This window comes from Ruditapes philippinarum, unplaced genomic scaffold (assembly GCF_026571515.1).
Source record: "Ruditapes philippinarum isolate M1 unplaced genomic scaffold, ASM2657151v2 ctg13_1_1_1_1, whole genome shotgun sequence".
NCBI lineage: Eukaryota > Metazoa > Mollusca > Bivalvia > Venerida > Veneridae > Ruditapes > Ruditapes philippinarum.
The window spans coordinates 206,153-350,331 of NW_026856696.1; the positions used below are offsets into that span (position 1 = coordinate 206,153).

The 144,179-nt window shown below is 33.9% G+C and overlaps 3 protein-coding genes and 2 pseudogenes across 3 annotated transcripts; 1 reads left to right on the forward strand and 4 right to left on the reverse strand.

The window, feature by feature from the left end:
• Positions 1-32,377: 32,377 nt before the first annotated feature.
• On the reverse strand, positions 32,378-33,400 carry LOC132747398 (integrase/recombinase xerD homolog). The gene has a single exon (XM_060736769.1). The coding sequence runs from the start codon at positions 33,398-33,400 to the stop codon at positions 32,378-32,380; it is 1,023 nt and encodes a 340-aa protein (XP_060592752.1).
• A 30,836-nt stretch (positions 33,401-64,236) lies between these two features.
• LOC132747413 (uncharacterized) lies at positions 64,237-65,148 on the forward strand. Its single transcript, XM_060736786.1, has 2 exons — positions 64,237-64,600; positions 65,020-65,148. The coding sequence occupies exons 1-2, from the start codon at positions 64,237-64,239 to the stop codon at positions 65,118-65,120; spliced, it is 465 nt and encodes a 154-aa protein (XP_060592769.1). The 3' UTR covers positions 65,121-65,148.
• Positions 64,594-66,820, reverse strand: LOC132747412 (uncharacterized; annotated as a pseudogene).
• Positions 66,821-96,253: 29,433 nt separating this feature from the next.
• Positions 96,254-97,552, reverse strand: LOC132747399 (uncharacterized; annotated as a pseudogene).
• A 4,436-nt stretch (positions 97,553-101,988) lies between these two features.
• LOC132747400 (uncharacterized protein K02A2.6-like) lies at positions 101,989-104,475 on the reverse strand. The gene is made up of 2 exons (XM_060736771.1): positions 104,240-104,475; positions 101,989-104,135 (listed from the first exon to the last, which is right to left on the reverse strand). The coding sequence occupies exons 1-2, from the start codon at positions 104,473-104,475 to the stop codon at positions 102,383-102,385; spliced, it is 1,989 nt and encodes a 662-aa protein (XP_060592754.1). The 3' UTR covers positions 101,989-102,382.
• Between the last annotated feature and the right edge of the window lie 39,704 nt (positions 104,476-144,179).

A 144,179-nucleotide genomic window follows, 5' to 3' on the forward strand; every position in this document is an offset into this window, starting at 1 on the left:
CGACGTCTCAATATAAGTACAAAAAGTAATATTTCTGCCCAAAAGTTTTAATTTTTTTCTATCGGTTAAAAAGATACAGAGCGGACTCAAACTTTTAATATTGAAACAAAATAACTAAGTATGACCTTAACCTCAGAAAGGTCAGACCTGCGCTCTGCGCATGGTCTCATAATAGTTGAAAGTTTCAATTTCCTTCCACCGGTTCAAAAAAATACAGACCGGACAAGAAAATATGCTAACAGACGGACGGGCAGAAAACCAGCTGCATAACAATATACGCCTAAATTCTTTGGATCATTCAAACATTTTTTTGCGCAATCCTTAAATCAAATTGCGTCATATTTCATAAATGGAATAAAATTAGAAACAGGTGAAACTCACATGACCGGTGACGGTAATCGTGGTAAATCCCCCCAAAAAATGTGTCATGATATTTTCTAAAAACCAGCTTATCTGTATGTCATAAATAACTGACCTGTTTAGTTAACATTATTATAGAATGATTATGTCCGCTATTAGCTCACCTAAGTACTATGGTTTCCTTTGTTCTTACTAACCCATTATACTCAGTACACTTCAATGAACATTTGAAAACTGTATTGATATATATGATAGTACAGTTTTTTTATTGAACCTTGTATATATCAATGTAGTTTTTTTCACAGAGGCTCCAATGGGGCAATGGTAACGACCAGTCACAGTAGCAAAAAATATAAAAAAAAAATGAATCAATAAAATAAAATAAATATATAAATTCAATGAAAAAAATAAACAAATGTAATTAATGAAATGAAATTTACTCTCGCTGATTGAATTATTTCCACTGAAAAAAGCCCTTTAATCTTGAATCAATATTGGTAACAGTTTAAAATCCGCCACTAACATAAGATGTCTTTTGTATGTCTTTTTTTGCGGCAGCGAAAACAACTGCTTTTTCATAAATAACTGTAATGTAGCTAACGATTTATTTATTTATTTCTATTACAAAAAAACATTATTTCATTGCGATAAAACTGTTATAGTATATGAACTCGTTAGTTACGGGGGTATAACACTGGCTGGAGCAACATCTCGGGATGTTTAAGCAAAAAAAAAAAAAATTGTCTCGGCCTAACGGCCTCGACATTTTTTAGCAGAAACACCCCTTGATGTCGCCTCAGCCAGTGTTATATCCTCGTTTCATGTACTATAACTATTACAAAAAGCTGCTTAAATACTTAAATGTCTTCATGGTCGTCGTGAGGACGCTTGAGTAATAACTTGTGTTGACCCAGGAATACTTGTATAGGGAAATGTACTCAAATAAGCTTGTGTTCATGGCCTAGTTAGCAACATAGCATAAATGTTTTTGCGCAATCCATGAACCAAATTTTCATATTTCCTAAATGGAATAAAATTAGAAACAGGTGAGACTCACATGACGGGTGACGATAATCGTGGTAAACCAAAAATAAATGTGTCATGCGTTTTCTAAAAATCAGCTGATCTGTATGACATAAACACATGTAAATAACCTGTTTTAGTTAACCACGGTAGGGAATCACGTGACTTTTACGGTTACGCGTACAGACAATATGGCGGCCTAAAAACCTCGCTTCACATGTGTTTTTCAGGTAATTCTTTATTAAATCCCTTTTACTTACATACGAGACCTGTTGCAGCCTACGCGAAATAAAGAATTGTTGCCGCCTATACCTTATTTTCCACCCCTGTGCTCATAGCTTTTACAAACACTCGAAAATTCAACAGAAATTTTCAATGTTGACAATTATTTTTCGGGTAACATTCACGCAAAATTTGTATTTTATATGAATTTGATTAAACAACGTCGTGTTAGCAAAGAGAAAATGTTCATAGAATTTCTTTATTTGAAAATGTAAATATTAGGCATGTTAAATGTTGACATGTCATTTTCTATTCCATTACACGAGAGAAAAATGATTTGGGTAACTCCCACGCGTACTTTTATTGTTGATAACTCCCACGCAATATTTTATGTACAAGCAATATCTATGCAGGTAATAGCCTAGATATTGATTGAAAAAAATCATGATTGATGCATTTAGCCTTAAACGTTCATAAATTTTTGAATAATATTAAAAATACCGCCAATAGGTCCTTGATAGAATGAACCCAGCAGGCACATCAACGTTGTACAACGTTGAATTATGGTCAGATTTCAACGTTGAAATAACGTTGGATTTATGTTCGAATTTGAAAGTTTACAAAACGTTGAAATTCAACGTTGGCACAACGTTGAAGTTTCAATGTCATTTCAACATACTTTATTTCTAATATAAAGCAAAGTACTGTAACAGAGTTTAACAAAAGTTACTAGTTAAAACTGACATGGTCAATTTCAAATAATATATATAATTAATCAACTTAGTGATTTGTTTTATCTTAAATGTATTGTATGCAACATCTTGTAAACAACAAATATGTAAATTTTGTATTAATAACGTTACAAAAGTATTCTGAAAAATGATATATTATTAAGACAAGATAAATATCCAGTAGATGAAATATTTATACTTTGTAAAGAAATATAAAAAATATATATATATATATATATATATATATATATATTATAATATATATATAATATATATATATATATATATATATATATATATATATATTATATATATATCTATATTATATCAATTATAAGAATTTTCAATTTAACAAAACCTGACAGTCCTTTTCATGTTGAATTTATGGTATACAAGCTACAGCCTCAATATTCTTAAATTTCAGCCAGGACCAGGATCTAGAATATCAAAATAGATTTATTATTTCCTATAAATTTACGGCAATTAAACATAAAAATTTAACACTCACTTTTGTTATTTAACCTCAAACAGTTTAATCAATATTTGTTTTGATAATGCAATGGAATATAATGTATTTTCAAACTAATTCACACTTAATTTTACTATCACTAAGATGTAAATACAGCTAGATTGACGAATCGTCTTTGGGCGTAAATTATATAGGCCGAACAACACTTGTTACACTTATATGATAAATAGATTTCAAAAAGGCATGACGTGTAAAATCATAAATTGCCAAGGACATCAATTCTTCGCGTAAGGCCTACCAAACCAAAATCATTCAATTGGGTCGCGTTTTGATACAAAAGTCTAAAATATTAGATATTGTTTTGTATTTCTGTTTTTATTAGTATAATTACAGTTGTCATTTTCTATATTTTGCAGATATGGAAGGATCCATCTCGGATATTGTTTGTGATAAATGTGGGAAACATTTCATTCACGGATAGGTCTCAATTATTGACCACATAAACAGTCTACACGGCACAGGACTTTATAAATGTTGTAGTAAAACATTTTATAGTCCAGCAAATCGGAAACGTTACGGGTTTTACTGTCAATATTAAGATGACATTCAATTATAAGTCCTCTAGATTTTATTATCTAGTTTGTAAAATAAAAGACCCATTCTAATATTCTTTAGGTTGTTTTCTTTTTTGCTTTAGATTGAAAAAACACAACAAATTAATGTTTAACACAGACACTAATTTGAAAAATAGTTGGTTACATAAAAGACTAAGTGATAAAATGATTTGAATGTCTTTAAAATCTTTATATTACGAATAACAGTAAAATGCCATACCTGCGACGTTTCAATTTGCCACAACATTTACAAGGTCCTGTGCCGAGTAGCCAGTTTATGTGGTCATTAAGACAAATGTTTTCCAACATTATCCACAAACAATATCCGAGCTGGAAACGTCCATATCTGCAAACTATGAAAAATGACAACTATAATTGTGCTTAAGGTATTAGGACCCTAATGGGCACTATCAGGAACTAAAAAAATGACATCATAGGTCAGATGTATACCTTAAAGTACATCTGTATGCAAAATTTAAACAAAGTTTACCGTACGGAAATCAAGTAATAGCCATTTTTTTGAACTCAAGCTAGGATGTTATGAGGGCCCTTTTTTAGAAATGAGGAACCTTTAAATAATCTGCAATAACATTCTAATGAAAAATGTTTTCCCATTAATTTTTGGTAAGAAACAAATAGTACCATTCAGCTAAAAATCCACATAAGCAAAATTATGGTTTCTACTTAAAATTTATGAAATCTGTATAAAAATGTTACCCTACCCCAACCATTTTTACCACGTGTCTGACCATTTTTCTACTTATAGGGAGCCTAATTTAAAAAATTCTTAAAATTTACCCAAATGAGTTTTCAAAGTTTCCTTAAATTTTTAAAAAAAGTATATTGGTTGATCTTGTAAAATATGAAATACTTTTTACCGTCTAGTTTTGATTATATTACACTTTGAAAATATCAGGTACCATATTTATTACTAGATTTAGCATAATTTAGCCAATAAATACCTATAAAAATTAAAACATCAAAATTAAACACTTTTTTCTTTCCAAATGGGACATGAGAGATACATAAATATTATGTTAAAAGAAAAAAAAGAAAGAACAAAAAGTTGACCCTTCTGGGGATTAAACCCATGGCCCTCATTTTCAATGTAGTTAACAGTAGTTCTAGCCTATTTGAATACTCTTCAAAGCGGAGGTAATGCAGTAGGATGCTAATACCTTAAACTGAAATCGACCTTCTTCTTATATTTGAGACTTTTATTTTAATTTCTGCGATTAATTCATCTGTATCGAAACTTCATTTAATATATTCACGTGAGTATGTATTCTGCTATCCATAGGGGCTTAATTCTATCCAGAACCTTTTGGCGGTATTTTAAATATTATTCAAAATTCTATGAACGTTTAAGGTTAAATGCATCAATCATGAATTTTCAAATTCGAACATAAATCCAACGTTATTTTAACGTTGAAATCTGACCATAATTCAACGTTGTTCAACGTTGATGTGCCTGCTGGGTTCTTTCTATCAAGGACCTATTGGCGGTTTTTTTAATATTATTCAAAAATTTATGAACGTTTAAGTCTATATGCATCAATTATGATTTTTTTTTCAATCAATATCTAGGCTATTACCTGCATAGATATTGATTGTACATGAAATATTGCGTGGGAGTTACCAACAATAAAAGAACGCGTGGGAGTTACCCAAATTATTTTTCTCTCGTGTAATGGAATAGAAAATGACCAGTCAACATTTAACATGCCTAATATTTACATTTTCAAATAAAGAAATTCTATGAATATGTTCTTTTTGCTTACACGACGTTGTTTAATCAAATTCATATAAAATACAAATTTTGCGTGAATGTTACCCGAAAAATAATTGTCAACATTGAAAATTTCTGTTGATTTTTTGAGTGTTTGTAAAAGCTATGAGCAAAGGGGTGGAAAATAAGGTATAGGCGGCAACAATTCTTTATTCCGCGTAGGCTGCAACAGGTCTCGTACGTAAGTAAAAGGGATATAATAAAGAATTACCTGAAAAACACATGTGAAGCGAGGTTTTTAGGCCGCCATATTGTCTGTACGCGTAACCGTAAAAGTCACGTGATTCCCTACCCTGTATAGGCGTCTTGAGGGAGCTTGATTGACCCTGAAAATACTTGTATAAGAAAAACGTTCATAATGTACCCATGGCCTATTTCAGAAGTTACATTAACAGTAGGATAAAGTTATAAAATATTCCTGTAAACTTTAATGGATCAAAAAAGGCATTCGGCTATTGTTTTTTTCGAAACCCCCAAACCTTATAGTGTCTAAATGTTGTTATGGCCTATTTTTAATTAGAACGAAATAACCTTTATTTATATTCGGTCTTTAGCTTTGTTTAATGACGCGACACTAATTTTACATGGAACAATGACAATGTGGCCATACCACGTGACTTTTCGGGTACGGAACACGCCGATTTTTCACCCGATTCAGGTATGTTTTTTATTCATAACTTATTTATTACTCAACCGATTTTGATCAGATAAGGCGCAGAGTACCCGTAATTATATCAGCTTTCCACGGTATATCAACATTCTGAAAACCCCTGAATGGTTTTTGAGAACATTCGAGTACAGTTTTCTTCTCATAGCCGGGGCCGATGGGGAACGGTACACACTCATTTGTCATAACAAGCGATTTCTTGCAAGTCATATGTTTTTGTGTCACTATTTTATAGAAAAATACATGTTAAATCGGATATATTTACTATGTCCAATGTATCGAGTGAATGCAGTGATGTTTTAGCATATTTTCATAAAGTTACGTTGAAATGGTACGGAACACACTGTTATTTAAAAAGATACGGTACACACACAATTTCTGTCTTTGAAATAATTCTAAAGTAAATTATATGAAAATTTAATTTGCATTATAATGTGAGTGATTTGTTTTCATAGTTATACATTTTATTAATTTAAACGAGAACCCTGGGGTCTGTTTTGCAATGTATCATTATGCTTACAGTTTGATGTAAACAGGATTACTAAAAAAATAAAAGAACATTTTGAGAGTACGTAGCGCAAAATTCGATTTTAAATGTTAAAAAATTAATATTTGGCTATAAAATGTTAATATTTTAGGGAGGGATACGGAATACATTCAAAATTGTGTTTGTTTTGTTTTTTATTTGAAATAATTATGTTTTTTTTTTCGGATTATAAAACAAATTATTAAATTCATGGACATATGTTATGTGCGATTATTCTTCCATTTAATTTTTTGTTCGAATATATAAATGACTGTCTAAACCGAGTATGAATATAAAAAAACAAACAAGCAGTTAAATGTTGATCGGATCTGGAGAATTTGGAGAAAAAACGCTGGTTTTGATGAAAGTGGATTTTTTAAATCACGGAAAGTTTAAAGTATTTTTCTGCAACATGATATTTGGTATGATTCATCTGCCAGGGTCCCAAACTAACTGCATGTATTTAATTATCAAATTATCCACATATGGACAAAGATATTCCGCGGTTTTACGTGCAATCAAAATAAAAAGCCGGATAATTTGAAGAACCCATATGGGAACATGGTATGTTATATAACGTAACGTAGTTTACACAAGGTAACCTTGTTACATATGCATGTAAGACATTTTGGTGAAATTATGCCTATCTTGGACTTTCATTTAAAGATGCTTTAAAACATGATTTCATGGATATGTGTGCTTGCGTGTTTGTGTTAAAAATAAAATGATTAAACAATGTCTTACGAGGATAGTGCTCTCCAAGTACACTTTTGATATTTTTAATAATACCCATTTTGTAAATTAAATGCTATGGAGGCTGCGTTCTGTTTTATATACTACATGAAGTAGGTACGAGACCACCTATGACTTTGATGTTTCGATTTTTTATGTTAGAAAGTTTTCTAACTACCGTAAAGAACGTCGGTCGTTCTACTCAGGTACCCGTTCGTACCTTTATGTATACTTAAAGGGGCACTTGTAAAACTGGAAAGTTGCCACATGATCATGTCAGTTTTGGTGAGCCGTGAAACCAAACCAAAAATGACCTATATTACCTGAATTAAAAGTTATTCTTAAAGCTTTCTGCCTTTAAACATAAAAAATTTAAGCCATGGCAACTACATTTTTATTTGTTTGGGTCGTCAGACCAAACAAATAATTGTAGCGAAATTTCAGACTCTGATATGCTTATTTGCAACATCAGCAAGTAGTCCGAACTCCTGGAAGCGGTTACTTACCTTTATAAGTACTCTAACGCCGAAAAAATAAGGGGAGATCACTGCGTAAAGATAGTCAAATGCCTGGCGCATTAATGTTCAAGCCTTCTCAGGGGAAGAAAAGTACTTCCCGGTTGGTAAAAGGTTTCAAATATTGTGTCATTCTTTACAGATATACATGCAATATTAAGCTCCATGATTATTTAATCAGTGTTAAACGAAATAAATAAGGGGTTACAAACCCTAATTTAGAATGATATAGTTTCTTCAGGCTGTTATCGTGTAACTTCCCCGTGGTCGAGGGGATAATTACACGCTCGTTTAGAAAGAGAGAGAGAGAGAGAGATGTCCTGAGCTCAAACCCCATTTAAGACAACTCATGTTTTTATTTATTTTTGTTTTTTGTTGTTTTGTTTTCAAGCCAAATAAACATTGAATTGAATATCAGTGTTGCAATAAGCCTTATAGCCAATTTACTACAGTTATAACACTGGGAACAGCATTGGTGGCACTATACAAAAACAAATTGGTTTGTAATCTCATAACCTTCACCTTTCTGACATTCTGAGACCCAAACAAATTCAGCGCCTTCTGTGTTTTGATTTAATTAAACATGACCATGATACTGCAAAACTGTACCTAGTGACTTACTTATTATAAACAAAATATAAATATATATAATGTTATCAAGTAATGATATTTTTCAGCGATTTAGGTCATGACATTGTTTTTTTTTTTCAGGAGGAAGCAAAAAGACATATCTTACACTTCACTAAAACTAAAAGAAATAAAAAAAACAACAACAATAAACACAGCATTATAACAACATTTCTTTCTATAGAACAATCATTTGAAACGCAACTACATGATTCTTTGAAGATCGAAGTGTTTAACATACCCTTGGTGATTTTAAATACTAGTAGGACAATTACTCCTGAAATACAATGCTCAAATACATATTAACATTTGAAGTAAGCATAATGATACATTGCAAAACAGGTCCCAGGGTTCTTGTTTAAAAATATAAAAATAAAATGTATAACTGTGAAAAAAAATCAGTCATATATTAATTTAAATTAAAGTTTCATATGTTTTATTTTAAAATTATTTCAAAGACAGAAATTGTGTGTGTACCGTATCTTTTTAAATAACAGTGTGTTCCGTACCATTTCAACATAACTTTATGAAAATATGCTAAAACATCACTGCATTCACTCGATACATTGGACATAGTAAATATATCAGATTTGACATGTATTTTTCTATGAAATAGTGACAAAAAACATATGACTTGCAAGAAATCGCTTGTTATGACAAATGAGTGTGTACCGTTCCCCATCGGCCCGGCTATGAGAAGAAAACTGTACTCGAATGTTCTCAAAAATCATTTAGGGGTTTTCAGAATTTTTGATATACCGTGGAAAGCTGATAAAATTACGGGTACTCTGCGCCTTATCTGATCAAAATCGGTTGAGTAATAAATAAGTTATGAATAAAAAACATACCTGAATCGGGTGAAAAATCGGCGTGTTCCGTACCCGAAAAGTCACGTGGTATGGCCACATTGAATAACATTGTATATGACGAAACCCACGTAAACAATCTTGATTAAATAAGCGGGCCCGGTACAAAATTGATAAAGGAATTCAATATGCAATCCAAACCTATTTTATTATTTGTAAAGTTATGTTTGTTAAATTTTAACAGTTAATTTAAGCAATGAACATAAACCGATTGTTTTGCCACATGTATAGATAAGATATTACATGCCTCTATAGATCGATCTGTAAATTCTTTTGAATAACACCTAGCTTCATTCAAATATAGCAAAATAGCTAAAATAATGTTTGACATTATTGAAATAAATGAAATGATTTTCTACCGCAAACAATTCATTGTTGGTGACTAAAAGCAAAAAGGTCACATAATGTTTATTTACAACCATGCAGAAAGTAAATCTGACCCTTTTTTGGCAAAAAAGAAGCGACTCTTTTTCCACTGTGTTAGTTGCATATGAATACTTATTTAGCTTCATTGAGACATAATCTGAAACAATCAAACCGGTTTATTATTATTTATTATTGTTTATTATTAGATTATGTCTGATAATTCTCAGAAATATATTTACTTTACGCTTGGGTATTTTAATAAACATAATTTCATACTTCTAAAGAATTCACAACGGATGTATGGAATATTTTTCTACATGATTGTGTCATAGCAATCTGTGAAAATATAACAGTTGATGTTTATGATTCCATTTGATCTTACACGCTAAACAAACAAATTTTCTATTAATATTAGTTGTTAAATATAAAGTATATTGGCTGGTATCAATCGCATTAATTCATGACGTTATCAAATCATTAAGTAACAATATTCATGTTGAAAAAAAAATCTTTAAAATTTATCTATGGAATTTTATTTCGTATAGAAATTTAAAAAAATGAAATAAAAAATATGTGCGCAGAAAAAAATCTATTTACTTTTAATCAGAGGGTACGATGGCATAAAGGGGCCATCAGAAATTATTTATCTACAACGTGCGCACGCGATAGCTACTACGTGCGCAGGCGATAGATACCACGTGCGTACGCGATAGCTATTACGTGCACACGCAATAGCTACCACGTGCCTATGCGATTGCTACTACGTGCGCACGTACAAGTTATAACATGCGCACGTAATTATTGACCAACGTAGGGGTATGCGTATATTAACGGATTATTGTCGGGTGATATCAAACGCTTTAATTTATGACGTCATCAAATCATTACGTAACAATATTCATGTTGAAAGAAAAATCCATATTTCGTTAAAAAATAAAAAAAATGTGCGCCGAAAAAAATCTATTTACTTTTACTAAGAAGGGTACAATGACATAAAGGGGCCATCAGAAATAATTCATCTACCAAGTGCGCAGACGATAGCTACTACGTGCGTACGCGATAGCTACAACGTGTGCACATAACAGTGATAGATAAAATATTTCTAATGTCTCCTCTATGCCACCGTAATAGGGTGTGTATTTCTTTAGAAATTTACATTCATTCTTGATAAATTATTTTCATTCAAAACTTCTTGTATTTTAAAACAAACAAAAATTATATGCCCATAATGTACTGCAAATATAATGGAAAAAATACAAAACATTTCTCTGTTGAACCGGAGATCTTTATACTTAAAAAGTAGACTTGATACACTTACCCGGTAGAGGCGGCACAAGCTATTCATTGTCCATGCGTAACAATTTATGCAAGAATATCGGCAAGAACTATTGCAAATATGCATGTATGTACCATCTGAACAAAAAAGTATTTGCCAGGAACAAGGAGTATGTATTTTATTCAAATTACGTGCTGACCCATTATATTCGTAAACAAATAACACGTGGCACATTATTTTTAGTGATTGACCACACTAATGTGTTTGACATGAATGGACTGGAAATACTTTTACGACATATGTTGCAAAAAAAACAATTTTCAATTTGATTCCGAGTAAATCTCTTTGCTTAAACTTTTAAGAGTTTTCGACGTTCAGAGATTTCCATGATATTTAGTGGCGATTCTTTAATACTCATATCCCTTCGACAACCATAGCGTTATAAAATGTAATCGCGACAGTGGAACCTTTAGCATTCCATAGATTCCAAATCTAAGATTGGCGAACAAATTGATTTAAGATTGAAAAACTTCAACAATATCGAAGCCAACGAAAGAACTTCACATATATTCCAGCATGTTTTTATTAAGTGAATAAACCCATATGCCAAACATTGTCGAAAGCTTTATCATTGTCAAAGACAATAACTCTACCCCGTTAAGAAGGGCTTTGTTACATGTATACCATATGAAATCAAATTTTCAATAAAATTTGTCCCTTGATTAATCAAACCAAACTAAAACTTAATTGTTGTGAAAGCGCAGAAATCTTTCTATATGATTCATTGTCTCATATGTTACAAATACTTTGGAAGTTTGAAAAAAATCGGGAACGAAAGGTGATGTTGAATATTATTGTAATCGAACAGGACCAAGTTTTTTATTATCCCCGGCTACTAATATAAGTAAGTATAGCCACATACAGAGGGCATGAATAATCAATGATTGTACCAACTTGTATATAAATCCCGGGTTAAATTCAAGTTTGTCAAATATGGATTAAAACTCTTAAAAGGAAATTTTATTAGACTGTGTTTTGTTTGCAGTACTGTAACGACAGCGTTGATAATAGACAGAAAAATCTTCATAAACATAGCTAGAAATGGGCGAATAAAACAAACCGTTATACTTGTTCTGCCAGTACACAGTAAGAAATGGTAAGATGATATGTTGAAGATCTTGATACTATGATTAGAAATGCTTGGCGTTCTTGTGTACATCAATATATATATTTCGAACTGATAAATGGTGTGGTCTAAAAGATGTAAAGGTAAACTAAGAGGAAAAAGTGATTAATTCCTATGTACCCCCACTCCCACTATGTATCGTTGGTTTATAAAAACAAATATATAATACGAAAACTGTTCTGCTTGTTGAGTTTTTATTCTTACACTTCACAAGTTTACAAGTTTATTTAATGAATAACATGACATTATTAGTTACAACATATTTTCAAAATAAACTACAGAGGTAAAGATTAATACGCATAGATATATCTTTTTATTCATACGATTTTGTATTCAATATGCAATGATATGTTGCCAATACATGCTTTGTTCTAGAGATCAGACATGAAATCAGATACCATTGTCTAAAAATCATCGTTGTAAAACGTTTAAAATTGGAATAGAACTGTATAATACGCAAGGGACACGTTGTGGTATTATTCATAAGTAGTACATCAAATTACAAATAAATATATAAAAAGAGGCGTGTGGCTTTAATCCAAGTAAACAATTTTGAAACAATTTTCGAAAAAATCCAGATTATGTGTATTCTATAAATAACATTGACATTTTAACACGGAACAAAAAAATAGTTAACATTCGCAAATAATACCTGCAGAAGTTTTAAAATACAATTTAATTTAATACGTTCTAAATGAATACAAAAGGGTCATGATGACCCTTATATTGGGCACCTGATTAAAAATGCTCTTAAAGACAATGATTAAGTAATATTCTAAGTTATAAATGAAAAACAGATATACAAATCTAAATCTAAATCTGATTTCACAAGGTTAATATTTATATCTGAAATAGTGCAAGTAAAGATATTACTAGTTGTTATTGCTAAGGGAAAACAACAAAAACTAAACAAGTCACTGGTTGCTATACAAAATCAATGGTTTCCTTAGAAGTAAGTGTTAGCTATGAAATTCAATGGTTGCTATATAAAAAGTCAATGCTTGCTATTGAAGTCAGGTCATTGGCGGTATTAAAATTCCCCTTACACTATTAAAGTCAATGGCTTCTATGAACAGTCACTGGTTGCAATAAGATAAATGGTTGTTATATAAGGCAAACGGTTGCTATGGGATTCACCGGTTGCTTCGGAAAGTCAATGATTGCTATGGAAGACTATGGTTGCTATGGAATCAATGGTTGCTAGTGGAGTCACTTATTGCTTTGGGAAGCAACTGTTTCTTGTGGAATTTAATGTATGCAGTAGAAAGTCACTGGTAGCTGAAGAAGTCAATGGTTACTATTGAAATTCAATGATTGTGATAAAGTTCACTGGTTGCTAATTTAAGTCAACAGTTGAAATGGAGGTCACTGGTTGCTATAGAAAGTCGCTGATAGATATGGAAAGTCACTGGTTGCTGTTTAAAGTCACTGGTTACTATGCGAGTGAATTGTTGTTGTAGGAAGTTACTGGTTGTTATGAAGAAGATGGCTACTATGGAATATTTCTGGTTGCTATTGATGTCAATTGTTGCCTGGGATGGCTTAAAATGTCCACTATCAAAAGTTTCATCAAATCTGATCAAGTGGTTTCTCAGGAGAAGTCGTTTAAAAAGGTTCAACGCATGAACGCCTGGCAAATTGTAAACACAAAAGCTCACCTTAAGCACTTTGTACTCAGGTAAGCTAAAGAAACAAATGGCAAAAATGTTTTCTATGGATCTAGATTAATATGTGTATTTGAAAATATTGTTAAAATTCATTAAACTTGAAAATGTAACAATTACCCCATGAAAATATAAAACTATCCCAAAGTAAAATTTACAAAGTATTCTGCTTATGCCGAAATAACTCAGCTTATATATTTTAAATGCTTATATGAACCAACGTTTTATGGAGAGACGAACAATGATTTTTTTAAGCAAAACTTCGAGGAGTACTAACAAAGAAATATATTTTGAAATAAAATAAGAATTCATCTTTACATTTAAAAGTTCTAGGAAAATGTGAATTTTGAATCAAAAGATATACCATTGAGTCATAATTAAATATTATACACAAATGATAATTGGAAACTGCAACACTGTGGTTACGCCTTGCCCTGTTGTGTGTGTAGTGTTGTTGGGTTGTGTGAGTGATGTGCTCATTGAATGCCGACCTTCCTTGTTGATATTGGTCAACAAATTTTAACATTCAATTACTGGCTTTGCTGATTTTCTGAGATTTCTAGTAAAATATTCTTCCTTTACATCTTGTGTTTCGAAAATACTTGGCGATCCATAGTGCACACTCCAAAGTCAACATTTTACTTAAGAATCATTATCCTCATGAACCTCGGTTACAATCACTGCGTATTCAATCTGGTTATGACAACATCCATTTACGTGTAAATCGTAACACAAGCGAAATAATGGTTTCTCCAACAATGCCAATGCCAAAAAAGGGAATTGCAATCTCAAAAATCAATTGATATATGGCGTAAAACACCTCGGGTCTTTTCCACAAATCCTTTAACTTTCCTATCAAGCATGTCTTACAAAGACCCTCTTTTCGAAATTCATTCAAATGACGGACTGTCATTATGATACAATATATCAAATATATCATATTTTTATATTCTTCTAGAATTTTTTCATCACTTATCGTTCCAACAACATCAAATGCTTTTAGAACGATGTTAACAATTTTCTTGTGCCATGTTTCAAATTGTAAACATTCCTTTTCTCCGACAACACACCAAGTAGCAAAATGTTCACAATTGTTTGTAAATGGAAAGTAAGTCCCGAATTTATTTTGTCCAGCATTGTTAGTCGGTAGCATCGACTCTGCTCTTCGCACAATCTCATCAGCATCATATCGTGGTCGGAGGTATTCTGTTATGTATAATTCATCATGTTCCGGATCAAACGGAATGTCTGACTGGTATATTTTGATTTTTTTTATGCCTTCTTTATAAAAATGTATTACTTCCATTGTAATACTAGTTTCCGATGTATGTCTTATTTTCTTTATAATTGCATGATGTTGATATATACGCAGCTTTGTGGCGTACTGTCCGGGCATTGATATGTGTTGACCTTTCCTTAAACTGGAAACATTTTCTACACGCACTTTTTTCGAACAACTAGCACAGCTTCTCTTATTGTCAGCATTAGCATCATTTTTTTCAGCCTGTTCAAAGGCAATATTCGCATCTTTTCCTGTGAAATACTCTTCTAACAGACGTCGAAATTCATGAAGTAACAGATGAATATCTCCAGAAGCTACATTATAATCAGAAACAACTATATCATTATTGTTTTGATCATCACATTCTTCCAAATATCTAAATGCCATTTTTACCAATGCAACTCAACTAAACATTGCGCTTTGCACGTATTATATATACTAGTAAGATATTTATTTATTACGCAGATAAAAAAAACCCCAACAAAATGGTATTTCCATAGACACTAAAAATAAAACATCTATTACTGTTTAGATATCATTCGGACCAAAAAACACGCGTACAATGCAAGACGCCTAAATATAACAGTTATAACAAGAATAGAGCAACGCTTTATACGACCGTTTTTAGAAGGTATTTATAAGTACATGCTACCATATGCAATATTATTATTATTATTAAATTACATATTGGAGGCCAAGTTAATGACTAAGAATGATTCATTTATTCTAAAAACCCGGTAGACTGAAGAGTTTTAATATTCATATTATGTATTTTTACTTAAAGTCATTGTCAGAGATTTTCTTGTTGCTTTGCCCTTTTCTTAGGCATCGGCGATTGAATATCTTTGCTATAGTTAGCCGGTTATTATTTTCTATGTGATTATACGCGCATCTCAATCAAACAATTTCGCACTTTTAGAAACGGTTACTGCAATTCTTGTTGCAAATATTGAGATAATCTTTTTGTGTGACTTGTAAAGTTGTTGAATTGTGCATTCAATTTATTGTAGCCAATATAAACTTTCTTTTATGTACGTATTTATGCCACTTGCCTTATTTCAATAAATACTAAAGTGTTAGCCTTTAAATCGAGCTATTCGCGGGTCATCGAATATGTTTATTTACATGACACTACAACCAGTCAGTCGAATAGTAAATTTGAAAATGTTCGTAACAACCATAGTCAAATTAATATCTTTAGTACATGTATTTTGTGTATTTTATCATATAAAGACAAAGAAATGGGAGAAGTACCTTTAAACAATTAAACGGTAAAAACGCGTCGTCAGTCATAATATAGACTAATAACAAATTGGTTTTGAAATAAGGTATGTGTATCTAAAAATAATATTGACCTCAAATTAAGACACGATTTTGTTGCTCTTCAATTAAAATAGTATGGTCCTCTTTATTTAACTAAATTTTAAATATTTCAAAATTTGGAAACTACAGGAATTCAGATGATGAAACATAAGTTCAATGATAAAAATAAATTAGTTTTCTGAAACAGACAACATTTTCTACACGTAATTGTTTCGAGAAACTAGCGCAACATTTTTTATTATTACCCCTTACTTTTTTCGTAATGCTAATTTCCCATACGCCTCTGGGAGTTATTTTTACTGTTAATGCAAGTGTAGCACGTGACTAAGAATTTTGTACTGTTACATAGGTATTTAGTTAAACATTAGTATTTTAACAGTATAAAATCTGGTCACGTGGTCTATATTCTAAATAAAATGAAATAAAATGGCCGCCATTTTTTTCTCGATTCATTCTTATTTTCAACGTTAAACCCCGATAGGACATCAATTTCTTCTCTGGAGTAACTATGACACTCATAAAATTTAGTTGTTTGCACCCTGGTGTGCTTTTCGCGTATAAAATATTTTTTTGTTGAATAGTCAAAAAGTTAACTTTCCGTTTTCAACGTAAGTAATTGCAATGTAAATAATTATGTGTCCAACTGGAACATGCAGACGATTTAAGCATGCAACAAAGGATTATTAAACGTTAAACGTTACAGATATGGTGAACAGACATAGGATATCGTCGTTATTTTGTCAAAAACCATGCTAAGAATATTCTGGAAACAGAACGATCAGATTTCATAGATCATAACCGTGTAAATGGGTTAGTGTTTTGTTTTTTAAATAAAACCTAGCTTATTGTATGTTTATGATTTGTAGATATCATCGTTTGCTTAAAGAATAAAAGAAAAAGAAAACTTCTCAAGTAGGCCTAAAGTACACTTAAAACTTTTAAGGTAAGGACAGTTTTGTTACTTTTGGTTTATTTTTGTTACAGTTAGATCTAGTTGACAATTTCAGATCATCACAGTTTTTTTGTTCGGGGTAATAAAATAAATAACACGTGGGTTTGTGAGTAACAGTAAAAATATCATCCCTCGTAAAAATACTGTTACCTTCGGCTACGCCTCGGGTTAAAGTATTTTCCTCGGGATGATATTTTTTCTGTTACCCACAAACCCATGTGAAGAATATTCTGGATGCAGAAGGATCAGATTTCACAGATCATAACCTTATAAAGGGGTTAGTGTTTTGTTTTCTAAATAAAACACAGCTTATTTTATGTTTATGACTGGTAGATATCATCACTTGCCTAAAGAATAAAAGAAAAACAGCTGCTCAAGTAGGCCTACCGTACACTTAAAACTTGCAAAGTAAAGACATTTTAGTTATTGCTTCTCTTGTTTTATTTTCGTTACAGTTAGATTTAGTTGACAAATTCAGATCATCACTGTTATTGTTCGGGGTAATAAAATAAATAACACATGAGTTTGTGGGTAACAGTAAAAATATTATCCCTCGTATAAATACTGTTACCCTCGGCTACGCCTCGGATGATATTTTTATTGATACCCACAAACCCATGTGTTATTTATATATTGTCAACATTAGCCTCACTAGCAAGTTTCTTCACTTCCTTTAAAAGTGTACAAGTTTATGTTAAGTTGAGAATTTTGCTTAAGCCGGTTCAAGAGGGTGTTGATGGTAGCTTGCAATTACCACTACCGGTAAATTCCTATATAACGAAACAGTGTAAATAAAATAAATTCCCGCCAAGCAAAATTCTAACAATTGTCATACTAACATTAGACAAAACAATTAAAACACAGTAGTTATCATGTAAATATGTACAAAAGGTACAACCTTATGACCATAACCAAATTACTCGATGCCTTAAAGGAAGGCAAACAATCACCTACAAGGGCTGAAGAAGCAAGACAGAAGACAAAAATTAAACCAATTAAGTTCGAAATACTTTTAGAACTGTCCATTATAGTCCTCCACTTCGTCCATCAGTACAATCAAAAGATGAAAGCGTAGTGCCCAGCTGTAAAAGGGTTTAGCACCAAGCTTGCGGTACGCCTTAAAATAACCCGTCATAGCATCTTTAAAAAATTCTTATAACAATTACAATGACCCATGATCATAGCAAGTTCATGAAATAGACAGAAACAAAGAATCCCTAAAGAACGCACAAAACGTCAAAATTGAAAATGTTGCAGGTTTGGATTGATTGAGTCTGATCAAGGACGGTACTGTCAAGTGAAAACTACCGTCCACGCCCCATAGCACCGGCTTGTTTGTTTTCTTTGAGTTCCTTGTCAGTTACAATTATTTATCATTTAAGTTTTTAGCCTGTCCGTGCTCTGTCGTGGGGCTTGTCCTGTTTTTGTTTGGTCCGCATGGGCTCCATGCCACTGGTTCTTGTTGCAGGGTCATGTGGAGGTTGCGTTCATTGAGCGCCGCCTTTCCTTGTTGATCTTGTTTATCATTTTTAAGCAGAATGCAACATTTAATCATGGTTATGGTGAAATTTTTAAATTGATGGATCCTTCAATGTGACACGTTAGTTTCATTCCATGAAAAGCGGCGTAAGGTCCCCAAGTAAAAGAATGCGTGTGCCCTAAACGAGAAAACAATGGGCGAAACTAAATAAAATGAAATTTTGAAAGGAGATCAGAGGTTATGAAGCATGCATATCACAGATAAGCTGTCATCTCCACAGAAATCAGGCTCGTAAAAGAGTTTTTAAAGTACCATTAAATTTTAAAATATATCTGAATTACGATGATAGAATTTAGTAACATATATTTACGTAACTTATAAAAGCGATAGCCTTCTTGAAGAAGTTTGCCAGTAACAAATAAATTGCGTTCATTAAAGTCGTACACACGACATCAGGCCCTGTCAAATCTAATTTACTTAGAAATATATACCCCATATATGATGTTGCATGAAGTACATGTGAACAGTTAACGATATTTGAAACCTTTTATTATAGATTATAAGTACTATGTTATTGTTTATGATAGAAATGTTTAAATGTAAAAAAAAGATGAAGAGTTTGTTTTATTCATTTTAAATTCACTTGAATATGCATGTATTTAAGATTTCTTTTTATCTATTTTGATTAAAATAAGGATTATTCATGTTAAGCATATCATTAGGTAGCGGGAAGTTTTTAATGCAATGTATAACTCCCGGTTGTGAGTTAAGGGAGGAACTGAACATAAAATCTCTCCAGTAACAATATAAAAAGTAACTCAGCTATCAGGTGCCACTTACATGTCATTGGCATAATGATTGTAAATTTCAGGAAAAGAGAAGATCCTTTGAGAGCAATAAAACAAGGCAAAATCGATAATTAAGACTCTGTTTGATTAGGTCTGTTCATTTATTTTGTAATATCTCTCACGCCTCTTAGTACCGGCTATATAGTGGTCAATCCTCAACTTCAAACGTTCTGCAATCAAAGATGCTGAAGGACCAAGCCGTCCGGTTAGCCCAATAGAAAAAGGGTTGGCATGTGAATCGGGCGAGTTCAATTCCCTGGCGGTGCAAAACACTTTCGTTGTGATTGATCATGAAATCGTTTCTACGGTCATTCACACTGTACCTCTGCTCTGGAATGTACAGAAGTTTCTGTTCCTTGCGTAAGTGCAGGCAAAAAGTACTGGTAAACTGCTTAACAGCCTGCCCAGGAACAATGCGGTGGTTGAAATGTGCTCTAGTAAATTCAATTTGGCTTTCTGTCGTAATCCGGAGTGAAAACTACCAACACCACCACCACTACCCGAAGGACCTATTAATATAACACTGAAATTAGGTTAAGTGCAACCACATAACGGTTTGATTGAGCCTGTACTGCAAGGTACCGTCTACGACCCCTTCAGCACCTACTATTACTGTCAAGTATCCGTCAGGAAAATGTTTAGCTATTGTGTCATCCTATTGAAAGCTATTCTGAATTTCTCCCATGAATTTACAGTTCTACTCTAGTAATCAGGTTGCGGGCATGATGATAGACAACTGTGCAAGTTTCAAAACCATATGTCAATTAAATTTGAAAATACTTGAGGTGATACGCAATCTTTAACGTAAGTGGGTACGCCGAAGCTAGGGACTAGGATAGTTCTCCTTAATCGTCGAACAGTCTAGCTAAAATGAAAATGCCCTCATACGTGTAATATATATTTTCAATTCACTCACTATAATTATAATATACTATTTGAATACATATAATTCAGATCTAGTCTAGCAGGCAAGTCTCTAACTGTAAAATGAATTACATACCAATTTCAAATGTTCTAGAAAATTACATTTTACATTTAAATGTATATATTATATCCGTTATCAATAATTACAAAACTCCAAATGTGGTTCAATTGTAAATTATAATATGTTAAGGCAATGCCTTAAACAAGAGCTGAATGTCGGACAGCACGCTCGAATAAAGGAATTCTCTTATTTATAAAGTAATATAATTCTTTGAAAAAAAACCCAACAAAACAAAGAAACAAACATGTAAGGGGAAGATACCTACAACATTGATCTAAAATGACGTGTTTAGTGCACTACCTCAATGGTTGTGGAGATAAATGTTGTCCCAAGAAATTCTTTAAGTTAATAAAGGGATATAATTATTTCCAAATCAATGATTAGGTTGTGGGTCTTGAATATTGAGTCAGAAATCATATTTGAAGTCTAACAATGACTATCTATGGCTTAGGAGAAACAAACTTGCAAACAAATCCTTAACAAAGGGCTAGCACAATGTAAACGCGATTACCAAATTACAGGTCAGTAAATTAGTGCATAAAAAAATTAAAAGAGATATTTCATCATTTAGACACAGGGCATTATATTTGAAAAGCAAGCTGTCTCATCTCTAACCAATCAATTTTTTTTCATATCACTTTCCATTATAATATAAAACAAAGAAGTATTAAATACCAGTTGACCTCCGTTCGTAATACCCCACCCACTTTGTATATAGGTTCAGATCAATAAAATACATTTATGACAGAGTTCACTTATTCTAAAGATATGTACATACATTTTTGAAGCTGTATTAAATGAAATTTTGAATGCTATTCGATTTAAACAAAAATGAACTAATAAGTTACATGCATTAAGAAAAAGTCACCCAGATTGCAATATATTTTTCTCTTCTTTCGTTAAAATTAAGCGATGAAAACTAGAAAAAAAAATGCAATAAAACCAGAATTTATTACATTAGTAAGTTAAAAAAAAATAATTTCATGTTAAGTTTCAATTGATTTACAAAACTGAGAAAATAAATTAGCCATCGTAAATATACTAGAATATTTAGGGATTTGGCGACCATCTTCGACGCCATCTTGGATATCTAAGCTTCGCATTGGGGTTGGGTGACAGAAACTAAATAAACAGACGAACATTTTGCAGTTGGCTGACATAGACCACATACCCCGCTAAATAGGCTAGTTTGAAGCACTATAAACTGGCCATTTAATTACATTGCAAGGTCTAAATCATGCGTAATTGCAATAATTAGACATTAAACTGGCTTTTCAAACAAAGTATATTGACAGAAAAGCTTCATATTTTGTACCTCGATGAGTTCTAACAGTCATACTCAGTTAAGGTTCAAAAACCTGAATACAAGGTCAAAATATGTTAACATTTTTGGTTAGTTATGTGTTAATGGTCAATAATTTGTTACTTGATAATGGATGCATCTCGATAGATTCTGCCTGCACCGCTCATTTTATTGATTGAACGGTCGGGGTCTACGTGACCTTTACTTCAATTACAGAATTTTACCAAATGTGCAGTTAAATATCTAGCACTGAAAGAAGTGGACTGTAACTCCTCAGACAAATTTTGCTTTTAAAAAACGGAAAATTGTGAAGCTGCAAGTGATTTTACCTGCACTTTTTACCGGATTTAAACCAAAATACCGTGTTTTCTGCTGCCTATTTCTGTATGTCTTTTTGATGTTGTCTTATTTTTCATTTATTTAGCCAATATCAACTGCATTTTATGAACGTTTTTTATGCCACTTGCTTTATTTCAACCAATACTATTTGGGTGTCAGCCATTAAGGAAAATATGACCGAGCTCTTCTCGGGTCATCGAACATATTTATTTTCATAGGGACACTACAACCAGTCATTCCAAGAAGCATATTCGAAAACTTTCGTTACAACCATACTTAAATCAATATCTTAGATTATACTATGTGTTTTTGAATAAATATGCAAATAAATCGGAGAAGTACCTTTAAACAATTTTGTAAAAACATGTAATCAACCTAAAAATAGATCTATAACCAAAGTGGATCGAAACCAACGTATGTGTATCTTAAAATAGTATTGACTTCAAGTTTAAAATAACATGGCATTCTATTTGTAGATAAATTTTAGATATTTCAAAATTGCCCCCAGAATAACGGCAGATGCAATAATACAGATGATGAAACACAAGTTTAAAGATTAAAACAACTCTTTTTTTCGAAATCAGTTTTCTTGCACGTAGGGTTTTACATATAAATTATCATTAAATATTAAGTCCGGTTCAAACATAGAGGCATTCGAGGATAAACGAACCATTCTTTCTTTAGTTGGCCATGGTGTGTGCAGGAATGTCAGGGTAATGTCCAACTCGAAGTGCGTAATATGTAACATGAACTTGGTGGGGCTAAGAGTGAGGTTAGGTGCACCATTAACCGGTTTAAATTCCCCAGCAGTACTTGTAATGCTGACCGTTCCAAGCCGGCGCCCCACTGTGTTCCTCAGATGTATGTCTTTGTTCTTTCATACTGTGTTGGTGACACTTTTGCTTGTGTCCCTGGTTGTTATCTCGTCTACGGGAAGTATTTTCCCCTTTACCCCTAGTTTTATTTCTTTAATTTACCCCCCCTCCCCGGGCCTCATGTCCCCGTTCCCCTTTGCCCTTTGGGTTTGTGGGCCTATTGTGCAATCATTTATTTGGAGTTCCTTGTCAGTTACAAATTATTTCCTATAATTTTATCAATTGTTTGCTTTCTTTAGGTTCCTTGTCAGTTACAAATTATTTATCATTTAAGTGATTAGCCTGTCCGTGCTCTGCTTTGTGCCCTGTCCGGTTTTTGTTTGGGGTCCGCCTGGGCTTCTTGCCACTGGTTCTTGTTGGGGTTGCGTTCATTGAACGCCGCCTTTCCTTGTTGATCTTGTTTATCATATTTTACCACCTGACTGTCCTGGCAAGGCGGCAAAGCCGTTATCGGGAGTTTTATAATCCAAATATCAAATTCAAGCACTGTTTTTACAGGACGGAGCCGGGTAAAAATTGGTTGGTTCATAAAGAAATATTGGCTTATGTAGTCGACGGTTTTAAAGTCACTTTGTTTCCAGATTTTTAAAGTATATATATTTATTGTTTCCGTAATATGCGAAATTGATTAAACATGGTTTTTGAATAAGAGTAAAGAATTTTGTTTTGAACAATAATTTGTTATTAATCACGTTTTAATACTTTTGTATTAAACACGTTTTAAAACTTTTGTATTAAACACGTTTAATTAATTTTGTATTGAACAAGGGTTCAATAATATAAGAACATGTCCGTTTATATCCGATACGGAAAATAAATTTGTAAACACATTTTCAAATACAATTTTATTGTACATGTAAATAGGTCAATGTACTAGAAGTCCCTTCGTTCCATCTGTAATACTTTCTGGTTAAACACGTATCAATCGCCGATTTCAATTAAGTGTACAAATTATATGATTAAGCTTTCCAACTATGAACAGAAATAGAACAAAAACTTTATTTCAGACCTGTGCAAAGTACACCAAAGAAAATATATATATAATCATTTAAATATTTCAAATATAATTCACATTTACATAATTTCATACTCAAATGTTAACAAAGAAAAAGATATTTTATATTCTATGGTTTAATTGTAACTGTGCAAACACAAACTGTATTGTAATGATAACAAATCAAGATGTTTTCGTGATTTATTCACAAATTATATAAACATAATATTTATTTACGTTATATTACATATATGAATATCCATGAATTCAACGATGTGTAACAAATCCTTATAGTCAGTGATTCCGGACAAACTAGGTTACGTAATTAAACTTATCTGGTCCTTCGGGATCATTGATGCCAGCACTATTTTGTGTTGAGAATTGAGTACCGCTCAAGCCGGTGCTAGGGGGCGTGAGGGATGTTGCACTTATTCATTATCCCTCATGTACAGACTCAATCAAACCGAGTCTGCAATTCTTATGTAATTTTGTTGTGATTAATGCTTTCGAGGGATCACTTTGTTTCCAGATTTTTAATACTTCACAACAGCAGGTGTCAAGTGCTGCGTGGCAGCTGTAAAAAGTTGCCCCGTACTTCACTTCAGTGTTATTATATTTTTCTGGTTCTTCGGGATCATTGATGCATGCACTATTAAGTGTTGAGAATTGAGTACCGCTCAAGCTGGTGCTAGGGGGCGTGAGGGATGTTACACTTATTCATTATCCCTCATGTACAGACTCAATCAAACCGAGTCTACAATTCTTATTAATTTTGTTTCCAGATTTTTATTGTTAATAATTAAATGATTCTAAACGTTTGGACATACTTGGTCTAAGTAAGTAAAACCTCTTTTATTTCTTAGATCATTGTAGCAAGTGCATACATAAAACCAAGCAATGATCAAAGTATTGCAAGCAATACAAAAGTCCCCCAATTGTTTGAACCTCCCAAAAGTATGTTAGAACTATTATGTGGGTCATACACATTCAAGTATGCCATTGTGGAAGACACAAATGATTTTTTGAGTTTGTCTGTATGTTAATAATGTGTTAAGTTTTCCTGTCTAATAAGGTAAACATGCTTATTCAACAGATAATCAAATGATCAAATTTTCTGAGGATGAATATTTATAACTAGTATTTCAACTTTTCTTTCGTTTAAGTTAATTTGTTGTAAAAGTTCCAAGCTCTTTAAAAGTGATCTCAGGAAACAGTTTTCAGGGACCGACAGACACACGGGCTGACAGACAGAGGGCAAATCTTTTAATTTCCCTGGTTGAAACCAGAATATAACATGTCTAAAAGCAAAATTCCTAAACTAAAGAGGAGATAACTAGCTTACGGAACGTCGGTGGTTATACTCAGATGCCCGTTCGTGCCTGACATTATGCATGCAAAGCACCTGAGGTCCCTCTTCCAGTAAAATTGGCGGTCGCCATGTGTCCTAATCTGTGTGCGACGTTTAAACCGAACCAAAAATCATATTATTTATAATATAATTACAAAATATTAACCACTGAAAATTAAATTATATTGTAAACAAGTTACATTGACCTTGCTTCCAGATATATAAATAGCAATCCCAAGCCGCATCTTAATATAAGCTTCCCACACAGCAAGTCTGGTGTCAATAGGTCTATACAAAATCAAGCTATTACGCACATACTGAATTTCTTTTCTTAAGCAAGAGTGACATTGACCTTGATCACAGACACCTGGGTAGCAATCGCAAGTTGCGTCCAACATACTAAATTAAGTGCCAATAGGTTTAAGCAAACTCATGTTATTATGCGGAGACTAAATTTCTTTTTAGCATCAGTGACATTGACCTTGATCACAAACATCTGAATAGCAATCCCAAGCTTCCTTTTGATATAAGCTACCAACACACCAAGTCTGGTGTCAATTGGCAAAAAACAAACTCATGTTATTGAGGGGAAACTGATAATTGACGCCCGCCTGCCGACTTCGTCATTACAATAACCCAGTTTTCGTTGAAAACATGGTTAACAACACAAAAACTTGACTCTTAGGGTAAAGGTAACTATACGGTAAAGGTCATTCCTGAATTGTTCCACATGATATAGTTCAGGCGACTTCAGCAGTTCCGGTGACTCTAACAAAACTCAACGGCTAAGGTTTTGAATCTCATAATTTGATGTTTTAGCAGAGATCCTGGTGTGAAAAAGAGGACAATTTCCTTTTGAACAAACTACATGTAAATAAAAACAATTTTAATGCTATTTATATACCATACACATACGTTGGGTTTTCGAAAATATATGACAAATTTGGTTTACCACTATTATACTGTCATTCGCCAAGCGGACTTTACCTAGTATGGCTTTATGACAAATTTTGGAAAACTAATTGTATCTGAAAGTACTTCTCTAATAACATCTAAATTGTACAAGGAAGTAAAAGAAGTATGCGTCAGAAAATGTGTATATAGTAGTTAGTGCACTGATGAATTGAAAGGTACTTGTACAAGCCTAATTTATTCGAATGTTTAGAGCCTCATTCCTGGACTCGCAGGTTATGATGTCATTAGAGTAAAACATGGTTCATACGAGACGGGCTCAGTCCCATGTAACTTAGATGTATTCAAAGTTATCAAGGCTCACTATAAATGTGTCTACTTTCCGTCATAGGGTCTGCTTAAAACGTGACATTTGATAACTTCCTTGCATGAGCATCTATCCTTTTTGTGTCGCCTGCTACTATGGAATCCTTTCTCAGTTTGTTTGTCCGTCTGACTGTCACAAATTTGTCCAGACCTACTCCTCAGAAACAACTGGTGCAATTTCATGCAAACTTTACACCAAGTTTATCCCGTTTCAATGATTTTTGTTAGAGTTATGGCCCTTTAATGATTTTTAATTGTACGGTTTGTTTGGCCTACTCCTCTTATAGCTCAAGTCCTTGTGCATATTACACGGGTTTACGCATGTACGATTTTTGGCTGAGTTATGACCCTTAAATAAAAATGGTGTTCTTTGTCCGGCATGCCCGGACTACTCCTCAGAAACTATTGGTTCAATTTCATTCACACTTTACAGGAATGATCAGTGCCAATTCTAGTTGTGCATTTCGTCGGCATTTTCCAATTCAATGTTAAATTGTCAGAGTTATAGCGCTTAATTGATTTTCATTTTTTAAAGTTTTGTCCAGACTACTTCTTGTATAGTTAATAATGCAAATTAAATGAATCTTTATAGGATTGATCGGTACCTTAAGTACTTGCGCATATTAAACGGGTTTTCCAGTTAAAGATTTTAGCTGAGTAATGGCCCTTGAATAAAAAACGCGTTTTTTGCTCACAGTAGCCGCAACATGCATTTGGCTATCATCAGACGACACAAGTGATCACTGATCGCTTTTGCATGATACTAGGTTGAGGCTGACCGTCCGTCTGGTAGTCTTAAGACACATATTTCTGTTCTCTTCTCCAATACTGCTACACCAACTTAGATAAAACTTTACAGGAGTAATGTACTAGTGGTTTTCTTGTCCATATTGTTAGGAATTTGGCTTAGAATTTATAATTGGTTGTGAGTTTTACACAACCCTGAACGCCTTTGGACTTCGATATGTAATTATCAATTTTTTCTTAAATGCCATTTAATTTAAGGAAGAGTCACCACACTGGCCATAGCTTTCGCAGAAGCGGTGGGTCTATCGCAGCGGCGGTGGAGTATTCGTCGCAGAAGCGGTGGATAAAATATGGCCGTTTGCTGTTGTCGGTAAGTATATGACTGAATTTTGTTTTATGTTTTAACGTTTTACTGGAAACACTCAGTGAGACTGGAGCCCACATATGTACTCTTTCAATCTATTACACGCACACGGTGCAATTCATTGCCGTTTATGCAAACACTTCTGTACAGTTTGATGAGGGGACGCCACTTTTACCTAATTTTGGTTAAAACACATACAAATGTGTGCAAAACGACCCAATAATACAACGGTGTCACATCGAATGAATGATACTTTCACAAATTAACCATAATTTGGAAAATTGGGAAATTATTATTGCCTGTTTGTAAAATAAATGACAAAAAATGTTTTCGTCGCAGACGGCGGTGGATTCGATTGCAACGCAGTGCGGTGGGCCCGATACCATTTTTGTATATTTTAAGAGTTTAACTTGACGTTAAGCACTTTTCAATTAAGTACAGCCCTTTTCTTACTTTAACATCTGAGAAACGTGTTTATTTGATGTTTAAAGCGATATTAATTATTATATATACGCTCGTACAAATATATGTCCAAGGTCCGCTTTCATTTTCCTTCGATTGAAAATTACTTCAGCCATAATTACCATAGAATAATCCACTTTTACCAATTTATTGCGGGTTATTTCTAAGTTTCAAGTATTTTTGAGTGTGAATGCACAATTCCAGATGAAAAGCGCAGGAAAGTAAGAACATATATAGTGACTGCCCTTTATCATATTTGTATTTCCAAGTTCATATTAGGTATCATGCATTTGACAACCCGGACCGTAGAGGAAACGGTGGAAACTAAGAGTCATAATATTTGACCTTGATGCACAACCAAAAGGAAATTTAGCAATGTGCAGGGAATTCCACAAGTGATGAATCCAGCCAAAATATCACATGTGTCAGACATATACATGTTACACGTGATCACGTGTTATACCTTATTTCTGACTTATTAAAAGCGGCATGGCAGGGATATATATATGCATATATTTTTGCATTACGGCATATGAGTTATTAAAACATAAAGTTAACACATATTTATGGCATTTTCAAGAGTATCATATAAGTTATAAAGATTTTGAATGGCTATACAATATGGCCATATAAACGGTTGTTTGAAAATATAATACATAAACATACAGTCAATTTCTTATTAAATAAACAGCAGTCGTGTATATAAATATATAAACTTTATAACACTGCATGTTTGTAACGTAATTTTTCATTGGAAAATCGAGACGTTTATTTAATTATAGAGATTTTTGGTTTATTTGTAACTTTATTTTCTGATTTATACACACATGCACAAGCATTATAAAGAATTCCAATAGCTATTAATGTTGCGAACAACCGTTTATATACGACCATATAATATGTTGGATTTATTTATAACGCACTCATAATACATCAAGCATTTTTGTTAGAAAAAAAAATGAGATAATTTCATACATCGACGGCAGCCATATATATAAAAAAGTACATTGTATATAAACGTCACGATTATCCAATGAAAAGTGACGTAACAAATGTGCAGTATTATAAACACGCGAAACTAAGGAGGTTCAATATAATTATATTCTTTAAATTAAACATGATGCTTGAATATGATAACATAAACATTAAGAGCGAAAAAAAAACTAAGGGGTCACTGATCTCATTTCCTGTACGTGAATTTGATTTTTTCCTTAATTGTGGTTATTTCAAGGTCATATAACTTAAATGTAAGTCTGAAAAATCTTTGTTTCCCCGCTTGTTATGTTCTTCACTATATTTGTGTACATTTTCAAAGAAAGACTGAATTCCATAAAATATTTCTATTACTTTTTTTTATTTCATTTCATATTAAACATATACCATATTTGAAACCATTTTTTTTCCGATAAATGTCACAATTTAAGTAAAAGGAAGAAAAACTAAAGCTACTAAACGCGTAGGTCTTTACAAAAAAAGTAATAGAGAAAACTTTTCCTGAAATAACTCTTACGCTGTAAACATAAAATGTATTTAAATTGGTGTTCTCAGTATATGGTAATATAACACAGTGACATTAAAAACTGAGGTTTTTCGTATTCAAGAAGCATGTTCTGTTTATCTGTACGAGTATCTCTTATATGTCTGTATGACAAAAAAATGTTGAACCTGGAACTTACGGTCTTTTTAAGTCTAAGGTTGAACGTGGATTATTCTATGATAATGATGGCTGAAGTAATTTTCAATGGAAGGAAAATGAAAGCGGACCTTGGACATATATTTGTACGAGCGTATATATAACAATAAATATCGTTTTAAACATCAAATAAGCACGTTTCTCAGATGTCAAAGTTAGAAAAGGGCTGTACTAAACTGAAAAGTGCCTTACGTCAAGTAAAAATTCTTAAAATATACAAAAATGGTATCGGGCCCACCGCACTGCGTTGCAATCGAATCCACCGCCGTCTGCGACGAAAACATTTTTGTCATTTATTTTATAAATATGAAATAATAATTTCCCAATTTTCCAAATTATGGTTAATTTGTGAAAGTATCATTCATTCGATGTGACACCGTTGTATTATTGGGTCGTTTTGCACACATTTGTATGTGTTTTAACCAAAATTAGGCAAAAGTGGCGTCCCCTCATCAAACTGTACAGAAGTGTTTGCATAAACGGCAATGAATTGCACCGTGTGCGTTTAATAGGTTGAAAGAGTACATATATGGGCTCCAGTCTCACTGAGTGTTTCCAGTAAAACATTAAAACATAAAACAAAATTCAGTCATATACTTACCGACAACAGCAAACGGCCATATTTTATCCACCGCTTCTGCGACGAATACTCCACCGCCGCTGCGATAGACCCACCGCTTCTGCGAAAGCTATGGCCAGTGTGGTCACACCCCTTTCAGGTTGTTTCGTACACGTTTGGGGCATTTAAACTGTAAATAAGAATGGTTCCACACAAGTATTCGTTAATGCACATCGTATGCTGATAGATTGACAACATGTACAACATTTTAACTTATATCGATATTTTGACACTATATGATAGTTCGAAATAGTATATTTACAAATACACCTCGTTTAATGAAAGATTGACATCGTATAAGGACACATTTACATCTCATACATTGTTAAATTGACTCTATGTAAGGATCATTCTGCATAATACACTGGTATTTTGACTCTATATTAGCACGGGGCAGGAACTGTTACACGAGTAATAAAGTTCTTATGAAGTAGTTCGAGTAAAATAGATATTACAGAATCCCTAAAGAAATTTCCAAATTAATTGCCAATTCATAAGTATAGACCTGCTTGTTTTTGGTCTTCATTCTTGCCATACATAACTACCTAATTATAATGCAAAATTGCAAACATAAAGCCCCTGCTAACAAATTTTACCTTTTGTGATAACTCTGAAGATGTCCTAGAGTTCTTATGATAACTTTAATTATTGTTTTTTTATTATTCAATAAGGTTGTAAATCTTTATGAAATGTAGTACGTTCATCATTTGCACAAACATGTGAATAAATGTTGGTAGGATATCATGTACAGTAAAAATAGAATCAGCGGTCGCCGATATTTAGCAGCATCATGGCGTAAACCGCAAAACAAAAATGTCTAAAAACTTACACGTTGTTCTCTGTTACACATATTTTAAGCTTAAGCAGACACTTTATAATTTTAACTTTACCGCGTTACGTAGTACAGTGGTAAAGTTATGTCTGCACGTTACGATTGAATAAGTCACATGAGTTAAAGAGATTGACCAATGTTTGATTGTTTTGTTACAAACTGACCAATCGAAATGAATGGTATGATAACATTGAGATAGGTAGAAGTCTTAACCTTATTTAGCACAAAACACAAACACAGTTTTGCAATGGGCAAGGCTTACGATAGTTTATTATTTGAGCAGTGTGTACAAGTACATGTTATTGTAAAACTTCGTTTTCATACATACAAATATACATTATGATATGACAAACCGTATACATATAAAAAGATAAACAATTTCACTTGTATATTATCATTTTGTGAATATCCTTACAAACTATATGAACCAAGATATGATAAGTCAGGTTAAAAACCAGAGATTAAACAATCAGCCCATTATAAGGAATGTTAAAAGACTCTGGAAAACTGTTCCTATCATACCAGGGTTAGTTACAGTATACCTATATAGCTTGTTACAAATATTTTATCAACATAAATGATTGTATGACTGTTACATATATTTTTATATAAAATCTGTTTAATGTCTTATGTTTCCGATTTATCACAAATATTTACTACAAAGCCATATGCAACAACTGGCTGAAATACAATATTCGAATTTGAATAAAATTGTCCTTCACAATCGAAACCGAGCGTAGAACTGATTTCCACGAGCATTTTACCGCCTAAAACCACATGACCAATCACTGATCACGTGATATACGCATCAGTGATCCGCGCACTAGTTTATGTGCGACATAACGTTGAGACATACGTTCTGCGGCTATACTACGTAACGCGCAGAACTTAAAAGTCTTAACCTTATTTAGCACAAAACACAAACACAGTTTTGCAATGGGCAAGGCTTACGATAGAACCTATACAAATGTTAGAGGAGGATATTCAAATTCGAATTATTCTCAACAATACAGCATACAATTACAATTTTAACTGTTTAGTAACAAAAAGTTTTTTCTCTAAAGAATCATCTATATAACCGTCTTTGGCCAAATCAGATTTCCAACGACCATGTCGCTTTAAACACCTATCTGAAATACCTTCTGCATTAGCAGCGGTGGTAGCACCGCTTGCTCTCAGTGAATGCGTTCCTAAATGCAAATCGGGTGCAACAAGCTTTAACTTAGAAACAATACACTCTTTTGCACGAGTGTAGCTCAACTTTTTATTTTTATGAATCAAAAAACATTTTTGACGTGACCTACAGGCAGGCCTAAAAATGTAAGAATCAGAATTAAACTTCTCATTGATGCAGTCTAAATACCTTTGTAACATAGTTACCGGACAGGCTGAAGTTTGACCTCTAGAAATAAGAACTTCTTTGCCACCCCTGTATATATCAGTTTTACTTTTCTTAATTGACAAAGACAAATATTCACTCTTAATACTTATATCATTACGGCGTAAATTGCTGACCTCATCAAAACGCAAAAAACCTGCATAACTTAACAAAATCATAGTTAAATCCCGGAGCACAATAACATCTGATGAATCTGAAAACATGTTACACAGTTCCTTTAAGTGATCAGAACTTATAATGTCCTTCTTTGTCCTGGGTCTAGAGTTGGTACGCTTTGCACACTCTAACATAGATTTTACTATAACGTTCTCTGTCGGATCTGCGAAGTCATTTATATTATGATACCATTTAATGCCGTAAAATGCTGCTGTAATTACACTGTCTGATTTACCAATATCGATTAAATTGGATAGATACATGGCTACGTGAATGGAATGTGCGGGATTGCACAAAAATCCCTTCTGTGTACAGAAATCTCTAAACGCTTTTACTTGATATGTATATTTGTCCACTGTGCTATCCGCCCTAGAATCTAATATATGTACAGCCATTCTGTCTATAACACGTTTTTCGTCGTTTATATTTACACCGGCATCATGAAACTTCCTTTTGAGTGTTTGTCTCAAGCCAGAACCTGAAAGCATAATTCTGAATTAATAATTCTTAAAAACTAAGAACATATTAACAAACTAAACTGTCGCTTATGACGAGTCACATCTCAATGCCATCATCCTGAAACTGAAAGGTTCCTTATTAAAAACTCCGTTGTTTCCTTTTCCCTTCGTTACCGCACCTATCACCGGTAAAACATAATAATCTTTCACAAACGTTTTAAAACTACCATTATCGTCTTTTAATAATGGCCAAAATGCTGAAGATTTCCACTCAGGAATTACTAAAGTACCTTTACATTTTTCCTTTTCTAACTTATCTATACACTGGATAACCATACTAGGCGGTGGAACTAACCAATTGTTGTCGTTAGACCAATTTTGTGTTAAACAATTAACTGCTTCCGTACCTGGTACCCACCATCTAGAATTAAACCTTTTACAATTGTTATTGTAATGTGTAGAAAACCTATCAATAGTAAATGGACCCCATTTTACATTTAAATATCTAAATACATCTTTATTTACAGACCAGTCATCACTATCAAAACATCTGCTAAGATAGTCAGCTTCTGCATTGCCACTTCTTGGTATCCATACAACTGTAAAAAATATGCCATTCGAATCGCAAACATTGTGTATTTTTAAACAAATTTCATGTAAATCATCAATGAAGCTGCCCTTATTCAAAATAAATTTGACATTCATATTGTCTGTGTAAAATACTACATTATTTTTGTGCAAAATTTGTAAATTGCTTCTCAACACTCTATGAATAGCCTCAAGTTCACGCCAAGTTGAACTTTTTTGCTTTTCAATTTCGGTCCAAGAACCGTGTACATTCGAACCATTCAATCTACAATAACCACCCGTATAGAATACGGTGCTCGCTTCCGGGAGCAACAGTGCACTAGACTCACTTCCGGGAGTACTTTTCTGTAAACAACCCTGATAATCTTGCTCACATCCGGGAGCTACCATTTCAACCACATCCACATCCGGTGGGAACCTTAAAATGCGTTCAAAACTATAGCCTGGATTTTCTTCCAGATATCTATTACAAAAAGGTGCGACACGTTCATGATTAGTAAGAATATATGAACCCTTTGCATTCTCATTTTCAAGAACTGACCGATTTTCTTTTGATATATAACCTCCGTATCCGACGGAGCTTGCATCGGTTGTCATACTCAAACTAGATGTAAAACATTTCTTTATGTGCTTACCCTTTGTATTCAAAATACGTGCATTATCTAGCCAAAAATGCAGCTCATTTAAAGCTTTCTCGCTTACCTTAACAGAAGCATTCCAACTTGCACGTGCTATAATACACTTGTATAGATACCTGGTTCTCCGACAGACTATCTTTCCTACAACGCTTTGAAGAGAAATTATTTGCCCTACAACGGCAGCTAAACACTTAACGTGTAACAAATCTAAATTATCTCTTGATAATTGAAAAATGACTGATTTTAATGACGATTCTAAACGAGCAATTCTTTCTTCTGCAATAAACATACAATTTGTGTTATAATCAATTGTATGACCCAACCAAGACACTAATCTTGATGGAGACCAACAACACTTGTTATCAGCAAGCAAAAACCCGAATTCGAGCAAAGAACTTCGCACAAAATTACTAGATATTTTTGCCTTTTCGTATTCAGTGTGACCACCTACTCCATCATCTAAAAACATGATAACTTTATGACCCAAAGATCTCCAATATTTAATGATAACCCGAAGTGTTTTTGTAAATATATGCCCAGCGGTGGATATTCCGAATGGCAATGAGTTATATACATAATATTTTTCAATCCCATTTTCAATATAACAAAAACCTAAATATTTAGTATGTTCCGGAAAAATATCTATGTGATGGTAAGCACTCTTTAAATCGAAAGAGTAAACAAATGTATTGAGGTCAAACATATTTTCTGCAGTGTTTATATCCTCAAATTTTATCTTAAATTTATGTAAGCAAGGATTAATATGCCTGCAATCTAACACTAACCTAGGTTTACCCACTTTATTGTAAGCTACTGTTAATGGGTTTATAACATAGGGCCTCTCTGTTACCTCAGAGATCACACTTTTTTCTAAAAGAGACTTTATCTCAGATTTAACGAAACATTCGTTTTCCCTTGCCGATTTGTTGTTTTTCAGATACACTTTTTGCGGCATATAACTAAACGGTAATTTGTAGCCATTTTTAACAACGTCTAAAATAAATACATTTTTAGACACATTTTCCCACTTACCAAAATTCTGCTTTAACCTGCCAACTGGGGAAATAGGATTATCTTTACCTTTTGACCCCGATACGTTTTCTACATTATTTACTTGAGCACCCGTACATGATTCATTTTTACTTACTTCTATCCTTCCCAAACATGCCATATCTACATGCTCATCTGTGCCTAAGACTAACTGTGAAGTCTCTAAAATATCAAAATTACAAGTACTTAACTTATTGTTCTGATAAGAACTGTTCTGCACACATTCGTTTTTCCAGTGACCGGCTTTGCCACACAAGAAACACAATCCTGGCCTTTGTCTTGTGCCCTGTTGAGTCTGTGATGACGATCCTGGAGTCTCCGGACGTCTATACGGCCAGCTGCTTTTTCTCGCCTTTTTTGTTTTGTCTGCCTTAGCCTTCCTGCTAGCACGTGCCTCAGCCTTGAAAATCCGCCTCTCATCATCGCTGTCACTAGCGATAGGGTTGGTTTCGTATTCGTTCACCATTTTCCAGCCCAAATCTGAAGTGTCAGCAAGCAACACCAGTTTTTGCCGCCTTTTCAATAACTCCCATGCTTGAATAATAGAATCTTTAGCAGACGATAAATCCTGTGTTTCTACGGCTGCTTGAGCGACTGCTAATTTGTCAATAACCTTTGCATTAAGTTTAAATTGTTCTTTATTACTTTTACGTTTAAATTTTGGCACGTTCAAAATTGAAATAGCAGAAGAAGGTTTGTCACTTATCTTCGAAAGCATGTTACTTATGCTTCCCAGAAGCTCCTCGTTGTTTGCTTTTACAACCTCTTTAACTTTCTCCTCAATAAACCCCGATATCTCCGCTCTATTCATGGCTGCTCAAAATTGTCCTTCACAATCGAAACCGAGCGTAGAACTGATTTCCACGAGCATTTTACCGCCTAAAACCACATGACCAATCACTGATCACGTGATATACGCATCAGTGATCCGCGCACTAGTTTATGTGCGACATAACGTTGAGACATACGTTCTGCGGCTATACTACGTAACGCGCAGAACTTAAAATTACAGGTATCAGTTTCTAGCGTCACGGTGTCAAGGGTATACTCATCATTTTTTCTAGAAAATCTTGTCCGGCCTTCACAGGTCAAACTACTGGTGGGATTTCAATGAAAGTGACCATACACAGTTTTTGGAGACATATGTTTTTGTGACAAAAACCCTTTTAGTTTTTATTGTTTTTGTCCTATGTTCCAAATTTTATCGTGCAGAATTTGAAGATTTTGAGTCACAAGAGCATGACACATCTTTAAGTTCCATATAAGTAATCGTACTAATACTGCATATAAATGGAGCTTCGTCATGCTTTTCAGTCTATGGAAATACCAGCATGAAGTGGCTGGTTATACGAATCAGAAAGAAAATTATTTCTTTAGGAATTAACAAATCTCATCTTCATTTACCATTCATTTTTCTTTGGAAAGATATAAAGCTAAGCTATTACATAAATACTATAAACGTTTTTACTATCTAGTTCTAAGGCATTATTGTTAGTTTTGAGTCACCGTTATATAAGAAAGATCATCACAGGATTTTTTGCAGATAACTTATCTCAAAAGGTTTACCTACGCTTTTTAAAACACGGTTTTATATTCTCAGAAAATGCCTTGACTTTCTATTTCTGACATGCACGACTAGGATCACTCTAAATAAATAATTTTAAGGAGTTTCCCGCATATTGTTTATTATATTAAATTTCTAAAAGGTAGTTTTCACTCTTACACGTTTAAAAAATTAATTACAGAATCTTCTAATCGGACATCTCCCTTACTTCCTGACCTTGAGTTTTCAAGTCTGACATAAATCTTAGGAAATTCCTTTAAATAATTTAAATCCGATCCGCCAAAATGTCTTCACTTCTTCTGAATATTTCATTTTAGTGTACTGTCCAGCGAAAACCATTCTACAGCAAATAATAAAAAGGCAATATTTGATAAAGGAATCTACCTATGGGCGAGTAATGTAGTACATTTTATGTACATTTTCATTTGATTTTCTTACTTCAAGTAGTTTAAAACATTTGGAAAATGCTGATTGTTTTCTATTAAATCTAAATCATTTTCTTCAAATGAGACTGCATATACATAACATGGATCTGTTTGGGTTGAAGATGTTTTTTTTCCATCAAACCATCAAAGACATACTTGCAAATGCATCGTTAATAAGTTCTTCGTCATCTGAACCAAAAAATGTGTCTTCTGTCGATGTGTGAACATGTTTAACAGGCATTTTGCGTAAACTCACAAATTGGGTTCACAAGCACCATCAAGTAACGTTTAGTTTACGGAAATGACAGCCTTTGTAAAACTATTTATTACAGTAATATGTTATGCAGATGACTAAATCATCGTTTGTCATTTATCACTTTAGTAGTTCGATATCACAATTCAATGTTTAACTTAAATCAACTTTGATATAAGACGGATTTTTGTTCGAGTCCTAAAAGCAGTTCGTGAGTTTCGATTATTTTATAGCCTTCATGCTAACGTTAATATTTTGCATAACTAAGACGTTTTATAAAGTTTCTCTCTTACAATATAAATATAGATTTACTAACCATCAGTATCAATATAAATACTTATATAGTAAACAAGTGAAGCGGCAGAAAATGACATCTTCTCACAAGATTGGGGTTCAAATCGTTTATGTACTGTGAGAAACAATTTTAGCAATATTAGGGGTCATCTACTACATATGACTAATCAATATGTGAAATATGAAGGCTTTGTGATAGGTTGTCAATATAAATGAGCAGACATTCAGGACATTTGAGTACCCTGTGACCTTGACCTTTGACGTAGTGACCAAAACAACAATAAAGTCATCTACTAGTTATGACCAATCAGTATAAGAAATTTGAAACCATTCTGACAGTAAAGGCCTCTGTGATCTTGAACTAGTGACCACAAAATCAATAGGGGTCATCTACTTCTTATGACTAATCAGTATGTGAAATATAAAGACAATGTGATATATATTTTAAGATAATGAGCGGTAATTATTCTGATAATAAAAGCCCGTGACTTTGACCTTTGAACTAGTGACCACAAAATCAATAGGGGTCATCCACTACTTATGACTAATCAATATGGGAAAAGTAAAGACTATGTGATATATAGTTTTCAAGATAATGAGTGGTAATTATTCTGACATTTAAGACCCCTGTATCCTTGACCTTAGTGGCCCAAAAATCAATAGGGGTCATCTACTTGTTGTGACCAATCAGTATGTGAAATATGAAGACATTGTGATAAATAGTTTTAAAGATAATAGGCTGGAAGCATTCTGACAATTAAGACCCAAGTGACCTTGATCTTTGAACTAGTGATCCCAAATTAAATAGGAGTCATTTACTAATTATGACTAATCATTGTGAAATATAAGAATTTGTAATAAATAGCTTTCAAAATGATGAACGAACACCATACTTACATTCAATGCCCCTGTGACCTTGAAGTTTGACCTAGTGACCCCATAAGCAATAGGGGTCATCTACTAGTTATGACCAATTAGTATTTGAAATATGAAAACTTTGTGACAGTTCCCAAGATAGTAAGCAGTAACCATTTAAGGACATTTGGGCACCCTGTGACCTTGACCTAGCGCCCCAAAATAAATATGGGTCATCTACTAGTTATGACCAATTACTATTTTCGAGATAATCAGTGGAAACCATTCTGATATGTATGGCCCCTGTGACCTGGACCTAGTGACCCCAAAATCAATAGGGATCATTTACTAATTATGACAAATAATTATGTGTAATATGAAGACTTTGTGATGAATAGTTTTCAGGATAATCAGTGGAAACCATTCTGACATTTAAGGACCCCAAAATCTTGACCTTTGACCCCCAAAATATATATGGGTTATCTACTAGTTATGACCAATCAGTATGTGAAATATGAACTTTGTGATAAATAGTTTTTAAGATAATCAGCGGAAAGCATGGATAGACTGACGACATTAGCTAAACAATATACCCCCTCTTCTCTGAAAGGGGGAACAAGAATCAGTGAAAATTCAATAATCTGACGCCTTCAAGGTCACGGTTATACATATATCAAGGTCAATTTGAGTCTGATATACATGAAGGACCTGACCTATCAGATCTGTGCATTCATAACAAAATTATGACAACTTGACCAAAATTCAACAATTTGACCTCAACGGTCAATGTCATTTAAATCTCAATGTCATATCTTAATTATTCAACATGTCTGTTTAGTCACAATTGTTGTTTTGTCCATGTATAAATCAAATCCGTACATAAAAAATTATGACAACCAAAATTCAATTATTTGACTTTGCTGGTCAAGGTCATTTAAAGCTCAAAGTAAAGGCAGTTCTATCTTTCAGAAGATCTTATCCAAAAGGTTGTTTTGTCCAAGTACGAAGATAATCCACTGATTGTCGAAATACAAAGATAATCATACAACTGGTGAAATGAAGACCAGGCAAAATATTCTTTGACTCTTAGAGGTGAATATGAAATCAAATCTACTGGTGATAAAAGTTTTGTCTATGTTTGGTAAAATCAACTCGGATTTTATTCTGATTAGTGGGCTAAAAAAAAAGAATAGCCAAAATAATTGTTTCAAAAATTTATTATATCAAACATACATTTAATGAACATAAAACATATACATACAGACCATTTCTAAAATACATTCAGAAATGAACACAAAGCAAGAAAAGTAGCAAAACAATTTGATCATAATATCAGGTCTAGGAATTATACTCTTCACTTATAAAAAGCTCTCATCATGAAAGGTAAAAGTATTGAAGTAATAAAATTGTTCTTAGGAGTGTGTTCATATTTCTTATTTTCAGTTATTTTCAATAGAAAAAAAATTGACAAGCTTTAAGTGATTTCTAAGACTGGTGGCTTTATATAATGTTTAAAAAATTAAGGATATGGCACAGTTCTGATTCCCAAACCTGAATAATATACAAGTTAAATAAACAAAGTTACACACAGTTTCACACACATATATAACAAAACACAGTTTTTCTTTAGTTTAACAATATTCAATGTATTCAAATAACAAGAAAATTGTACCGAGCTAAAGATATGGTAAAATAAAATGCATGCCAGCAGATCAACATAAAATTAAAGTCAAACAAATAGTAAAACAAGAGGGCCATGGTGGCCCTGAATCGCTCACCTGAGATACATTGCTAGAAAAGGTCACAATTTCAGTAATGAGGTCATATTGAGTTTGTCATTTCTACCCAAGCATCATAATCTTTAAAATATTTCTAGATGTCGGCTACAAAATGTTTCATGACAAATATCTCAGCTTAGGCTTGGCATTGTAATTTTACACAAGAAAACTCAATTTAATAAATGTGTTTTACTTTGTCAGACTATATAAACTAAGTGACCCTCAGGGCTTTTATTATGTTAAACAAGCTTTATGATGTTAGCATTATTTTTACACATCCGTTTAGATGCAACAGCCTGAGAATTGTGCATCCAAGAAGACTTTTAAGGGGTATTTGATGCAGGATGGCGTTCATCAACCACACCCTGGTGATAAAGCTTTTCGGCAGAAAAAAGCTATGCATGCTGATATAATGACAACCTTTGGTTGCTTACAATGACTGGTGCTTCACATGTGAGGCAGCTTCAAAATCAGTTATATAAACATAATTTTTTATTTATTCTTTAATAACAGAGACTTTTGAACAAAGTCTGGGTGCCCTTACCAGAATCTTTGCCAAAATTGATGAGGTCCCCAGTCAGCTATTTCATGTGGGATTCGAACCTCAGCTTCTTTGCTAAATTGGTTTAATAATTTCAGGCCTAGAGTCGTTAAACCACAATGCCCAAGATTAAGTGCTCCTCAAGCAGTTGTTGGAGTTAGGAACATCACCAATTGACATTAAACATTTGAAGCTATGGTTCAAAGGCTATGAGGTTGAACAAAACTATCTTTTGAATGGCTTTAAAAAAGGATTTTGACTCAAGTACTCTGGCCCACAGATTTGTTATGAAGAAGTTGAACTTGGTCGAATTTTAGGAAAACCATTTTCCAATTTAAGAGTCAATCCTCTGGGACAAGTCCTAAAAAATCAGGAGGTTTGAGATTGATAATTCACCTGTCTCATCCTACAGCAAATAAAGTTAATGATTTTATTGATTCTAAGTACTGTTCAGTTCATTACTCCAAGTTTGACAATGTTATTGCAAAAACTCAATTATTGCGTAAAGGGACTGAACAAGATATTTCTTCTGCCTTTAATGTGTTCAATAAGGCAAAAGGATTTCCAACTGTTGGGGATCTTATATAAAAACAAAAAAATGCTGCCTCAAGGTGCATAAATTATTTGCACAATATTTGAAAGTCTTCTTCTTTTATCCAGTGGGCAGTATCAAATTATGCAAAATCTTCTAACATTGATCACTATCTAGATGTTTTTATTTTTTGGGGTAAATCTGGGACTTAAGACTGTACTAAGTTGATGTCTTATTTTAAGCATATATGTGATGACATGAATATTCCATTAAATCCAGATAAGTCTGACAATTTGGAAGTCCGTATTCCGCCAGAAAAAATAGAGAAGGCAAAAGATTTTATTAACAAAATTATTGATAAGAAAAGGCTAAACAAATTCCAGTCTGTTGTTGGTCTTTTAAATTTCTATACAAGAGTTTCAGGTCGAACATTAAATAGTGGCTTATACAAAGCAATGTCCCAGACTAAACGCCTAAATCATTTCATTCGAATTTCTTCCTCAAACAAAGAGGATTTAATGATGTGGCTTAATATTTTAAATCATTATAATGGTATATCTGTTTTCAGCATTGGGTGTCAGATAATAAGCTTCATTTATATACTGACTCTGCTGGAAATAGAAATTTGTCCTGTGGAGCATTTTAAGATAGAGAATGGTCAGTTTTTTATGGCCAGTGCTGGAGTGATGAAGTTTTCAAAGACATAACCTTTTTAGAATTAATCCCAATTGTTTTTTCATTCTATTTGTGGGATTCCAAATTAAAAGGGAAAAATCATTATTCATACAGATAATCAAAATCAAAGTCTTGTCAAAATTCTTAACAATAAATTTTCACGCAACCATCGTGTTAGATATTAATGAGACAGTTGGTTCTTAAATTGTTGCTGCAAAACATTCAGATTAAAGCAGATCATATCGAGTCAAAACGAAATGGTATTTGTGATGGCATCAAACGTCTGCAATATTTATGATTACTATCCTTATTGCCACATAATGCTTGTAAAGTTCCACTTTCAATTCCACAGGACTTCCAGCATTTTTGTGCTGCAAAAGTGACCGTCTTGTAGATCAGTCTTTGTCTGCCAATATGCATAGAACTTACTGTTCTGCACTTCAAACATTTGACAATTTCAGATGTTTACAGTTTAATAATAAAAGTTGGCCCCTCAATTATTTCAATTACTCATTATATAGCTTATATGTCATTAAGCGGTTATGCATACAAAACTGTTAATTGTCATATAGCTTCCATCACTTTCGTTAACAAATTCTATAATTTGACAGATAACATTCATAGTTTTTTATTCCGCAAACTACTTGGTGGTATGAATGGATTTAAAATATGTAGGGACAATAGACAGCCAGTTACCACTAATTTGCTACATCTTCTGGTTCACAACCTCAAATTTGTCTGATAATCTTAGTATGAATCCATATTTTTTGCTGTGGCATTTATGGTGGCATTTTATGCTCTCTTGAGAGCGAGTGAAATTAACATAATTAGTAAAGAGGATGTATATTTATCTGATTCGCACTTGTGTCTTATCATCAGACATTCAAAAACTGATCAATTACATAGAGGTTCCATAGTGAAAATTCCATTAGATAATAATATGTCTGGCCATCTCAAGGAAATAAGCCTTGATTCTATGGCAGTGCGTTCTACCAATTTCTCTGCCATTTAGATGGTTCACTACTCACGCCTTATCAATTAAGATCTGTTTTAACAAAAACCTTAAAATATTCATGTATAGACAGTTCTAGGCTCAAAAATCATTTCTTCCAAATTGGTGGTGCTACTTACTGGATTATGCAAGGCTTTTCAGAAGATGAAATAAAAAATGGGCAGATGGAGCTCAATCTCGTTTAAGCTCTATGTGAGGCCATATTATAGTTCGTCCATGTTATTATTCCTATGCATTTTTTCCATATTAGGTGAACAGTCCAGCCATTCAGTTTGGTTGGTTGGTTCATTAATTTTACGAGATGCTCATCAGTATGCAAAGTGTAACAGTACATTTGGCGAACATTTACAATTTGATACAATTGGTGCAAACGTTGTTGGCGCTATAGACCAAGCGTAAAAATTCAGCACCTCTGTAACGATATTCAATTATTACCTACTGAGTATAATTCTGTGCCAGATATTTTGTTAATTCATTGTGGGGGAAATGATTTGGGTCAAATCTGTCTTTCCTACATTAATTATTCTTTAGATTTATATTATATTATTTATTTTTGTGCAGATTATAAGACTTGTTACCAGGTACGAGAATCATTTGGTCTACTATTCTTCCTAGGCCTCATTATGGAAATGAAGAAAATCAAATAAAATCAAATAAAAAAAGTTAATGTATCAATAGTACCATGGCAAAAGCAAAATTTTGCATATCAAATGGTGCTGGATACATACATTACCAAAGAATTGTTGAAAATCATTTATTTTTCAAAGATTTAGTCCATCTATCTTCCTTTGGTTACTCTATATTTGTGGACAATATAATGAATTGACTGTGTCTATTTTCAATTGTGAATTAATTTCTTATCCATATAAACATCATCATATTTCTAATTATGAGTTGGCAGTTATTATAAGGGCCATGTCTGCCATTTTTCTGCACAGTTTTTCTTCATCCAATGTATTCTATGGCAGAGGCTTGCATGCAAATCACCAGGCTGGTGCGTATCCTAGCTGTTTGGCAGGCACTTGCGGAGAGTTTTAATGCATTTACAATGTACAAGGGTGTTTAGCAAACAAAATTGTTTTCTATAATTTTAAACATCATGGGATGTAGCATTCAACAAGATGTATTTTCCGAATGTTCGAAGTGAAATATAAATTTCCGATTGTCCGGAATGACACATAAATTTCTGATTGTCCGGCATGATGCATAAATTTCAGTTTGTCCGGAATGATATATAAACATTCGACTGTCCGGAACATGAAATATAAATTTCCGATTGTCCGGAATTCTTTCTAACAATGTAACGCTCTCCAGGCTGAACAAAATAACTTCTGATTTCCAGAGATTGTACATTCAATTATATATATATTCTTTATATGTAAATTTCCGAACATCCAGAATTATGGCGGTCTGTCATATTGCCCCTTGGGATCAGCGCAGCACCAAAAATTATCTTGTGAATTGCAAATGTATTATACAGCCATGGCCAGAATTCATTTCACATGCATTGATTGTCATTCATTAAGGATATAATACTGTTAAAATTGTTTTTTTGCATTAATGTTATAGTCCTGTAGAGATTATTGTTGGACATTGATATTAATAATCACTTATTGTTATTTTATAAAAGAAAACAAGAGCAGGTTGAACCGAGTGATGCTACCCCGAATAGGTTTTGGACACAGGAAGGTATAAATGTTGTAGTGTCAGAGTTATGTCACAGACAAAGTTCAAAGTGTAAAAACAACCCAAATGTTGGGCACGACACATTGTCTCAATATGGTGATCATTTCTGTGAAATAGTAGTTATATCAGACTTCAAATAAAGAAGTTATTGTGCTGCAAGGTCATGCTGTGACCTTGACCTTCAATGTAGCACGCCAAATGTTGCAAGTGACAAGGCGATCAAACATGGTGATCATCTTTGTGAAATAGTTGTAATACCGACTTCAAGTATGAAAGTTATGGGCCGGACACGATTTTGCTGCAAGGTCATGCTGTGATCTTGACCTTCAAGGTTTTGTTTGTTTTGGGTTTTACGTCACATCGACACAGTATAGGTCATATCGCGACGTTCCAGCTTTCCTGGTGGAGGAAGACCTCAGGTGCCCTTCCGTGCATTATTTCAGACACGAACGGGTACCTGAGTAGAACCACCGACGTTCCGTAAGCTAGCTGGATAGCTTCCTCACATGAAAGAATCCAAAGTCCCTGTCGGGATTCGAACCCACAGAGGTGAGGGGCAAGTGGTTTGAAGTCAACGACCTTCAAGGTAGTGACCCAAATGTTGCGCGTGACACATTCTCTCAATATGGTGATCATTTCTTTAAATAGTTTTAAAATCAGACTTCAAACAACGAAGCTAAGGGCAGGACATGATTTAGCTGCAAGGTCATGCTGTGACCTTGACCTTCAAGGTAGCGATCCAAATGTTGCGCGCGACACGTCGTCTCAATATAGTGATCATTGTTGTGAAATAGTTTTAAAATCCGACTTCAAATAATAAAGTTATGGACCGGACATGAATTCGGGATGTACGTACGTACGGACTGATGGACGTACTTACAAAATGGTACTTATGTGACTTTTCCTTTGATCTTTTTGGCCATTTTTTAGTCTCACAAAGCTTAAAAAAGACACACAAGTAAAAACGGAATGAATAGGTAGAATCAAAGAAAGTTTACTGTTACCCATTGTTCACTAAGTCACACAAGAAATCTAGGTTCGTACAGACTGACTGACGGACGGAGAACTCAACGACTATATGCTTCCCCGAAATTTTTCGGGGAGCATAATAATAATTCAAATAGATTATAAAACAGTAAGCTTTACTCTGTTTTTATTAAATTGTGTTCTTAACTGAAACCCTTTCCCTGATAACAAACCATTCAAAGTAAATATGCGTAATAAATGGAACTCATGGATGATGAAAGGTGACAAGCAATTGACAAGAGCAGGAAATTTTAAAATACCGGACTTGTAATATTGCCAATAAATGATATTATTTAAGTCTCCAGTTTACTTTGTTCATTTGTACAATATTTGTAACGCCTGTGCATTTAAACTGATTTGTTTAGAAATATCATATTCATAAAGTAATTGTGACTAACTCTGGAGTTAAATATCATTGATTTCACTGTTTGTTTCACTTAATAAATGAAACTGAAGTGTTTATATTTATGTATTTTTGTTTGTGTTTATGTTTTTGAACCTGTCATATATGAGGGTCTTCATAAAAATCACCAAAGCAAAAGGTGCGTCTTATATGCCTGAGGTGACTGTAAGTATGTCATTGTCAGTGAAGGAACCTTTAAAGGGCTTTGAAAGATTAAAAAAAGATGGAATGAGCGCTACCATAAAAAAACCCAAATATATGGCTGAGAGATAATGTGGCGGAGAAAAATGTCTTGTCCGGTGTAAGGGAATTTATAAGAGAAATTTGTTTTATAGACATAAGAAAATATGCACACAGGACGATGTCATTGTTCAGCGAAGGTTAGGAATTAGTTCTACAGAAATAGTTGCTTAAAACAAAGACTTTAACATAGAAATTCAAAGAACGACATTGGCAATCTGTGCCGCATTATCAATGCCTTGTATGTTTTAGGAAGAAGACTTTTCAAGTTCAACAAATTTAAGAAAGTCGACACAGAATTGAGAAACCGAAGTCTTTTTTATGCCCGACACGCATTTTCTTTCAAGACTGTACATAGCATTTAATGGACATCAACCAGATTTCAGAACTATTGATAAAATGTTCAGACATGATAGATTTTCCTCTTTCGAAAGAGCTGTTGATTATTTAACTATGATACCAGACAGTTAACTCAGACATTGAGTAAAACACTCTGTATATTTTACTAAGAACATTGTTAAAGTATCTTGTTGGATATTTCACAACAAAAACGAACAAGGAAAAGGTCAGAGATTTGGAGGCATTCTTGAAGATCTTAGAATAACACAAAGAATCCGTTTTTGACAACGTTAAACACACTTTAGAACTAGGTCGACTTGAACGACCATGTGTGCCCGAAAATAGACTGCTTAAAGACGACGTAGAAATATTACGATCATACACTTTAAATACTTTTCAACCATTCAGAAGCTAACCTGTGCTGATACGTTTATTTGAGTAAATGAATATATGGTACTGTGGGATTCACTCTGTAGCCAGACTAAGAGGTTTTAAGACGACAAATTTCACAGATGCCAAAAACATCCAGATATTAAGAAAGGCCATTAAAACTAGAACTGTGTCCAAAGGCGTGTGCCCCCACTGACAACATATATATGGTATCTAGAGAAAAAATCAACAAAGGCCCATAATTCTATTAAAATTCCTTCCTTAAATTCCATCTCTACACATAAAGGTTGTTCATCCCTGGACAAGTGCAACGATATATGCTCCCCACTTTGTGGGGACATAAAAAGTCAATTTGAATGAACATTGAATAATTCAAACAATGATAGCCCAGAAAATTTATGCATGTATCTTTTTGTAGAAACAACAGAGTTGTCAGAGAATCATATCAGCAGTAAAAATTCTTTACCACCTACTACTAGAAGGATGAGAACTCCATCACCTTCATTAAGGCTATCATCAACCTCAACTCCTGTTAGAACCCTCACTCAATCACTATCACCCTCTCACAATGGAGCACCTGTCGGATCAGAGACTCCTGTATTAAACCGCACGAGGAAAAGACTAGTGAGCCTCAACGGACAGGCAAACAAGGATGGAAGCTCTAGAGGAAAGCAATAGGCAAATGGTTACAATTGCACAAGAGCGTAACAATATCTTAAAAACCCTTGCTGAGGCTTTAGCTAAACAGTAGACTTAAATTGTAGTGATCAGATGAAGAGTAATTGATGTACAAATTGAACTGTAAAGATAGTGCTTAGGTTCCAGATATGTTTTAATGACCTCAGACTTAAAGTAATTTTACTTTCTTGTTTGTTTAAGGTTGAAAAAGAGCAGCAATGGTAAATAGTAAACTCTGCCTTACTCCAGGAAAGGGACGTCGTATAGCCTCGACCCTTTGAAAGCAGGAGCATAATTCATCGAAATCTTTATGAACAAGATATGTTTGTAAAACATGTATGCCCCCTATCAGCAGCCAATTATTCATGTGATAAGGTAATTATGCATGACTTCTGACCCAGTGATCAAACAATTAATAAGGGTTATCAAGTATCTACTGGTCATGACCTTGACCTTTGACCCCTTGACCCAAAACTCAATAGGGGTCATCTGCTGGTCAAGACCAATCATCATACAAAGTTTGAAGTTCCTAGGCCTAAGCGTTTTTAGTTAATTGATCAGAAACCGTTTTTACTTACAAGGTCAATGTGACCTTGACCTTTGACCCCTTGACCCCAAAATCAATAGGGTTCATTTGCTGGTCATGACTAATCACCATGCCAGGTTTTAAGTTCCTAGGCCTAAGGGTTCTTTTATTATTGATCCGAAACCGTTTTAACATACAAGGTCAATGTGACCTTGACCTTTGACCCCAAAATCAATAGGGGTCATCTGCTGATCATGACCAATGACTATGCCAAGTTTAAAGTTCCTAGGCCGAAGCGTTCTTTAGTTATTGATCAGAAACCGTTTTTACTTACAAGGTCAATGTGACCTTGACCTTTGACCCCTTGATCCCAAAATCGAAACAGGTAATCTGCTGGTCATGAAAAATCACCATACCAAGTTTGAAGTTCCTAGGCCTAAGCGTTCTTAAGTTATTGATCAGAAACCGTTTTTACTTACAAGGTCGATGTGACCTTGACCTTTGACCCCTTGACCCAAAACTCAAAAGGGGTCATCTGCTGGTCAACATCAATCATCATACAAAGTTTGAAGTTCCTAAGCCTAAGCGTTTTTAGTTAATTGATCGGAAACCATTTTTACCTACAAGGTCAATGTTATATGACCTTTGACCCCTTGACCCTAAAAACAATAGGTCATCTGCTGGTCATGACCAATCACCATACCAAGTTTGAAGTTCCTAGGCCTAAAGGTTCGTAAGTTATTGATCGGAAAGCATTTTTACCTACAAGGTCAATGTGACCTTGCCCTTTGACCCCTTAACCCCAAAATCAGTAGGGGTCATCTGCTGGTCATGACCAATCACCATACCAAGTTTGAAGTTCCTAGGCCTAAGGGTTCTTTAGTTATTGATCGGAAACTGCTTTTACCTAAGAGGTCAATGTGACCTTGACCTTTGACCCCTTGACCCCAAAATCAATAGGGGTCATCTACTGATCATAACCAATCACCATACCAAGTTTGAAGTTCCTAGGCCTAAGGGTTCTTTTGTTATTGTTCGGAAACCGTTTTTACCCAAGAGGTCAATGTGACCTTGACCCCTTGACCCCAAAATCAATATGGGTCATATACTGATCATGACCAATCACCATACCAAGTTTGAAGTTCCTAGGCCTTAAGGTTCTTTACTTATTGATCGGAAACCGTTTTTGCTTACAAGGTCAATGTGACCTTGACCTTTGACCCCTTGACCCCAAAATCAATAGGGGTCATCTACTGATCATGACCAATCACCATACCAAGTTTGAAGTTCCTAGGCCTTAAGGTTCTTTAGTTATTGATCGGAAACCGTTTTTGCTTACAAGGTCAATGTGACCTTGACCTTTGACCCCTTGACCCCAAAATCAATAGGGGTCATCTACTTGTCATGACCAATCACCATACCAAGTTTTAAGTTCCTAGGCCTAAGGGTTCTTTAGTTATCACTCGGAAACCATTTGGTCTACGGACCGACGGACCGACAGACCGACGGACCGACAAGTGCAAAGCAATATACCCCCTTTTCTTCGAAATGGGGGCATAATAATGGACAAGAAGTAAACAACAGATTTTGTAAAATGTTTCCATAGAGATTATTTGTATCGACACTCCTGGAGTTTAGATATAAAATGTGAATAGAAAAATTTAAACTGAAGTTACAAGTTGAGTGTTGGCGCAACAAGCATTTTTTATGTCTTCACTGATTTTCAAACCAGGAAGTGTTCAGGAAAAAACTTTAACCAATGTCAATTTTCAATTAGAAAGAAAGATATATGAAACATTGCATTAAGAAACTGTATAAAGTGTTAGTTTATAACTTCTATAAGAATAAATGTACTAACTTTAAAATCAATTATGTAAACAGTACATAAAGTAAAAAGATCATAAAGGGCAGTGCCATTTTTATATGTTATTTGTGAATACACAAACTTCATAAAAAATCAAGTTGAAAAACTGTTTATAATATGGACCACTAGATACACTTGACCACGGGTACGATTTAAATACTGATAGCACATATAGATATAGCAGAAATGGACCAAACATCCAAAATTGAGCTCATCAAAAAGGGAGGAATTAAGGAGGTCAGTAGTACAAGTGAACTGAACTAATACTGCACCTAACAAGAAAAAGAAAAAAACATCAGGAGGGCCATGATGGCCCTGAAATCGCTCACCTGTATAAATGACCCCGGGGCGGGGCCTATTTTAACCCAGGGGCTTTAATTTGAACAAACTTGGTAGACACCCAATTGAAAATGTTTCATGATTAATATCTAAGCTCTAGCTGTAAGTTGTTACGACACACATATAGAGAAAGGGAAAAACAATGACACCCACTGGGCGGGGCCAATTTGACCCCAGGGCTTTTATTGGAACAAACTTGGTAGACACCCACTAGAAGATGTTTCATGCTTTATATCTAAGCTCTAGCTATTTGGGCTTTTAAAAGAAGATTTTAAAGTTTTTACTAGATACATATAAGGAAAATCAATGATCCCTGGGGTAGGGCCAATTTTATCCCCATGGCCCTTATTTGAACAAAAATGGTAGACACCGATTAGAAGATGTTTCATGCTAAACAAAAAGAAGATATTTTATAGTTTTTACGATATACATAAGGGGGAAAACAATGAACCCCTCGACCGGGGCCAATTTTAACCCCAGGGCTTTTATTTGAACAACCTTTGTAGACACCCACTAGAAGATGTTCATGCTTAATATCTTAGCTCTAGCTATTTGGGTTTTTTAAAAGAAGATTTTTGATCTGTTTTGACTGTATACAAACAAGGAAAATCAATGACCATCCGGGACGGGGACAATTTTGACCCCAGGACATTTATTTGTTCAAACCTGTCAGAAACTGACTAGATGATGATTTTAAATATATAAGCTCTAGCTCTTTCGTCTTTTTTAAAGAAGATTTTTAAGTTGTTTTCTTTCGGTTGCCATGGCAATTGAATTAAATTCTAAGAACAATTTTTTAAAGTTGACTACCAAAGGAACATTCCTGTGAAGTTTGGATGAAATTGGCTTAGCGGTTTATGAGGAGATGTCATTTAAAGTAAAAGTTTACGGACAGACGCCGGCGGACAAACGCCGGATGAAAAGCGATCACAAAAGCTCACCATGTCACTTTGTGACAGATAAGTTAATAAAATGGGCAGAATGTGCTCCATTGCTATGTATTCTGTAACAAAACAGTTGTGGCTTTGATGTATACAGAGGAATATTTTTGCCACAGCTTTTCATTTACCAGGTTCTCATAATGTGCAAGCTGACTTAGCATCACGACATTTTTCTGACACAACAGAATGGATACTGAAAAGAGATATATTTTATAGACTAGTTCATGCAACCAAAAATTCACAACATAGGACACGTGGATTACAACTATTTTAAGGTTTGTGGCCATCTATTTTGCTTACTATCCCAACGAAAACACCCCAACTGATGAAGAATTGGGAAATAGTTAGGGACCTTAATCGTTGTCAAGACATGGGCTGGCCATTCCATGACAGCCAATTGAGACTGTCCAGAAAGCATGCCATCACCCCCTGTGATAGGTTACACACTTAATTCTGAGTGATGGCAACAACTCAACCATCTGTATCAAGCAACTACCCTAATGGGCAAGCTCAATGTCCCTTTCGGTTTGGGTCAAGCAAATTTCCCCGCAAAACCCACTACAATTTAAGTCAAATACAGTTAAAGTTCCTGGACAATACCTGCTGGACATTCAATAAAAGAGGTCTGTGTCAGGAACCAAAATTTTCACATGCCTGCATATTCTGAAGGAGATGATGATCCAACCATTTCAGGCAATGCTTGTTCACTAGTTAAGAGCATGTCTCAATTTCATCATTATCATTATGTTTTCTATTTGTATAAATTGCATCAAATCCGAGAGGGGTCTTCTATCACAGACAATCGCTGAGAAATATCAGGGTCTCAACCACTAATGGACTAGAGAGACAGCATTATGAATTAAAACAAAATTATTTGAAGAAGTATACATGATCAAAACAATCACTAAGTTAACAATTTATTACCAGACAGCTACAAAAAGGTAATGTCAGGTTATATTACATTTTTTATGCCCCCTGGCATTTAGTAATTGAACCATTTGGAGTAACCAGTGTCAGTGAGTGTAAGAGACATCTAAAGCACCACATTAACAGTGTATGCTAGTGACATTCCAGATAAGACAAATTTTGGCCTCTGTTTTTAGAATTCTAAAAGAAGAATTCAAATAAGATTTTATAGTCTTGTCTACAGATATCATTTCTTGAGATATTGACTCTTAAACTTATATCAAAGAAAATTAAACTCATTCAAAAGTATATTACTGATTGATTCATTAATTTCATAGCTATTTACTTTCAGACCCCCCTTGTTTAATATGCTTGCTCAAAATATTCATTGAAGACTATCCATCATTATCATCAGAGTTTGCAAGATATATTTTAAGCTGAAATGCATATTTATCTTTAATGTTTATATGAAAACAAGTGTCTGAAGATTTTTATGAATACACAGATGAATAATATTGTATTGCAGCATCTTAGCATGACTAATTATTGTGAAAAAGGAAGGAAAGGACCTGGTAGGATAATGTTAGTACATCTAGAAAGTCCAATCTTTTTATTGATGGAGAGTTGATTTTTACCATTTTTGTTTGCTATTAGTAACTGTTGGTGTTTCTGTAAAATGTACTAATTTCATTTTATCATTTTATAAAAGTTAGAGGAGAGAAAAAAAGTGTACAAAAGTGTACAAAACTGAGAGGGTGTTATTGAATTTAAGTACTATCAAAACTGTTTAGCTAAATTTTAGTAGCTTGCTATTAATAACGTAAAACAATATGATCAGTAATATAAATGATTTGTTTTAATAGATTTGTTAACTTTCTTTCTTAAAGTCACATTCATAAATGCATATTAACTTTTATGACATTTGGTCAGAATATTTGTCTTCTCTGCGTGTGTTATAACTGTGGGGGGGGGGGGGGGGACACATTATATGTAACTTCTAAGTGATATGCAGAGTCAGTTTATTTTTACATTTCCTAGACAGGTGAATGCATTAATTTTATAAACTTAAGTTGCAAAATGCTGAGAATTGGATGGAAACGTGTATTATTATGATGTCCAGTATGTAACTTATACAAGTCTTAATACTTAAAATATATATTGTTCCATGGACTACTTGGACAGATAAATTGTATGTATCCCTACAAAAATGCATAAATCATTTGACCCAAAGACAACTACCTCAAGTGAAGCACTCAATGTCAGAAAACCCAAGAAAAATGAATATTGCCTTGCTAGATGTATAATTACAAGGAAACAGCTGGCACCATCTGGTGCAAAAGGCTCATACATCTCTACAGACATTCCAATTGCCTGATGTTACTGTTCTAGGTATCACGCAGTTTATTTTTGAATAGTTTTAAGAGACACTAGGGGAACCATGTCCGTCAGATCCAGCTTTTAATGACATAATTGAGACAGGACAGATCACATATCATGCAGGGATAAGTTTGGATGAAATAGCCATTCATGGGACGAAGGTAATTTCTGTATACATGTACATGCACTTTTCCTGCATGCTAAAAATATTTTTTTATTTATAAATTACATATTTAAGACTCTTTAAGTCATCAAATAAATAAAAAAAATCAAATTATTATGGATTTTCAACAAAAGTTTTTACATATATTAATATAAACCTTACATTTATCTTTTTTCTTGCAGAAATTGACGAAGACAATGTTTCTGACTGTGAGATTGACCAAGAGGATGGTCAAGGTAATTAAAATGTTTGTTTTTATTTTGTCAAATAATTTAAAGATCGACTTTATAAACAGTTTAGTTATTGCATTTAACTGAATTTATATTCCCCCGCCGAGTACTGGTTATTACTAACACAACAACTGAAGACATAAGGCTTTATTTATATATTTATCATGGCATAAACAGTAATATTCTTTGAACTTGAAAATAATCAGGGCAATAACAGAGCCATAACTCTGTGTTAAATAGTAATATCTGTAAATTCCAATGAGATGTATGCAAACTGCATAACTAATCAAGGGCCATAACTCTGAGTTAAAGTGTCTGACCGAAACAAGGCGGCGATATGCGCATCTCCTCTTAGTATTGAAAGTTCCCATAAAGTTTCGTTAAATTCCAGCAAGTAGTTGCAGAGGAGTAGCGCGGAAACGATTCTTACTCTATATGCATACTGCATAACTAATCAAGGGCCATAACTCTTAGTTAAAGTGTAGGACCAGAACAAACCGACGATATGCGCACCCCCTCTTGATATTGAAGGTTCCCATAAAGTTTCGTTGAATTCCAGCCAGTAGTTGCAGAGACGTAACGCGGAAACGATTTATACTCTATACGCATACTGCATAACTTATCAAAGGCCATAACTATTAGTTAAAGTGTCGGACCGGAACAAGCCGATGATATGCGCATTTCCTATTGATATTGATGATTCCCACGAATTTTCGTTGAATTCCAGCCAGTAGTTGCTGAGAACTAGTCCGGAAACAAAATTCGGAACGACGGGTGGACGGACGGACCGAAGGACAACGCGAAAACTATATCCCCCTCCCGGTTCCATTGGCGGAGGATAACAATGCCGTATGGCTAACCAATACAGTGTAAATAGGCTAGCCTGCACCTACCAGTATCATCCATGGGCAGACTCAAAAACTCTGTCAAAAATGCCACTGGGTAGCCTACATTGTGTGACTCTTATATGGTTATAACTATTGACTAGCAGTACAGGCCCATATAGCTAGCCACCTTCTAAAGAAAAACAGAATCCCTAAAAATTGCAAAATTGTAAATGTTGCAGGCAAATGTAGTCACTATATCCAGTAATCTTTCGAAAAGGGACTAACAAGTTTCTCATTCATCACATGGCATTGTAGCGTAGGCACTGCGGATTTACGCAAGTTAATTGGACCAACAAGCAGAACATGCATGGTTGTTAATCGTTCGGTTCATAATCAACTATTAATGACACAGAAATCATTCTCTGATGACCAGCTTTAAATATTCTCAAAATTATTGTTAAAAAAAGTATATCTATATACTATTACAACCCTCTATATACGGAGCATCAGTATTTGTAAAAAGTATAGTTGTATATTGAATTAGACAATTATGCAATTCTTACATAATCCTACCTTAAAAATATTTTCCATAGAAAAGAGAATGCTTGATTTAGTTTCATTGCCTAGTAGACATGATGAAGATATATGCAATGAAGAACAGAAATCGCTGTCCATCATTACCCTATAGTTATGTTAAATAGTACAATATGAACGAATGTGTGTTCTTTTTATTTACAGCATCCCTTCTGAGTGAAAATGTCTTAAGTTAAGACAATGTCTTAAGTTAAGTAAAGACCTAAATGGAAAAGGGAAAAGTGGACGCAAAAATGGTAACAAAACGCTCATCGACCGTTAAAGACGCATTGATAGGGGATGGATGCACTTTAATAGTTTGCAGAACTGTTTCAGCCAAAATAGGTTCAAAAATGGTGGAGGGACAAGGGGCCTTAGTTTGGACAGGCATATGACAGTCAATGATTTAAAAGTTTTTCCCAAATTCTGTTTTCCAAATTTGGTGCCTTACAAGATCTAATGCAGAAATCCGTGACTTTTAAGGTGAAAAACGTATCTTCAGACACCACAACTGAAGATTTGTATCAAACGAGTAAGTAAAAACATTGAAAGCCTACTTGTACTCGTATAAAAAAAGAAGGCACTCCCAAAACTACATCCATTCAAAACTAAGAAACTTCACAAACAGACAGAGAAAGTGATGCCGATAAAACTACTGTACCAATAGAAGATGCAGATGACTGGTCCAGTTCTGGTACTCCAGAGGTTATTATTTCGGTTGCATTTTAGCTTAAAAGTTATGAACTAGCGCCTAAATAAAAAGTCATTTTCAATAGACAGATAGATGCATTTAAACACAGACTATTTTCAGTAATATTACTCATGTACTCATTTGCTTTAGTAAATACATGTATCAAGTGTCAGTGAGTTGACCAAAAGGTATAAATATTTGCTAAAATTTGACTCAATGCAACTTTATTGTTTGTAAAATTACAATAGACATTGTGATAATGTGAATAACATTTACCCACAAAATTTTTCCTCTGAAGCCTATTTTGTTTAAAGTATGTGTGTTACATTTAAGATCACACTTTGTGACAATCTAGCGGGTGGACATTAACAATTTCTTTTATGCGCAAGTCATACAATTCTGAACAGTTTTCACCCAAACTGTTGCACTGTTATATTTCACCCATACATTTTATGATCATTATGTATACATTACTTATATCAGAGACATAGAAAAATATTTACAGTCCAATTTATAATAAATGATACACCAATAATTTTTTGAAGAGAGATACTTAAACTTTTTTTATTAACTGGCTCAGTGGGTATGATCTGCTATGTTTATTTAAGTGAACGTCATAGAAAGTTACCAATATTTTAATTGCAGCAATATATTAGATTTTACTTCTCTTTTCTGCATTTTCTTTTTAACGATTTGTTTAAACTGTTTACTTGTTTGCTTTTAAATAAGTAACTAGAAATGTGTCCATAGGACACGGGTGCCCCCACCGCGCCACTGTTCTGTCAATCTTTTTACTAACTCAAGGGAAATAACTCTACAAATACTGGATAAATCCACAAGCGAAACCCCAGGTGAAAATCTAAATATGCTGAGCAACCTGCCCATAAGGTTTAATGACTATGTCAAATCCTTTTTCAGTAACTTGAGACACAAGTTGAAAATTGCAAAAATTTTCTAAGTGAAGGGCAATAACTCTAAAAATACTAAATAAATCCAGACGAAAATACCTGGTGCACAACTGCACATGCTGATCAAGATTCCTGTAAAGTTACATGACTCTAGTCAAATACTTTTTGAGTTACGTGCGACACATGTTGAAAATTGCAAAATTTTACTAAGTCAAGGGAAATAACTCTGAAAATACTAAAAATATCCAGACTAAAATACCCAGCTGCACAACTACACATGCTGATCAACATTCCTGTAAAGTTTCATGACTCTAGGTCAAATACTTTTTGAGTTACGTGCGACACAAGTTGAAAATTGCAAAATTTTACTAAGTCAAGGGCAATAACTCTGAAAATACTATAAATATCCAGACGAAAATACCCAGGTGCACAACAACACATGCTGATCAACATTCCTGTAAAGTTTCATGACTCTAGGTCAAATACTTTTTGAGTTACATGCGACACAAGTTGAAAATTGCAAAATTTTACTAAGTCAAGGGCAATAACTCTGAAAATACTAAAAATATCCAGACGAAAATACCCAGGTGCACAACTACACATGCTGATCAACATTCCTGTAAAGTTTCATGACTCTAGGTCAAATACTTTTTGAGTTACGTGCGACACAAGTTGAAAATTGCAAAATTTTACTAAGTCAAGGGCAATTACTCTGAAAATACTAAAAATATCCAGACGAAAATACCAAGGTGCACAACTACACATGCTGATCAACATTCCTGTAAATTTTCATGACTTTAGGTCAAATACTTTTTGAGTTACATGCGACACAAGATGAAAATTGCAAAATTTTACTAAGTCAAGGGCAATAACTCTGAAAATACTAAAAATATCTCCAGACGAAAATACCCAGGTGCACAACTGCACATGCTGATCAACATTCCTGTAAAGTTTCATGACTCTAGGTCAAATACTTTTTGAGTTACATGCGACACAAGATGATAATTGCAAAATTTTACTAAGTCAAGGGCAATAACTCTGAAAATACTAAAAATATCCAGACGAAAATACCCAGGTGCACAACTACACATGCTGATAAACATTCCTGTAAAGTTTCATGACTCTAGGTCAAATACTTTTTGAGTTACATGCGACACAAGTTGAAAATTGCAAAATTTTACTAAGTCAAGGGCAATAACTCTGAAAATACTATAAATATCCATACGAAAATACCCAGGTGCACAACTACACATGCTGATCAACATTCCTGTAAAGTTTCATGACTCTAGGTCAAATACTTTTTGAGTTGCATGCGACACAAGATGAAAATTGCAAAATTTTACTAAGTCAAGGGCAATAACTCTGAAAATACTAAAATTATCCAGACGAGAATACCCAGGTGCACAACTACACATGCTGATCAACATTCCTGTAAAGTTTCATGACTCTAGGTCAAATACTTTTTGAGTTACATGCGACACAAGATGATAATTGCAAAATTTTACTAAGTCAAGGGCAATAACTCTGAAAATACTAAAAATATCCAGACGAAAATACCCAGGTGCACAACTACACATGCTGATAAACATTCCTGTAAAGTTTCATGACTCTAGGTCAAATACTTTTTGAGTTACGTGCGACACAAAAGTGAACGGACGGACGGAAGGACGGACGGACAGACGGACGGACGGACAAGGGTAAATCTAAATGCCCGCCACTAATGTGGGGGCACAAAAAGGTTCATCATTGCCCCACATTTAGGAATGTGGCGCACAACATCCGGAATTATTGTATTCTACAAAGCTTAGGTTTCAGAAAGCAACACTTTCTCAAACCCTTAACCTAAATGATCATGAACTGGCACTCCTTGCAGAGTTTCGTGGACATGAAATAAGTGTACATCGTCATGATTTTTATCATCTCCCTAAGCACATGACATAAGTGTACATCGTGATTTTTATCATCTCCCTAAGCACATGACTTTAGTGTACATCGTGATAAATATCATCTCCCTAAGCATACACTAAAAGTGGCCAAGGTATCAAAGATTTTAATGGCACTTGAGACAGGACAGATCACAAATTATGCTGGGAAAAGTTTGGATGAAATAGCCATTCATGGTGACGAAGGCAATATCAGTGTACATGCACTTTTTCTGCATGCTAAAAAGTTAATTAATTTCATTCTTATTGAATCATTCCGCATTAAATGCATATTATATTAAACCCTTTTGAAGCTAAGATATTGTTTACAATTCTATATAAATTGTGCATTGATTTTTTTTTCATATCAAATGATATATTTAAGACTTTTGAAGTCATCAAATAAATAAACAAGAACGTGTTTGTTAAACACAAATACCCCCGGCTCAGATTCTTGTCAGTAATAATATCCAAAATAAAGACTGTATGGGCAAAAGTGTAAACAATTTATTTTTAGCACTGGTGACATTGACCCAACTGATCCCTAACTCCATCCAAAGGAGGATTACCATGTAAGTTATCTTCCTACCAATTATAATACAAATCTGTCAATAAATAAAGGCTGTATAAGCAAGTGTAAAAATCTATTTTTAGCACTGGTGACCTTGACCAAACAGACCCCTACCTCCATCCAAATGAGAATACCTCACAAAATATACAAGACATCTGTTGATAGAATAAGGTTAATACACCTGTAAAAATGTAAAAAATCTATTTTTGACATTGGTGACCTTGACCCAAATGACCCCTTACTAAAGGAAAAGGAAGTGGACCTCCCTTTGTATGACTATTATATACATGAAAGACATTAACTTAAAAATAAGGACTGTATGAGCAAAAATGTTTAGATTTATTTTTTTACACAAGTGACCTTCACCTAGAGACGCCTAACGCCACAAAAAATTAGAGGACCGTTAAAGGTATCCACCTACCAAATATAAGATATCATTAAATAAATTAAGTAATTAGGTGAAGTTTTTTATAAATCCAACTTGGCGGAATAGGTTTACAAGGCCCTATTTTCAAAGAGATAAAAAGGGAAGTAACTGAGAAAATGGATGGCACATTTATATAACTTGGCAATATCATGTACATTGTATTGGTTAGTAAGTGTGAAAATTATTAAGCCATTAGTTCAGATAGAACATAAGATATTTCCAACTTGCCGGTTAAGGTTAACCATTATTCATTTTCCAAGTGCTGAAAAGGGCCACAGCTTTATGCAAATGGAAGCCATAGATATGTAACTTGCCCAGATCATATACTTTGTATGGATTAGTAAGTATGTAAATTATGAAGCCATTGGTACAGGTAGAACTTAAGAAAAATCCAACTAGCCGTTCTAGGTTAACCTCGTAGGGACAGACGGACGGATCAATTACTATATGCCCGGGGGCATAAAAAATTCAAATTATTATGAATATGCAACATTTGATCAACGTCGTCAAAGGACGACAGCCACAGCTTTTCCCCCTTTTTCTGGGCCTTACAGGCAGTCCACTGTTCCTGCTCCACAATTTACAACATCTGACCCTGCTCCTTGCCATTTGTATGTACCTAGTACAATTTCACAGGATTGCACATTAGCAAGTAGTGGAAATAAGAATTTCCTTCAGTATTTGAATCAGTTCAATGCACATCCTCCTCCGTGATTGACATCACAAGGCTGTATAGCACCAAATTTTCTTGTTTTTTTCGTCTGCTCATGACGTACCTATTACAATTTCACAGGACTGCATATTAGCAAATAGTGGAAATCAGAATTTCTCTGGTACTTTGGACAAGTTCATAAGTTTTTACACATATTAATATTTACCTCAGATTTATCTTTTTCTTGCAGAAATTGACGTACACAATGCTGACCCTGAAAGGTGTTTCCCTATGGTAAGAAAAATCCAAACGGATCACAGAGACAATCTCTCCGATAAAACATTAAACTCGCAGTTGTGTATGAAATTAAATTGTGATTCGGAGTGCTACAACACGGAGACATCAGCAAAGAAATGACAAGTGCAGTGAAAAAAGCATGTTTGTCATATAAAGAAAGTTCTAATGGTGGAAAGTGTGTTGAGTAAATAACATTGACATCAAAGGACAAGTGCAGTGGGAAAAAACATGTATGTTTTATAAAGAAAGTTTTAATGATAAAAAGTGGGTTGTAAATAAAAAACAATGCAAAATAAAATGTTTTTAACGAACTTGTAGTTAATGCTTTTAAATATTGTGTGTTAAGACCTTCCCTGTTTCTGAAAATCCCCCCCCCCCAAACAGACTCAATGTACCTACTTTTAGGGTCAAATCTCCCTACTTGTCACCTGAGAAAGTTCACATGTATGTCACAAGGTATCTGACTGTCAGATGAACGAAGGTAATTAAAATGTTTGTTTCATCAAATAGTTTAAAGATGAACTATTATAAAGAGTACAATAGGGCATGGAAAAAGTGGTGTCATCTAAGAGGTTCTTATTCACTTTGTGCCTCTGAAGTGGTAGTACTATTTTTTATATTACCTTTACAGATCTGGTAAGTTGTATTCTACTATAAACATTTATAAGACCATGTTACTTCAAATTTTAATGCTTTTTGGAAACAAATGGTGTAAGAAGTTTTCTGTGATTCAAAGATTTATGAAAAGTATGTTTATTTAAAAGCCAGCTAAACCTGTATATTTCTAACACAGGATGTCTCTGTAGTTCTGAGATACTTATCGAATTGATATATTTATTCTGTTGTATTCATTTTGTCTATTAGCTACTACCGGTATTTATATTATTTTTATGTCTAAAAAAGGAATTGGCGCAGAATGTTGATGAAGACAATGCTGCAGCCATATTAGAGAATTTGTTTGTTTGGGTTTTACGTCACATCGACACAGTATATGTCATATCATGACGTTCCAGGGTCGGACTTGAATTACTACTCCGTATCTTCGGAAGATCTCATTTTCCAATCAAGCGGACAGAACAGTATCCGGAAGACTCTCCAAATTGTGCCTATCAAACAGGTGGTGCGATTGGAGTAAACCACGTGACATATGCAATCCAAAATGGCCGAACGTCCTACATTGTTCCAATGCGAAGTGCTTTAAATGTTTTTTTTTCTATGAACGTGTTCGGCAAGCACCCTTGTTGCCAACCAAATGCAAGTAAGTAGAATAATAACGGTATACGAAACATACAAACCCCTTTAACATATCTTATGTTGTGTAACTGTATCTGGACGGTTCACTTCGCCTCCTGGACGTTTCGACCCAGGTCGTTTCACTTCCTACACGTTTCGGCCCAGTCCTTTTCGGCTACTATTTACCATCAACAATAATTATTCTTAGTTTCTATTTATCAATATCAGAATATTTCAGGTTGAATTTATCATATTAATTATTGTTGTAATATAATTTATATCATTCAAGTGTAAGGTGTTACATTCATTTACTGCACAAATACGTTTGCATTCCTATGTGCACCAAGGCTATATATGTAACAATTCTAAGACATACATCGGCAATTTATTGGCAAAATATTTATCCGATACACGAAGTTGTACATGTACAGTATTATATTCTTTGAAACACTGATAAATTATCAAATATAGGTCTTTGAACTTTTAAAGTTTATTTTTAAAACAGGAGTCTGGCAAATGGTGTGGATTATTTTAATATTATCCTTAAGCACAGTCAGATGGGTATTGGCTGTACAGTTGAACAAATGAACGACTGTATTATTGAAACAGCTGAGTCTGCCCGATGTTATTTATTCATGTTTAAATAAGATCCATCACATTACAGATTAACACAGTGATATGCCTAAAGGACTAGTGAACATGCCTACAGAACCAGTGAACACGCCTACAGAACCAGTGAATACGCCTACAGGACAAGTGAACATGCCTACAGGACCAATGCTAAGGGCGCGTTTGTTGACAACAAACTGAGTTCGGTTTTGAAACCGGGTTTTCAAACCTTCCATTTGTTTCGTAAAACTGGTTTTGAACTAGAAAAGGTTTGAACCATTTGTTTTCCAAAATCGCTAACTGGTTTGCAAAACCGACCAAACTGCCCCCTAAGGCGGTTTGTACGGTTTGATGTATCCGATATTACGTGCACTTGTGGAAAAAAATGGCGGACCTCGTAGATGAAAATGGAAACAGGTAAAGAAACATAAGAATTTGCCAATTATGGCGAAAGGCCAATGTTATTTAAATGGTATGTTTGTGTATGTGGGCTCAGTTGTACAAAATAACATTTTGTAAAGGCACTCTGCGATCGGCAAAGAACATTTGTACCTATTCTATGTTGAAATTCGTTCAAGATAATTCGTACCCGGTTGCAAGTCAAAATGTCAAAATGTCCCATTTTGGCACCCACAAAAAGTGAGAATGTCCAAATTTGCGACCCAAATCGCTCCCATTCCAATCAAAACAATAACTTCCATCCGTTTTAAATCATTAATTTTAAAAATTTGACTATAAAGAGGTATTTAAACATGATTTCATTTTCCAAAATGGGGGCGTTTTGACTGTAAACCTTCGTACCCCAGACAGTCGTGTACTCATCAGCGCTCATGTAGGCTACAAATGTATGTAATACAGGGCAGATCCTTTTTTAAATGTTTCAGGGTTATGGCTATTGGGCCTCTACACAGTGTCATCCCGGAACGTTTCCATCAACACCTCTCAAGAAAAACTCTGAAGAGTTATTTGGCATGTGATGAAAAGTATAGAGAACAGCTGGAAAGCAGCATGTACCCAGCAGACATTCCAGTCATTGTCCGGCAATATACAAACGCAGTGTTCCAGAGAGTGCTGAACAACCTTAATGGTCTTGGTAAGGATGCAGTCGAGGAGATACATCCTTGGGTGCTGTGCACCTTGATTGATTGGGACGAGTTTGACAAAGTCATATGCACTACAACAAATCATACTACAACAAATCATACAGGTATCTAACTTCTTGGAGTTTAACATTGACCTTCCAAACATTGATCGAATGACCATTAAAGTTTGTATTGAACATTGAAACGATCTAGCAGTACAGAAGTGTCTTAATAAGTTGATATTTTCAATAAATAAATTTTGGCATGAAAGACATGGAAATGGGTGTCATATTTAAGAAAAGGTTGTAGCTAACAGCGGTACTGTTTTTTCTATGTAGAATGTATGACATACCCTGCAATCTTGTATAATTAAGTTTCATAAATTTACGTGGAAATCTTCCATGTGTTGAGTATTTTCATTTCTTAACGGTCCTTACAGAAATGTGTCCCACTACCAGCTCTATATGCATGTATATTACATTTTGTACCATGTAATACAATGACTGAAAGTGACATAAACAAATCTTTCCATAATCCATTACAGATGACAGAGATACAGAGTCGGGAACAGGCACACCATGCGAAATGCCAGAGATTAGATCAACTGGGTTAACATCTTCCTCTTCAGATGGTGTAGGTAAGTAACATCTCCAGCCATATTTTTTATTAGCACTGCTGGTCACATACTAGTAAAGCTTAGGAGAGCTTATGTCATGGTCTGATATACATCATCGGTTTAATTGTCGTCATCATAAACATTTGCTACAAACGACATCTCTTCAGACAGTTAATGGAGAAGTGGCCATTCGTCTAAGCACATTAGCTTTTTTGCATTATTACTGTCTTGATATATCTGTGTAGATTATCGGAGCTTTTTTGCATCATACTATCAACTATCAAATTCAACTATCAGCTTCAGCTTGTCTGTATTTGTGTCTGCAGCTGTATTGCCAGCAAACAGCATAATCATTCTCAGTCAAAAATGACTTGCTAACCAATAGCAAGGAGTTTCTTCAAGGAGTTATATAGTTTATTTAAAAAAGTAGATGGATATAATATCCAGTATACCACGTTGCATTCTGGATTTAATTGACTATTTTCAGTAACCAAAACACAACCATACCATCAAGATCAGATGGTAAAAGCTGTACTACTGTGCGGCATAAGCATCCATTCCTTCATTTGACTGCTTTGAAGTTATTGTGGTTGTCATAGTGACAAAATATTGCAAGTGTTAATCGCATATTATTGTGGTCTGACCGAAAATGTTAAACAACTTGACTTCAAATGTATTCAGTCACACATAAATGCTCACATTATTATTTCATGGTGAAGGACTGATTTTATTTATAGCACCAACAAGCCAGAATGGCCATGATGGGACTACAGTTTTTTGTTCTTGATACAGGACTCTTTCAACAATCAATTTCTTTCTTTTAATTCCATCTTCTGTCATCTTTTTTTTCCCCATGGTGGCCAGTATTGTGATAATTCTTTTTCTAGCATTCTCACTGACATTTCTTCTCTTAAAGATTTCTTCTATAACAGGTTTATATTCTTCATTGTCTTTCACAAAGGCATAATAAAACATAACATAAGCATCCCACATCTGAAGAGTTGAAAGTGATAAATCATAACATGACAGCCATCTCATGGCTTATGAACTTCTCAGGCACAGAGAAACGCATTCCCAGCAACTGACATATCTCTTCAAGGTATTGACGTAAGTCAACCGACCATTTGTGGTCTGTATGTATTTGTCCAAATAAACCTTCAACCCAGTACATGAAAGGTGAACAAAATTTTTTTGTTGCATTGTGTAGATGGTGACAGACATCACCGTCGATGTCCAACATGTGAGGAGCCTTTTCTTCTCGTATCCTTTTTTCCAGACCATTTTTGGAACCTTTCATGACTGCACAAGAATCCATCAATATGGAAACAAGATTTTTCCAGGGTATATCATTTTCTTCAAAAATATGTTCTAATGCTAGATAAATTGAGTTTGTGTCAACTTTTACAACCTCAACTGCTGCTAAATGTTCACAAACAACTTTCTGCTTAGACGGGGAGAAATAATTGACCAACACTGCCAAAATATGTTTGTTGTTGTTGCTGGTTGATTCATCTATATTGAGAGAGAATGGTGAATGTCTTATTTCATTTATCGTTGTCTCATGAATTGTTTTCTTTAAGCCATATGTTAACTTGTAAGAGGCAGAAGTACGATCCATAGACAATCCATCTACAGCTTTTTTGTCTTTAGAAAGTTCCTTGGTGAGTTTAATTATCTCTGGAACCATTGTCAATGATAATGAATGCTCTGCAACAAATCCCAATACCATGGCCTGAAAAAAACATTTTTTCAGCTAGAAATTCATTACATATATGTCTTGACCTTTTCGAATACCTAGCTAAACACCGTTTTTCCAGTACATTACAGATTTAGCTCTGGGGAATCATTTTAACATTTCAGGTGAAAATAATTAATGTGTTTGAAAATCATCAAAATTCCTTTAATATCTATTGACAATATGGGCCAGCCAAATACACAAACATCCTTACACAGTGGCCATGAATCTAGAAATCAAATATCGTTCCAGACAATGGTACAGCAAGAAATGCCTTATAGGTTAACTCAAAGTGGCCAGGAGTCCTCAGAGAATGAAATGCTGGTCTCATTCCATACAATTGTACAGCAAGACTTGTTTCACAATGCCCATGAATCATCTAACATAAATCAAGTAGGCAATAACATTTCTGAACAGGTTCAACCAGGCCAGAACTTGAGAGATATTGTAGAAAATTGCATAAAGTATTGCAAAACAAATGATATCAGCAATCCCGTTGAAATACTTAGAAAAATTCAAGAACAGATAGTAACTGGGAGGCCTTTAGAACTAGAAGATGCCAACTCATCAATTGAAGGGGAAACTAATTCCATTTACATAGACAGGGATAGAGTTATGGAAACAGGTATGGAGGAAATCAGTAGCATTCCACATTCAATGTGTTAAATTGTTAAAAAAATCTAAATCAATCTTACTTAAACTGTTCAGCTTTTTCTGTCATATCAAAAATACAAGGGCAGGCTAAAATGTGTACGAATGTACAACTGATATCAATTTAAAATCCTGTTTTCATTCACAAAACATGAATATATTCCATAAGGCTATTTCGCGAAACCAAAATTGAAAATGCGGTACTTTTTCTTTCTCATTGCCAACTTCTAGATTGTGAATATTTTTGGGGGACAAAAACCATAGTTTGGTTGGGGAATGGGGCCAATATTTCGACCCGTGGGATTGGGGAAAAAAGGCCTGAATTTGGTCATATTCAACTCAAATTTGACATATGGATATGTCAAAGGAATGTGCAAGTCGAGCTAGAATTTGGTCATGGTTCGATTATTTTTGGCAGAGTAACGTCCCTTTCACTTTGAAAATAATATGAAATTATCAGTTTCCGCTCATTCCTGTTGCTGTTTGCCAAAAACACTTTACATTTGACACTAACCTTTAAATGACACTAAAGAATTTTATAAACCTGTTGCTTTTTTTTAAAAGAAAAATACTTTTAAGACCTATTCCTTAAGGTGAGCGATTTTGGGCCATCATGGCCCTTTTGTTTTACATGATTTTGACAAAACTTTGTTACTATGTTGTCTTGATTAAATCTTTTAGGATTTATACCAGGGGTCAAAAACTATGTCATGAGGTCAATAAGATAGCACGCAGGTCTCATAATGAGCGATATAGTGGCCGTGGCCTCTTGTTCTTCATTCAGAAACATGTTTCTTTGATTTGAGATGCACATGTATTGGGTAGTTCTTATTTATTAATTTATAACAGTTTCAAGTGGGGTAAATTGACATGATCATACTTATCATGTTTTACAAGTACTTTGCATGGTTGCAATTAGATCTTTGTATTGTTTCAGTCGAGGAAAGGGAAGGACCCGAGTCGTGATATGAATATCCAAGTGGGATGGCAGAATTTTTCGTACCGAGAAAAGCGCTACAAACTGGTTAAAGGAACAAGAGAATGGCCAGATTCTGGCCCAACACAACTGAAACTTAAAATCAATGCCACATTCGAGCAGATCGAAAGCACCCTCAAGAACCATTTCTTCCATGGCCAAAGAAGCCCGATTGGGCATGAAAAAAAGTTTTATTTCTCTGTTGGCACATTTAAAGGAGAAGAAATAAATAAATCGCTAACTCTGGGAGAGTTTATTAATTCAAAAGAAACAAAGACAAGGATATACCTTCTGTCAAAACCGGTACGCTTTACTTTTCTTTTCTTGTTATTAGCTCACTTGTTCTTAAAATGGGTCATGTCCACAAAGGTCAAGGTCACAGTGACTTGAAATGAGCCCTAGTTTTCGTCGCATTGCGGTGCATCTTGTTTGTTAAGTTGAAACAATAATTTTCACAAATGCATCAGTATGTTAAATCCAAACTATATTATCTTTACAGGTTTTGTCCAATACACAAACAGTTGCATATTCAGGTGTACACACTATGGTAATTACAATGCTTTGTCAAACTTTAATTGTTGAACAGACTAAAGGTGAACAGTATACATGTAGTTGATTGTTAAGGAAGGATTTTTGACTGTGACTAAATTCAACAGAATTATGACCATTTGTTAATTTTTTTCCCTATATACCATGTAGAAAAATAACTTGTTAGAGCATCTTCTCTTAAATAAGTTCACAAAGTTTGGTCAAACTCTAGGGATGAAAAGTTGAAAAGTGTGAAAGAAATGTTGCTGCAAACAATTCAACCAGAATTATGACCCTATACATATATTTATCATACGCCTGGTTAGCTCAATAGGTAGAGCGCTGGATTTTCAATCCGAAGGTTGCTGGTTCGATCCCCGGTCTGGGTTCTACTTTCTCTCTAGATGATGTCTGAAGGCAATTCATCTGTCACTAGAGCAGATAATGTGGGAAAGTTGTCAGTCACTTGCAGAGAAATTGCTAATTGCTGGTTACATATCCAGGAAAGCCGGTTAGGTGGACTGGCCGCCAAGATATGACCGAAAAAGATGTTAACTCAGAGTAAACACCCATACAAACATATAACTACACACTATAAAGGGAAAGGATTTGTGAAAGTAACCTTACTACACTGATTGATCCTTTACAACTGTCCACTTAACTTTCAACCCTCCATTAGACAAACATTGTGATAACGTAAGCCCTTCATAGAAATACATATGCTTGAGTTCATGGGCACATCTGCAATATTGGGTTATTTGTTCCACATCTTGTAGGTATCAACAACAAGCTGTATATCACAGACTGGAGCAGTGAATACTGTCAGTGGTGCAAGCCCACTAAGTCATCTAAACGATTCAGGAACACCAACAGTAAGAACTCTCTTATTTCATATTGTGCAAGACTGTGTTACAGCTTTAAAGTCTTTACTACGTTTTTATGTTAAATTGTAGAAAACACCATACCATACCATAAACCCCTTACTGTAGGGTTACGCATTGGTTGTTTTGTGTTATCATATTCTGATACCCGAGTGTTTATTTCAATAGATGGAAATCACATCCTCAGTGTGATGTCACATTAGGTTATTTAGTAAAAAAATTACTTGACTTATAATAAGTATACGGCTTGTTGAACTTTGTTTTGGCGCATGATGTCATTATTTTGGGATTCAAACTTTTTTGGCAGAATTATGGCCCTTTGTTTAATAGATAGTAAAAAAACTCTTCTGTGAGCAACTCCTCCTATATTTCTCAAGGGATCTTGACAAAACAAAAATTTCACAGAAGGATCATCAAGTGCTCTGATGTATATTGTCAGTGTTTTTGAAAATTTGAACATTTTTGTCTTTTGTTTGTTTGTTTCATTTTACGCCTTTTTCCAACAGTATTTCAGTCATATAGGCGGGTAGATTCCTAACCATCGTTCCTGGAGAGTTACACCAGTACTAGACTACCTTCCTCCGCGCTAAACTACCAAAGCATCTCCCGGGGATCGAACCCACGCCAGAGAGGTAACTGGATTAGAAGTCAACGACTTAAACCCTTCGACCACGGAGGCGGCTAAAAAACATTTTTGTCAATTACCTCCCTTTTTTACCTATATCATATACAAAGAAATACTCTTTTGTAGTGTATGCAACTCTTCTTCGATTTTACAACCTGCTCAAGTTATAACATTATATTCTATAACCTGGTTTTCACTGCATTGTGGTATTTCATGTTAATTTCAGATATCATTTAACCTTGATAGTACACAAGGAAATTCTATGCTTTGTACAGTTGTTACATTGAGATGAAGAACACTGTGCTCATACCTTGAGGCCATGACTGTGCTTTGCAACTCCTTCGCAGGCAGATTTGTAGGAGGAGGAAACAACTGCCCTATGTGTAGGAAACCTATCTATTGAAAAGTTCCAGAATATGTTTTTATAAGGTGGATATAATATAAGGTGCCAGATAGTAGACTGTGTGGTCCGATATCAACACAAAAGGTGCAATATTTCCTGATCATGTTGAAGTGCAATTATACTACAAGCTTTATTTTTGGAGTTCTGCTCCTTTTTATGCCACCGCAGCATCTACACTTAACAAAAGTTCTAAACGATCACCCTGAGATTTCGCTTATATATGAAAAGAATAATACCAATAGATCCGACTTTTATTTTATTTCGAAAAGAATTAACACATTGAGAATCATAAAATTATAATTTTTTTCTATTTGAATAATACTTTATCGACATTCAAAAAAAATATTTTTATGAACAATCACTCACCTGTCTGATAGAGGCTCCAGCATTCAACATTCCAACTGCTACGGCACGATCCTAAATCAACATTCGTGCCATGTTTTATGTTTTTTCACTTATAAAGTTAACAAGGATTTATGCAATGTAAAATTTAATACTCACCACGCTCTGCACGAACATTTCGTGCCCAAATGTGTAAACCGCCCCCTGCCACCAGCGTGAGTGCATTGAACCGTATTAAATTATTTTTCATTCCATAAATCGGTTGAAAATGACACAAAAATCACATGTGCAAAATTTTATAAGGATTTATTGACCCGTTATGAAATAATCAAAATTTAAAAAGTGATCGGTTAGAACTTTTGTTAAGTGTATAATGCGGTGGCATATAGCTATTCACCTGTGTTTTTGTGTATATATGTATGTATGTATGTATGTGGGTTGTCCCAATTTTCTGTGACAGGATTGTTTAAAAGCTGAATAAAATAGGTACAAATTTGAAATTAAATATGTTATAAACCATGTAAACCCATATAATTGAAACATTTAAACAAATTTAAGTAGAAAATATCAACAAACAACAAAAATATGCAATAAATACCATGTATTTGCTCATCTAATTGTTCGTAAAGTTTTACCTCTAAATTTTTGTGTAGTACGGAGTAACTTGGGTCAAGGTCATTGTTTAAAAAAATAAATTTAAACCATTTTTGCTTATACGGCCTTTATTTTTGTACTGATGTCTTTTGTGTTATATATGGATGCCGATGAAGTCCACTTAGGTCATTTAGGTCAATGGCACCATGTAAAAAAATGTTTGCACTTTTGCAGGTATAACCTTATACTATTGACGGAGTCTTTTTATATTTGGTACAAAGATAAAATTGAGGAATCTTCTTCCTTTGGATGGAGTTAGGGGTCAGTAGGCGCAAGGTCACCTATGTTAAAAATATATTTCTTATACATTTGCTTATACAGTCTTTATTTATTGACAGATATCCTGCATGATCTTCCATAGAATTGAGTTAAGGTCAATATCAGGGGTGCCAAAAATAGATTACTACACTTTTGTTTATACAGACACATACCTTCGATGTTCCAGTACTAAGAGTCACAAGGGCAATGTCACTTAGTGCTAACCGTATGTTATTCAAACACTTTTTTAACTGCCTATGTAATATTTGTCAAGCCTGCTTGCGGTGAGGTTGACTTTATTGTCCCTTTTGACGTATAGTTGTATCTAAGGCCTATATAAGCCTGTCCGAATTTGTCTGGTCTGTATCTTTCTTATTCTGTGAAGGATAACAAAGTTATTTGGTACAAATTAATGTTCACCATGGTGGTAAGAAACACAAAACCCAGGTCCACCTCAAAAAAGGTCACACTTTGGGTCAGAGCAAATCCCGTGTCCAGAGCATAACTTCTACATGCATGAAGGGAATCTTGAATATAACTCGGGACAAATGTTCTTCATAGTTGGGCAAAGTGTGGCGCGAACAATTCAGGTGTCTGTGGCAAAGGTCAAATCTTACTTCAGGGTCCAAGGTCAAATAAAAATTAAAGCATTCATTTGTAAGAATAACTTTTATATACATGAATGGCTTTTAATGTAACTTGGAACAAAATTAATGTCCTGCAAGGTGAGTTGAGTTGTCTTATGCAAAATGAAAGTCAAGTTCACAAGAGGACAAAAGTCAAATAAAGATACAAAATTTGTTTGGGCTGTGTCTTGCTTATGCTTTGAAGTATTATGCTTAGTGGTTAGAGGATTTTTGTCAACTTGCAGGTGTTGAACTTGACATTGACTTAAAAATTGCTATTCGTTGTTTGTGTGCATCACAACTTGTCCATGCCATAATTAACTTCTTTGTGCATGGAAGGAACTTTAGAATAACATGAATTGAGTTTTCTTTTTCATAAATGCTCATCATGAGTCTTTGTGTCACCCTCTTGAACCAGGTCGTTGGGTCAAGTTCACCTAAGATGATGCATTGTCAAGATTTTTCCTTGGGTATTGTCAAGAAAATCTTTCAATTTTTATTGTTAACTAAAGCTCTAATAATACAAGCCAGAACATCAAGTTTCATCAATAAGTTACCAGACAAATTTTAAGGAAATTTACGGTGAACTAGCGGTTAACTTTCTATGATCAGATCAAATCAAAGGAATCATAACGGATCTCGTTATCACACGTCTAGCCTAATGATCTGCTATTTTAAACAAAGTGGGAATCATGTTTATTTTATGTTTATTTTAGTGAGAGAGAAATATTATGTATGCAAGATAAAAGGGTGCATTTGCCAGAAAGCGGTAAGACTGAGAGCTGGAATCGATAATGTGTGTATAAAAGAAAAGTGGTCAAATATTTGACATAATTAAAAAGTCACATCCTTGACAATTAAGCTGTAGCAAGTTTAAAGTCACATCGTTGACATTATTATATAAATTAAGTGGTCACATTGATGACAAATAAGTTAAAAAGGAAGTGAAGGAATAAGTTAACTTGACGGCTTCCAGACGGTTGAGTTCAGGTTGAGGTTCAGGTTTAGATGCAGATTCGTGTTCACGTTAATATTTGAGAAGATTTATTGAACGAAATATTTTATTTTATAAGAAGATTCCTTTAGAAAGTTGATAGTTTACATAAGAAGATTTTCTTTGACGGAGTTGTCATTTTAGTTTATAAATTGGAACATAGTTCATATTTTAAAGAGATAAATTTATAAAGTTGGAAAGCGTATACAATTCAAAAACTGGATAAAAGGAACAGTGACGACGAAGACTAACATTAACAAGAAAACATGAACAATAGCCTCATATTGTTTAATTAACGGATTACATAAACATTGCTTTTTTTATATAATTGTCATTATTATTACTGTTAAATATACTTCAACAATTATTCTATTCATGTTTTTCATATAATCTTGCAGTATTTAGTATTATTTAGTTTCCTGTAAATAAAATCTTGTAAACCAAACAACAGTATCAGTGATTTTACACGACCCCAAAACAAGTCTAATTTGCTCATCAAGTGAACATCGTGACAGGTAAAAAGAGGATGTGTTGTGCATGATTCTCATCTACGTAAACATTTTCATCTTGATCTGAAACTTATAGGTTCAGATTTGAATAAAGACAACTTGCTGAGGCACGACACTGTGCCTGTGGACATGTTTTGTTTTACCAAGGTCTCTCACTTACAAGGAACATACCTAAGGTGGTCCTTTAAGTTTGGATAGAGTTTGGGTCACTGGGTTCAAGGTCTTGCATTAATTGTATATTTAGCAAGTCAAATATGTTTCAACTTCATCACAAGTCAAAGCAATGACTTAATTGCCAACTTATATTGTTGAGAATTACAAAAAAACCTTGATTTACAATTGTTTAAAAAATTTCTGTCTCTGAGTGAATGGGTAAACTTTTATTGAAAAACTGTTACTGAAAAGAATCTGAAGTGGGGGCATTTAACCAACACTTTCTTGTTTTTTTCATCAAATAATGTAATGCATTGTTATCACATTATTATCAATGTCATACTGCAAGTTTGTCAAAATCTTCATTTTTATTGTGAATATGTGAATATTGTCAGGTCTATTTTATAGGAATCAGGAAAACGCAAGACAGCCTTACTTTCTATACAAGCTGGTTGGCAGAACTTCTCTTTTAAAGATGGGAGATATAAAATTATAAAATCCACAAGGGACCATCCAAATTCTAGTCCCAGGTCAATGAAGGTTCTAGCCTCAAGGACTATATGGCTAAAATTGAGTCAACTCTAAGAAATGAATTCTTTCCAGAGGGACATAGTCCCACTGGAAGTCAGAAAAGGTTCAATTTTAGTGTTCGAAATTACTTAAGGGAAGTCTTAGAATCAAGTACAACAATAAAAGATTACGTTGAGTTTACGTTGATTACGTGAGTGGCAAGCCGAGGCTATACCTGTTGTCAAAGAGGAAACCGGTAAATATTTTTTAAACACGTCTAAGCTCTTTACTGATGGTCATCATAAGTTTTTGTCATTGTTGTTAGTCATGTATCAACTACAATCAAATCTCATAAGACCGGACATGGCCAGAACCTGACTAACTTTCAGGAATAGCAATGACTATGGTTTACTTAGGCCTAGTTTTAAATATCAAGTCATGCTTACTTGTACATTTTGTATTTCAATTGAAATCAATGTTTTATTCATGGCTGGAGTAAAAGAGTAAAAAACAAACATAACCTCCTATTAGATTTTAAACATCTTGAATTATTAGATTTAAATTTCAAACATCTTGAATTAGAAAATTGTTAAAATCAAAATTTTATTGCTTATCAGTGCATAATATTCTGCAACAAGAAAAAAAGAGAACAAGGAGCCTTTATACTTTGTTACTGTGGTGAGCTGATATCAGAGGAAGGAGCCCAGCAAACATACCTATATCGGGCCGATATCGGCTATATGATGGAATATCTGTGTCGACTACCATATATCGGACCGATGTCTATCCGATATTGACATATTTCACTGATATAGGTCCGACATCGGTCCGATTTATATTCGTTTGACATGATTTAAGTTTATCATGGTAACGTTTTTTTAGCATACAGGACCATGAAACCGGGAAAAATTTCCGAATTTTACAATGTTTTAACGCGTTTAACCATTGAACGGATATTTATCGTAATTTGCACAATGGTAAATAGTTACCTGCGCACCGTACATCCGGGCACGCTTACATTTGGCGCAAAACTCAACAAGGGACAGAAGTTCGAATATTTACAATCGCTGGGTAATTTAGCATTTTTAATACCTTTTTGATAAAATATCATAAACATAATTGATATACTGGTTGAGTGCTATTGAAATTTTGAAAAATAAATAAAAAATATATGGACAAGATGGCTTTGATTGTATAGTCATCAGTTTCGCGATCACGTTAAATTGGGTTGGTAATAATTTCTTTTAAACCTATAGGACCTTAGCAACTTGTTGACATAAATAAGAAATAATTTGTTCTTAAGTTTAAGCAAGACTTTGCCATTAAATTTTGTTGAAACAAAATAATTAAAAGTTACATTTTGACAGAGAAAATTCAAGTTCGAAAAGATTTGCGTTGCAAGGTCTCCATTATCCATACTAAAACAGCATCAGTGTTTTGGGTTTTTTTAAACTTTTTTTGCAACAACCCATTACCCAGAAATTGTGAAATTTTAGCATGATAATCTGTCAAATTGTGAAAAAATAAACCAGCATAAATCATCCACTGTAGTCACTTTATTCCTACATTTTAATAATTATATTCATAGTTTCAGCTTTATTCTTTTTAATCCCACAAATATATCAATCAAAATCTCAAGGTTGTCAATTGTCAGCTTATTATTTTCTTTGGTACTGTAAAGCAATCCTGCCAATTGTGATTTTTTATACATTTTTGTGAATTTTTTTATGTGTTTTTTGGCATTGTGAAGAGTCCTTATTTCGGGGTCAAAATCAACCCAAAAAAATCACTGCAGCATATTATTTCTTCTTAGTAAGTAATTGACCAGAAAATACATATTAAGTTTAGATTTTGAAGTTTTAAATAATAGGCAATAAATCATTTTTCACTTGTTTATTTACTCAAATCAGATTTTGATCGGACAATATTTTTTTTGCTGATTGCATTAAGAAATAATGTCAATGCGTAAGTCAAAGGCAAAAGATAGGCAGTACTACAAGAATTATAGATATGTACGATCAAAAGTGGCTGGTTGTTTCAATGGCTTGGTAAATTTATTTTCATTAGTTAGAAAGATGTTAATTTTATCTTTGCACGAAATGAATTTATTATTGTTTTTGAAAACAAAAGTGTTTTTGCTAAACTTTTTTTATGTCACTAAAATTTTGCACACTAGTTTCCTGTCCGTCATACTGTTCTTAAAAGTTTTTGGCCTGTCATTAGTGTGCTTTTGTTTGTAACACAAAAGACATTATATTATTACTCTAGTGTAATATGTAGACATTATATTATACTTAGTGTAATATAGTATTTCTTAAATAGAGAATATCTGTTTGTTTTGCATGTGAGATTGAAAAATATTTCACTGAGCGAACACCAGATGCAATATTAATTTCATGACTTGCTTTGCAGCGAATGAAAATAAAATACCTGGTGTTCACGAATGAAATATATTTCAATCTTATATGTAAAACAAATAAATTTTCTTTTTATTTCATGCTTTTTTCGTAATTTTAAATATTTTTTTACTGATTTGCTGTCTGACGTCGCGCATTCTCCTGTCACATCATCAATTTTGAAATATAATCCTGTTAAATCCTCCAATTTTGTTACACTTTTAACATGATAAATGATGACATCGACTTTCTTTTCTTAAAGAAAGAACATTTATGTATGACGGCATTTTTTTGGGCCTGTTATTCCATTTAGTTATATTCTTTTCATCTGCATTCAGATATAGTCCGGCTACAGTGAAAATGATATATTATAAATTTCAGTACTTAGTGGTTTATCAAAATATTATCTATTACAGTGAAACACTGGAAAAGCATGAAATAAATGGCCTTATTACACTCCTGTGAATTATGTGTCAAATGCTTTTTGAAACGTTAGAAATGTGTATAGAACAAAAATCATATATTTCAGGTCACATACCTGACACTGCAAGGAGGTATCACAAGTAGCGATATGTCAAAAAGAGTCATGAAACACTGCATGTCAAATCAGTTGGCACTTCAGTTCAACTGATTTGGCAAGAAAGGGAAGAGAGCGTTTGGGAAACTGAAGCTGGCCAAGGCAGTGCAAAGTAATTATTTTATTTTCATTTAAAATTTTATGGATAACCAAACACGTAATTGTTACAGACAGTAAGAAACCTGCATATTTGACTTACATATTTGATTAAAAAGAAGAAAAATATATCACTATGTTCTCACCTCTGCATAGAAAAGGATATTTCATAAAAAATAATATATCCCAAACTGTGATTTTATTGCTTAATTAAATGTTTGGAGTTCAAATGCGAGGAATTATATCAGGAGGGAGAAGCCTGATTGATATAATGATTGTATTCGAATATCATAGTGATTTTATAATGCAGTGAAATCACTTTTTTGGATATATTATTTCGATTCTAACAACAACAGATAAATACTGACGTACCTAGTATTAAGGTACACTGCGTCTGATTTGTTTCCATACACATTTTCAGCGCCTCACATTTTTAAATGCTAATGTCAAATATCTGCGGTTTCGTCACATGTTTACATACTGTGATTTTATTGCATAATAACACACTTCAGGTCCTTCTGTGTTTAATAGAGGAAAATGCGGGTTGTGTTAGAATATTATATAAATTTTGGATAAAGTTAATATTTTTTATGATGTATACCTTTACTTGATGCGTTAATTGATAAAAGCATAATATTCAGTTTAGAACACTTGAATGTATGGAGAAGTTAATATTTTAATTAAGTATATCACAAAAATTTAAGGAGTATATATAGTCTACCACTACATGTGTCTATAAAGTTCTGCCAGAACAAATAAGTAGGTAGATCTTATTTTCTTTTTTAATTATACTTACAGAAGCAGTCATGAAATGTAAAAAATGTACAGCAGCTGAAGTCGAATTAGATTGTAGAGAATGGTTTCGAAGTGCATGTGACAGAGACGGGGGCCGTAAAAGAAGACAAAAAAACAATGAAAGTGTCCAAGAAACACCCACTGAATAGAACTTTTAAATATATTTATAGCGATATTGAAAGAAAAAAGATGGCTCTTTTAATTTGGAAGTAATGTAAAGGACTTGTATCATTCTAGCCTAATAGTTCAAGAACATATAGCCTAAGAAGAATAAATCATACATAAATAGTGATATAGTTAAACTAAACATTATTGAGATATATTTAAGAAACAATATCAGTTTCTGTGTTGTTCATCGGCTATTTAAAATCAGTTTAAGCTTGTGTGTCAGGCAGGATTATATATTGTGTTTACATCGTTGCTGGATTAATCTTTGGATTAATCCAATCTTTGTTAAATTCTCTTTTGACTGTGATGTTAACTGCTGTACACAATTAACATACATTTGTTAAAAAAAAATTGATTCAATGATATACATGTATATTTGCCAAATGAAAATAAAAAGCTTATATTTAAGCTCAATTGTGTTTTTTTGTTAATTTGAATGAAAAAATCAAAGTAAAATGTTTTAATAGAAGAAAAATTCAAGGTTAATTTATGTCGGTATGACACCAGCTTCAAATCGATCTAACGATATACAGCCGATATCGGCCCAACTTGTAGCCGGGTTGCACATCCGACATCTGTCCGATATAAGAAATCGATATTGGGCCGGCATAACAACTGATATCGGGCTGATATTGGACCGATATAAAATGTTTGCTGGGAGAAAGAAGAGAAGATCTAACTAGCTCTGCATTTAGATACTTTTTTAACTATAAACAGAAAGGATTTGGTATGTTTATACAAAGGCCTAGTATTCAGTCTTATTTGTTTTTACCTCGACCATACAAAGAATATGGAGAGCTGTATTACTCGACCCGGTGGGCAGCCGCGTCCAGATTTCAGATTAAAGTTTTGGTGCAGTAAAATATTTTTCACTATTACTTTTTCATTTCTTAAGGTATCAACTCCAAACTTCAAATATATGTTCCTTGCTACTTTCCTTTTTAGCACACGTCATTGTTGACAACTGTAACAGATTGTAATTGAAGTATATTGTATGTTTATGAAATCAAAACATCACTTTTTAAGTATCAAACATTTACACTAATTTTTATTTTTTCTGAAATAGGGGGAAAACACATGATTTTAAAAGGGAAATAAAATGGCCAAACAAGTGCCCTGATCAATAGGGACGGTAAACCTGTCTATCTCGATAATGGCCAGGATAGCTCAGCAGTTGCTACCCGACCCAGAGGTCCCAGGTTCAATCCCGCCCTTGGCGAGGTTCCCTGAAAATAAACTTTTGTGAGAATGAGAAAGGTATGTGGCAACACTAAAAATACCACAGCACAAGTCATTAGCAGTATCAGAACTGGCTGGGACATCTGGGGTGACCAGATCATTATTTCTAGTGTTTAAATGTGGTATACTTAATGCACACTGATTGCAGAATTAAATGAATGAAATTAAATATACTCAACCATTCACTATTTTAGTTGTTGTCTAGATATATATTGATTTTATCAGATTAATTATTTTATGAGTATTTTTAGACTGTTATTCAGATGCTAAGATGCTATTTTAACAGGCATTGTGAAACAAAATTTCCAAATTTGTAATTTACGACAAAATTTACCGATGCTGTTTATGAACTGCTGTTTATTTGAATATTTGACTTGTCAAACATAGGTCTTTTGTGGTTCAAACTTCAATGTAGTTAAAGTTCTTTAACCATTTCATTTTAACTATCAAAACAGGTTATTTTTAGCTCTTAGAAATTTTATTTGGACCGTTAAGAAATTTTATCTCGGCCCGCATGATCCGATCTTTATTCAGCCAGGACCGAGACTGACGCACTTTCGGCCACAGAGATGATGATACACTTATATACTTTAAGTACTCGGCATCGGTACACAGAAATCAAGCTAAAAACTGAATTCTTTTTCTTTCTTTACTTTTTTTTTTAAAAATAAAAATCGTTCAGGCGGAGCAATTTTTGCCGGGGAGCGGGGATGAGAATCTGGGAATTTATTTTCTATAGCAATATTTTGTTTCCATCAATCAGGCTGTAGAATGATCTATGGTTATTTTTAAAATAATATTTTGAGGGATGTTGATGTCAAAATTATTTGATAATTTTTTATATTACTTTTACTGGAAAGATTATACATGATTTGACCAGGGTCTATTTGGAAGACCCTGATTTGACTGAAGACACATTCTAGAAATGAATTTTTACAACAACATTTTTCTTTAGGTAATCCTTCACCCTCATCAATTTAAAAGAAATGCAGAGTAAAAGAAAGAATGGGTCTAGAAGTATGAGAAGAAATGACGTAAACTGGAAAAGCAAACCCATAGAGTATATATTGGCTGGAAACAGCAGGACAAAAAGGGAGCGTTCAAAATCATCCCCATCAACAAGGGTGGCGGAACCCAGATTCTAGATGTTCCAAAAAAGTACATACAGAGAGATGACAAATACAATATGCAACTGCTACTTCCCTGGTGGTTTAAGTCGGTGGCAGGGACTCATCTTGTAAGATCTTAACTTTTATATTGGCACATATACAGGTGAGCCAATACTCAACGAAGACACATTCACCTGGAATGTTTATGGCCAATCAAACAACCAATCAAGTCAGATTATACCTGCACACCAAAACTGCCAATATGACGGTAAATTGTATATATTGTATTTTTAAATGATTGTTATTTATCCTCATTGATGGTTGTCTAACTGTGTGCTATTTATGCTAAATACACCTATCAAAGAAGCATTGAAAAACAAGTTCATATAGAGATTTTCATTATCATTAAATATTTGACATTGAATGCGCAAATTTTGCAATAATTATGCATTTGATTGAGACAAATTGTCCATTTTAAATCAAAGGGACTGCATTTGTGTGACACTGGCAGTAAAAAGGTGTTTTCAAAAGATGTTGTTCATTTAGGAATGATATAAATCTGTTTTTAAAAACACTAAAAGGGAATTTTCTAATTTTTTTTATTAGAAAGAAAACTTTTCTTGTTTGTTCATTGTCAGAGGGTGTTTTTGGTATAGCAATGTATGGAATGATATTGAGGTAAAAATTACACAATGCCTGCTTGCACTTTCATTACGCTTGTTGACAATTACACACTGCCTGCATGCTTACTGTTACAATTTACTCATTGACACTGCTATTGTGCTTATTGGTACAGTCGTTATGCATGGTTGCACTTTCATCACGCTTGTTGACAATGATACCATGCTTGCTGGAAGTTACAACTTGTTTGGTGTTCAGTCCCTGATTTCTATATGGCTGAATGACAGTGCAATGTAGCGTAATGAAACATTTTAACATGCTGGGACTGTATATAAACTTTGATATTTCAACATTGCACAGTTATAATGCTCCTAGAACAAAACACACGATGCGACCACACAAAATGAAAGATGCAATCAGCCACTAAGCAAGTTGAAAGTAAGCATAATGTGAATTGCAAATTTGCACATCACATTTTGATACCAGGGGGCGCACGTTCGTAGTTTTCGCGAAATATGCCGGACTTTAATTAGCTGCAATCGCAACTACTCGGCCCTTTCCGTCAGTCATAGATTATAGCCGAGGCAGTTCCGAATAGTTGCCTAAACCGTTTCCCATCAGTTGTGTCCCTTTGTTCCAATTACGCCATTTATTAGCACATCGCCGCTGCAAATTGGACTGGTGAGTTTTATGTAGCTTTCAAGTTTTACTTACAGACAATATTTTTATTATTGGAAGAAATACATCCCCTTCAAAAACTTTCTCGATGTCTCTTCTCTATAGATCTACTGACAAAATTTAATCGGCATCGTTAGTATAAGTGGAATAAAAAATTGACGTAGAAGACAAGGGCTAGAAAATCAAATTGACAAAGGGTTGAATTTGGTTGCTTCAATTTTTTTTTTGTAAGATTGATACATAATAATATTTCTTTCAAAAGGAACGTAGTAGTTGATTACAGGTTCCTGTTTCAAATTAGTAACGATTCCTCCCACTCACTATTCGCCCTATAACGAATGGAAAAGAGTCAACTCGGCCCTATACCAACTCGGCACGGGTCAACCCGGCACGGGTCAACTCGGCCCACTTTACAAAAATATAAATAACGTATTAACTTTGCTTTGCATGTTGTTAAGGTAAATTAATAATGAGAAATATCTTATTGTTATATAATTATACTTCTGCCGAAATAAGTACATTTAGATATTTTTAATTTATTTGTTTGCAGATAAAATTAATTTAGATCGATCTAATAAGATTATGTGTTTCCTTAGAGGCATTTTGTTTGTTAAGTAATATTCAAAAAAATATTAAACAAAAACGTGTTTACTTCATATCATAAGCTTCTAATTAATTGCAGGTGGTCACTATTCAAATGAATGAATGAGTCAATCATAATTATCACCTAATTAATCAGTATCCTTAACATACTCACTGATTGATAATAATAGCCCATAACAATATATATTTCAAAACATTGTTTGACACTAAAGGTATTAAAGTCAGAAATACAGTGAGATATACGCAATCAGTTATCTTTACTCGCAATTTTACTGATAAGAAAAGCCTGTCTGCTGCTAATTCGTAAACTATCAATAGGTGTATTACAAATAATTACAATAAATAATGATAACACAAACCTAAATATTAACTAGAACTATCACTAAATGTGATTAATACCCCCACAAGACTGCTTCGGAAATGAGGATGTTACTAGTAACAGAATATCTTGTAAAAGAATTGAAATATAGAGTTATGGTTGTGGGCAATTAAAGATAGTTGTGGTTCTTGTATATTGCATTTCCTTTCAATGTGGTTGGCCATTGATGAAATTTTATTGAATTACTCTGTAATAAGTCCATAAAGACAAAGAAAAGGAACAAAGGGCAATAACTCTATAAATACTGAATATGGAGTTATAGTTCTTGTGCACTGCACTTCCTCTTTTTGTGCTTGACCATTGTATGAAGTTGTTTTGAATTTCACCCAGTACGTTTTAAGTTATGCTCCAGACAAGGAAAAGTATCAAAGGGCAGTAACTCTGTATTTTTGTCAAAAATGGAGTTATGGCTCTTATGCACTGCACTTCCTTTTTAATGTCCTTGACAACTGTATGAAGTTGTACTGAATTCCAAACAGTAGTTTTTCAAGTTATGCTCTGGACAAGGAAAAGTAACAAAGGGCAATAACTCTGTTATTTGTCAAGATGGAGTTATGGTTCTTGTGCACTGCACTTTCTCTCAATGTGCTTGACCATTGTATGAAGTTATATTGAATTCCAACCATTAGTCTTCAAGTTTTATGCTCCTGACAAAAAAAAAGCAATGGAAAAGTAACAAAGGGCAGTAACTCTGTAATTGTCAAGATGGAGTTATGGTTCTTGTGCACTGCACTTCCTGTCAATGTGCTTGACCATTGTATGAAGTTATAATGAATTCCAACAATTAGTCTTCAAGTTATGGTCCGGACAAAAAGAAAGCAATGGAAAAGTAACAAAGGGCAATAACTCTGTAATTACTTTAGATAGAGTTATGGTTCTTATGCACTGCACTTCCCCTTACTGTGTTTGACAATTGTATGAAGTTGTTTTGAATCCAAAACCAGATAATTTTTCAAGTTATGCCCCGGACAAGGAAAAGTAACAAAGGGCAATAACTCTGTAATTAGTCAAGATAGAGTTATGGTTCTTGTGCACTGCACTTCCTCTCATTGTGCTTGACCATTGTATTGTAGTTATATGAATTCCAACCATTAGTCTTCAAGTTATGGTCCGGACCAAAAGAAAGCAATGGAAAAGTAACAAAGGGCAATAACTCTGTAATTACTTTAGATAGAGTTATGGTTCTTGTGCACTGCACTTCCCCTTATTGTGTTTGACAATTGTATGAAGTTGTTTTTGAATTCAAACCAGTAGTGTTCAAGTTATGCCCCGGACAAGGAACAGTAACAAAGGGCAGTTTTTCTGTAATTGGTCAAGATAGAGTTATGGTTCTTGTGCACTGCACTTCCTCTAAATGTGCTTGACCATTGTATATAGTTATATTGAATTCCAACCATTAGTCTTCAAGTTATGGTCCGGACAAAAGAAAGCAATGGAAAAGTAACAAAGGCAATAAACTCTGTAATTACTTTAGATAGAGTTATGGTTCTTGTGCACTGCACTTCCCCTTATTGTGTTTGACAATTGTATGAAGTTGTTTTGAATTCCAAAACCAGTAGTTTTTCAAGTTATTGCCCCGGACAAGGAAAAAGTAACAAAGGGCAATAACTCTGTAATTAGTCAAGATAGAGTTATGGTTCTTGTGCACTGCACTTCCTCTCAATGTGCTTGACCATTGTATGTAGTTATATTGAATTCCAACTATTAGTCTTAAAGTTATGGTCCGGACAAGGAAAATGCAACGGACGTCTGGACCGACCGATCGACCGCCCGACCAACCGACCACCGGGTGACTCCTATATACCCCCCCAAACTTCGTTTTTGGGGGTATAATAATTGAAAAGTGGGCCGAGTTGACCCGTGCCGAGTTGGAATAGGGCCGAGCTGACTCGGGGGCTGAGTACGTTTTAGGGCCGAGCTGACCCGGATTCTAACGAATCACCCCACTTTTAAAAGTGAAGATTCGCCACACTGTCACACATTAATTAAATATCATTATATTAACCTAATAATTAACTATGTTTAAAATCATTGTTAAATAGCTAAGACAGCTTTTGTTTCAATTTTATTTTTGGCTACAAATCAATGGCTATGTAGTTTATAACCATTAGTTTTGTAATTTCAGATAATGAGCAACCAGTTTCGAGCTTCCCAGCTGTTGAAAGAAGCAGCACAGCTCCTTGAATCATCAAGTGCAACAGCCTCAAGTTCCTCAAGTAACACAAGTGTCTCAACAACAAATACAGTTTCACATTCAGCACAGTTAAGAGCTGCAACAAGAAGTCTCTTTGCTCCTTACAGTACAACAAGGGGAAGATCAAGGGGTATTCCATCTCTCCCCAGAGTGACATTTTGGTCACACAGGTTTTGTGCCTTGGCCAGTTGTGCCCAGGTATGTATTTATATACTTAGTTAATAAATTATTGACAAATAAGAATTATGACAGTGAACAAATTTTAGCTATTACCCAAAATGGCTGAAACTATTGCTGTGTGTGGGGGGGGGGGGGCAGGGTTTAAGTTGAATGTTATCAAATGTTACCATTCCATAAGCCAATATTTTGTATTTAAAAGTTTAATCGGTACAACAATTACTTTGACAAAAAAGCTCCATAGTGAAAAAGCTCTTGTTTCTATATACATGTAATGTAATTGCCTGATTGGTATTGTACAAAACTTTCATGAACAAACAGAGGGTTGAACTGTTGAATGGATGTAGGGGGGTCAGTGGAGCTGTCATACTTATCATTATCTCATCATGTTCCTGAACATATCACTTGCTGTCTGTCATAAAAATTTGCCAAGCATTATGCTTTTTACGTCCTATACAGAGGGACTAAGTCTGGAAGACTCTCCTATGGAGGTAAAAGTTAGTCTTTTAAAGTTTGTGTATTTAGTAGGGATAAGGTGGTATCTCTCCTATCTATATGAAACATTATGCCTTCTCTGCGAGATGATATGTTACATCAGTGTTTTTTTTCTTTATATATGAAGTTAAGCTCCCATCACACACTTCTGCTAAAGAACTAGCTCAAGATTTTAGTGATTTCTTTGAAAACAAAATTGAAAAAATCAGATCTGACATAGCATCTAAAAATGAATGTAATATAACAAATGAATCTAATTCAACTCAAATACAAAAGCCTAAAGAAACATTCAGTGAATTTGAAGTTATTACAGAAGAGCAAGTTCTTAAGCTCATATCAAAGTCATCTACTAAATCATGTGAACTAGATCCGATACCGACTTGGCTCCTAAAAGAATGCAAACTTGAAGTATCACCATATCTAACGCACATGTTCAACTTATCATTTTACACCGCCGACGTACCTCCACGCAATAAGACTTCGATAATCAGACCACTATTAAAGAAAGACAATTTGGATCAAGAAATTATGAAAAACTTTAGACCAGTTGCTAATGAAACATATGACTCAAAACTTCTAGAATCAGTCGGCTGACTGTCAGTTTGATATGTTTCTCAACACTAACAATCTACATGAACCAAATCAATCTGCATACAGGAAATTTCATTCCACAGAAACTGCACTTATCAAAGTTGCAAAATGACATTCTCCAATCTCTTGACAAAGGCGAAGTTACAATATTAGTAATGCTCGATTTATCTGCTGCCTTTGACACGATTGACCACAACACTCTTCTTAATCGACTCGAATGTGACTTTGGTTTTACTGGAAAAAGTGCTCGCTTGGTGTAGATCTTATCTCAGTGGTCGCTATCAGACTGTTTGTATTGATGGAGAACTATCTGACCCTGTGCATATGACATACAGTGTCCCTCAGGGCTTGTATTTAGGACCAAAATTTTACATACTTTTCACAAAACCTGTTGGCGAAATTTGTCGAAAACATGGTCTGCAATGTCACTTCTATGCTGACGATTCTCAAATATACATTTCTTTCAAACCGTTGGACAACATCAAAACTGAACTTGTACTTGATTCTGTCTCAAACTGCTTAAAAGAAATAACATTCTGGATGAACAGCAACATTCTCAAACTGAATTCAGACAAAACAGAACTTATAGTCTTTTCGTCGGGTAGCAATACAGACTCAGTGAAAAATATAACTGTCAATGTGGACCAAGTTGAAATCAAACACTCATCAAGTGTAAGGAATTTGGGTGCATTCCTTCATTCAAGGGTTAATATGGAACATCATGTTAGCTCCGTGTGCAGATCTTCGTATGCCCAAATAAGTAAGATAGGACGTATTCGAAAATATATCAACGAAGAAGCTACAAAAACACTCGTTAACTCTCTCGTGACATCAAGACTGGATTATTGCAATGCTCTTCTATATGGTATACCTCAACAAACCATGAAAAAACTTCAACTTGTTCAAAATACTTCAGCCCGTGTGATTAAACGTACATCTAGGAAAGATCATATTACACCAGTGATGAAAGATCTTCATTGGCTGCCAATCGAATATAGACGAGTGAATTACAAGATCTTATTACATACTTTCAAGTCACTGAAACAACAATCTCCATCATATATGCAGGAAATGATTCAAGTTTATTCCACTTCCCGAAATCTGCGCTCTTCAAATGCACCTGTACGATTAGTGCAACCAAAACTAAACTGAAATTTGGTGAAAGGAGTTTTTCGGCATCAGCTCCTAAGCTATGGAATTCACTACCAAGTCATCTAAAAAACTGTAACACAGTAGAAAGTTTCAAAAAACATCTTAAAACACACTACTTCAATTTAGCTTATGGAAAATAATCAGTGACTGTTATGAATGAATTTTATAAACAGTGAATACGAAGTATCTGTTATTTGAATATTAGTTTTATTAAAAAGTTTTTTTTTTTTGTTTTTTTTTAAACAAACAATTTTTAAATCAATTTAGTATTTCTATTGTTTTATAATGATGATTTAGCAAGATCTTATCTATTATTATATATTGAAGACAATTTTAATGCCGACAATAATATTGTAAAGTGAGTTTTAAGGATCTTTAAGTTATATTGTATTAATATGTAAAAATAATTCCATAATTTATACTTTTAATTAGTTAATGCAAAATATTTTTAATGTTCATAATCCTGTTCATTTATATTGTTTTAGACATATATGATTGATGTAAAGCGCCTTTGAACATTTTAATGAAAAGGGCGCTATATAAATGTGGTATTTATTATTATTATTATTATTATATAACTACTACCCTAAAACGGTACTGTTCCCAATACAAAATAGACATTAAAATTCCCAATTTCCATTGTTTAAATTCCCAAAATGGTTGTTCAAAATTTCCACAAGGCCAAGTGATTTCTCTGAAATCATTTAAATCGAACATATTCATTTAAATCACCACACAATAGTTCTACCTGGACAGTGGAGGCTGTTAGCTATCTTTTTTCATGATGACTAATCTTATTTGTAGCTGAAAAAATGCAATAAAAAAATATCCAATTCAAGTCAAAATAATGCATAAGCCATTTTTTCCCAATCAGTCTGGTACTGGCACCATTCCCAAAGAAGAGAGAAAAAGAACACTGTACACAAACATTTCTTATTGAACAAAAGAAGTCATCTCTTCACAATACTCCCAAGACTGAAAAAATTGTTGCTTTTTGAAGTAATACAATTGACAAACATGGGTTGTTGTTCATTTAGCAATGAATAAATAGCTGTACATAATACAAAATGTCTAAAACAAAGGCTAATAATGATGAAGGTATATTTCACTGGTATTGTATAACTTATCCATTTACTGAAATAGTAGAAACAAACAGAGACCGATCTTTTAAATATTATAACATTACCACACTGATTATAAAAGATTTTGTATTGATATTTTCAAAGTTTATAAAAAAAAGATTTTTAGACATTTTATTTTTGGTATATCTATCAAAAGCTATTTCTTTTCATGTGTTTTGCATTTAATCGTTGTTTGAAACGAAACGATTATATTGCAATTAAAAAAATAAAGGCGTTTTCAGATCGTTATGGTAATGACAAATCTTGTTACCTTTGTATATTTCTTAAGCAAAATCATCAAACATTTACTTCTGAAAATTATGCATCAGCTACAGTTTGTTTTAAGAGAGTTGCTAGTTAGTCTTAATATAGATAATAAAACAAAAACTGTTTATTTGTTTCAAGGTTTTGTCAAGTCTTACATGCCCAAATTTGGTAGAAATGACCAGTCTATATTTCAAACATTGTTTCCATTTTTATGACCCCACTTGTAGGGGTGGGGCATACATTTATCAATAAATCTTCTTTGATGCTATTCATTATGTAATATCTTATTCTGCAACTTTTCACTACGATGGCTAAAAACAATTGAGAAAACAAAAGTTTAGCTGCTGAAATAACTAAATTTGAGAATGTCTACAAAATGTACAAAATTTAGTTCGGGCAAAAAAAACAACAATTCCTAGCCGCCATCTTGCAAAAATGTAATTTAAAACGGCAAAACAAATCCATAAATCTAAAAAATATAAATAGTCATCCGTACAAAAAAAGTGTTTCAAGGTAAGCAAAACACTTTAATGGTGGCAGCTACTATTCATTTACTCACTTAAATTCAATATGAACAATAAGTTTAAACGTGACATGTTAATTTCACAAGTCTGCCAAAGTCCTACTTTTCAACAAAATCAGAAATTGAAATGCTTCTTTATATTCTACATTGATTTGTTTCATCTTCATCTTGAAAATTGTGAACGATTACACTAAGCAGGAGTAAAAAGTTATAAATAATATTTTAGCCAAGAAATAATCTTGAAAGTTCGTTAAAATTTTCTTGACGATGGTTACGATATTTGAACAAGTTATTTTCTTATTTTCATAATTCCGTCTTCCGGTTCCTAATTTTACGAATCATTGCAGTAGTCGATGACTTTTATAATACTTATACAACCAATATTTATAATCAACATCATGTCATTACCTTCTTGTACAAAACATTTAGTTCTCGACAACTCTATACATACAAAAAATGCGAAATAAAGTCGTAGACACCGTCATTCAGCGATTCCATGCCGCCATTGTTGTGAGCAACTTTTGGAAAATGCATCCTGATAATACAAAGGAGATTTTTCATAGGTCGATTCCAAAATTTTGGCGGAAGGAACACATCAAAGTATCAATAACATCGTCAGGATTTGTTTTTAAGGTTTACTACAAATTTCAGCGCTAACAATGTTTATATTAGTGCTCTGGGTCCTAGAAGGGACATACAGGGCGTATTCCTTTCGCTGCTCCGAACACTCGGAACAGGTTCTGTGGCAATGGAGTATTTGAGAACACTGCGCTACATTCTTCAGAACATGATGACATGACTATCTTTGCAAGACATAGCTGCATCCAGACAGGTAATAATTCAAGTAAAATTTATAGCCAAAGTAGTTTTTACTTAAAAGCATAATTAAAACTCAGTCATATAAAATGGCACAAGGCACATAACTCTTAAGGACATAGTTTTCACGATTTATGTCCCGTTTTGACAATATAACAATTCGCTCCACCGACGAACCGACCCATAACGACTCGCCCCCCTTTATAAATGATTTGCCCACTTCATTAAATTTTATTCATTTGAATTAAGGAATGTTTATGATTTGAGTATTGTTTTCATTTATCAGATTAACTTTTATAGAAAAGATTTGAATACAAGGTAAACAATATTAATGTTATTGTATCGTTGATATTATGAGGATCAATAATACATATTCCAAAAATCTGTAATTTAGACTTATTGATTATTTAAAACCCTAAAAATTATGAAATCTCACACAAAAAATACAGTGGCAGGTAGATTAGGTGTTGGGAGGGTCATTACGAGGCAAATTAGCAGTGGGGCAAATCGTTATTAATTCCTGGTTACCCGACTAACTGGCACCTGCCAAATTACTGGAGTCGCCACGGAAGTACCAGAATACAACCTGTAACTTTGTTGTCAATTAACTTTTCAAGTTCTTTTTCTCAATTTGCATTTTTAATCATGACTTGATTTATCGTGTCCTTGGATGCCCTTTTTCACTATCCATTTTCAGGTCGAAATAGTCGAGCAAAATGTCTTTGTCAGTTGTTTAACTTTTTTTCTACTTTGCTATACATTTGTTTGTGAAGAGGATAGAAAAAAGTTGCATACATAATATAAATGGGAAATTCACTTAGACTTAGTATAATTATGGCTTTGTAGTGGAGACCTTTATATATATTGTATTATTAATTAGGGGAATTTCAATTAGTATAATTAGAATAACTTACTGTAAACATCAGGACATGAAAATATGATACATATACATGTAAATGGTTTGTACATGTTGATATTATATTGATTACCAGACAAACCTTGTAGGATTGAGTTAGCAGTCTGGTACCAGACCTGTAGCCACTTAATGATTGATCATAATCATATATAAGTATGTAATTCATTAACTATTTAAAATGCTTTGACTTATAATTACAGATTCTGGAGGCTATGATGCACCAACTTTATTTGGGGAGCAAGAGGCCATAGACACACCAACTGATAACAGTTGTTCAACTTCAAGTTCTAGTGAAGCATTGTTGTACTGGACAAGACCGGCAACGTTATTGCTTATTGAACAATATAAAAAAATAACTGAAGGCAGTAAAATGAAAAATGAAAAAGAAAAAGGATATGTGGAAAAAAAATTCTTTGTACTTTGAGAAACACAACTATACTTTCACCCCCGCACAATGTGAAGGAAGATGGAAAACCTTGATAAGGGGCTTGAAGAATGTTACCGACCATAACAGAAAGTCTGGAAATAATAGAAAGACACATCCAGAGGCCTTAGAATTCATCGAAAAAATGCCAAATATACAGCCTAAATATGTGTTAGACAGTAGTGTCAGCTCGAATGATGGAGTTGTTGAAGCTGAAGGTATATTTGATTACATATTTATACAAAGTTTCAATTAGAATTTGTGTTTTCTGCATCAGCTTATTCTTAGCCAACAGTTTCAATGTAATAAGGTTTAAAATATTAAGGTCACTGGAGACTTTCATTAACGTATGTTAAAACTTCAGATTGTAATCTCCATGAACTCTTAAGTAATGGTACAATATTACTAATCTGTCAAGTAACATAAACCTAATTGCTTACTTTAAAAAAACTAAAAAAAAACTTTTGCATTGTATTTCATCACAATACACTACTGAACCCTGTGCACAATATAAGATTATCTTGCCCTCTTGTTACACAGAAATATTCATAGTGGTAAAATACAACATTTCACCCAGTTGACAACAAACCAGTTTCTTATTAAGGAAATTGAATTTCTTCTCTATATTTGCACTGTATCCCTTGTTTTTTGATTGCAGGTGTAAAGGATGATGACTCTGCAACAGTTACAGACATAGATCAAGGTAAGCAGGAGCCTTCACCTCCACCAGTAAAAAAAAAAAGAAAACAAGATAAATTTTTGTCCATGATGAAAGATTTTATGGCTTCACTACAGCAACGTCATGAAGAGGAAAGCAAAAGACAAAAAGAAATGCATGATCAAAAGATAGAACTATTTTCAAACTCTTATTAAGTGCTTTAAAAGATGGCAGTAAATGGACTTACACAGCTTGAAACATTTACATATCCTAAAAAATTTTTATTGTCTACCTTAGAATTTCTATATATAAACTATTCTTTAATAGGACCATTATTTTTCTCAGGTCATGATGAAGATATCTGTAAAATATGTTGGGACACAAAAATAGACTGTATTGCTAGAGTGTGGCCATATTGGAGTGTGTTTAGGTTTTGCAGCACTTGTGAATATTTGTCCTATTTGTCGCTCAAATATTAAGAGAGCTGTGAAAACTTACCGCACATAGAAGCAGACAGTTTTGTTATGTTTTACATTATTCCTTATTGTATCGCCTCTACCAAGTAGTGGCGACATATAGGGATCACTTTTCTATCGTCTGATTGTCTGTCTGTCAGTACGTCTTGTCACCAAACTTGTTCAGACTACTCCTCAAAAACTGTATTTGTAATTTTATCCAAACTTTACCGTGCATATAATTGGCAGTTTTCATTTACATGGTTTTTTGTTAGAGTTATGACCCTTTAATTATTTTTAATCTAAAAAGTTGTCTACACTACTCCTCTTATACCATTAATGTCATTTAATTGAGACTTAACAGGATTGGTTGGTAGTTCAAGTACTTGTGCATAGTAATTTATTAAACGGGATTTCCAATTGAACAATATTTTTGCTGAGTTATGACCCTTGAATAAGAAAGGTATAAATAAAGTTTGTCCAGACTACTCTTAACCACCTATGCAATTTCAATGAAACTCAACATGATGGATTAGTGGCTCAATTGATTGTGTATTTTACATGAGGTTTCCGCTTGAATGATTTTTGGCCGAGTTATGACACTTGAATAAAAAGGTGGCTTTTTGTGTTGCCAAGTACACAAAATCTTGTCTGGATTACTCCTTAGAAATTACTGGTGCAATTTGATCAAAAAACTTTACAGGAATATTGAGTTGTACATATCATTGGCTTTATGTAGTTGGATGAGTTATGGCCCTTTGATCATTTTTTAATTTTGTCTGGACTACTCCTCCTATACCACTTAAGCAATTTCAATGAAACTTCACAGGACTAATCAGTAGCTCAAGTACTTGTACATACTACATGGGTTTTCTGATTTAAATGCTTTTCGACAGAGATGGTTTTGGAAGTGAAAATACTTGTTTTGCCCTGTTAATGTTTTTTGTGCTTCCTGCAACTCAGTAGTTACAGCATGAAATTTGCTGTCATGGGGCGACACATGGGATCACTGATAGCTCTTGTTTTAGGGTAGCAGTTTGTGTCTTTTTAGTTTTAGTTTTATAGTTGTTATGCAGAGGTGATGCATATATATATCATGTTTTTAATTTAAAGGGGCACATTTTGTTTGTTTTGTAAATTGTCAGAGAATATTTACATTTGAGAGCAAAAGGTAAAATATGCACATGACTGCCTTCATAGAAGAATTGGAAAAGCTAAAAAGCTCTTGGTGAGCATTGAAGTAAGTTATGCTAGCAGTATCATGCCTTGAATAGTGGATATATGACTGACAAAGTATTTCCATCTGTGTAATGTATGGTTAGCATTGCTCTAAATTGTTTTATTTAGTTGTGCCCTTAACTTGAGGTCAAGTTTAAAATAATGGTTTAAGTCTTCATCTTTCAATAGCTGTTATTGTTGCTTTTTTACTTTCTTTTACAAGTCTGCACTTGAAGTGTATTAAACATGATTAATTCAGTAGCTAATTGTCTGATACAATTGTAACTTAATAAAAGTTTTAGTAATCTTGTTCAAGTAGGTATAGTAATTTTCAACATTTTGTTTAATGATTGTCATTTTTGGTGCTCAGATGAGCCTTTGGTTCTAGTCAAATTTGTTTTTTTGTTTACAATAATTCATATAAGTATATGATTTTTTAGCTCACCTGAGCATAAAGTTCTCAAGGTGATCTTTTGTGGTCAATCAGTGTTTGTCGTTAGACCTAGAGTTTATTTGTGGCGCGTTCTTTGATCAGAATGATTGTATTAATAAAAATCTCAGACGAATTCGAACATACGTAATGTGAGGTCTAAACTTGGGTCACAAGGCCAAACAATGAAAAAAAATTTGTGAATTTTGTTGATTTTTAAGATCTGCCCAATCTAAGTAATCTTTTGAAACCAGATTTTTTTTCTTACATGTAGACACTGATATGTTTTAATGGTACTCAGGTGAGAGGAATTGGGCTTTCATGACCTTCTTATTTAACTTCATACATTGTTGAATTTATTTATTTATAGTTTATGAATAAATTTTATAAAAATAAAGAAAACTGCAATTGATTTGTCATGAAATTTCTTTAGTCCATCTTCTAGCTAAAATTCTGAATTTACTTTTCTTTTAAAAAAGGTGAAAAAAAAAACAGTTTTTTTTTTTTGCTTAAGTTTAGTTTTTGATTTCAATGATATTTCATTAGGGACACTTTTTTAAAAGCAGAAAGCCTCCAGATTTATGCTTATTTAATGAAAAATTTGAAAAAGTATTTTAAAAGTATTGTATTGTATAGTAACCAAAAGAAAGCAACTTACACATTATCGATGGCACTAACAACACACAGTAAGTTAGAAAAAGAGGTAAAAATATGCAAAAAATGCCCTTACTGCGTTCAGAGTAACGTATTACTAGTAGAAATATAGTCTTAAATTATGAAGTATTAGCAATTGGTCAATTATAATATGATATTTTTACTTGAATCTTTCTACTTTCCCTAATGTCTTAGTACATTTTTCTCAAGTTTGACTTCATTGAAATATTTTGGCTCATCTGAAGGCATGCTGCTTTAAAGCCAAGTTCCTGGGCAGTACCAGTACAAGACCATATATTAGCATGTCTGAAGCTTTCAAACTTGATAAAATGTTGTTGGCGGGGTTAAAATTCTTAACCTTGCAAAATCTGAGCACAAATGATACATGACTTTGTAGTAAGTTAGGCTAATCAAGAACAAAAAGAGTTTACACATGCATTCTTTATTTCCCTGACAAATATTAATATGAGTCACATATATTTGTAACAATCACATTCAAGGAAAATTTCTAGCAAGTGCGTCACGCTTTGCGATGCCAGCATATTCACTGTTTAGTTGATTATTGTTACGGAAAATTGTTCTGTGCATGAACATTAGCATTATGGTCATCATCAAAGTAGTCTTGCATTAAATCTCCATTAATAATGCAAATGTTATGTACAATAGTACAGACCACTGTTGTATCTACAGCTGTCTTCAAATTCTCTAGTATTGATATACTGAAGTCTACAGAAACGACCTTTGAGCAATCCAATAGCTCGTTCCACTGAAACATGTGCTAGTTTGATTAAAAGCCCTCTTTTGTGGTGTTAGATGCCCATTATCTCGATATGGGGTGATTAACCAAGTTCGTAAAGGATATGCACCATCTCCTTATAGATGACCATTGCCGCACAAATTAAACCCGTTCTCCCATAAATCACTGTTTCTCAGGACCCTTGCATCATGACAACTTCCAGGCCAGCCGGCTAACACATGGGTAAAACGAAGATCTTCTCTACAGACTCCTTGCAATACTATTGAATGATATCCTTTCCGATTTATATACACATCTTTGTGTTCTTTTGGTGCTCTTATCTTAATGTGGGTTCCATCGATTGCTCCCAATACATCAGGAAAATTAGCTTTGCTAGGAAATGCATCGATAACCTCTTGCCTGATCTTGTTGCTAGGCCAAATAATAAATTGCTGCTTCAGATGAGTTTGAAACACACTAAATATTCTATCCCTGCACCTGACAACTGAGGATTCTGTAACATTGAACCTGTCTGCAATGCTATGTGTAGTGTCTTGTGTCGCAATATACCCACAGTGTAATTAAGAGTTTGTTTTTCTATATTTATATGGTCTCTTCCTCCTGTCCAACTGGGTAGCAGCTCTTGGAACTCACCAAGATTTTCAACAAATGATTTCGAATGTTGTCCTAGTCATTCTAAAAAATCTTTTAAAGTCGTCTAAGTAGTACATTGGAATTGTTCCCTCAACATATCTTTCAACTTTTTGTCTCTCTCTGCGGACACTGAAATAAATTGAAATACATCATATAATTAAGTAGCCATATTGGATGACTTACAAACTAAAGATTTATCCCAAGTAAACTACTTATTCACTAAAGTCCATTATATTTCTGTGTCATTAATGCTATCATCAGTTACCTTGAATGACAGAAAATCAGCAAATGTATGCATATGATATACAGTGTATACTTACATACTTCTACACAAAGGCTACTGTGAACCATGCATTTAAAATTGTTTTTAAATGCTGCTCAAATAAATGTATCATCTATAATATCATATTTAACTTACAACTTTGCCGCCATAATTAGAATGAGCATTGCAGACTCATCAGTGTCAATCTCCATCCCCTCTTCACAAAAAAATCATCTCCTCCATTAGCACAGAAAGGACTGCAGCTCTTGCAACAGCCATTTTTGATACTGATTAGAGCAGTGTTCCGAAATTGCTCCAATCAGAACACAATTCTAGAACAGTGTCCATGTTCTGAAATATTCCTTTGATCAACATAATTCTAGCACAGTACGCTTGTTCTGAAATATTCCTTTTGTACATTTGAGAAGAGCATTCCGGAACACAGAACAGTAAGCCAGAACAGGTGAATGGAATACGTCCACAGTGTCATTAAGTTCTCAAATGTTGTCAAACCTCAGAGAGAGTTCGAAGAATACCGTTTAGGGGAGGAAGTTGAAATGAGGTTCCAGGGAAAAACGTTTCCTGCCGAAATTGTTCTTTTCATATAGTCATATTACGTTTCAAGAACGAAAAGATGACCCTGTTACATGTGAATTTCATAGTTTCATCGTTAAGCCAAACTGATTCGACAGGGTCAGCTGGGCCTAAAACATACTCGACCCCCCCCCCCCCCCCCCCCCCCCGAGTCAGCTCGGCCCTATTCTGACTTGGCACGGGTAAACTCGACCCATAATTATATATTACTAGGAATGATTAGATCTACTTTATTTCTTAATTTTTTAACATGTTTTCATCATAACTCTATTGTTAACATTTTCATAGTAACACAAACAGACAAGGTGATTTACCAATGGGGGGGGGGGAATGTACCTGACTTTTTTCATCATCAAAAGGTCTCTCGGCAAGTGTCTTTGATATATGCTGTCTACACAGAGGCATACAAAGAGCAATATAATTTGTCAACATACAGTGTGACAAGGATATTTAGTGCAAAGTAGCAATAATTAAATGGATAATGCACAGTATTAGACATAAGAAGTAAGAACCAGCAATTATGTGAATAAATTCAGCGATTTTTTTCCCTGAATTGTGAATGGGTCCGGTACCATAAAAATTGTGAAGAAAAAAAAAGTGTTGTTTCATAACAAATTGTGATGTTTTTTATTAAGATTGTTAATATCTTATTAAGCAGTAAGAACATCTAATTCTTTTAACATAGTATTTACTGTTACTAGACATTTTGAATGATGTTTACAGAAATTACCAGACGCTTGTTTCAAGTAATTGATTTCGTCCCGAGAAAGTTTCGTATTTAAAGCGGCACGAGTAAAAAAATTTAAAGGGGCGAATGCACCGGAAAATCATGGTTGGGCTAAACACATTTTAGATTAAAAAAAAGCACAACAGGGAAAAATTTTAGCATCATTATGAGAAGAGAGGAAATAATACCTTTTATTAAAGTTCTTAATTAATCAGAATTGTGGGGAGATTTCATCAGAATTGTGAACGGCTCCGTTGGACCCAGTCTAAAATTGTGAAAGTCCGTTTATGATTTGAATGGTCCCGTTATTCGGGAACCAAACTTACCGTTCAAAAGGTCCTTATTCCCTAGGGAGTCCCTTATTCCGATGTTTGTGTATTTCTTCCCAGGCTCACTGTAGTCACATATTAACAGCCATTAGAGGTTGCATGTTATGGTCCCTTTTCAGCAGATTATAATGTACAGTGTCACAAGCTTATTCGTGAAACTTTGTCTGCTATATCACATTACAATATATGTGATTTGGCTTGCCGTGTGTACACCAAAGCTCTGACTCCAGACAATATTCTGTCTGGATTTCGTCGTACTGGTATTTTTCCATTTAATGCTGATGCTGTTCCAACGGAGTATCCTGTTTCAAGATGATGATAGTCTGGTTACTGTTTGAGGGTGGTGTTCTTGTAGATGATGCTGAGGAAGTCATGTCTGTAACTGTTATTATGTTTGAAGAAAAAGAAAAGCAGTTGACAAAAGTGAAATCTGAAAAACAAGGTAATCCTAGGTGTACTGTATTGAAAACTCAATATAAACATTCTATTCTAAGATTTATTCACAAGAGTATTCACAGAGATGCTGCTACATTGCATGTGTAATCTAAACTGTCTATCAAAGAGGGCTCAGAGAGAGAGTTCTCAGAGTGTGCATATTTAATCAAGTAGGCGGAGCTAATCTCTAAATACTAACAACACTACATCTCGGCCTTGCTTAGGTTTAAAGTTCACTGGTCAGTCCTAATGAAGGACATTAATTATTTGTCTGACAGTAATGTTATTGTCTCAGATATCCATTGATTCACAGGTGTTTATTTCACGCTGGCGCTGCCACTACAAGTTAATGATTATTTTATATCCAGTAATGATAGTCTCTTGATTGCTATCACATTTAATCTCAGTTTATGTTCTAGAGGCAATAAGTCTAGAAAGTTACTGACTGTCCGTAGTCCAATAAATTAACTTAATGTCTAAACTGTGTTGAGTAAATTTTCAATGTTTACACAATACAAACAGGTTTTATCAGCTTGAAATAAAAACAAATTAGAATAAAGATTGAAGATAGAATCTAAATGATACACAAATAGTTTAAAGTATCAAAATGCTAATTGAATGTTTCATTTATACCTGTATTCCATTTTCCTCTGGAGATTTAAGCACATAGTAAAGAATTGTATGATTATCAGCAGTTATATTAAATCCCTGTTTTGAATGTTTGTGCACACAGACAGTTAAAATAATCGAACTCGTTTGTTTGAATGAATGTTCCTTTTAAGTTGAAGCTAACTTTTAGTGGATTATTATGCCACTGTTTAACACTGTTTATACATTTATTCTTCTAAATAGTCATATATATCATATATATACAGGTGGTTTTCACTCATTTAGCTAACTTTTTAGTGGATTATTATGCCACTATTTAACACTATTTACACATATAATCCTTTAAATAGTCAGGTGGTTTTCTGTGCCTTTCAGATCTTCGCAAAGAAGTATACTCATTTGATGTAGGTAAGGTTTCAAACATTGTGCTTTCTCATCGGATTTAGTGATTCTATGCTCGTTTCGTTGTAAATTGGTTCTGTACTGCTGTGTTCACCCTCGACATTTAAAGGAGAATTTCCATTTAGACTTTTGGTCTGAGAGTTGCCGACACGTTTAAAATGTGATTGAATTTCTAGTGATGTGTTTTTGTCTTCTCCTCTGCCGTTATCAAATTGCATCCTTTTTTCTTGGTTAAACTTCATACGGTTTAGGGTCGTATGGAGTTGTGAGTTTGTTTTGTTTGGTTTGCTTTACTAACACACACTGTCGGCGCCTATTTTAACTTCAGGTTTTCCGAGGCGTTTCTTCGTTTATTCAGCGGTATTCTTTCATTTTTTGTTTTGATTTTCTGTCATTTTCTCTGGCCTTTATGTCATTTTTAGATTTCTTTTGTTTTTGGAACCATGGGAATTTTTGATGTTTAATAGGCCCTCCCGTAGAACAAATTTTGGGAAGGGGGTTTTTGTCCGGGGTTTTCCCAAAGTTGGTGTAGATCTATAATTTCCCTTAAAAAAGCATAAAATGTCTTGTTTTCCCGTTTGTATGGTGCACATGAGAAGCCCGTATTTTTCATTTCCTAAAAATTTTTCATGAAAAACGCTCACATTCAAACATTTCCCCTTTTGGCCATAATGGGGTTTTTTTCCTATTTTGAAAACCCCCTGTGTTTTTTTCAAAATTTTAAAAAAAGGTGAGGATTCATTTTTGGGCTGCCGTTGTCTGACTTTTAGAAATTTCCCGGAAAATTTCCCGGGTTTTTGAGAATTTTTTTGTCCCAGACAGGGATCACTGGGAAATTTTCCCGTTATGGGGAATTTTTTAAAACTTCTACGAAAAGGGAAAAAGTTTTAAAAATTCCCTCCCAAATTTTTAAAAAGCAGATAAATTTTTCCCTCTGGAAAAAGGCCCCAAAAAAACCAAACTTTAAACGTTTGAAAGGGTATTTTGGGATATTTACTCATGGGGTTAAAAAGGTTTATTTTCTGTTTTTTAAAATTTTTTGCTGCTTTAAACAAAGGAATTGGGAGCTTTTGCACTATAATTTTTAACTTGTTGTCCCCTGCCTGGGGAAATACACTTTCTTTTCTTAAAAAGTTGTTTGGGTTTTTTAAAAATTCCCCGAAAGACCTTCAAAGAGCTAATGATAATTGCTTTTTTCTTTTCAAATTTTCCCCCAGGGAATTTAAAAATTCTTGATTCTGCAGTAAAGTTCAAAACCCCCCCTGGAGATTTTACACCGATGAATTTCATTCGTAACAGCGAGGAGAACGTATCAAATACTGTATTTTTAAATTTGGTGTTGCTCCAACAACCCGTCTTTATTGATTTAATGGTCATTTGGAGGTCATTGTCCGTAGAAGTTGCCTGAATAATTTCATTCATGTTCATTGCAACAGGTACATCATGATAATGCAAGAAAACTTACATATTCTTCAGCTATGCTTGATTTGCTGCCTTGTCCTGTGTCTGGATGTCTGCTTAGATAATCTGACATGTTTGACCCTCCAGGTTTGTGCACGATCCTGAAGTCATATGATAACAGACGCATTCGCCAACGTTCCAGTCTTGCAGATCCAAGTTTTGATTTAGGATTATTGTAGATATTCTCAAGAAATTTTGCATCAGTTATGACTGTGAATTTATGTCCAAATAAGTATATGTGCCAATGTTCTAATGACCAAACTAATGCTAAGTTTTCTTTCTCTTGTTGACTGTAAGAGCTTCGTTCAACATCTGTCAGTGATCTGCTTGCATAACACACAACTTTACCTTCTTGGAGCATAATTGAAGCTACTCCGACTGGAGATGCATCTGTGATTATTTGTGTTTCCTTATTAGGATCAAAGTATGTCATGACTGTATCACTACTCAAAATAGATTTCAGTTTGTTGAATGCTTCGTCTTGTTCATTTTGCCATGCCCATTTTGCGTTTTTCTTTATCAGACGACGTATTGGCTCTGCTATAGTGCTGTAATTTGGGATAAAGCTTGACACGTAATTTGTCATTGCTAGGAAAACTTCTGACTTCTGAAACTGTTTTTGGAGGCTGTGTCTTTTTAATTGTGTCAATTTTCTTAGGGTCTGCTGACATTCCATCTTTACTGAAAATGTACCCAAAGAATTCAAGTTTTTGCTTATTAAACTCACATTTGCTTTTATTCAAAGTTAAGTTTTTCTGCTCAAGTCGCTTTAACACTGTCTCAAGTCTTCTGTCATGTTCTGCTTGGTCGCCAGCCCATATAATGACATCATCGGAAATGTTTCTCACGCCGTTCAGACCTTCTAGAGCCGTACTTAAAGCATTTTGGAATATTTCTGCTGCACTATTGATTCCGAAACTGAGGCGTTTATATCGTCTTAATCCAACATGTGTTGTAAATGTTGTAATGTTGCGTGATTCCTCTGACAGTTCTAATTGGTGATATCCATGATTTAAATCGAGTTTAGAGAAAACTTTGGCACCACTTAAGTCCACAATCATGTCATCAATTGTTGGAATAATATGTCTTGTGCGCTTTATGGCTTGATTCGGTAGCCTCATGTCGACACATATCCTTATTTGGTTGGTTTTTGGCTTTGGAGCTACTACAATGGGTGATACCCAGTCTGTGGGACCCTCAACTTTTTCAATGATATCTAGGTCCTCAAGCCTCTGGAGCTCATTTTCAACTTGTTTTCTTAAGTGGAAAGGTATTCGTCTATGTGGTTGCGTAACAGGTTGAACATTTTTATCCACATATAGTTTGACTTTTGTTGCTTTCATTTTCCCCATGCCTGTGAACACGGTTTGGTACTTTTTGCAGAGTTCATCGACCTTGCTGTCTGTGACTGTGTTTATTTCTGGAATGATATTGAGGTCAACAGATGTCTGATAAGAGAGAAGATTACCGCTGGCGCCCTTTGTCACATATACTGGAGCTGTTGTTATTTTGTTTTTAGATTCAATTTGTGCTTGGAACTTGCCTAATAAGGTAACTTTACTAGCACCATATGCATAGACTTTGGTGTGTGCTCTCTTAAGATGAACTTTATTTTGAAGCTTTGAGTACGTGTTTTCGTCAATTACATTTATTGATGATCCTGTATCAATTAATGCTTTAATTTTACAGCCGTTGATATGCACTTTCAGCCTTGGTCTTTGTAATTGCATAGAATTGACAGATAGTCCATATATTTCGTTTTCATCTTCACTTTCTTTGTCCTTATCACTTTCACTTTGTGAGCTGTCATTAAGCTGGCATGTGAAGTTATTGTCCCGTTTCTTTGACAAGCACACTGCTTCAAAATGATTTTTCTTTGAGCAATATGTACATGTTTTTCCACTGGCTGGGCATTTTCCTGATTTGTGTGGATATTCATAGCCACAGTATCTGCAAATTGATTCCTTAATGATGTGTCTGCGTCTTTCTTTTTGCGCCTTTTGATTTTGTCTTTGTCGTGATTTCATAGCATTAACGACGTCATATTTTGCTTGACCTTCAATTTCAGATGCTTGTTGATCTGATAGTTCTAGTGTCCTTGCTTCTTTGATGAGACTGTCTAATGTCAGGTCATCGCTTAGTGCTTTGCGACGCAGTCGAGTTGAGGTGCAGCCTTGAATGATTTGTGACTTAATTTCTTTGTCTGTTTCCGAAAATTCACAGTTTATACTTAAGTGTCTTAAACGTGTGTGAAAAAACTATCAATGTTTTCATTAGATTCCTGTTTTGCCTGTCTAAATTTATATATCTCAAATTCTGTGTTTTTCTTGGGGGCAAAGTACTCTGTTAGCTTTATCTTTGCTGATTCGTAGTCATCCCCTGTATTCTGCAGTACGTCGAAGAAGTCATTTACCTCTTCCCCTGCATAGTGTAGAAATAAGGCTCTCTGACGTTTTTTATCTTTAATGTCCATGCCAATCATTAAGTTTTCGAATCGACCTGTCCATTTCCTCCATCTTGTGTCAACACCAGGTTCACTTACACCAAATGCTGGAAAAACTGGCAATCCTTGTGCCATACTGTCACTGTATCAGTATTATTGATAGAGCTAAGTTGTAACAAAGTCCAGGAAAAGTGTTTTAAACTTTAAATTCCAAAATGTGTAAATTTCCGGTGTTCACTTATATAATTTAATCAAACAAATATCATGTTATCCAATTTTTCTTTTTAAATCCTCGTCGCCATTGTACTGTATTGAAAACTCAATATAAACATTCTATTCTAAGATTTATTCACAAGAGTATTCACAGAGATGTTGCTACATTGCATGTGTAATCTAAACTGTCTATCAAAGAGGGCTCAGAGAGAGAGTTCTCAGAGTGTGCATATTTAATCAAGTAGGCGGAGCTAATCTCTAAATACTAACAACACTACACTAGGAACACTATGAGTAAAATTGTTGCTGGTCGTGTACTGAATGAAGACGTTGTTGTAAAAATGAAAGAACATGAAATTAGTCAGAAAAAGGTAAAAAAAGTCAACAAAGTCCAAGCAGACACCTAAAATCAATTCCAAGTAAAAGGTAAAACCAAGTTAAAATAAAGGTCTCCACAGCCTGGTCCATCTCATATAAATCTGGCTTTAGAATCAGATACTGAAAGTGTGCAGTCAGACATTGACAGTGATGATCTTTGCTGTGTATGCAAGAGGTTCACACCGGAAGAAATATCTAGGAGCACATCAATCATCATTGTAAAATGGGCAAAATGTGATGGGGTAAAAAATGGTTGCCACTGCAAACACTGGGTCCATTTAATATACTGTACCCCAGTTCGTGTTCTTAGAGGAGGAGACACTTTCCTGTGTCCCCACTGTGTAACAGAAGAGTAAATTAAGATAAGAAAAACAATAAAACCAGTTAGAACAGTTAAATTTATTGTTTTATTCAAGTTAAAGTGTAGTTGGAACATTTTATTGATTTTTGTATAAAGACCAGTTAACCTATTAATTAGATTTGTGTGCCTAAAAAGTAAGTGTACCTGCTCTGTGACGTCATCGATGTCAAGGACAGTAATGGCGGCTGTTTTGTTGACAGATAGTGTGATAGTTTTTGAACTTTGTTGACTTTATTTGATATGCATAACAGATGAAAATTATTGCAAGATTTAGCGGAGCGCTTATTTTATCAAAGAAAGTGGGTTTTTTTCTTTATTGTTTGTTTTTTGCATTTATACGGATCTGATTGCTTATGTCATCGGAATATGGACTCCCGAAGATATATAGGGAAAAAATCACTGAAATTATGCAAATCAGAGTTTTGAGCAGCCATAATTTAAAACAAGAGGGCCATGATGGCCCTGAGGTCGCTCACCTGTATATAGGCCCCCCCCAACCCCCAACCCCCCAACGTTGCAGAGCCAATTTAACCCAAGGGCTTTTATTTGCACAAACTTGGTAGACACCCATAAGAAGATGTTTCATGCTAAACATTTAAGCTCTAGCTCATTGGGCTTTTTAAAAGAAGATTTTTTTTAAGTTTTTACTATACACATATAGTTAAAAACAATGACACCCCTGGGGCCGGGCCAGTTTTGACCCCAGGGCTATTATTTGAACAAACTTTGTAGACACCTATTAGAACATGTTTGATGCTCAATATCTTAGCTCTAGCTCTTTGAGTTCTTTAAAAGAAGATTTTTTAAGTTTTTACTATATGCATATAGGGAAAATCAATGACCCCCCGGGGCGGGGCCAATTTTGACCTTAGGGCTTTTATTTGAACAAACTTGGTAGACACTCACTAGAAGATGTTTCATGCCAAATATCTAAGCTCTAGCTCTTTGAGTTCTTTAAAAGAAGATTTTTTAAGTTTTTACTATATGCATATAGGGAAAATCAATGACCCCCGGGGCGGGGCCAATTTTCACCCTAGGGCTTTTATTTGAACAAAATTGGTAGACACCCATTAGAACATGTTTCATGCTAAATATCTTAGCTCTAGCTCTTTGGGTTCTTTAAAAGAAGATTTTTTAAGTTTTTACTATATGCATATAGGGAAAATCAATGACCCCCCGGGGCGGGGCCAATTTTGACCCCAGGGCTTTTATTTGAACAAACTTAGTAGACACTCACTAGAAGATGTTTCATGCCAAATATCTAAGCTCTAGCTCTTATGGTTTTTTAAAAGAAGATATTTAAAGTTTTTTCTTTCGGTTGCCATGGCAACCAGAGTTTTGCATGGAATTAAATTCTTTGAACAATTTTTAACGTGACCACCAAAGGAACATTCCTGTGAAGTTTGGATGAAATTGGCTTAGTGGTTTATGAGGAGATGTCATTTAAAGTAAAAGTTTACGGACGGACGGACGACGGACGGACGGACGCCGGACGAAAAGCGATCACAAAAGCTCACCCTGTCACTTTGTGACAGGTGAGCTAAAAATGTACTGTCATACTGTATTTGATGCTTAACTGCTGATTTCATAATTATTATGTAATTATTATTTTATAATTTTACATTATAGTTAACAAGAAAGAATTGGAGAAGGAAATGGAAACCTTGATAAAAGATGTGACCTCCAGCATTCTGGCAGAGTCTCAGAAAGGTAGGTTTTTCAGGAGTATTTCATTGAAAAGAAACTCTCCCAAAAAACTATATAAATCATTATGAAATTGAATTGTGCAAGCCCCTTTGAAATTTGAATTTTGCATTGTTTTGTTGCTCTATATTCACAAAGCAATTTCCAGTCAAATTTCTATTAGAAAAAATACAGGTAGAAGAAAGTTTGATAGATTTTCAGTGATTATTCACAGTATATATTAACTTTGATCTATGAAGGGAAAAAAACAAATTCTTAAATTTTAAGTCTTGGAAGGACCAGCTTTCAAAATTGATGTTCTTTTTGGCTAGACAGTATAATGTCAAACCCCTTGATCATGGTATGCTTCTTTAATAGCAAATGTTATTGTTTCTAGTCTGGTAAAAAACGTGAAACATAGTGAACTATGCAGGCCTCGATAAATTTTGAAGGGCGATCCACCTGTAGGCCGAGTGACCCTCCAAATTTACTTGCCCTTCATTAAACAGTATCTGGAAAATCTTCTCGCCCTTCTGGGCGAGTTTGATCAATTTTTCAATTGCCCGACCGTAACTTTTACGCGAATGCACGCGGGCGAGTTTATTCGTCGAGGCCTGGTACATTCAAGTTGTAATTAGTGAGTAATATAGTGAATGATTGTGGTTTTTAACTTTTTATATGAAACAGAACATTACATAGAAATCTTTAATTATCAATTGCTAGAATCTAGAGTATCCTAGCTTCCTATTCAAGTGGAATAAGCAATAGTGAATTCAGTCAAAATGTACTTTTTATCCAACACTAGCATTTGCAGTGCCTAACAACTTAACTTCATTCTATACAAAATGTTCTAAGATTTTCAAAAACATTTCTTCTTTTAGATTTAATTTTAAAATGTCCTTGGGGTGATAAGATACCCTCTTTGATTGTTTAAAAATAAACTGTGATTAAAATAATGTTATCTATAATTTCACAGATGGAAGAATTATTTCCTGCAACTAATGTGTTTCTACACAAAGACCAACACTACACATCACTGAATAAGTCAACATCCAGTCCACAGGGCGGGAAAGACGGGAAAAGAATAGCAAGATATTTGCTGACTGTCTTTTTCACAACAGAACAGCTCCAGCAGAGCAGTCTTACTGAATCTGAGACATTCCTGTACCATCCGCTCAACCAACAAATTGTTGAACAATTATTGGTAAGTACAATAAAATTATTCTTTAGCTAGTATGAAAACAAACACAAGGTCAATCTTAAAGTGCTTCCTCAGAGGAACAAGTGTATACATCTCCATACTTAGTTGCAGCCTTATGATGTCTTATTTCAATCTTTACATTTAATTTAGAAAAGAGTTTCCTTATACCCTTATTGATCTTTGTTATTGAAAAGGAAACATTACATAGTCTCATACATGTTTTGTTGTGCAAAAAAGTTGAACGTATTATTAATGCTTTTCTCGTATTGAGACTTGCATAGAGGATATTTGAGCCGCGTCATGACAAAACCAACATAATGAGTTTGCGACCAGCATGGATATCAAGACCAGCCTGTGCATCCGCGCAGTCGTATCAGGATCCATGCTGTTAGCTATCAGTTTCTCTACTTTAATAGAGTTGGTTAGCGAACAACATGGATCCTGATCAGATGTCCAGGCTGGTCTGGATCCATGCTGGTCGCAAACCCATCATGTTGGTTTTGTCGTGACGCGGCTCATTTGTTTATTTAGAGGCAAAATGGCATTCTATATATCACACTGTGAGTTCAGCAAAACTACATTGCCTACAGTGTGAGCAATATGGATTTTATCACAAGGATAGTTTAATTAATTTGCATTAATTATTTCATATTATAATTTCTTTTTAAGTTTTCAGCTTTTCTTGACCAAGTCCACTACTTTATTAGTCGAGCATGCTGTCTCCTCTGACGGTTAGATCTATGATAATTTCAATATGCTTGATGAAACATTAGTTTCGATAGGAGACTCACAGTTAAGCTTTTTTATTTCAGCCTTTTCAGTTTACAACTCAGAAACACGATGGGGGAATTATGAAGGCAATGCGGTCAAGCCTTACTTTCAAATGATGCAAAGCAAAGAAAACTAGAAATGTGTCCATAGGACACGGATGCCCCCACACGCCACTGTTCTGTCAATCTTATGACTCTAGGTCAAATACTTTTTGGACTACATGTGCCACAAGTTGAAAACTAAAAATCAACAAAGGGCCATAATTCTGTGAAATTTGGTCACAGCAAAATTTCATTCCTTTACTACCATCTACACATTAAGGTCAATGTTCATCCCTGGAAGTTTAAGCAAAATCTGCCATCCGGTTTAAGAGGAGTTGCGTTCACAAAATTTCTACATAGTATCTAGTGAAAAAATCAACAAAGGGCCATAATTCTGTTACATTTGGTCACAGCAAAAATTCCTTCCTTTACTACCATCTACACATTAAGGTTGTTCATCCCTGGAAGTTTAGGCAAAATCTGCCATCCGGTTTAAGAGGAGTTGCGTTCACAAAATTTCTACATAGTATATAGTGAAAAAATCAACAAAGGGCCATAATTCTGTTAAATTTAATCACAGCAAAAAATTCCTTCCTTTACTACCATCTGCACATTAAGGTTGTTCATCCCTGGAAGTTTAAGCAAAATCTGCCATCCGGTTTAAGAGGAGTTGCGTTCACAAAATTTCTACATAGTATATAGTGAAAAAATCAACAAAGGGCCATAATTCTGTTAAATTTGGTCGCAGCAAAAATTCCTTCCTTTACTATCATCTACACATTAAGGTTGTTCATCCCTGGAAGTTTAAGCAAAATCTGTCATCCGGTTTAAGAGGAGTTGCGTTCACAAGATTTCGGGACGTACGGACAGACGGACGGACACTCGGACGGACAAGTGCAACGCTATATGCTCCCACTCTGTGGGGGCATAAAAACTATTGTGACAGTATAAATAGAATTGATATCGGATACAATATAGAACTGTTACTGTATTGTCAACAATGGATGGTTTATAATGACCGTGAAATGACCTTCAAAAACTGTGTCATAGTGACTTTTTTATAACTGGTAGTGTTAGATTTTCTTTAGGACTTTTTAATTGAGTGTTGTTTTTTTTTTTTTATTGTTTATCATGCATGAAATTATGAGTTGAAAGAATGAAATGTTCCCTTAAAAATAGGTCATTGTTCCTTTTCGTTTGGTTTAGTAAAGCCTGAGAAAGCGCCACTTGCTGTCATAGATAGTTTGCAAATGTTTTTCTTTAATGATAATGCATATGTTCATTATTGGTGCTTCAAGCTTTAATCACAAAAATGAATCTGGAGGCATATTGCTTAAAAACTGCACAGAGTTACATGAATGAGTTTCAAACATTACTGAAATAGTGAAGTCAATAAGACCAGATGAAATTTGTTTATATGACAACAAACTTGATGTTGACTTTGAGGCAATTATAGATATGCCAAGTGATATAATAATTCCTGAAATGTTGAAGATCTTTATCCAGTCTCAGTTCGCACAGACAGAAATTGTCTGCCATCATGTGGGAGTGTTTTTGCATTTGGAATACCTGAAAGATGCGAAGAAATAAGAGCAAACATAGTCAAAGAATTAACACATAACAAAGACTATAACTTAAACGATGCAAACCTACAAAGGGGATTGGAAACGAATCCCAAAGTAAGGTCGCTAAGCGGCCAACATGCTCAATATTCAGAATATTTCATTCCAGGGATGCATCTTGGTGCCACAAATATTCGCGAAATATATAGGAGGGCAATTCTATCAATTACAAAAGATCAATCCGTTATGGAGATCTGCCAAGTTTTTGCATTAGCAAGTATTCTCGAGTGTCCGATATATTCCGTATATCCACAGAAAGGAAACATAAATGTACGGTATGATTTGAATAGACATATATTGCCACGTACAAAAGCACATTCGGAGCCAGTTCATATTTTATGGACAAATCACAGAGAAGATATATCGTTGGAAAACTGGGTGCCTAATCATTGTGTGGCTTTGGTTCCATTTTTGAATTCCCCAAATGAATCCAACAAAATAGCATCTTCAAGTGGAAAGAACCCGAAGATGAGCGTGATAAAGATGAACATCCCAACGAACAAAACAACCTGAATACAGAAACAAACATAGATACTCTTGACGATACAATAGTGGATGAAAATGAAATCAAGTTTGATTTACCAGAAATAAAAGAAACTTTAGGAAGATTGTCAACTTCCGAGGCAGTCCATATCCTGGAAAGGTAAATGACATAAAGGAAACCAAAGTTGAAATCAAATGTATGAAACTTTAAGAAGTTGGTAAAAAAATACAAACTGTTTTTACTGGCCAAAAGCAGTTAAAAATAGTTCGTGGTATGATAATGCTCAAATAGTAACTGTAATACCAGAGCCAATGCTTTAATTCCAAATACAAATAAATGAATAGATTCACTGTTGATGAAGGCATATGGAATACATGTCAACCTTTAACACCGTTTTTGAATTTCCCAAAAGAATCCAACAAAATATCATCTCCAAGTGGAGAAAGAACGGAAAATGAGTGTGATGAAAATGAACATCCCAACAAACAAAACACCCTGAATACAGAAACAAACACAGATACTCTTGATGCTACAATGGTAGACGACAATGCAAATGAAATCAATTTTGATTTAACAGAAATAAAAGAAACTTTGGGAAGATATGTAATTGTCAACTTCCAAGGCAGTCCATATCCATATCGCACAAGGGTGGGAGGCAAAGTAAAACTAAAGGTGATTTTCTCAACTAGATAAGAGGTTGTTTATTAATTAATCATTGATTTGTGTCTGCTAAAACATACGCTATAAGGCACTTAGTTTATCTCATTAGAATGTTTCAATATTGTTAACATTTAAAATTTCATCCTTAAATTAAAGGGAAAGACAAGGTTAGAATAAAAACTTGATTTCAGAAAAAGAATACTATAAATAATAAATCTGCAAATTTTCTGCCGCCAAATAATAATATTAAACGAATGATAACAAAATTTAAATCGCTAAATCACCGATTTCTACAAATCAGTAGGCGCGGCCATGTTTGTGTATTGGCCGTATAAAAACAGGTGCGCGTGATGTCATTTCCCCACATCTTTAGATTTATGATAAATCTAGTTGAATCGTAGCGAAATATTAATATAATAAAGTATTGACCAGACAATTTAATTTTCACAGGAGGTGTAGAGGAGATTTTTTTATGGTTCAAAATACGTAACAATATCCAAAAAAAAAAATAATAAAAAATAAAGAAACAAATAAAAAATCAACGTCTACCGGTCGCACCACTTCAGGCCAGTGATGCCCGTTACTCCAAACAATGCTGTGTTCATTAAGTCTCATAAACAATATTTCACAGATTTAATAAATACACATGTTATTATTTAACAAAGTTTCACAATCAAATAATGCAATTAAATAAACAAACGCACCAACGAATAATTGGCTATTAATCATTGAACGGCGATTATTATTATTATTATAAAAATCCTACTAAAACGTGTCCTTAATAGTACATGTAATTAAATTTTTGCAGTTTGATTCTGTCTTTCAAATTAAAAGGTGTGAACATATGTTATAATTGATGTACACATTTCAAAAATATAAGCAACTCTTTTGAAAAGTAAATTGTTAACATGTCTGTCAACGTAGCCTAATATTAACTGCAGGCAAAACATTTTTATTGGCTGCTCAAAAATCTAATTTGCATAATTTATTCACACAATTGCTGGTTCTTACTACTTATGTCTAATACTGTGCATTATCCATTTTAATTGTTTCTAATTTGCACCAAATGTTCCTGTCACTCTGTGTACTGACGATTTTTATTGCTCCTTGTGTGTCTCTGTGCCGACAGACCTTTTGATCATGCACAATGTTGCCCTGAGTGGTTAATCACCCTTGTCAAATATTCTAATGACGAAATAGACATCTATTTTTTTACGCTTCATAAGTGAAGTGAATGACCTTAGGGTAAATTAAGTTCCACACCTGTCAAATTATACTGTAAATTACAGCATTTCATAAAATAGCAACACATTTTTTTTCAGTTACCAATAATAATTTTAAATAGTAAGTAGATTTATGATTTTTTGTTTTATTGGATTAAATTTACGGTAGTAGAAATGCGTATCTGTGTGGGAAAGGAATTGGGTAAGTAGATAACGTGGAAAAAAGCTATAGGGAACTGGATGAACCCGAGAATATGCGTAATTACAGGGGAATGGGCAACCTGTTGCTGTTGGTACCAGTTTTGACTTTGTCTCATTTTAAGCGTCAATGGCGTAAAATCGCGTCCTCAGCAGATCTCTGCATATTTGATTTTAGTTGATATTTTACGCTGAAAAAAGATACATGACCGGCGATGTACCCTATTCGGTCAGCTTGTCTAGCGAAAATTAATTAAGTACAAAATAAAAGGATATATACTCAATTTGAAGAAGTTTCTCATAGTACCCAAATTAAATTGATGGTTTATCTTTGAAAATTAAGCAGTCATTGCTTAAATCATGTGGTGGGATCATCAGCAAGCTTGAAAATCGGACAAATGATAATTAATGTCGCGGCGTCTTCAATTAATTAATTAAAGCAATTCAGTTACATATGATGTTTTCATAAATAATATATAATGTACGCAATAAGATTAATAAGTTTTTCATCAAGATATATTTCAGTTGTATCAGCGTGTACACCTATACCGGAAGTGGGTGTTACACGTCACAATCTCGGTCTCGTCTGTCTCGCGAGAATGACAGAACGCCAAAATGGCGGCGCCCATGAACTTATTTCTCAAGTAAAAAATAGTGTCTTAAAACACGAATTTCTCACTTATAGGGTTGATGTCAACAAAAAAACTGTCATGGTACCTCTTTTTAAATGATGAATATTTATACTAGACAGACATCAATCCATCCATTCTTATTCCTTTAACATTATTGTATAGTGGATAAACGTAAGGAAAACATAAAACATCATATAATTGTGCTACAAATAATGCATTAAGGTTTTGTTTCCACTATAACATCATTCTTTAAAGTATAAAATAACCCCAAAACTTATTTGTTGCTTGAGAAATCAAAATGGAAATAAATTTTCCAAAAATGAAAAACAAGCTTCTTAATATTAACTTATACATGAAAAATATGAAATATTATATAAGACTTACATGTAGACTTGTACCTATTTTAGAAGATGCAAATACAAATATATTATATTAATTGTATAGTTATTTATGTTGTAAATGCTAAAGTTAATTAAAAATCTACATAAATGATAAAAATATATACATTTAAAACTATAAGTTATGATTTGGAAATTATAGTTATAGTTTTTACCTATCTGTATATACTAAAAAAATCAAATATCCGAAGCATTGGTAATATTGTGGCTTAGCTTGTGTTATGAACAACTCTTTGAATCACCAACGGTCTTTTGTATAGCTATTTATTTATTTTTTTATTTGATAAAGTAACTATCTTAATGATTCTGTTCCATATTAACTAAAGTTGTCCAGCCCAGGGTATTTGGCAATGGACGTTCTTATGAAATTCTGCAATAAAATAACATTATTTTCAATCAATCAATCAATCAATCAATCAATCAATCTATAACTTGGTAAAAGCTTTTGAAAGTAACAATTACTTTCACCTGTTTGTTTTCTTTTCAGCATGGATATACTTGATATTTCCATTCCACAAGAAGAAATGGAGACACTGGAATTCCGTGCACGTTAAGGAAAAACTGTCTTACCAGTGTCCTTGCTGCAAATCTAAAATATTGGCGAAAAGACAACGCCAGGAAGCATTTGAGGCAAATACACAACCTAAAAGAATCCACCGTTACTGAGCAGATGGAAGGCAACATCAGATTTATGGACCCAGGAACTGCTGTTCCATACAGACCGACCCATCGTCTTAGATTGTCAAACAAGAGACAACAGCAAGAAGAAACAAGATCCCTTGTAACATTGAGAGCTGACTGTAGAGATGAGGAGATTCTTTTTGATGACAAAAGGAATACTTTAGGGAAGGAGTGATGCTTATATTTCAATTACTATACTCATTATGTTATATGTATAAATAAATTGTTACTATAAAATTATCATAATCTTTATGATTTATTTTTTATAATGTAAAATGTCACAATAACAATATCTTTTCTTTCTTTTCTCTATACAGTACAGTAAATGTTATCTTTTTAAGTTCTCAGACTAATATTTAAATAAAATCATTTTAAAATTTACTACATTGGTTAAAAAGTTTCAAATAATATGATATTTGTAAACTTTGTTTTAAGGAAAGTGGAATGTTGCAGATTTAGTTTATTTTTAAAAGTTTTGTTTTCCTTTGTGTCGATCTGGGACAGTGACGATCAGCAATAGAATATAAAGGGCGTCGCATTTATCCTAAATGCTGTTCGGACTTTTTTGATTTACGGTATTAACTCGTGAACGATAAACAATTGCCTCTGGAAGGTCAAATTTTCTGACAAATTAGCAAAATATTGACAGATTGCGATTGCCACGGGTTTTAACGAAGGACGCCATCTGGCCATTATTTGATTACTCCATTCTTCTGCTGTTGAGTGTTGTGTACTGCAGTACGGCACTATCGAACAGGACGTTCCAAGATTACTCCATACTTGAGTACAGTTAGCCTGTTTTAGACAGTTGAGTATTACTTTCGGTTCAGCTTTATTTTATAACTTCTGGACTCGTTTTAATTTTGTAAAACAAGTGTAGAACATAGACAAAGACCATTACTGTATGGCAGTTACAATTTGACCAGGCCAAATTGACATATTTTACATTTGATATCATATCAGAAGTACAACATCAAAATAATTTTGTTCTAAGAAAATCTGGTGGTATTTTGCGAATGTTCAAAATTTCGTTAAAAACATTTAACTGTGAAATAGCCGATTTTTTGCAACCTTGGCCTCAATTTTATTTTATATAACGTCAGTTACACTAACACCATTTTGGTTAATATATGCATTCTTAAGGGCTAATTCAAGAAAGCAATTTTAACTAACGAATTTCGCATAGACATGTTTTATTGGCAAAGTTGCCCTGGTTTTGTAACTAGTGATTATAACTAATTAGAAGTATTATTTAATTATTTGCTATCATGGTATCCAGGCTTGCTCCTGAGACTCCGTTTTATTATGTCCCAGGCATTAGCACTTGTGGCATTATGTTTCTTATCCGGGCTAGAACCCGAGACTATTCTTTGAAATAGTACTGTAGATTTTCATACTTGCCTGTTCTGTAATAAGTAACATTACAAGATAATGTACCTGAGAACTTACTTCCGAGAATAAGTCTCGAGATAATTAAGTTGCTTTATAAATTACTTGTACCTATGAACTTCCGAGAATAAGTCTCGAGATAATTAAGTTGCTTTGTAAATTACTTGTACCTATGAACTTCCGAGAATAAGTCTCGAGATAATTGTTTGAGCTGTCAGTATCTAACAATTTTGTCATTTATGTACATATGTCCAGACTGATTACCAAAAAATATATATTGTATTGTTAATAATTTAATCTGAATTAGCTACATTATAACTATATATTAACAATGTACAGGAATTTATACTGCCTAGGAAATCTATGTGACCATTGATTAAAATTACAATTATTTGCCATCTAAAGCACATGAGTTCCGGGCTTGTACCAGAGACTATTCATTTGAATAGTTAAATCTAATTGTTCTTGTTGGGGTGATAATTGAATATCGAAAACTTATTATATTAGACACATAAATGTACATGTTTTACTGACTTCCGGGAATCAATATCTCGAGGTTTTGTTGCGTTTTCAAGTATTTACACCCCTTTTATTATTTAAGTACATATATTCTGGGCTGGTACCCGAGATTATCAATTTGACTTTGCAGTCCAGAATGTGATCGGAAGAACTGATCACTTCACATATACATATATTTATGAATATTTTGATACCGTTCAAAGGTGACTTTATATCTTCAAGTAGTTAAGTAGAGAGTGGTTCCCAAGATATGGCAATAATAGCACACGGCAGTCGATTTTTAAGAATAAGAAATGCTTTTTTCTACAAACAGAAAATAGTTGGAAAATCTCTAGTTCCAGTGGATTTTGTCATTTCATAGGTAATCGGCATTAAGCTCATACATTCATACATATTTACTTCATTTTCAGCTATGCGTGGGAAGGGCAGCTGCCACAAAATCGAGGTGTTCAGAGTTTCATGCTGCACGGATAGCGAGAAAACAGTCGAAATTTCTGGGGCAGGCAGCAGTGTTCAGGACAAGACCAGGCACAATAGTGATAAAAACATTCCAAATGACACTTTGTCAGTTAACTCTACAAATTTGGAACCAAATTCAGTAAACTTGGAGTTGGAGCCAGATTCGGATTCTACTGCTGAAGAAAATAGTAATTTGAACATCTCTACAACCAGACAGGGTGTACACCCAGGGCGGGCAAAACAGGAACCCCAAAAAGAAAAGAAAGAGGTCTCCTCCCCCAAGTAGAGATTCAAGCGATAACATGGATTCATCAACCTCAGCAAGTTCATCAGAGAGTGACAATGATCTGTTAGATGATGTTTTAAAATCTAATGTCCATGATCTAACAGGTAATGAAGGACAGTCCTTTTCCCAGTTGGATGCCCCAATTTCTTCCCAAATTTCAAAACTAATCCAAAAGCAAATATGGAAAAACAAATCTGTTGATTTTGGTGCGTTGTTGCCGGTATCTTGGGGCCATGACCAAGATAAATCCGCTATGCATTTATCTTTTGACCATCTAAACGGTAAACTTAATCTTGTCCCCTCAGTCAAAAAACAAAAGATCTATAATATAGATCAGTGGACCACAGCCTTCATGAGGTTTGTGGCCATTTTGCTTTAAATTTCCCTCTAGAGACGCCAGATCTCATGAAGTATGGGGAATTAGCTCGAGACTTAGCTGCTAAAAACAATAGCAGCTCTTAGTCTCGATACAATTACCAGTTTAGGTCGTTGAGAGAGCAAACTCCGATTCCTTGGGATCGGATGCATACGGATTTAATGGGTAAGGGCAACGACTACCACAGTCATGCAGCCCTTTCGTCAAAATCGCCGCCCCTATGGTTACAGCTCAAATGGGTTTCGCATCCAAAACAAAAGCAAACCCATGTCTAAAGGGGAATTCCTGTCAAATACCTGCTGGCCATTTAATAGAAGAGGGTTCTGCAATTCAATCAAATGCTTCCCTTATATCTGCGGCTACTGTCGCAGCCAACATTCAGCAAAATCCTGCCAAAATGGTCAGAAGCAAGACATTTCAGTTCGGCCAAACCAGCAATCCCAACCCGGCCCAGTTGCCGCTAATAGATCCCAAAGGTCAAAATGATTTTTTGAAGGTCAAACCTGTCACACCAATTAAATTTGGCCCACTGTCTTTTTGGATAAAAGGTTACAAATTTGCTGATTATTTACTGTCTGGTTTTGACCTATGGTTTTGGTAGTTTCATATGAAAAATTTAGTTTTCCACCACCTCCCTTTCCTCCTCCATAATTATTTTTTTTGAAGAGCTCCTAAAATTTTGTCTCCTCAATTTTTTCATTTTTACTTTTTAACAAGAGCTGTCAGTAGGACAGCATGCTCGACTATTCTAAGTGCTTGATAGTAAAAGAGCCTTGATAATGTTAAATTTTTTAAGTTCACAAAAGGGCTCATATTTTTTTTATAAATTCACGTTATAGGCCTTAGAAAGAGTCTTATTATACAGTATTGGCTTGACTATTCAGAGGGTAATGTCACAAGGGTGTATGATAATACTAATTACCTATGAATACATAAATTTGACAGAAAAGGTACAAAGGCTTGTTATTAAGATGTTTTATCAAGTAAATCACTGCTTAATAATTATGAATGCATAAAATTGTCCCAAAAAAAGGCACAAACCCTTCAGTAGTTAATGAGATAACAGCTTACAAGCAAAACTTTACCATGAATTTCTAAGTTGAAAAAGGGGAGAAAAATCAGCCTAAATGCAAGATAGAATTATGGGTCTTTGTCAGTGACCTACAATTATGACCCTAAATGCATATGTGAAGTTTTAAATTAATATCTTTAATAGTTATTGAGATACATAAAACTTGCATGTAAACATTAACCAAGAGACTAAGTAGAAAAGGGGATATGAATCAGCCTTAATGCAATACAGTTATGGAACTTGGTCAGTGACATACAATTATGACCCTCCAATTATGACTCTAAGTGCATGGGTTAAGTTTCAAGTAAATATCTTTGAAGACCTTTAACCTTTAACCAAAATTTCTAAGTTTCAAAGGGGCAAATAATTCTGCAAATATTGCAGGCAGAGTTATGCAATTTTGCAAACTGATGTACATTGTTACTATAAAAAAGTATTTTAAATTTCAATTGAATATCTCAAGCAATAATTGAGATATTTGAAAAAAACTTTAACCAAAATTTCGAAGTTCCAAAGGGGCATAATTCTGTCAATATTGTTGGCAGTTATCCAACTTGTCAATCTGATGAACCTTTTTACTATAAATAAGTATTGTAAGTTTCAATTGAATATCTAAAGCAATAATTGAGATATTTGACATTACAAAAAACTTTAACCAAAATTTCTAAGTTAAAAAGGGGCATAATTCTGTCAATATTGAAGGCAGAGTTATCCAACTTGTCAATCTGATGTACCTTATTACTATAAATAAGTATTGTAAGTTTCAATTGAATATCTCAAGCAATAATTGAGATATTTGACTTTACAAAAAACTTTAACCAAAATTTCTAAGTTAAAAAGGGGCATAATTCTGTCAATATTGTAGGCAGAGTTATCCAACTTGTCAATCTGATGTACCTTGTTACTATAAATAAGTATTGTAAGTTTCAATTGAATATCTCAAGTAATAATTGAGATATTCGACTTTACAAAAAACTTTAACCAACGCAGACGCCGACGCTGACGCTGACGCCGACGCCGGGGCGATTACAATAGCTCTCATATTCTTCGAATAGTCGAGCTAAAAATTGTACAATTTACTTTTCTTTTACAACGAGATACACATAAAGAAACATTTATACACATTTGTATGTATTCAGATGTTTTCATATTTCAGGATGGAATTTGTTCATATTTCTGTTTGTTTATCTCTATTATGATAATTATGTTTTAATGTTTGTTGTACGGCGGAATTTGTTTCCCCAGATAAAACGGCGGAATTTGTTTCCCCAGATAAAACAATAAGTTTTATTTTTAATATGTCTCTGTTATTCTCGTCATGTTTTAAATGTACTGTAGTATACTTTGTTTACGGCTTTAATAAAAGCCATTTTACAACACAAATCTACCTTGAGTTGTTTATTAATTGTTTTACAAGCTACGCAAACTCCCGAATCTATGTAACCGAACCACCTGCCACCCATAATTTTATTTATCTTTTATTCATTAAAGTAATTTCTCTCTAAATTTCTTCTATTTACGGTAGAGCATTTCAGATTCACTTAAATCCATGACTTTTTAGTGTAAGATTGGTCCTCTTAAATTTTTGGTCATTTCAAGATTAATGATTTAATGTTACGCTTTTATGGTTTTTCTTATTTATTGATAATGTTTTCTTAAGTAATTGTTTAATTTGAAACTACCCCTATTTCCTTTATTTTCTAGCATGAGATTTTAAGAGTTCACTTTTTGTTAGACTATATAAGAAAGATTTTGACCTTCTCAATTGCTTTTGCCTCAAGAACGCCAAGGTTACGGTTTTACCTAGTCAACGAGATAAGCCACAATTTTTGCCAATGTAGGGCTATTTTTTCATTTTTGAATAAGTAATAATTTTTATTATATTTTCTCAGGAGTTTTTTTCTATTTAGTTAAATAAGAAATTTAAATAACTTAACTTGCTTTCATATTAAACTCTGTAAATCATGATTTAAAGTTATAGATGGTAATAGATTTTGAAAAATAAACTAGAATCACTATATTTGAGAAATGTAATTTAATAAAAGTCAAATAAATTGTGAATGATCTTTGTTTGAATTGAAACCTTAGAGTTTATAATTAACCTGGGCTTGCAAGGTTACTAAACCTGCTACAATGTGCCTTTATGTAAGTTTAAGTACCCACTAATGGGATTAAGCCTCAAGTTAAAGGAATTAAATTTTAGCTTAGCTTATAATATACATTATTCTAATTTAGCGAAATAGAAGGCAACTGATTTGGCAGCAGATGCCCAGAAGCAGGTGAAAGAAGGAAAAGATATCACCACTGTGATCAAATCATTACATGATAACATAAAAGGGGCGAAAAGAGACAGCTCAAGCAAGATGGCTGAAGCAATCAAAGCCCTGCAGCCAAAACCAAGGAAGACATGTACTGAAGGAATTTCTTTCAAAGGAAAAAAGAAATGTGGAGGTGACCTGCATGAACATGAAAACAGGAAAAAGAAAATCTCAAAAGCTACACCTGATCTCAAACAGTCTGTGAATCAAGTCATTCCTGCTCAAAAGTTGGCAGAAATAGCAGAACTGTTAGGTGATGAAACAATTGAGTCACAACCAACCCTCTCAACCGTCAATGCAAGATGTTACATGTAGTTCATTAACACCAAAGAAAGACCATGTCTCCTATGAAAAAATAAGGGCAACCCCACCACAAAAACATAAAGATAGACAATCCCCTAAAACTTCAACACCTCGACAGACTACTTCTAAGACCTTATCAACCCCTAACAAAGTAAGGAAATCTCCAACAGAAATTTCCAACAACTCAACATATGAGGCAATAACACCTATAAAGCCCAAAAACCAATGGGATGGAACATTTATAGGCTCCATGAATGTTCTTATGGATTTGGAACAGCCAGAGGAACCCTTTCAACAAGAAATACATCAAAGCCAAAATCAAATCATGAATTTTTTTGTATATGAAGATAGAACATTAACATTCTCACTGACCCAACAATCGACACACATGCATGGTATGGTTGTTGCAAAACATTCCATTGGGCAAAAATCTAGGAAGGAAATCTTGTGTATATGTGAGTTAATTTTTTTGTTTAAAATAATTATTGACAAATCTTTTCAAGTAGCAAAGCCACACCTTTGAAAATCTTAGATTTAAATAAATATTGTAGCAGCTAAAGATTTCATTACTTTCCGTAATCTGCTGATAAATAATTGATATTTTATGGGTTTTTTTTATATACATGTACTGTTGCATCTATAACTGTAATTAAATTTGAAATATGCAATGGCTCATCTCTCAAATATCATGACACTCCAATAATATCTTTTTTAACCAGTGTTGAGAAAATCACATGAGGAAGCCTCAGTTGCAAGTAATGTTCTTAGGAACATGGCAGACATTTTGTCTGAAGGAGAATCAAACAGCCAACAGAGTCAAAACATGTTTTGTCAGCAAATGGATGGACAGAGCAACTTGTCTTTCACATTCAAGGTAAATTTCAGCATCAGACATGTGTATACAAAATAACTTAATTCTTGCATTGCCTCTTTCAGCAATCTTGAAATAATTTCGTATGGTCAGATTGCAAATAATTTTCTCCTGTCTCCTCTCACATATATGAAGTGATTGGGGGTAGAAGATGATATTAACTCTCTATATCTTGATGTCTGAACCGATACTAATGTCACAGATTTATTTCTTTCATTTTAGAATATATTAGTGTCTTTCACCAGTAACAGGTGCAAATGGGAATTTCCGAGGGTGACTGTTTACGCCGAGGTACAGCAAAAACAGTTACTAGAGGGCTAGAAATTCCCATTCACACCAGTTACTAGTGATAGATTATACTAACTTTCCTTGCATATTGTATTTGCAAATAAAAACCAGAAGCAATGTATTAAATGGTTGCGTTGTTTAATGCACTGTATTTTCAAAGTAGCATATGAATATAAGCATTCATTCATAAATATTCCTATGATATTATTAAATATGACACATTCACTCCTTGTTGTCTAAAGTAAGAAGTGGTTGCTGGACTACTTCTTAATGCATTTGTTGATGTTATGATGAACACTGTGTAAATTTCTACATCAAATATTAAAAGAAATGGTTGTCCGAAGTTTCCCTTTTTTCTTTCTGAGAATTGCTTTCTTTCCTTATAATTGTCAGATGTTTCGTTTTTCTTTCCAGCATATCCGTATGATATTTCCAAGATGTCTTGTTTGAACCTTTATTTTAATTTTAATTAAATGTAGGGCCAAAAATAGAAATATGTTTGTTTCAATAAAAATAGGGTTGGGTAGGTAGGTAGTAGGGGTGTGGATTGTCGGGTAAGTGACGATCTGATCCGAACCGCGATTCAGCATTTACGATTCACAAATCCAACCACAAATCTTTTGTTATCAAGACACCCATAAAAACATGTACATTAGTTCTTAAACATATTTCATAAAAAAACTAAACATTAAACATGTATGCAAGTATAAAATAGGTTTGTCTTTTTATTCTTTGGGTGAGTATTTTTGTTTTCTTTTTTTTGAAAACAATTACTTCCTAGCTCAGCATCAGGTGCCCTTCCGTGCATTATTTCAGGCACGAACGGGCACCTGAGTAGAACCACCGACGTTCCGTAAGCTAGCTGGATAGCTTCCTCACATGAAAGAATCCAAAGTCCCTGTCGGACTTCAAACCCACAGCGGTGAGGGGCAAGTGGTTTGAAGTCAACGACCTTAACCACTTGGCCACGGACGCCCCCAAAATTATATTAAGTGCAATAGTATATGTACATGCATGACCATATTCACAACTGACAATTATGCAACTATTTATGAAGTATACTAGCAATCTCAAATATCAGATTAGATTGTACCTATTGTAATCTGAAACAAAACAAGAGCTGTCGGAAGGACAGCACGCTCGACTATTCTAAGTGCTTGATAGTAAAAGAGCCTTAATAATGTTAAATTTTTTAAGTTCACAAAAGGGCTAATTTTTTTTATAAATTCATGTTATAGGCCTTAGAGAGAGTCTAATTATACAGTATTGGCTTGACTATTCGGAAGGTAATGTTACAAGGGTGTTTTATTGAGTATAATAATACTAATTACCTATGAATACATCAATTTGACAGAAAAGGTACAAAGGCTTGTTATTAAGATGTTTTATCAAGCAAATCACTGCTTTATTATTATGAATGCATAAAATTGTCCCAAAAAAGGCACAAACCCTTCAGTAGTTATTGAGATAACAGCTTACAAGCAAAACTTTACCATGAATTTCTAAGTTGAAAAAGGGGAGAAAAATCATCCTAAATGCAAGATAGAATTATGGTTCTTTGTCAGTGACCTACAATTATGACCCTAAATGTGAAGTTTTAAATAAATATCTTAAATAGTTATTGAGATATGTAAAATTGTTACTATAAAAAAAGTATTTTAAATTTCAAGTGAATATCTCAAGCAATAATTGAGATATTTGACTTTACAAAAAAACTTTAACCAAAATTTCTAAGTTCCAAAGGGGCATAATTCTGTCATTATTGTAAGCAGAGTTATCCAACTTGTCAATCTGATGTACCTTGTTACTATTAATAAGTATTGTAAGTTTCAATTGAATATCTCAAGTAATAATTGAGATATTTGACTTTACAAAAAACTTTAACCAAAATATCTAAGTTAAAAAGGGGCATAATTCTGTCAATATTGTAGGCAGAGTTATCCAACTTGTCAATGTGATGTACCTTGTTACTATAAATAAGTATTGTAAGTTTCAATTGAATATCTCAAGCAATAATTGAGATATTTGACTTTACAAAAAAACTTTAACCAAAATTTCTAAGTTAACAAGCAATTATCATAGTATTGCAAGCAATCCATAAGTCCCCTACCGGATAGAACCCCATCAGCATTCTGAAGGGCCATTGGCCATTCACTAATGTGTAAATTTTTCTCTATTTTAAGTAAATTTGTTGGAAATGTTCTTTAAAAGTGATCACAGGAAAAAGTTTTTATGAACAGACAGACAGACGAACTGAAGGACACTCTAAAGTTAAAATTTGAAACATCCCTGTTACCAAAATATAACATTTTAAAAAGCAAAATTCTTAAAGAGGAGATAACTCTGGAATTAAAGATGCAATTTCATAAAAAGTTTCAGCTCTTTTTGACTAGTCACAAATATTGTTATATTTGCCATGTTTTAAGCCTATTTGTTGCCAAGGCAACCAATATTTTTTCAAAATAGGGGGAACTGATAAGACCTGCATAATCTCAAGATTGCCATCTACCCATATGTCAAGTTTCATAAAAATATTTCCAGTACTTTTTGAGTTACCACTGGATTCAGTTTATGTGTAAAATTTGCCATATTTTCAGTCTATGTGTTGCCATAGCAACCAGAATTTTCAACATAGGAAGAAAAGAAAAAGACGTGTATAATCTCCAGACTGCAATCTACACACATTTCAAATTTCATAAAAATATTTCTATTACTTTTTGCGTTAACACTGGATCCAGTTTATGTGTAAAAATTGCCATATTTTCAGTCTATTTGTTGCCATAGCAACCAGAATTTTCAACATAGGAAGAAAAGAAAAAGACGTGCATAATCTCCATACTGCCATCTATCCATATATCAAGTTTCATAAAAATATTTCCAGTACTTTTTGCGTTATCACTGGATCCAGTTTATGTGTAAAATTTGCCATATTTTCAGCCTTTTTGTTGCCATAGCAACCAGAATTTTGAACATAGGAAGAAAAGAAAAAAAGTGCATAATTTCCATACTGCCATCTATCCATATATCAAGTTTCATAAAAATATTTCCAGTACTTTTTGCGTTATCACTGGATCCAGTTTATGTGTAAAATTTGCCATATTTTCAGCCTTTTTGTTGCCATAGCAACCAGAATTTTCAACATAGGAAGAAAAGAAAAAGACGTGCATAATCTCCATACTGCCATCTATCCATATATCAAGTTTCATAAAAATATTTTCAGTACTTTTCAAGTTATCGCGGGATCCTGTTTTGTGGACGGATGGACTGACGGACTGACAGACAGACGGACGGACGGACAGACGGACGGACAGACGGACGGAGGGTAAACCTAAAGTCCCCTCCGGTAAACCGGTAGGGGACTAAAAAGGGGCATAATTCTGTTAATATTGTAGACAGAGTTATCCAACTTGTCAATCTGATGTACCTTGTTACTATTAATAAGTATTGTAAGTTTCAATTGAATATCTGAAGTAATAATTGAGATATTTGACTTTACAAAAAACTTTAACCAACGCAGACGCCGACGCGGACGCTGACGCCGACGCCGACGTCTGGGCGACTACAATAGCTCTCATATTCTTCGAATAGTCGAGCTAAAAATACTTTCATCCCCTAAAACCTGAAAAAATATTTTGGGTAGGGGTAAATTTGTTGGGTAGGTACTGAGGGGGAAACAAATTAACTTTTATTTTAGGCCCAGCTACAAATTAGCAACAAGAAATTAAATAGTTTTTTGGAAAAAAAAAATGTCTGTAAAAATGCAAATCTAACTCTGATATGACAATGTTAAAGTCTATAACTCTGTTACCGCAAGTGCCTGGAAAGAAAAAAAACCATTTCAATGTGTTCCTGTTGAAAGCTAGGTATTTGCTAAATTTTAACTTCCTGTGATCTTTTGCAGGTGTGTTGTGTCAGTCTTACACAAGATTTTGTCAAGTAAGGTACTTTTTTTGCACTCGTGAAAAAAATTCAAAGTTCCAATTAAATGGGAAAGGAACGGAAACAGAATGTATATATAAGTGCCCAGTGTGTAAGGATAAGATTAAAAGATTGACGCCACACCTTAAACCTCAACACATGGACCTGATGACATCAGATTATCATTGCACACTGTACGCAAACAAGGTGAGATTGCTGGGATATAGGAAATACAATGGACGTTACTATAAGGTTTGCCCCATTGATGGGTGCCCATCCATCGTAGCCGACGTGCCATACCACCTGCACAGTCAGGTACATAACTTTACTAGAAGGGCATCACTGAAATACTCTAAGATAGCCTGAAGAGTGGACGACCACGAGTGGACCATTACACCTCGGGAACCGTCAGAGACATCAGATGTATCGGCGCCTCATACACCATTTCATGACTCGGCTGACATACCCACACATGAGCCAACTTTGGCACCAGATACTAGACCAGTAACCAAGATAATGTTAAAGTCTTTGCTTTTTTGTACTAAATTCAATGCCATGATTCTCTTACAGCAAAGTTTATGGCCTCTTATAAAGGACCCAAATGATCCAAAAAAGTATGAAGACATATTGGTTGACAAGTCAGAAGAAAGGAAGGTATTGATGCAAGCTATTTCAGCAAAACACTTAGATAGATGAATGAGGTGTGTCGAAACTAGGATTTTGGATTATATAATATAATGAAGGTAAGAATTTGCTTCATTGTATCTCCTTTCACAGGAATATAAAGAGAATAAATTGCGTCCACGTTGAAGCCAACATGGCTGCTTTTGCAGAGTTATCCACAATTCTGTATCGGTCAGAAGATGGACGGATTTATTTTGCCAGTTGTTATATTAAATAAATCACATAAACTGCAGGGACCAAATCTAGCCTCGTCTGAAAAACCTTTTCTCACAGTTAAACCTATTATTCTCTATTAAGAAGTTTAACTTTTAATGAAAGAAACGGATTACTAAAGTAAACATTTTATATTAAGCTGTATACTGTATATAATGATAAAATTTGCACATGCAAAGGTTCCGAAAATTGCAAAAAATATGAAATTTGGGTGGGCGCCACAGTGTATACAGATGACGAATATGGTTAGCAATTTTGTTTTAAAACTGTTTTTAATGTTTGCAAATAGAAAAGGCTAATAATTAAAGTTTATTGAGGCCATGAAATTGATATTTGATGACTAGCAGTAAATAGAATCTATTAATTATTTTTGATATTTTCAGGGAAGATAAATCCTGATTCATTTCTCATTTTACAGAATACAACATTTAAATGTTCTGGACCACTGGCTTCATAAATTTGGGTATTCTGACTGTATACTGCAAGCAGCTAAATCTGAATATTAATACAGATGGCTAATTGATTAATTTATTCATCAGTGACAGTTGACAAATTTATCTTCAGAATGTGTAAACTGTTAAACTGGCACTATTTGCTTATCATTTAACAGAATCTATTTTACTTGATTTTCAGATGGATTTTAAAATTCCAAATGTACCAAACATAACTAGAAGGTTTAGGATACACCGGAGAGGATTAGAGAAAAACTACCAGGGATGTCCCGTGACAAAGCAAAATGAAATAGACATTGTTAAAACAATAGGGAGAGGAAGTTTTGGAGTTGTGAAGTTATGTAAAAAAGAAAATTCTAAAGTGCTTATACTGAAAGAAATGATTGACCACAATGAGGATCAGGAGAAACTTTTCTTCAAAGAAGCAAAAATGATGAATGAGATACAACACCAGAATATAGTTAGGTTTGACAGTATTCTTGAGCCAGTCCGCCAGGACAGTTTTGCATTTCTAATGGAGTATGTCTATTTTGATTTTATACACTTTGGACAAGACGACACAATTTCATCTCTTAAAGATTTTTTGATATGTATGGATGATATAGATGCTAAAGGATTTGAACATTTTCCAGTTATCATTGCAACTGATATAACAAGAGGATTAGCATTTCTTCACAGCAAAAATACTGTACATCGTGACCTAAAACCAGCAAACATTTTGGTTTCTAACCAATACTATACATCAGAAAATATTCCCGAAGTGTGGGAAACCAGACCTATTTTTGCCAAGATTACAGATTTTGGAGAGAGTAGAGCTACCATGATACAGACAGCCAGTTTAGTTCACACAAAAACAATTAACATATCCAGAGGGACCCCGTGTTCATGGCTCCGGAAATACATGTTCATGATGGGAAAAGTAAATATGGCATTGAACACATGAAAAGTATGGATATATGGTTACTTTCAATGTTATTCTATTTGCTTACAAACCTTGACAAGAAGTATCCTTTCCAAGAGATGAGCAAACTTCAAAATGCTGGTGTTAGTAGTCAAAATATTATGTGTAAGGTGTTAGAGAAACAGCCATACCCAAAACATGGAATGAAGTAATCTGAAGTATTCCCCCTAACCCTTTTTCCGAGCAACCAATAGGGTTAGGGGGCCATCTAACAGTAAACAGAACAAAAGAGAACAATAGAGTTCATTCCGTTACAATAGAATAAGGGGCCATGACCCTCTATTAAACAACAGAAAATAGTAAAAGAAATGGCCCTTTAGTCCATTTAAGTGGCACGGAAAGACCGAAAGGCCGGGGACAAAAAATTTGGAACAATCACATGTATGTTCTTTTGATGGAAAGTGAAAAAGCAAACTCTTGGGTTCAGCTTTATTTCTTTTTTATAGGAGATTCAGCAGCACTGTATGTTAGTAGAGCATCCAAACATGTGAATGGAAAGTTCAAATTAGACAAGCATCAAATATGCTTCTTCTGTAAAAAATCACTCTTGAAAATTAGAAGGCATCTCCAAGAATGTCACAAGATTGAAACAGAGGTTCAGAAAATAGCAGCCCTGAAAGAGCGACACAACAAACAGTATTTGATCGAACTTGAACTTGAGCTAAAGTGCCTAGGTAATTTCAACAACATCAAAATTCTTTCTGAAAATCAAGCTCAATCTTCAAGTCAATCAATTGTCGCAAAAAGACCATTAAAATTGAGACAAGCTAAAGATTTCACACCTTGTCAACATTGCTATGGGTTCTATGTTTTGGAAGAACTTTGGAGACATATTCTACGATGCAAATTGTATTTAGATTCCTCTGAAAATACAAGTAACAAAAGCAATCGACATCAGTAATAGCTTCAAGCCGCCTGACATTGGAGGGTGCTGTACTTCAGAGCAAAGGTTTTGGTGACCGATTTTTACATCTTAAATCTAAAATACTTGCAAATGCTCGAACGGATTATGTGTAAAATGCTGTTGTGACTGATGAGCTAATTTTGTCATTTGGAACTATTTTTTTGAGGAAGCTTGGGCCAGGGCGAGCAAATGATATAACTCAACGAATGTGCCAGCTTGAAAGGCTTGTGATTGTCTTGAATGAAAGATCTGGAAAGGGGCCTGTTGAATTGAACAGCTACATTGCCCCAAACAATTTTGATGAAGTTATTAAAGCCACGGAGGAGCTTTGCGGTTTGTACATATCCAAAGATAGACGAAGGACATTTCAAAGTCCTTCATTAGCCTTTACGGTTGGGACATCTACTGAATAAAGTAACAGATGTAAAACTTGGAGTTAGCATGAGGACAAAGGACAATGTTTCCAAGTCTGAAAGTGAAGTGGTGCAAAGACTGCCAGAAACCTCTTTGTGTGGTTTGCTGTTTTGAAAGATATCACACTCTGATACTCTATAAAATAAACAATGTGGAGTCTGAATCCGATTCTGAGTGACTACTAACCTGTAATTACTTGTGATCACTAATTACCTGTGATTAAGGTGTACTTTTAGGTGTGAGAACTGATAGTTTGCTGAAATTACTTTTACCAAGTTAAGAGTGCTTTTCCTGTTCACATTTAATGATTGTTTTTCATTATCAGAGCAGTTTCAGTTATTTTTGTGTGACATAGACTTTAGTGTAATAAAATTCATTACGGAAAATTGACTTGGTTACCTGTAATAAAAAAAAAACCTGTAACAATAACTCTCATGGTGAAATTTTGGGGTCATTTGTTATTGCAATTGCCATAACTCATTTTCTGTTGTATTATTTCATGCAAAAACTTTGAATATGATGTTAATACTTTGAAGAAACCTGGTATTTTTCACTTTTTTTTCATTTTACCTGTACTTTTTTACCTGTATTGGGGTCCAAAGTCAACGTAATTTTTTAAAATCATGTTCTACTGTTGGTTCCATCTATATACAACAAAAAACTTTTTTTACATACTTTTATTCAACTATATTCAACATACATGAAGATAAACAATATTATGTAATTACAATTATTTTAAATTAAATATATAGTATAGCATTATATTATAATATAGGGTTTTAAAGCGCTGAAAGGGTTAAAGTTGTAAAAATGTTATGTTAACTTTAAAATTAAAAATGATTTTATTTCTTTGCTGAATAATGTTTGCAATTTTTTTATTTGACAGTGTGTATTTAATCAAATTTTGATGAACATATAAAAAAAGTAATGGTACTGATATACATTAAGTTCTTTGGGGAAATGGGTCAGGATTATGGCGGTCCAAGAAGAGAATTTTCAGGTTTGTATAAAAAATGGCGAGGAATCTCCCTTGCTATAATAAACAAAAGTAATGTAAAGCAATTAATAATGTAACATTGTGAAAAAAAGGGAACCAAACTTTGATTACATGATAGCTTTTGCCAGTAGAAAACCTTATTTCGAATAAGCTGTCGCATATAAATCTTATACATGTGTATAAGTTGGGTTTTTTTTGTTCTTCAGTTTAGCTTTACAGGAGCTCCATAAAATCATTTTTTGAACGTAAAGAAAAGGTGTTCTCCCACAACATCGATCTTCTACAAAAAGGACAGAACAGGCTTGCAGGCCGCCTTGTAGGATTGTCACCTTCTCAAGAGGGTCATGGACCTCAGTTTCTCAACGAAGCTCTGTTTGAGTTAATGACCAATACCTGGACTGGTATAAAAGAGTCAACAAAGAACAGTATTCAGACAGAGCATAAAGAGATTCTTGAAGAGGTTCGTGAATTTTAGTACTTTAAGCTTTTTATAAGTGATTGTTTATCATACTACAAAGTGGTAAGGAATATACATATAGAATATCAGGGATGTGATTTTTCCACCCTTACGCAAATTTCCGCGCCGAATATTTCCAAAGAAAAAAATCCACGGAGATAACAAAAAAAAAGTCCCCGAAATTCGGTACTTAAAAATTATTTACGTCGCATTATAAACAATACACGCGGAAATCATTTCCGAGGCGTTTTTTATATGATCACCGGTTCAATTTTGAAAGTTGAAATGTGATTTATTGTATAAGTCAGAGTTCTCCAATCAGAGTTGCGCATGCAAAATTGATATTGCTTTTGAACACACACAAAAATTAAAAAACAATACACCAATAAACACTTTACCCAACTAGCAGACGACAGGCTATATTTATCATTAGGTTTTTGAGTAAAGATAACCGGTTGCATATCTCACTGTATAAATCGTATGTAAAATGGGCTGACATATGGTAGGTTTAACAGTTAATTTAAATACTTTGGTGTCAAAAGATATGTAAAATTATATACTGTGACAAAGCTAAGATCCCAAGCTTTCCATTGATGTAATAATTTTTAAAATTGGACATTTAATCACAACAAACAAGCAGTTTAAAAATGGCTTAATCTGTATTGCATTAGCGTAAGAGATACCAATTTTACACGAAGATAAGGGAAACAACTCGTACCTTTTTTCACTTGATATACCTCAGTTATTTACGTAGTTTATATGAAAAGTGTTTATGGGTGTATTAGTCAGATGTTTACAAATGGAAAGAATTAGATTGTTCGAAAGATTCTGAGGTAAAAAAGAAGTTAGACGCAGGCTTAGAAAACTTTTGGAGATGACAATGGATGGAGGAGAAGATAGAAATTACTTTTGGAAGCAGTTCGAAGTCATTTTATCTCTCGGAATGGATCCAAAAAATTGACGAACGAGGACTTGCAAAATGCATCATTTGCATATGTCCCTTGGGTTACGGGAAAAGGGGAAAAATTGCACTTACAGGGCATTGTAAAAGTAAGAATCACACTCATCCAAAAATAGAATGTACAGAATTCAAAAGTTTTTATGTGATTATTATGAGGTTATTTTGAGATTACTTTCAATGAAAAAATTCAGGATTTTCATTGTATTTTCATGGGTATTTTTACTGAAAGAATTTTTTTTGAATTATATTTCTAGTCTCTTCTCTAAGCTGAAACCTATCAATGTGTCTTAAGTCACTTATAATAAGAAGAAACATTATATGTTTGATATTGTTTTACTAAGATTATGCTCACTCAAAAGTTTTTGTTCATACCTTTGTTTTTTAATTTTGTTTTTTGTTATTACAATAAAGTTGAATTAATAAAAATTTACTTAATAATTCTGTATTTTTATGACTTTTTATACTATAATTCACAGACAGACAATCTGATTTTTTCCAAGAAAGGTGTAGCCACGAGAAAAAATTGAGCTTTTGTTCACAAGTTAAATATAGTTTAATCTTACATACAAATTTTCCTTTTTCTTGTTGTTGTTTTCAATTGTCCTTCGTATGAGTTAGAACCACCTTTCATTCAGTATATAGTCAATATACCTTTCTAAAATGTTTAACAAGGTAACCTTTTACACGAATGACGTTAAAAACAAAGTCATTTTTAAAAGTAATTGACTTGTTACCAGGCACATTATAAATGTCTTGGACTCTTAATTTTAGTTAATTTAAACTTCCTTTCATCATTTTTACTCTATTAATCTTTGAACTTCACAAGGAACTAATCCTTTCATTTTTACATGAATAAATATGCACTTACATATTTTAGCACTTATTATTCAGATGCCTGTGCTCAAACTCATACAAACACACTTATGCCAATGGAAAACAAAAATATTCATTGATTACAATCTATATATTGAGTGCATTGAAAAAACAAAATTGCATTTGTTAAAAATGCTATACCACCGCATTAATACAATACTAAATAGTGATGTAGAAACAGATTCTTTTGTTTCTATACAATTGAAGATTGTCATAATGCATAGATCCCTGACCTATCTAATTCTTATTATCAGATTAGTGGTTAAATCTGTTGTTAACTCAATAAAAGATCAGAGTAGGAATATATCAATGCACTTGAGTCTAATGAATTTGGTAGTAAAGGTCATATTTCACACAGCCTAAATTTCATGACTACATCAAAGGACAACACAGTAAGACACTTTGACAAAATCTAGGTCAGCTGATATCAAATTCACTTTACATCTTAATCTCTGCACATGTTTCAAATTTCAAAGCTGTACATCAAAGGACAAGAAAGTAGGTCACATCATCAAAGTCTAGGTCACCTGATATCAAAGTTCAATTTTACAACTAAAACTGTGCACATGGTCAAAATTTCATGGCTGTACATGAAAGAACAAGAAAGTAGGTCACTGTCCCCTAGGGCAAGGCAAAATTTTGACCAAAGGGTTTAATTCAAAAACAATCTTGATACAGGTCCACCAAACAACATTTCATGTCAAATATCTAAGCTGTAGCTTTCTGCAAGTTAGAAAACATTTGTTTTAGTTTCTGTTTTTACTATGTGTACATAATGAGAATCAATGCCCCCGGGCAGGGCCATTTTTGACACCAGGGGAAAAATTTAAACAGCTTTGGTAGAGCACCTATATATGATATTGTATAGCAAACATCAAAGCTCTATGCCTTGTATCTTCAGATAAAAAGATTTTTATCCCTTTCCTACTATATGTACATAATGAAAAACAATTACCCTTGGGGCGCAGCCAATTTTGACCACAGGGCTAAAATTTGTACAATCTTGCTAGAGGTTCACTACACAATGTTTCATGCAAAATATCTAACCTCTAGCCTTTGTCAATTTAGAGAAGATGATTTTTTATGTTTTACTATATACATACTGTATAAGGAAAACCTATGGCCCCTGGGGCGGGGCTTATTTTGACACTAGAGGCAAAATTTGAACAACTTTGGCAGAGGTCTACCAGACAATGCCTTATGCAAAATTTCTAAGCGCTAGGCCTTTTGGGTTTTTACAAGAAGATTTTTAAATTTATTCTTATAATTCCTTTTGGTTGCCATGGCAACAAGATTTCTGCATGGAATGAAATTCTTAGAACAACTTTGGAAGCCCTTCACCCAAGGATCAAACCAGCCAAGTTTGGTTGAAATTGGACTAGTGGTTTTTCACAAGAAGATTTTTTAAGTTCACTATATAATCTATAGAACATACGTACAAACACACACACAAACACACACAGGTGAATCGCTATATGCCACCGCATCGCAGATGCTGCGGTGGCATGAAAAATCGGACAAGCCCTTGGTAGCTACTCATGTATGTATTAAACTTAAGCATGTGTCAGGGAATGATTTGAGTGATTTGCTCAAAAACATATGTGGAAAATCCCATTGAAATTTGATTTAGTTTGACATTTTATTATTTCAATTTCTATTTTTCTTTAAATTTGTAGAGAATATTGTAAAAAATAGATTTGTTTGAATTCCCTTCACATTGATTTTTTTATACACGATGGAACATATCATATGATCACAATAGGAGGGTCTTGATACAGGTCCACCAAACAAAAATACACCAGAGCCCAAGAAAAGTCACTTCAGCTGATGCCATTTCTAGTTAAAGATGGATTTTCTTGGACGGGGCATAATTTTGTCACCTGAAGTCGGAATGACTTGAAACTAAATGGTATGCATACTTATCACACAAGGTTTGTAGATCAAAATTCAAGGTTACATTGACCTTTATTGTCAAAATGGAAACTGATCTTTGGTCTCAGGTGAGTGAACCAGTGCCATATCTTAACCCTCTTTTTTATTATTGCCATTTAGATCTCCAGTTCTACAAAAAAAAGTTATATTATATGTTTCAGTCACAAAAAGACAAGACACGTACTGGTTCAGGATGGGTGGACGGACTACTCTTTCAATGAGTCTAGATTTAAGCTTGAAAAGACATCAATTCAGGTCCTAAGACCAAAACATTTCAAACCACTGCAACCTTCGAAAATGTGGAGGAGCAGCTAAAAGGAATTTTTTTCCCATGCAGAAGAAGTGTATATGGCCATGAACATAAATTTAGTTGTTTTTTTTTGTGGCAATCTACTTTGTGGATATCTTCATTAAGATATTACGACATTCTCAAGCGTTGTCAACAGTTTTTATTGGAACTAAGTGTGGAATAAGTCGGTTTGTCGAAATAATTTTTCTTGTGATATACTACATAATCACAACAATTCGAGTTAACTCAACTCGTCATAACTACATTATGGGGGGGGGGGGGGAAACAGGACATTTCGGTCCCAAATCAAATCGGCCCCAGTGGAAAAATCGGCCTCTGGACATTTCGGCCCTTTCCCGCGAGACGTTTCGGCCCTACTATTGTTTATTGCCGGTGACTACAGCACGAAATGGTTCCAGCACTGGGCCTATTTTAGCTGCTTAGCAAAACTAATAACAAAACAGATGAGATAGGTGACATTAAATTTTGTGCAATTAATTTATAATACATAGGTATTTCCAATGTCTCATTTATTTTAATATGATTTTATTAAATATCGTCGGTGGGGGGTCAAAATATCGTAACTCGGTTTTTTAGCAAAATGGGTTTTTGATGCCGCGAAAATTTAAACATACCAGCGCACCGTCTCCCAAAATAGTGTAGCTCTACACCAATGGAAAAGGCGAAAATTGTCACGTGACAAAATCTCGTGTGTCGATTGGATGATTTTGTTGTTTTTGTCAAAACCTCGTATCTTTTAAATTTCACAATATGTTGACGGAGAACGTTGGATAAATTGTTTTTTACATTCAAATCGGTAAGTTAAGTAGATTCTATTTTTGTACTTTCTAAATTACCTACTTTTTAAGGTTTTAATAAATATGCTTAGTCATATCTGTTCAAAGAAGTGTCCTATTGCGGCTGATAGAGAAAATACATTAATTTTCATTGCTTATCTGTATATAATTCTTTCAATCGTTACTAATTGTTTGAAATAATTAAACGTAAATAAAGATATTAATTTTCGCTAAAGATAATTTTTGTTCGATTTCTGACGTTTGATGTAATTTTTCGAGATACGAGAATTTGTCATTTCATTTTTCAGATACTAGCAATCAAGATACGAGATTTTACGAGATACGATTATTTGGTATTTCATTTTCTTCCCGTTTTATATCGAAATACGATGTTTTGAAAATAGCTTAAAAATAGGTGTTTTAATTCATCTAGAATCATAATGGCGATTTAATTTTATTTTCAGATACGGTTAAGCGGAATGTCACAGTATTCTGGAGAAAGTGATACCGAGTCAACGGGAGAAAACTGAATATTTACAAATATAAGTGTCACATTTGTCAGTTTGTACCAGATATTAATGAGTTAATTCATATTCTTGAAAAAGTAGTTGACATTGGGCCTTATCTAATTTCTCTTAGAAAATGGGCAGTTTTATGTTCGATGTCAGTTCGCTGACTGTGAACGGTATTTTCATCTATTATGTATTCATCCAACATTTCCAGATGAAGCATTAAATTATTCACATTTAGATACATTGAAAGAAAGTGGGATACACTGTCCAGTCTGTGAGCCAGGGATAAAAATTGTGAAATTATTAACTATTTTTCAAATATGTTACCACTGGGCAAAACAAATGGTAACTTTTGCTCAAAGCAATCAAAAGGAAAAGCCGTGTGTTAGCTAAGAAAATGGTTTCAGAATTCTCTTTTAAAAACTCATAAAGGTTATGGAACAAGAACCAAGTGACTGATACGAGTATTAACCATGACATAAATAATAACAACAAAAACTACAATGAGTTGACACCTTCAAAAATATTTGTAATAAACCAAATTTTTCAGAAACAGAATCTATAATAATGAATCAATGGAAGTCGGGTCTACGTGTGTGGAAGACAGTGAATCTGTGTGTTATAAGGCACAAGATATTAATACAGAAAGGACTGAACAAGTTATAAATGGTGGAAATAAGTGAGCAAATATCTTACTTTAGAAAACAGTGAATCTGAATCTATAACAAAATTGATTCGATTATCTGTGCTGAAAACAGTGAATCAACAATGAAAAAAAGAAAACAATGAGTCATGCGCCAATTTAGATAACAGTGAACCGGTGTCAAACACTGAAAATATATAAAGATTTTATAGAACTTGAAATATTTGTTCAAAGTGGAGATGCTGAGACTGACATTTGAGATTGAAAAGATCGTTGGAATTGTAAACGCCTGATTAAACAGTGTAAATGTGTTTTGATGATCGTTCCAATGCAGCAACTGATCAAAATAGTGAATTAGATATTTCTCTGAATTGCAAAGAGTCAAATGTTACTATATTGGATGAATTTAATGGCAGTGTTGTAGCAGGTGTTAATGATGAATCGATTGGTGGTAAAGAAACTGAGATTGACGAATACTTTCAACAAGCATATTCTGTCATAGGTGAAAGTTCTTTCATTGGAAACAATAGAGACAAAATAGTGTAAAAGATATTACAAACAAATGTTGGAAAATGAAACATGTTTGGATCTAGGAGAAAATGAAGAATATGAAGATATAAATAATGACAAAGATGCAAATGACCCAGATTATATAATCCTAGTTGAAGAGGGTGAATACGCGTCACCATCGGAAGACGATATTGATCATGAAGAAACCGTAGAAAATGAATCTGTAAAGGCAAATGTATAAACAAAATGGAAAAGGAGAAAGGCAGAGACATCGTAATAAACAGTTGCGTATGTTCAGGGAATGCATACAAAGGAATGAAAAAAAGTGGATGGGAAGTGGGGATTCCATGTTGAAAAGTCCGCAAGGACCGTTGTCTGAAAAAAAGGGTGTTCATCACGCTGCCAAACCTCTAATATAAAAAATTGCAAAACCGTAACAGAAGCAGATAGGAGAGAGAATATTTACTAATTTTTTGGACAAACATGACAACATGGGATGAAAGGCGTGTATATGTAAAACTCGCTTATAAAATGCTAAAGCAGTGGAGGAACCTACACTTGAAAAATGGAAAACCAAGTAGAAAAGAACTCGAACCGCTCACATACCATCTAAGAATTAAATGAAGAGCGTATTGTCGTATGTTTAAAACAACTATTTTTTGTCAACTCTTGGACTAGGGGAGCAGACAGTATATCAATGGATAGAACAGTCAATATCGGGTGTACCAGATAGATCAGCTGAGAAAAAGCAGAAGCAGTCAGGTAGTAAACATGCCATTTAAATGTTTAATACAATTTCTAAATCCCAATTTCTTCTCTATATAAAAAAGTGAGTTTTTAAATTAGTGAATGAATAAATTTGTGGGAGTGTGAATGAATAAATTAGTGCGTGCCGTGCGTAAGAGTGCGTGAGTTGGTGTGTGTGTTAGTGAGTGAATTACAATATGCAATGAGTATCAGTTTAAGTGAATGAGTATGATTGACTGAAATATTAAATGTGTTGTTAGCCACTTTTATAAAAGATATTTGATGCCTTTCTTTTTTCAGATACAAGAAAGAAAGCTCAAGAAGAAAAGACACGGCCAGCTACGTATTTGAGTGTCAAGCAATTTCTTGAAAGCATCCCTAGAATGGAATCTCATTATCTTGCCGTTCATCGACTTCGAAGACCTACCTTGAACCTGTATTTAACTCTCTGACCTGGCTTGTATAAAGAATACGTGAAACAATTGTAATGAAAGGGTATGTGCGAGTCGTAGAGTATTTACCGAAGTTTTCGAGAGCCTAAATATTGGTCTATTTGTGCCAAAAAAAGGACCAGTGTGATATCTGTGTAGGTTTTGATGCAGGTAATATATCCGCTGATATTTACAACGAACATCAGAATAGAAAAATAAATTCACGAGAGGAGAAAAACCGTGACAAGTTTTATTTTGTCAAACAAACCACTCAGTGAAAAAGTTCTTACAATGGACGTACAAGCAGTTCTACTTTCGCCAAAAAATGAATGCAAGCGCATTGTATTATAAAACCAAATTAGCATGCCATAATTTCACTTTGTATGACCTTATAACGAAGCAGGCGACCTGCTACTTTTTGGCATGAAGGAATGGGGGATCTTTCGGCTAATTCCTTTGCTTCTTGCTTGGCTGACTACATTGAAAAAATGATTTCCAAAGATGAAGAAATCAAAACACATCATTATATATAGTGATGGATGTACCTATCAAAATAGGAACTTGGTAATGTCAAACACTTTATGTCACTTGGCTATGACTCTTGACCTTGAAATCACACAAAAGATCCTCGAAAAAGGCCATACTCAAATGGAGGTGGATTCAGTACACAGCGTAGTGGAGAGGAAAATAAAGAACAAGAATGTTTATGTGCCACAACAGTATGTTGACTTCATCAAGGAAGCCTGTACCTCTAACCCATATAATCGTTGAATACGTTGGCTACGATTTTTTCAAAGCATACTCGGAGTTGGGCTACTATGTTTCAATTAGACCTGGGACTAGGGTTGGAGACCCAGTGGTTAGTGACATTAGAGTTTCTTCACTACGAAGCAGATGGTTCTGTACGCTATAAATTGAATTATAGAGACTCATTTAAGGAACTTCCAAGAAAATCTAGAAAAATCTTATGTTAAACATACAGAGATAATACCAAAGTTGCACGGTGGTCCTTTGAAGATAAAGAAAACGAAGTTCGACCATTTACAGGCACTTAAAAGTGTTTCTTCCAATGGATTATCATGGGTTTTATGACCACCTGAAACATGATTCTTAAAAAAACATGAAAACGAAATGTATACAGGTGTTTCGTTATGGGACCTTAGTTAAACTATAATTTTCTCTTGACAGTAATATGAAAGTGCCATTTTATTCATTTGAAGTAAAAAAGTACTAAATTCATAAATAGTGAATTTAAAGACTGAGAAAGATTGATGTTTCAGTCAATAATGAAGTTAATTAATTTTGTTTGTTTTATTTGTTCAAGTTGAATTTCAAAGTTTTAAAAAGATTTGAGTGAGTGCGTGTGCGCGTCGCGAGTGTGCGTGCGTACGTGTGCGTGCGTGCGTGCGTATGTGCGTGTGTGTGTGTGTGTGTGTGTGTGTGTGTGAATGCATAAAAAGACTGAGGAAAGTTGATGTTTAATTCAATTGTTATGTCAAAAGTTAACAGTTTATTAACCAACTCTGTTTAATTTTGTTCAAGTTAAATATCAATACTTCAAGGTTTCAAGTTGTTAAAAAAATAAAACAATGTTCATGAAAATGATATTATATTTGTTATTCTACTTCTAAATAAATGCACTTCTTTGATTATCCCTTATGGTCAAAAATGTCGTATATGCTATTTTTTAAGGTCAAATTGTCGTAACACTCTATATGTCAAAACTGATCAAACCAACTCATAAAAATCAATTATATATTAAAACGTACTATTCATGTTACACTAATACAGGAATTGTTTCCACAGAAGGTTCTTTTAGAAAGAAAGAAATCAAAAAAATGTTCCTCCTGAAAAGTAGCAAAAACTGTTATACGAGATTTTGACCCCCCAACGACGATATAATGTTTGAGGTGTTAACTTTTACATCTTAACCAATCATGATAGTGTAGCCTGTTGAGGTGTAACTATTAACTTGCCTTAGGCTTCTTACTGTTACCTTACCACTAAACTTACACATGGTTTTAAAAAATTTCAAAGTAGATCTATACAAATTTTTTAAGAAATCATTAAAACTTTATGATAATATTTTGTTTTAACAATAACAAAAACAATTTAATATTAAACGAAAATATGTTTAACATGGGGGACATTGGTAACTCTGTTACAAATTCTTGTTTTATAAGAATAGGCCCTACTTCTATTCGACTTTTTATGGCTTGACCCCAATTTTACCTTGACCATTATCATAATTAAAGTAGTTATGGCTTGGGACATATGCACCCAGGTTTGCACCCTATTACTTAATTTTTTTCAGCGGCAAGAATGCTATGCATTTAAAGTGACAAACTGCATGAGAATCAGGACACTTGGGATAATAGCACAAGATTTCCAACAGCTAAAATCTAAATGTAAGTAATAAGGCCCAATGACTGTAGATGAAGCATTTCATCATATCAACTTGAGAACATCTATGAATATTATTGAAAAGATATGAGGTTAAAGAATGTGATTTCTTTACATACAAGTTTGGTAGGTCTTTCGTCTTAAAGAAAAACTTACTTATCAGGGGAGTTCAATGTTTTGCATCAATATAGTAAAAATCTATACCAATGTAAAAATGTATTGTCACAACTGCATTTTGATAATGATCTGTTAGACTATGACAATCTATGAATAAGTAGCAACATTGATATATAACTTCATCTTAATACATCAATTAGTCTAAACTGTATGTATCTTTTTGTGACAACAAGAGAACAGAAGTTTGGGTTAGAAAATATCGTCTTTGTTGTGGAAGAGCATGGATGTGAAGTGGACCATGAATATTTGCCAGTATTATCCCAAGACACAAAATTGATGTGTCTAAGGGAAGGAGAGACCTGGTCAAGGAAAAGAAAGGAACCAGCTTCTGGTAAGCTACTTACTATAGGTACATTCACAATTTGTTTGATTAATTATAGTTTATTCACCATGATGTTTGCAATTCTGCATCTTATTTTAGCTCACCTGGTGAACATGTGCACCTTTACTATGTCTGAACAAATCATGGGAGATAAGTGAGCGATTTAGGGCCATCACAAGTTTACAACTACTTGAAACTGCAGTGTAGTTCCTGAAAGGATTAATAAAATCCAGTTGTTTTTCGTACAAAAGTTATGTTTTCAAGCAAAGTAAAAATTGTTTGATGCATACTTCACATCAAGCATGTATCATCAAATTAAGAAGAAATAAGTGATTTCAGAAATCAAAAACATTTTAGAACCAACTAGTTTTACAGCAAAAACTGTTCAAAATATTTCATAATGGACCTTGGATTTGAAATCACATCAGTGAAAACAATTGACAAATGCATAAATGGCAGTTTATTTATTGTCTAAAAAAGTCCAAAATTTTACAAAAGTAATTCCTACACAACTTCTGGCAACAAAATATGTAATGATTACTAACAATTGAAGACATGAAAATCATGCCATTTAAAAAATGGCCTTTCTTGATTCTGGACGTTTTAAGTCAACCAAACTTTCAAAATTTGGAGGTTGGGTATGATATATATGCAGATGTGCATGAAGGATGGAATTTCACGTTGTCCATGTTATTGTGAAATAATTGCCCTTTTTATTAGCTTGACTATTCGAAGAATATGGAGAGCTAATGTAGTAACCCCGGCGTCGGCGTCTACGTTGGTTAAAGTTTTTTGTAAAGTCAAATATCTCAATTATTGCTTGAGATATTCAATTGAACATTATAATTCTTATTTATAGTAACAATGTACATCAGATTGACAAGTTGGATAACTCTGCCTACAATATTTAAAGAATTATGCCCCTTTTTAACTTAGAAATTTTGGTAAAAGTTTTTTGTAAAGTCAAATATCTTAATTATTGCTTGAGATATTCAATTGAACATTATAATTCTTATTTATAGTAACAATGAACATCAGATTGACAAGTTGGATAACTCTGCCAACAATATTTATAGAATTATGCCCCTTTTTAACTTAGAAATTTTGGTAAAAGTTTTTTGTAAAGTCAAATATCTCAATTAGTGCTTGAGATATTCAATTGAAATTTACAATACTTTTTTACAGTAACAATGTACATCAGTATGCAAAGTTGCATAACTCTGTCTGCAATATTTGCAGAATAATTTGCCCCTTTAAAACTTAGAACTTTTGGTTAAAGGAAAGGTCTTCAAAGATATTTACATGAAACTTTACACATGTACTTAGGGTCATAATTGATGGTCACATCTCAAGATTCATACTCTGCCATGTATTTTGACTGAATTATGCTGCCTGTTGTTCTAAAAAAATCTCCTTTTCTTGGTTAAGTTATTGTAAGGATGTGTCTTCAGGACACAAAATAAATGTTGTAAAGATGAAGTTTTCAGGACATAAAATATACTGTAAGGATGAATGAAGTCTTCAGGACATAAAATAAAATAATTCTTGCAAAGTAGATCAACAGCCATTTCAACTGTGTTTTTAATGCAGTATTCAGAACACAAAAGAAATGTTTTAAAGATGAAGTCTCAAGGACACAACATAAATGTTTTAAGGATGATGTCTTCAGGACACAAAATAAATGTTGTAATGTTGTAATGATGAAGTACTCAGGACAAAATGCTGTTGGAATGGAGTGTCCAGGAGGGAAAATAAGAGTGACAAAAATTCCTGCAATGTAGAACAGCCATTTTAACTGTGTTTTTCATGCAGTAT

What these genes read in the sequence shown, in the direction of transcription:
- LOC132747398 (XM_060736769.1), bottom strand. Translation starts at nt 33,400, where the DNA reads ATGCTTTCAGGTTCTGGCTTGAGACAAACACTCAAAAGGAAGTTTCAT.
- LOC132747413 (XM_060736786.1), top strand. Translation starts at nt 64,237, where the DNA reads ATGTATGTAATACAGGGCAGATCCTTTTTTAAATGTTTCAGGGTTATG. An exon ending in TACTACAACAAATCATACAG is followed by an intron (nt 64,601 to 65,019) that starts GTATCTAACTTC and finishes AATCCATTACAG; the next exon opens with ATGACAGAGATACAGAGTCG.
- LOC132747400 (XM_060736771.1), bottom strand. Translation starts at nt 104,475, where the DNA reads ATGGCACAAGGATTGCCAGTTTTTCCAGCATTTGGTGTAAGTGAACCT. An exon ending in GCAAAGATAAAGCTAACAGA is followed by an intron (nt 104,136 to 104,239) that starts GTACTTTGCCCC and finishes CACACGTTTAAG; the next exon opens with ACACTTAAGTATAAACTGTG.